This window comes from Perna viridis, chromosome 7 (assembly GCF_037379345.1).
Source record: "Perna viridis isolate PV_CMFRI_1.1 ecotype Kerala chromosome 7, ASM3737934v1, whole genome shotgun sequence".
In the NCBI taxonomy this organism is placed as follows: Eukaryota; Metazoa; Mollusca; class Bivalvia; order Mytilida; family Mytilidae; genus Perna; species Perna viridis.
This window is the reverse complement of record NC_142451.1, coordinates 6,636,004-6,739,494: the sequence shown is the minus strand read 5'-3', so window position 1 is coordinate 6,739,494 and position 103,491 is coordinate 6,636,004. Positions and strand designations below refer to the sequence as shown.

The window sequence follows — 103,491 nt, the reverse complement described above, 5'->3', positions numbered from 1 at the left end:
AGTAGAAGGAATGTTAATCGCCCGGGTAGATTTGGAGATTTTATTTATTATTGACATTAAGTTAAGTCGAATTGACTGTTGCGCGGCCATTGCCACAAGTAGACCAGTTTGACATCAGTCATTTATTCCAGTTTTACTTTCTTGTTTAGTTTTATTTCGTTTTTATCGTCAGATCATGAATTCGTATGTCTATTGTTCCAGTAGGGGAAGATGTTTAGAAGGTTTATGTTGTTCTGGAGTTTTTGTGAGGTGGGGAGATTTAGAAATTATTGGACATGGCTAAAAGAGACTTACGTTCGATTGAAGGGACTAGAATCGTGTATTTTTTTATTTGTACGTTACGTTCAAAGGAATATCCTTTATATCAGGAATCTATTTTATCCATGAATATTAGTGTTAATTCTATTATTGATACGTATAAGAACTCTATGGAAACCGTATATGAACAGTTGCGACGTATGGGATGTAATGTAGTTTTTGCTACTATAACAACTATGAATTTTGAGAAATGGAATCATCACCGGTTGTCAGCACGTAGAACCACATTCTTGAGCACGAGTCCCAGTATAACGCCATGCAGGACCGATTAAATTTTATTCTGTTAATTCTGAATAGATTCATTACCGAGTTTAACTCGCGAAATGAGTTATGTACTCCATTCTTACACAGCTTTGTGCATCAGAGTTGTTCTGATAAAATCAGATATAAATATTCACATCTTGTAGATGGGGTACATCCATCACAGGGTCTTGGCGAGAAATGGGCGTCACAAATGCAGAAGGTCATATTGGACAATGAAAATAGAGTTTTCAATTAATATGTATAACTCGTGTTGTTATTTTATAATAGTATCGAGGCATTTGCCACATACTATTCATACATATATCATAATTGAATTATTTTTGTTTAATTATTTCTTTAATTTGATATTTTTGTAGTATATGTACAGAAATTCGGGGACGAATTTTGTCCTGTGGGGGGACTATGTCACGGGAAGGTCCATTTAGCTTTCCGTATTTTTGGTTTTATTTAATTAAAACTATTGATTTTGATAAAATATGATATACATTTCATCCAAGTCATTTCATTTATTAATCATTCATTACATCATCAGTTCATATTAACTGACGGACCAAATTTAAAAGTCAAACGCACCTTAATTTGAATGCACTCTTGCATGAAAAAAATAACCTGTTAAACTAACTGCCTGTCACAGCTGTAGTCATTACATTGTATGGGCATACGTGGAACAGAGTGGACTGTTTTGCAACAGTTCCCTGTATTTTCAGGTGGATCAATAGCTCAATACAAGAAATGTTAAGCTCGCTATTGTAATTTTATATTACAAAGCTGATTAATTGTATTTTCAGAATAAAAATATACAGGACGACAATCTCTACCGCAGCATCAACACTGGAGTATATCATTGAACAAAATTCTGGGTCAATGAAGTGAATCATGGAGTTTTCGGATAGATAAAAGAGGTTATGGATAATTTGAAAATGGCCTTATTTTTGGCTGCCAAAAAAAATCTGGGAAATCCGCATTGTGGGAAGGGGAGGGGAAGGAAATGGTCCAGCAATTCTCCCTGGTTTTACTTTCATGTTTATATTCTCACGGATTACATCGGTGTACTCGGAAATACTATGAGTTTTGAGATTTCATGGGTATTCTTGTGCAGGAATATTGTAATTTGAAACCAAATTCTAAACCATTTATTATTTCTTGCGCCACATTCTATAAAAGGTAATTTACTACTATGTTTTGCCATCTACCTTGAAAAAAGAATGACCTAAAGAATATAACTGAATCTCTGTAGTTTGTTCATTTTTCCTTTGTGGAATTTGACGGGGTGCATTTTGAGCCTTTGTGGACAAACTTACATGTGGTTCCAAACTCTCATCTCCCCCTATTGTAGCTCCAGCAGGTGGCTGAACATCATTACCAACGATGGACTGGTGACCAATACTATTTAAAGATCTTGACGGGATGGACACATAAAATAACCACAGCTCCATATCAATAATCTCCCATGATGAATGTGGAGATATGATAGCCTATGCTCCTGTTCCTTGTTAGGTCATTTTTTGACATGACCCTCATGAATGTCATGAATTCCAAGGTTCGTACATGTATGTTTGTCAAAGGGGTTTGCTTTTGTTGGACAATTATGAGTTAACCCCGATTTATTGTAATAATCCCATTAAGATGAGGGTCTCCGGTCAAATCTTTTGTAGATTTTAATGAAATATAAAGGTCTATGTATTCGCCCGCCCATATATTTTCTTTGATTTTTGTTGGAATATGAGCACCCATGTGATCAAACACGATCGTTGTGAAATCTGGTGTCCGACTTACATACATCACATCCCGGCCCATTGACCTTAGTATTATGCATACCCCAAAATCTAATGAAATCACAGTGTATTGAAACGTACCCGTAATATCCCTATTTGGATCAGATTGTGTTGACATCTGGCTCGCTATGGGCCTAATTTTTCCATCAGCAGTGGTTCTCTGACTTTCTGATTGCCTTTGGTACTGGGTCAGGAACGTTGTTTACCACGGAGACTCCAGACGATGCTACATGTTCGTGGCCGGTCGACGCAGACCCTCCCATGGGAATTTCTGGTGGTCTTCCAAGCTGGTGGGTGTTGTGGATTGATAAGCTGCGAGTGTATTAGTTGAATTTTTATAGAAACATAACCCTGTTTCCGAAGCCTACTTGTTAGAAATCTTGCGCGATATAAAAAGTCTGCGTAGTTTCGGACAAGGAAATTATAACTCAATTTACCAAAATAATATGAAAATCTGATCTTTTTTTATTCTGATGTTGCAAATAGTCAAATATAACTTTCAAAATAGTGGTTCTTTGAGGCATGTTTCACCAACTGATTTTTTTTACATTTTCCAACGCTAACAACCGTAAATATAATCAGTAATGTTCAATACCAGAATAGCACATAATTCAATGTCTTCACTAGAAAACAGAATAACTCTTACAGTTAATTATATTGTGGGTATTTTAGTCTGCATGAAGAATGAAAACTAAAAAGATATGAATTCAGGGCCATGTGAACTCTACTAATTATAAACTTTGAACATTTAAGACAGTGACTAAAGGTTTTATTTTTTGGAATCATGTCAGTACAAAATTATGCAGCTTCCTTTGACAAAAATAATTTTGCGTGTTCTCTATGATTTAAGAAGAATTTGAAAAATACCATTCGCCGGATAAACGAAGTTTGTAGACATAAAAAAGAGGAAACAAGAGGCTCCTAGAAGCCTGAATAGCTCACCTGGTTAAAGTTTGTCTATCAAGGGCAATAAATTTAACCAGAAATTGTCCAACAATTTTGACGCAGACGACCTTGGTAGGACTGATCATAATGATCATTTCAGAAATTGAGTTTCTTTCTGTCTATTATAGTTTTCAAGATATTGACAGAAAATTGTAAAAAAGTCAATTTTCATCTTTCAAGGGCAATAACTCTTACAAGGATTGGCGTGAAAACTTTGATCCCAGAAGACTTTAAAATAAGGATCATTTTAGCAATGGAAAGAGTTTGGCTAAACCTTACGGTTTTTGAGATATATGCGAACAACTAATGTCTGAAACATATGTTCTCTTTTCAGTAACGATGGCCATGTTTTTCAATGCATCAAAAATCCCCACATCGATTCTATGCAGGATACCCAAAGGAACATTCATACAATGTTTGGTTTCAATTGGTCAAGTAGTGTGTCAGAGGAGAAAAGTTTTGAAAAAAATAACATTAAAAAAGGCAAAAAAAAAAATGTCGAAAAAGGGCAATAACCCCAACATGTCTTAATATTTGAATATTAAAATTTGACCACAGATAGATCTCATCATGTTGAACACTTTTATCTAGTCAGAATTTGGCTAAACCTAACGGTTATGGAGATATATGCGAAAAACTACTGTTCTATTTTAGTAGCGGCGGTTACGGTTTCCGACGGATCAACACTTCCCACATCAGTTCTATGCAGGATACCCAAAGGAACATTCACACCAAGTTTAGTTTCAATTGGTCAAGAGTGTGTCAGAGGAGAAGAGTTTGAAAAATTGTTAACGAGAAGACAGTCTCCAAGTGATAACAATAGCTCACATGGCTTTCATTTTCACCAATAGATAATTATAACTCTTTAAGGAATAATAATAATGTAAAGGTAATATCAGATTGGGCACCCGTTTGTCATATTATTGCAGATAGCTACATAATTACATGTAAGACTAACATTAATCTCAGTTTTATTTCAGACGTGTAGATTTGATAATTTGTTGGTTGTCTAAACAGCTTAAAGTAATTGATGAATTGCACTAAAATGAAAATAACGGGTGTTTGTAATCATAATCTTAGTGTAACATATTTAATGTTTTAATCAAATACAGTACATAAATGCAAATCATTATCGCTATTATGTAGTCTGAATTTACCTTTTTGTTGCAGGGTGTTAATTTAGATGACGTTGCTGACCGAGTCAAATGGTTATCTCCTTTCTGAAAACAAAGACTTAACAAGTAGGTTTTCTAAGTGAAGGCGATCAATTACAGTCCGTAATTTTCTACAGTAGCGGCATTTCAATTCTACCACTGTATTGTAGTCCATTAATTCCATTTGTTAAAACAATGTATCTTTATAATGAAAATTACATTCTTATTTGTTTGAAGTTAGGGTTTTTATTATTACAATATTGGCTTTGGTCAAATGTTGTCCCAGGTTGGGTATGGGTTGAGTGCTCACAAACATGTTTAACTCCGCCACATACTTTAAGCGCCTGTCCGAAGCTAGGAATGGAACCTGTAATCCAGTGGTTGTCGTTGTTTTTTTTAATGTCCATTGTTAATCGTTTAAAGTTTTACCTGTAGATTAGGTCAGTTTCCGTCTTTTATTAACGGTTTCACTTTGTGTATCTTGTGTCCTATTACAGCTTGCTTTGTGGTATGAGTTTTGTCCATAATAGAAAATCGTAGTGTTCGTTGCTTGGCTTTTGGTGTATGACCGCCACCTGTTTTAATATTTGTCATTAAATCAGGTGGATAGTAAGGGTAACCACAACTCTTCCTAATCCCTTGCTGTATATTAATAAGTCTTCAGGAAATAAGCATGTTTATAATACACTGATGCCATTGTGCATCTGATATTTTGATCTAAAACGATTTGGTATACCATAGCCATCTACTTCCCCAGATTGATGGCAAGGGGAACCCATTTCTATACTCCCTTAAAAAGTTCTTATAACTCTTTCGTAAAATGATATTCAGGTTAAATCAGTGCGCGCCTGCTATTTTGATAACACCGCACAGGATTATGGTTGGGTTCCTATTAGTGTCTTTACATCAGATGGACCGAAAGGGTTTCCGTTACTCCTTCTTCATTCAGCATGTTTGATCACACAAATGATCTGAGAATGGTTAACTAGAAATATCACTGTGAAACTGCTATTCAATTAGATTAAAAATGGTATTTCCTGTACTCAAATTCAACTTTACTGTTGATTATGATATGAGATACCCATTCTGTCCAATGATGCTTTTGTCGACTTCTTTTATACGTCTGGTTTGAGTCAGTTTTAAGTAACATAAAAAATGTTCGGATCCCACTTGTTCACAATACAAATACATTTAGTTTATACCTTTCGTATCGGATAACATTCGTGTATATTTCTCATTGTCTGCCACACAGAGAATAGTTGCATGTAAGTCTTTTTTCATTGATGTGACAAGCAAATCAGCATAGCTAAAGAGTAATCAAGGGAACCAAGATTCTAGCGGAAATCAAAAGAATGTAATCCAGGGACAAAGACCAGACATGGAAAACAGATATACACAACAAAGAACATAAAGTAACTAAAATCATACATACAAAGTAACAAAGGCAAATGAGCAACTCGGACTCCACTAATGAAATATACAATCTGGAGTTAGTCATTATATAAATGACATCAAGCGATGCATCCGTGATGTGTCTTACGAATCCGTGTTTTAGCATAAACTTCTAGGTAAAAAGGCACGCGCTAATTCAAAATGTATCATGTAAATTATACTCTGAGTATAATAATAAAAAAACACTACATCAATCACATCTGTATTTAAAGAATACAAAGAAAGAAAGAAAGACTAAATATATTTAGTATGCATTATGCATATATTAAAGCAATTTAAACTCAATAAATAGTAAAAATCATGTATGGTTGGGCGGCAGTCTCTGAATTTTAAACATCAATAGTATATAATTCTAACACACACAGAGTAAATGTACCTTTCTAAATTAAAAATCTGTATTACTAGAAATGTTCATTTTGTACAAAAATTACAACATAGACAAATGTCGTCCAACAGCTCAGGATATATTACAATTTTTACATTCTCCAAATCTACATTTATGTCTTTCAATACTGTGATTGTACAATATAAAATGTAGAGGCGGATTTACGTCAACTATTTTGCATCTCTAATTTTCTCAAATGCTCTGGCAACTCTTAACACCGTTGCTTCATCGAACTTCTTCCCAATAATCATCATTCCAACAGGAAGTTTTTCGGAATATCCAGCATTTATGGTCAAAGCCGGATGTCCAGTGGAATCGAATGCAGCTGTGTTCTTCAGCATATCAAACGTTAACTTAATTCGTTCTGGAAGAATAAGCATTAGAAAAATACAATAAATATCCATAAGTTTTGTTATAAAAATATCTTCCCAATGGTTTGTATAATAAAAAATACACTTATTTTTGTATACAAATAAAACTCATAAAAATACCCCGCAAAATCAAATTTCGAATTGAATTAACTGTATAATATGGAGGTAAACTAACATGTTGAGAGGTATTATAGCATTTAATTTGAAAAGGAAGTTCACATTTTATTAGAATTATTGTTGTATGAATCTTATAAAAAAACGACCAGTTTGTAGTAATAATACAGATAGTTACTCCCGTAATCGCACGTCTTAAGGTAATTCGAAACTAATCACGAAAACACCATTCTGATATACATGAAAATGTTGTTGATTTCTATAAGCTGTACACGTGTTTCAAAGAGTAACCTCTCAACAGAAGCACTGAAATCATATCTTTATCGACAAAATAATCTACCAAAAGGAAAGTTAAATCATAGACAGCCATAAACAATCAGCCAACCTCTGAATAATGACAGAAAATTACAGTAAGCGAGGTACGACTTAGAACATGTTTTGTTAACACTTACTGGCAATACTATCTTTCTCCGTAGGCAATGGGAACGCCTTTGAGGGTAATGTTGGCATTATCAGAACATCGTACTTTTCGAGTGCGTCGTCATATGCGCGGGTTAAGCTTTGAGTCAGATTTTGGGCTTTTCCATAAAATTTGTTCTGATAATGTCTGTTTATATATTCTGCGATGACGACTCCTATTTTCGTGGGAAATGACATGTCGTAAGGTCTCGCTGTCAACGCTTTGGACGTAGTATCCAACATAGAGGTCGGGTAATGACCTTTCCAGTTGACACCACACCCTTCAGGTAAATAATTGTAAATAAATATATGAATGTTATAAATATAAAGAATGTACTTCAAGTTTTATAAACGAATCTTACTCTTTTTTGAAGAGGTACGAAGACACAGGCTTTAAACTTTTTCAACTACCTACAGCCTTAAACATAAGATCAGATTAAGACCAGGCACATTCGCGAGTATTCTCTCTAAGCCTATATAAGCCTGCATGTGCATATCTTTTAGACATAACTGATGTGCAGTTGGTGGTTTCTTTAGCCGATAACGTGTCTGTTCTATTTTCAGTAGTATTTTTTTCTGGTTATTTCTGATAAATGTACCTATACCGTTTTAAGCGCAGTAGTAATATATCCTTTTGTCTTAATTGTTAACACGTGTGAAATATTCTTTTGCGAGATAGGACTTCGGCCAGACCCAAAGACTTTTTTGGCGGAATATTACATTGGCATGCACAAAGACTGACCAGAATTCAAAAACAAAAAAGTTTATATACTATTGCCACGTATCCAATACAAATCATCTATGCATAAACCCTGGGAATTACTCGATCTGCTGTAATATCCATCTGATCGATGGTACGGAACAGTATGGACCATGTCAAAAAATGCGTTCTGGTCAGTGATCATGTGGCACTTGAATGCCTTTCCTTGTTGCATGACAAACACGTAACCGTCCCTTCGGACAAAGCTTAAGAAACAATGTATTTGTTTGCACTCCGGTGATGTAATATCTATTTTGTCAAATTTATTTTGGACCCCAATGGATTACGGATCGGATTAGTGTTCAGTAATTTGGTTGACACTCTTATTTCTTTGTCGAACAACTATCAATAACTCCCGTGTGGCCTTACTTCAATTGAACTTTTTATCGAATATAGAAATTCGCACGTACTTTATTGTTCAAATCATCGAGAGAAAAAAAAACAACAAAAAAAACTATACTTTGTTGTGTAAAAGGTGCTAAAATGATAACGCATAGTTGAGTACTTAACAAATATTTATACGCTTCATACAAATGAAAAGTGAATTTGACCATACATGTACTTATCCATTAACTATTGTGCAGTTGTAATGTTTTCACACAATAATGGGGTTTAATATTTGTAATTTAAAAAAGTTTAGTAATTTATTCATAAATAATATATTTCAATACACCCAGTTAATTTTCCATGTCACAGTAGGCGAACTATTTCAAATTTTGTGAAGTAATATTGGTTTATTTACATGTATAATCTTAAAAGAAATAAAAAAAACTAAAACAACTTCTATTCTAATTGTAAAGTGATTTCTATCTGTTTAATTGAACAAGCGATTTTCCAAAGAATTATATACCGAATCCGAGATGCCATTCTTGTTACTTGCATTATCATTTAAACAGCATCAGTAATTGCGGATATTTATTTAACAAATAACAAGAACTGGAACTAGTTAAACATTCAGTTAGGTGACTTCTTTGGTATGGGATGTCACTTGAATCAATGACACCAATGGTATTGATTAGACATTGAGTTAGGTGATTGCTATGGAATGGGATGTCACTTGAATCAATGACACCAGTGGTATTGATTAGACATTGAGTAAAGTGACTTCTTTGGTGTGGGACGTCATTTGAATCAAAGGAACCAATGGAAGTAAGAAATATCGTCCGTTTGAGTGCCTTGAATACAAGTACAAGTATAAAATCTAGAAATGTAGCAAATATTTGTCATATTTCGGTGACAAGTGGCATATGAATGTTTACACTACATTCAACAAATCTGAATCATAGAATTATAGCAGTAAAGCCAACTCTATTGCTAGTATGCAAACAAATTATTTCAAATCACAAAACTGACTCAATTTTACATTATTATTAGTTGAGAGAACTCCCAACTGCACACATTAAAGCGATTGATTGATTGACTGGTCTGCTTGTTGAATAAAGAGTTCAATCGAAAAAAAATAAGTTTGACTGCTTAGAAAAAAAGTTAATAAAATTGTAGACAAAATGGGGTTCAATATAATAGTTAAATATAAAATGTCCTATAAATCACTGAAAAAAAAAGAAAAATAAACAAGCGATTTCAAACTTAATTACCATTGCCTTGAATCATGCATTTGTAAGTGCCCTCAAACGCAACAGGCGTCCATATTGCTACACCTAAAAAATAAACAACAAATCCAATAAACAAAGCGATAATAGACAAAAATTATACAAAGCTCTCAACTCAAAATATGATGAACATTCAATGTAATGAGGATAACAGCTAACATGTCTCATGTACAACGCTGAGATATTGGAACGAGCAATTATCATGGTTTCATGTGTATTTAAAATATTTCTTTACACAGGAAAAATTGCAACTTGTTTTGATTCCTAACAATTGTGATTTTAATTAAGTGCAAACATGCCTATCACAAGTACCAAAATATTAAACATATTTATTTTTTTCCAATATAAAGTAAAAAAGTGAATGAGCAACTCCAACTCCACTAAAACTGGGAGCATGTAATTTTTTATCAACTTTATCTTTTCTCTACATTAGCGTCTTTTCATGTTGATAATATATTCTTACTATCACTATGCAAGGGAATTGAAGTTTCTTCCACATCAACGCCAACAGATTTAAACCAAGACGCTGCTTCCCTCACTATCGTAACAACATCACCATCAATGCCTTCAAATCCTTCTTTTACAAGACCAATCTTCATTCCTTTAATTTCATTATCAACCTTAAACATAATACAAAGAAAGAGAGAAAAAATGAATAAAACTGCTTGGGTTTTCTTTGCTTTATATTACCTCAAATCTTCATCGTTACATTCAGTTAACAAGTAAAAACTTTTAAAAGAACAAAAATAATGCAACTTTTAACATTCTACAGAAGATTGTGAATACCGATTTTTTGTGTGTGCAAAATTCATAAATGCACATACATCGGAATCAAGTTAAGAAATCATCATAACATTTAGTTGAAGTAGTTTACAACAACACATTTATACCATTGACTTTTTGTCTTAAAATTTCTCTCATGAGTTCCATGCATTTTAGATATAAATGCTGATGTGACCGCTGATTTACCGATTATGAAAATAGCATGCAAATGCTTTTTTAATTAACACTGGTATGGTCACTCCCCAATGGAAGGGGAAGGTTTATCGCGCTGTAAAACCTAGATTTAACTCACCATTTCGTTTGGAATGCATGTATCAGGTCAGTACCATTGCGGTACCAGCTGCTCCAGTGGTGTAATATCTATTTTGACAGATTTGTTTTGGACTTGACTTGATTATGAAACGAATAAGTATTCGGTAATTTTGTTTTTACCTTTAAGCTTTATTAAATGATTTATACTGTGACACTTCAAAAGGTTTTTTTTTATACATGTAACAAAATACTTGTATACAACCTCTTTAGAATACTCTGGAATCTTGACATTCGGATACTGTCGGGGATCTCTACCTTCATCATAACCAGCTATGACCTGCAAGAATTATATATATATTTTATCAATGTTACTAGCTTGCACTTGTGTTTTTGTTAATATTTCCATAGATAGCTAATGTTTTGATTTCATTTAAGGATGTGGTATAATATTAGTTTTATTACTATGAAGAATGATAAGTTGTTGTAGGAGCTTGATTCTATTTCTCAACAGTATTATATGCTCCACATTCAGTTTTAGTTTAACTGGGAACTATAACAAAGTCATATTATATTGATACATAAAAATAAAACGATCAAAATACAAAATTAAGTATTGTTCCGTCTAAAAACCAGGTAGGGGGCGATTCATCATATCTCGAGACAATGAAACTGCTCAAATGTATTTATAACGTCCTAAAAATAACTCTTCCTGTGTTCACGTCTTTGGATCTGCTAAATATGGTGAAATATTTTTTGTCTGGTTGTAGTGTAAAATTTCTGGCCGGTAATAAAATTTTCGGACACTTTTCTTAGTAAAACTTAGTAAAACAAATTTTACGTGTTAATACCTTCAGTGGGCAACTTTCATATCCAATTTTATTTCTGAATACAGTTTTTCAATGTTTTTATGAGACCTACTGAAAGACCAAACAAAACGTATTTGGGATTAAGCCAATAATACGAAATTTTCGATAGGTAGAACTAAATGAAAATTGTTTTTAGATAGAACTGTTAACGTTTATACTATCAACAACATTTAGCATGAAAACAAAAATATAAACTTTAAACTTAGAGACAAAAAGATGACTGTCACTTTGCTCTTATTGTAAGCAACACCAAAGCCTCAGGACTTTTTTAACACTAATTGTAATGATTACATTGTTTTCTACCAACCTCGAGTAACAAGGCACAGTCTGTAACAGTTCTTGCCATAGGTCCAGTGTGGTCTAAAGTACTCTCTATACTACTGATACCAGTATACGGTACCAGTCCAAATGTTGGCTTCAGACCGACAATTCCACACCAACATGATGGGATTCTTATGGATCCACCTTGGTCTCCCCCAATGGCCAAATCAATTTTGTTTCTAGCTAACTACAATGTACAAAAGAAGTCAAGTTGTTTCCGTTGAATTGTTTGTATGCATTCATTTTACTTTATTTTTTTTGTTTCTGCAACCAACCAATGTATTCGTTCGAAGTCTACGTTTGCTCAATGGAAGGTAGTTCGATTTTGCGGTCCAGTTACGGACTGGAAGCAGTGGAGGATACAATTTTACATTAATTGTAATATTCTATTTATTATTGTCTGAACTCCATTAATTTTGGGGTAGAAATTAACAAAAATGGGAAAATATGAAAACGAGCATATTAACTATGATTTACAATATTAAAAAAATGTATAAACAACTAAAACAAATTATGAATAAGAGGATTTGCAATCGAGAAGAAGAGAAAAATAAATTTAAAAAAAAAACATTTCTTTAACTTTAATTATCGCCTACAATTTGTATATACGGACAAAACGCCCGGTGTATAGAGTCGAAACCCAGTTTTGTAACATTACTTACCAACGAGGCACTCCCAGAACTAGATCCTCCCGTCGACCTTGTAGGGTCATGAGGGTTTCTAACAGGTCCGGTTGATGAGGTCCAGCTATTTCCACTGAAGCACAGATCTTCACAAACAGACTTACCAGCAATGGTCCCTCCTTCGATATATAAATAACTAAATGTACATTTATTTTGTATATCAGCCAATGCATGAGTTTTACATAGGACTATAATTTTATTTTTATACATGATTATATAATAAAAATAGAAACAAAGTGACTACAGTGTAGTGTTTTCGTGGCATGTGAAACCATTGATTTTTTTCATTTATCCTGTCTTTCTTAAATATTTTAAAATATTTACTGATTGGCGTGTACTTTCATGTAAATATTACAATACCATGTCATCATAGAAAAATGAAATATTCTATTTGTTTAAAAATGGTCATATAGTATTCATTAGAATGTCTAGCATTGGGACATGTTTATGCCAAAGGCCATTACCACACAGCAATGCCTCCTGAAGACTCTTCAATGAAATAAAAATAGTTGGAAAGTGACATTATCTTCAATATTGTTAATGTCGTAGCTAGCGGCTGGATGCAATTATCAAAGTTTATTGCACAATTCCTGTCCCTTGGTCAGTCGATTTATGATGAAAGTGTTTGTTTTTCTATACATCAGCAAATATTATATAAAGTTTTATGAAAATCAAGCAAGTAATGTAGGATGAGTTGTAGACGACGTTTTGATGGAAAAAAACTACTACTACTAATAATAAAACATTGTTAAAGCATACCTGCATCTAGAATTCTTGTGACAATAGTAGCATCAAATTCTGGCGTATATCCCTCTAGAAGTTTAGAACCATTCATCATGGGAACCCCCGCCACAGCAACATTGTCTTTGATTCCAATACGTTTGCCTGCCAGTTTACCTGTCGGAGAACCCTTGATTTCGCATTCCCAGTACCTTTTAAACATCAGTACTAATGCATGATTTAAATAGATAGAGAATACTACAGACACTGTGAGGTCAGCCTCATATCTTGACCTACACTTAGAAATCGATGGTAAAGGAAAACTACTGACCAAACTTTACGATGATGACTATTCATTCAGAATTGTCAACTTTCCTTCCATCTGTGGCAACATCCCTTCAGCACCTGCGTATACAACTTATAGGTTATGCCATACATGTAGCTTGTCGAAACTACGCAGACATTTTGTATCGCGCTAGACTTCTAACAAATATGTTCCTGGAACAGGGTTATGTTGCTACAAGATTGAAGTCATCACTACAAAGTTTTATGGTCGTCATCATGAACTCGCGGATCGCTACGGTGTGTCCATCTGCGCCATGAAAACTGATTTGTTCAACGTGTCATAGTTTTCCTTACCTCTTTCGTCTACCCCGGACTTTTAATGAACAACTCGGCGGGTGTTTCTAGAAAAGCAGAGTACGCTTACTCTACCGGTACACCTGGTCTATGCTCCCAGTTTTTAGTGGAGTCCAAGTTGCTCATTTGCTTTTGTTACTTTGTATGTATGATTTTAGTTACTTTGTGTACTTTCTTGTGCATGTCTGTTTTACATGTCTGGTCTTTGTCCCTGGATTACATTCATTTGATTAGCGCTATAACCTTGGTTCCCTTGACTAATCTCTTATAGTTAGCGCAGTCTCAGTTGTTTTACATCTAGTACAATGAGACCAGATTTAATATGTACATGCTTAACCACTAATTATCTACATGCTGTTTCATCTTTTGACATAAAAGCAAATAAATAAGTCATACAGTAACAAAATCATAATAAAATCATGATTTATTTTAATTTCGTAGACTAACCGATTTATGATGTCTTCAATTATTACAAGAATTTTCAGAGACACACAAAGTGTCAACGAACACGTCATCTAGTTTCATTTAGTTTCCATTCTTTTATGTATTTAATCGTTGTCCCATTTTTTTAAAAATTTTTGGTAGGCTTCCACCTTTCCAAAAAGACAACTGTAACATGTGTGCATATTCATATCTGTAACGTTTCTAGGCCTACAATGTTTCATATTTTGTAACTTACATGTACGTGTTGTTATACCATCTTTATAAAATAATAAAGTAACAAAGTGTATGTAGTACGTTAAATTAAGCTTAAATATTGTCTTTCTGCAAAACTATGAGTTTTAGTACATACCAAGCATCATCAGTAGACCTTTTACCCGGAAGGCGGGGATATTTCACCGGAAGTTGAGGTTCTGGGATCTCATTTAGTCTCTGGTAGGCTCCAAGTGCTTCCTGTAGGTGTTCTGTGAAATTCGAAATTTAAATTTAAATAAGAAATTTGCAACATTGACATTGTCGATCTGCTTAAAAGAAATGATACCCGATTAGTAAAAGATACCAACATAAACAAAAGATCATATAACATGGCTACAAAATTTGCGTGTATAACTAAATACAATGAACTTTAATGTGTTTCAATTGCACATCTTCACAATGGTTTTAACAATCTTGGAAGTTTTATTTATACATATACCGGGCAAGGATTAAATTTCATAATTTTTTCCACTAGCTAAATTTAGCAAGTACTGAAAATTTACACTTGCTAAATTTATTTATTTATTTTTTTTTGTTATTTCTGGACTTTACCTTTATGATATACAGAATTCCACTAGCAAATTATGGCATGTGTAAATAATTTCTACTGGAAAAAATTAGTTTCAACTCCCATTTAGCAAGTGTTTCCCCTTAAATTCGATCACTGATTATCCATGCACTTAACAGAAAATCGTACCGTGCAAGTATTCGATTTCTTCATCAGTGGAGTTAAGACGGAGATCTGCATTTATCTGCCTTATTTCATCCAATCTTGGAGGTTTAACTACTGGATTTTTGTAAGTTCCTGAAAAAGAAGTTAAATGCACTTACACTTAGTAATCAATAAATACTACGCACGACTAAGTTCAATATGTCCATGTTTTGGGTCGCCTTTAGGTTATCTTCGCAATTTCTCGTCGCCTTACAAGTTGTGGTTAGGAGTGACGACTGTCAGGCGTGTTTATTGGTTACTTTTCTTTTCAAACAGACACGTGTTAAATTGTGAAATTTTGGCAAAATATTTATATGCATGAATATGCACATAACACCCACAAAAAAGAGCAGCAACAACAACAAACAAATAAACAACAAAACAAAACACACACACAGGACAAAAAAGACGAAAATAAGAATTAATATGAATGACAAAAATAACAAAACAAGTTGTTACAATCAATGATGTTTTATCAAAGTAACAGGACAAATCGGTTCATTTAACGTTCACTAACGTACACCACGTGACCAGGTCTTTTTTGTGGTCGAATCACGGAATTTATTTGTGAATTTATATATTGGCTGATTTGTTCATATTTTTATACGACCGCACGTTCGTATAAAAATATGAACTAATCCCCAGGCAAACAGAGATAAAGTAACTCAACGATTGCACCTGATTGACAATTTGTTAGTAAGTTCAATACACGTTTTTTTTTTTATCGAAATCATGCATGAGAAATATGTAGTTTGGCTGATGATATAAATTCACACACCCTTCAACCGTGTGATGTGTTATTCATTTGATAGGGAACACTCATATACACGTATAAAACTGGAGTGATTTATTTTAAGATATATGTATGTTTTTGTAATACAGATCTCTGCCATATTACTGTAATTGAAAACTCAATGTTCATTCCATGTGAAACAATAGTTTGTATTGGGCCTTTAAGCCATATTGTTTTGTTGACGAGTTCGTGCCAATAAAGTAGGAAGCTTTAGTATGTATTTTGCATAGTGTTGAAAAAGAAAAACGAGCTGTAAACAATCGACCTTATTACACATGTTACACATAAAACAATGTAAATTAGAAATTTATATTTTGATAATGCTATCTACAAGATATTTTTCAGAGCTTTCTAGAGAAGCTATAATTAGCATCAATAAAACATGATTTCATGTAAAACATTAATTTATAGTTGTCAGTTTTCCATTAATAAACTGGTATACACGTTAGTAGAATGTGTGTGGACACCTGAATTAAAGAACACGAAAAACATCATTTAAGCGGTCGAAGCGATAGAATTGTTGACAGTTCAAAGTGATTGGAAGGTCAAGATAAGCCCATCGACGCACACAGATTTAATAAACAGGTAAGTCTTACCTTTATTCTCAGCCATTTCGGTTGACGACTATGTGGGTGGCCTTGATATAGACTGGTAAACAAGGTGAAGCTACTTTTAAATTGATCGACTGGCCTATACAGCAGCTGTTTAGGTATGGAGCGAACTTAGGGACACTATAAATTATAAACTGCTAATATTAATAGTAAACCTGCAACCATTTAAAATAAAGAATCGGAACTGTGTTGTCCTACAGTTGGCATTAATAACTGTATACATGCACTTAAAGTTAATCTGTTGCTATTATTATCCTTGGTGAAAGCAGAGGATTATGTGTATATCTGGAACATTTCTCTCTTAATTAATACATTTTTTGTGCTTTTTCAGTGGCACCTTCGTATACTAAATAATATAGCGCGGTATTAGCCTCAAAAATAAAAAAAAAATTTATGCCTTGCCAAAACTATTTATGCTAGCCTAAAGTATTTATGTCTAGGCAAAAACAAGGTTATCCCTAGCCAAAACTATTTATGCCTAGTGTAAAGTAGTTTAGCCTAGCCTTAAGTAATTTTGCATATACTCAACAAATTTTGCTGAGCCAATCATCTGCCTTGTAAAAAAGTGTGACAGAAGCTAGGCAGCATCTCAGATCTTCATGGACTTCATATCTAATTTATAAATTTACAGTAAATGTAAATTTTATCATATGGGATATTTAATCACGTTCTGATTGGTCAATTAATACAACAGTGTATAGGCATAATTATTTTAGGCTAGGCATAAATAGATTTGGCTAGACATAACCTTATTTTTGCCTAGGCATAAATACTTTTCGGCTAGGCATAACTTAATTTTATGTTAGGCATAAATATTTTAGGCTAAGCAGAACTTTATCTTTTTGGCGCTAATACCGCGCCATAAAATACTTAATTGATAAATAACAATACTATATATAATAATATAACAATAATAATAATACTGTAGAAATTATCGAAAATAATGTTTTCAACTGCAGTTCAATTGAGATCTGGAGCATGTTAGTATCTTTCCATCCGGGTTAAGATATGGATGAGCAGGTACTAAAACTAATTACTCACCTTAATCATATATTGAGGACCATCAAAATATACATGTATACCTTCTCATTTGACTCGAAACTCTTACATATAGTACCAATTAAGTTTTCCATGTGTATTATGTATATATTTTGTTGTTTGCATGTGCTAGAAGTAGGAGAGAGTGAGCCCATCAGTCTAGTCCAACCATACCGCATCTTGTCCTAGTCTGGAATTTATCAGATCTAATTCTGAGTGTGTCAAGCGTACATGGTGTTGATTTTATATCTTTATGGTATTGTTGCGTGGTACTCATTTCTTTAAATTGGCACATCTGTCGTTTCAGGTTTCAGTATAATATAACTCAAGTTGAAAACCGGAGATTTGCCAAAGCGGATTTTTTTATATAAATTCTTCATTTGATGTTATTTCAGTAATTTGCATTTTGCAATGGAACACACAGCGGGATATGGGACTGAGATAAGAGAAAAGGAGTTCACATTAAAAGATGAAGTCGCATTCTTAAACCATGGCTCTTATGGAGTGGTTCCTAAACGAGTCAAAGAATCCCAGAAAAGGTATAGTTTCAGTGGACAATTATTGGAAAAAAAGTAAATTGCGATTACCACCCATGAAAATAATTTGAAATCAAATGGCTCGTTGACTTACGTGTAATTCGTATTTAGTTTGAGTCCCATTTTTTATTGTGGTAACTAGTTAAAATTGTTCTGGTTGGCCACGTGGACATTATGGTTATTTTATATCACATGCAGGTTCTTAATTGCTAACCCAGTTGTTTTTTATTTGAAATATAGTCAATAAGGCACATTCTTTCAAACATGATTCGATGTATTTATCAACTGCCCTTAACAGTTTTCAAATATTTATATTATTGTCTATTCTTTAAACTTTGTATTCGACCACTAATTGCATCAATAAGAAAAACGAAGTCATTTATAGTTTAACACTACATAAAATCCGACCTACATGTATTTAGTGCTACTACTCCATATCCAGTGCAGTATTATTGAGTGAATTTTATGGTGTGTTTTCTTTTACTTTATTTTGACCTTATACATAACAGTGATAGTTATGGTATTAATAAAACTAGTTTAACTTCACCACAGACATGCGCATGTCCAATATGTTAGATGTTGATCGTTATTTGATTTTTTAGTTTGATTTTGAAGAAGTGTCATCGTTCTGTTACCGTGGATTTTATCATTTTTGTTGTCGGGGCCTTCCGTACCTTAGGTATGTCGGGCCTTCCTTAGCTTAGATATGTTGGGCCTTCCTTAGCTTTGGTATGTCGAGGCCATCCTTATCTTAGATATGTCGGAGCCTTCCTTATCTTAGGTATTTGGGAGCCTTCAATAGCTTAGGTGTGTCGGGCCTTCCTTATCTTAGATATGTCGGGGCCTTCCTTATCTTGGGTATGTCGGGGTCTTCCTAAGCTGAGGTATGTCGGGGCCTTCCTTAGCTTAGGTATGTCGGGGCCTTCCTTAACTTACAGTTCTCACTTGTTGAAGACATTTTGGTGATAAAGGAAGTAAATTGTATTTACTATTTTGTATTGAGGTTATTCGTTGGTGCATTTGTTGCATTTCGCCGTATCCGTTTCTTTTTTCAACTATAAATTTTATTTAATTAAAAACTAGGGTGCATTAGGTTTTATATAGGAGATAAACTGATTTGACTACTAATTTACCAAAGTTTGTCTTTTGTGTATATTACACAAACCTACACAGGAACTCGTATGGCCACGATGAAAGCGGGGAAATGGGGAGGCGTGGGGGGGGGGGACCTGGTTTTAAATATAACCACCATGGCATTTTAAAAGACCACTACCAAGTCCGGAACATAGTAGTTGTATTCATTTTCATGTTAATTCTTGACTTTGCCAGTTCATGTATCTTTATATATATATATTTTGGTATTTTATTTTCCATTTCAGTATATTAGATGAGATTGACAGCAATCCTGATTTATGGTTCCGTTTAAACAAAAATATTAAGCTTAAACAGGCCAGAGAATGTATAGCTGAGTTTATCAACGCCGATCCCGAAGATGTAGTTTTCGTACAAAATGCAACTACAGGTACATGTACTTTTGAATAAATTATACATATTCTTCATGGGAATGTAAAATAAATATTTATCTTTTGTATATTCTACATACAGTCTTTTAAAAGTAGTTTGCACAAACTTTAAGAATTGTTATTAAAAATGTTTTTTTTTTTAAACCGAGTTGTGAGAGCATTTTGCGGATAAAAAAACATTCGTGTTAATTAAATAAGACAACAACCATTTGGTTCACTGGGAGTAGGGGGAGGGGCTTTGTATTTTTTTTCTGACACAATTTTTTTTCCCTTGAGCAAAGATAACTTGTTTTTTTTCCTTGGCCAGTCAAAAACAAATAATTTTTTTCATCATCTATTGAAAACAATATTTTTTGTCATCTCACTACCGTATAGCACTTTTTACATAGACAGCATGATTTATTTTTTGTTTTGCTTTTTAAAAGAAGCATTCTTTCTCTCTCCAGTAATTAGTCAAATTATTTATTTCCACATTTTCCAGAAACAATTTATTTAAAAAAAAAAATCCATAGCCCCCCCCCCCCCCCCCATCCCCTAGAAAATCAAGTGGTTGCTGCTTAAAGAAGGATTTCCGAACGACACTGCTGTACCAACTAGATATATGACACACCAAAGCACTTTAAGCTTTACATGACGCTAATACTTGTTAGGTGGACACATTTTGTTTGATATAAAGACTAGTGCTATCAACTGTCAAAAGTCAGTAACCGAAAAGAAAAATCGGAAGCAGAAGAAAACGATTTTCACTGAGACTGTTGCAGTGTAGATGATTTACACGATTTTCACAAAGATTGTTGCAATGTAGATGATTTACACGATTTTCACTGAGATTGTTGCAATGTAGATGATTTACATGTAGTTATAATTAACTTTTTTTATAATTAAAATTATTAAGTTATAATTAATCGATCAATGGTAAATGAACATTTTTGATATATGTAGCTACATTATCGATTGTGTAATGTGTATACGGGAACTCGTTCGTTGTATACATGAAAATATTTGGATGTTTGTGTCGTATTTTGTATTTGAACGATTTTTAAATACCGTTTTGTCAAATTAAACATGCCTTTCTTTCGGGGCTAGTTTAATTTTGTATTCAGGAAAGAGGACTTATGATTATCCTCTTGTGAATTTAGTTTTCTCCATAATATTGTTGCAGGGCTTATTGGATATTACTTATAAAAAGGTTCATGCCGTTCTTGTTTTTTTATGTAAAAATATATTGAAGGTGTCAACACAGTTCTGAAATCCATCAAATTTAACCAAGACGACACGATTTTATACACTGACAATACATACAATGCTGTGAAGAACACTTGTAACAGATCGGCTGAAATCTCCTATGTTGCAGGTAAGGAACGTTATATTAGAAAAAAACTCTTTACCCATAGCAGAACAAGAATATAAGAATGATGTTGGAAGAATTCAGTTAGGATATAAGATATAGGGTTACCACAGTCACGTCGAAATGAGACATAGCCCAAGGAAGCGACTAACGTTAACCACAACAAAACACAGACAATCAGAAGTAAATAAGCAACTTTTGACTCAGCAAAAGACTTGGAGCATACACCATGTGCACCGATAGGGTAAACAACCTCCACATTCCTATAAAAAAAATATAGTTCAATCCACTGAGTAGCTCATGTTTTAGCCGATGAATATCAGAGGTCCTATAAAGTGGACACTCTTTATCGGAAGAAATGGAGAATATTTCAGAATTTTCGAAGTAACAAAATTCTGTTTCGAAGACTTATCATCTTAACGCCATACAAAAGCCGTTGTAAAATCAGGAGTATGTGCGTTGATAGATAAAAGCTAGGAAAGCAGAAGCAGATATTTTACTGTTCACAAGGAAAATTGAATGAATAGTATCACCCTGTAATCGTCGTTGACGTTGATCGTTGGCATCCGTTAACTCTAGTTTTTTTACGATTACTTGAGTAAAAGTATCCGACCTTTTTTTAAGAAAAAAATCAACAAATAACAGGGACAAGGCGACTGGTCCTATACATGTACTTTTTGGAATTTTTTGCTCCACCTCTTTTGAAAATATTTTCGGGGCTAAAAGGGGGAGAGTGTGTGTTATCATTGGAATTGATTCATATTTCTAGTTGATCCGATTTTGCGTTCCATTATTCTGTTTTAAAAGTTTTTGTACTGGGTAGACCTATGTTTAACCGTTTTGGTGTTAAATGGGTACGAAATTTGACAACGGCAAAAATATTTTACTTTTATAGCTATGGTCCGTTTGGGATTTCTGTTTTTGTTTTTGATTCGAATTCCGATTCGACAACCAGATTTCAGATATCTCTTTAAGTTTTCGAGTTACAATGGGTCAAAGGGGCCACGTCACAAATCATCTTTTTAAATTTTTTTTTGGTCCGATTTTGAAATATATTATTATTCCCCCACTTGTAACGTTGGAGTATATAGTGATAGGACTGTCCGTCATTCCTTACGTTACACACAGGGACTTATCGTTTTTCCGTCAGTCCTTCTACATTAAATAGAATTTACTGAAACTTTTACTAAATCTTTATTACATATTTCCATTATACACCACCTATTTCAGATTTTGATCCAAATCAGTATGAGGTCAAATTGGGGAGTGGGTGTATCAAGTTAGTTAGCATTGCTCACAGTTTTTTCTAGGTGTTTATTGTATTCTTTATGAAAATAACTGCCTGCATTTTTCATTCAGATTTTATATATCTCTTATGGTTTTCAGGTTATAATGGGCTACACCCACATTTTTGACCCACTTTTGATTTTTTTTTACTTTTTATATAAATCTTTGCCTGTGTTTATCTATCAAATTTACATCACTTATAATTTTTAGTTACAGGGATCGAAGGTCTTTGATAAGCATCCTTAAGGCAAAACTTTTCACCTTTAATTGAATTTCAAATTTTGTGCTATTACATCGTGTCCAAGCAAGTTATGATATCCTTAATAACCTTAAGTTCCTATGCTTAAGTGTGTCTACAACTAAAATTGCATTCACACTTGCCCCAAGTAAACAAAGGTCAACATGATGCGGTCATATCATGCTGCGCTCCGTGAATCGCTTCATGTACAAATCAGTGGTGTCGTCCTGAAGTTATGTTTCAGTCATATGTGATTATTGCTGAGAAAAGGGCGTGCATTAACATTTTCTGTCAAGTAGAAATTGAAGACAAAATAAATGAACTTGACCTAATGCCTTTCTTTCTTCTGAACAGGAGCTGCCATGAACACAAAATATAAAACCGTTTGTAGAGTAATACTGTATAAGCCATCAGAAAATGGTGGTTATTCTGAAACTCTGTAAGAAGTGATGAACGTGTTAAGTAGTGAATTTGGGAGATTCTTTTGTACATTGCTGTTTGTTTTTTTATTGATTTTTATTAAGGAATCAGGCACACTGGTGTTTTGAATTCTTTATTAACAAATTTGTGGAAGGTACACGCACATCCTGTTCATAAAGCTACAAATCTGTATAAAAATGTAACTTATGTTTCTCTGACGGTGAATACAGTAACTTGTTCATGTCGTATAGAAAGGTATGATAGGTGGGAATACTCTGTATTATAGTTAGATAAGAAAATATTGTGTTATTAGATTTGTGTTTGCATTTTGATTATTCAATTATTTACTTCATATATGCAGTTTAGGGTCCATGTGTGGCAATTTCGGGGGTTGAACCCCCTTTTTGTTAATTTTTTGGGGTTAAATTTCGAGCATTTTCATGGGTACAAATTGCTTAATCAAGCCCGGAACCCACTTTTTACAACTTCTCTCTATCTCTAACTGGTGACATGTATATCCAAGAATCGTCGTATTGAGTCAATAATTATAGCTGTATGGACAGATATACAAAGTTAACGTTGTTCATGAATGAGTATTTATTCTGCAACTAAGCTTTCTACTACATGTATACAAATAAAAGGTGTCGAATAACGCAAACTGCATTATATCGCAAACTGGATAATATCGTCGCCTGGTTACCTTTTCAGTTTTGAGCAACGCCTACCGACGCGCTCAAAAGATTGCTGAAAAAAATACTTTAGATAGATTTTGCATGATTTATTTAGAAAATATGGTTGCAGTATAATATCAATACATGAACATTGCCGAAAATTAATATCCATATATTTATTTGTACTCAATTCGAAATAGTCATATTAGCTCGGGGAATCCTCGCGATCTGACTGTTTTTAAAGCTCTCCAAATAAATTTTACATTTTCCGGCCATATACATGTATTGTATAAACATGTACTTCCAATGATAATGAGAAATGATTTATAATTCAATATCATTATACTGCGACGTTAAGTATGTCTTAAATGACATAACTTCATTTACTCTATGATTGCAGGAGTGTGTGCTGACTTTGTCACAATTGAATTCCCTGTCAAATCTGAGGATGACGTAGTCCGAATGTACAAGGACTATTTTAGGAAAAATAAAACCGTGAAAATTGCTGTAATAGGTAAGACCTTCTCATCTAAATCTGTAAGTTTCCAAATTAAGAAAAAAATCCCGTTCAATTAATGTCTTTAAGGGTGTAATATGTGAGACACTACAACGGTTAAGTACCATTGGAAAAAAAATACTCAACAGAACTTGCATAATTTGCAGTGTTTATAGAATATAATCAAACAGTAAAGGTTGAAATGTGAATCAGAATCTAGATTGCGGAATATAATACAGCATATAGCATCTCCTGTTTTATTTGCTTTGTTGTGTCATTAATATTGCCTTTATATATGTTTATCTTTAGATCATATATCTAGCCAATCAGCCATCATGTGGCCTATAGAGAGGTTAATAAAACTCTGCAGGGACTATGGCGTTTTGTCCCTTATCGACGGCGCCCATGCGCCCGGACAAATTCCGCTAAACATGAAAGAACTGAATCCTGATTTTTATACAGGTAAGTCCCCCAAATTGTTTGATGCATGTATTTGAGTTTTACTTATTTCAGATTGAACTGAAATTTGAAAAGATTTGAAAAGGTTAACAGCAAGTGGTTGTATAAATGTGGTATAATTAAGATAGGCTAAAATAGAAGGCTTCCAATTTAATACAGATTAGACAAAGTTTTATCTTTATGTCCCTTGGTACTAAAATTTTTCTATTCTAAATAAAACATTTCACAGGAAACCTACACAAATGGTTATTCTGTCCTCGTGGTTGTGCAATACTATATGTTAATAAGAAACATCAGGAATGGGTAAAACCGCTAGTTACCAGTCATGGACACTGGACAACGTTTCAGAATGACTTCTTAAATCAAGGAACTCGGGATGACAGCTCCTATTGCGTTGTTCCCGAGGCTATCCAGTTCTATAAAGATATTGGTGGCTACGTAAGTGTTATTAAAAACGTTCCGTTTTGTTACCCGCGACAACCGACTTTCACTAGTTATATTTTCGGTTCGCCAGGTTCTGCGCCTGCAACAACCATACATTTGGTACAAATCAATAATAGAAAACAAATCAGTGGTTATACTTGTAAATATGGTTTTTATGTAAAATGTAAGCAGTGCACCCGTTTCTTGTCATTAGTTCTTCTTAAATTCTGTTTACTTATTTACATGTCCATAGTTAGAATTCCTCGTGTAATCATATGTCTAACCTTTTTATTTCTTTAATACCTTTAATATTAAAAAAATATATATTTTTCACGTACAAAGGAACATCGGGAAGAACTTAGAAAACATTACCAGACCTTGATGATGATAGACAAAAACGAACCATTTGGGTTGCCACTGAAATGGTGAAATGTCGAGCCGTTTAAAGATGTGTGTATTATTTATTCACAAGATAGGTATTAAGCACGGAACACTTGTGCGAGTGTAAAATATATAAATCTCAGACACAGGAGGGTAGCTTTTACATGTAATGACTCTTCGCTCGATATGGCATGATCTCTTATCAGCAGTCAGGTATATACAGTATCATACAATGTAGTATAAAACTTTCATATCACAAAATAATTTTCGAGAATATTACGTCTTCTTTACTTTTAGGAAACGATACATTGTTTTATTGACAAAATGTTGACGAAAGCATCTGAAATGATGACGGCCAAATGGAACACAGAATTGCTACCTATTCCGAAATCAATGGAAGCACCTTTCATGAAAATGATTTTGTTGCCGCGTGAAATCGGAAAATCTGTTCATAGTCAAGTAAGTTGTGATGTTTAAAGGTTATATCCGCAACAACGTCTCCACTTTATAATTTAAGGAAAAAAGCCCCTGGAAGAATATTATAATAGATAACGAAATTACTATGTAAACCAATATGATATTTTTGTTTCCAAGTTGCTGGATTTAAGCAAAATTTATACATGTGCATGTTTGTCTAAAGGTCCTTAGCTTGTGAGATAATTGATTCAGTTCAACATTTCTTTTTGTTCTTGTTTAATTGTGCAAATTCTGAAAAAAAGTGGTTTTTTTTTCTTTAGGATGATGGCGACAGACTTTCAGAGGAAATTATTGTTAAACAGAATATTGTGCCCGTTGTTACATTTATAAATGGCAAAGCATACAATAGAATTAGTGGTAATGTCTACAATACGGACCAAGACTATGTTAAAATGGCCGACTACATTCTGTCTGAACTTAACAGTCATTGTATGCAAAAATAGGAATATTCTTTAGATTGTGTCTTATTGGCACCCAATAAAAATCTGGAGCTACTACTTTTCTGTCTGGGTGTCTGTCCAATCGGAACTCCTCAGCTTTCTAGTTAGGCAAAAAAAAAAGCTCGGAAGCACTTGGCGAAAGAATCTGTCCAGAATTCTGACCGATCAGGTTGAAATTTTTACCATTTCACCATTACTTTTTTTCCTAGCTCTTCTCTTCGCACAAAAGTCCTTGACAGAGTTGTTGTTCTTTGTTTCTAGTGATATCTAACCCAAATTTTTAGTGCAACTTTGTGTGTATAACAACTTGGAGTCTTGTATGGCTACAATTCCGGCATTTTTAAAAAAATTTCTACATCCGAGGGTATTTTTAGTGTACATGTAGGGAAAATGGCCGAGTAGTCCTGATTGGGTGCCTGTCATGCCTCCTGTATTCATGAAGATGATGTCACATCATTATAAATTATAATCTCAAAATACACAAGTAAGAAAGTATGTTAATAGCTGTATGGATGTGCATAATCTGTGTAGTATACACTCTTACATAATTATTTGTATATGGCTTCAGATATACATGTATCTCAGAACCTTGACCAGAACTCGAGAAACATAATGCCGTGCGTTTGTATAAATAATGTATACAATTAGAAAGATAGCTGTGTAATTATTTTCGTGTGACTTAAAATGTTTCGAACCGACTGAATAAATACAAACAAACTACTGTAACACTATGTCACACCTCTGAATTCCAAACATCGCCTGACGTTCGAAAATAATTGTGAACGTTACAGACAGCGACAAAAAAATCCTTTCTGTTTTGCATTTAGTTTATTGACAAGACAAATATATATTGATTATGATTTGCTAAGATATAACATTGCATAAATTTTATTTCTTTCGTAATACTAAGTTCAGTCATCATTAATGGTAAACTAAATACTAAAATGTACGACAAAAAGAAAGCTCTATACTTAGCCAGTAAGTTGGCTTAACAGTTGAATGGGCTAATTCGTAAGAGATATAGTTATGATATTATTGTCAAATCGTTGGGTCTTTACATAGAAACTGACAATATTTAATAGCAGTTTAAGGCATGACATGGGTCGTGTCCTTCTTGTATGACTTAAGATGTACCGTGGTTCTCAACCATCATGGGAAGAATTGGGATTGATTTTACATACGGTGGGGACATAACTTTTTGTAGGTTTAAAATGGTCTGGAGCTGTTAAGTGCTGGGAATTCTTTCTTTGTGTATTTTTGTAACGTAAAATAGGTTCTTTATTTCTGCTTTACATATGTAACAATAATGGCGTGTTTATTTGTGTAATATTTTTTATCCCACTGACGCCAGATTTAAAAAAGGAGGAGGGTTGTGATTACGCCAAAGTACTTTAACCCACCGCATTGTTTTGCGCCTATCCCAAGTCAGGAATTTCTGGCCTCTGTATGCATTGTTTTGTTTAACTTTCAGTTTACCTTTATGTTGCTAGAGTGTTTAGGTGCATGCAACTATTTCGCGGTACCTCTATGAAATAATGTTTTGAGGGCAGCTGCAGCATGTACTGTGGTGTGAAGTTTTCCGCGTCGTTCATTTAAGACCTATGGGTGGCATTGAGATGACAATATTTATCCCGCTTGGGTTTTTGTCTCTATGACATATTCACCATGTCCATTCTTGATATACTAAACTGGTCTGCAGCTGGCATGTCAGTTGACTGTTATTAGTTATTTGTCCATTTGTGTAACGTAGAATCAGTTTCTTCATTCATGTTTTAACAAGGAACTCAGACCTTTTACGATGTTGCATATTTATGTAATCACGAGCTTTGAATGGAAAACAATAGTAACATAACGATTATGACTACACAGGTAAGGATTTACCAATCTTAAAAAGGACCTGAAACAATCACTTTCATGATATTTGAGCAATAACTGGACTAAAAGTGAATGACTCTTCATGAAACTAAATCATAAGGTGCAGAACCACGTGAAGAAAGCTGGGATTTATTTTGGAGGTTGAGATCTAAATGTTCAGGAATTAGGAACCAAAGTTAAGCCGGAAACAAACACTTCCGTTACATCTGGACATGAATTTGTCTGTAGGTGAATCACAAGGTGCCATGTTATAAAAGGAAGATTTGCATTGGTGTTTGGTGTTGTAACTAAAACTTTTTACGAATATGGGCAAATTCTTATCTTGTGTCAAACATTTAATCGGTATCCAAATTCAGAGCTGTATCAAGCTTGAATGGTATGTCAATACTTGTCACAACTGTTCCGAATTATACATTTGCAGTCGTATCAAGCTGCACCAGTGATGCATTTTATCAAATTTTTATGAACTGTATTTAAATAATCAAATTTCGAATAGTTTTGGGAAGAGGTAAAGGAAGAAATGCTACTTGTACACATAAATAGTTTTATTTTGCTTTTATTTTCTTCGCTTCTGTATTTCATCTACCATCTTGATGTAGTCTTTCATCGTATTATAAACATTACAAGAACATCTAATGTAGACATGTCCATTGATAAGCGTTAGACAAGTAACTATTCCTAATTCCTCTATGATTTTCATCATCAACACTTTTTGTATTTTCTGGAGTGAGACAGCGTTTTCAATAAGTTTCATTCTATACTTAATTAACGAATGAAGATAGATATCAAGCATATAAAGACAATTAGCTAAAACCAAAAACGGTTTTAAAAAGTATTAATTTCTAAAATCTTTGTTTCATGCGTCTTCTCAGAAATTGCACGCCATATAGAATATAATAGAAATATATAGAGTATTGATGTAAACGGAAATTGATGCTTCACACTCGTACGTGGCCATGAAATCATACAACAACTGTAAGCAACGTATATCGCACTATATCAAGCGTACCAGATTTTAAACCAATAAACTCACTGAGAATCATTGCGATGAAAATGCAGACGGACAGACGAACGTACAAATTTGTTTCATTTCAATATACCACCAACTCTATAAGTGGGGATATAAAATTTGTGAATTTAATTTGTAACAGCTATGTTGCTAAATATCTACAAAAACTGCTATATGATAAGCCTTCCAGGACGTAAATGAAGTACTTACCGGAACCAAGGAATTGTCAACATCCCCGATCATATCTACTGGAGGAAGTCGTATCATTTTCATGAATGGGGCTTCCATGGATTTAGGAATTGGTAACTTTTCTGTTCCCCACGTTGATGTCATAAGGTTAGTCGCTTCCTCTAACAAATTGTCAATGTACGATTTCATTTTCTCCTAGAAAAAATATTTATATATATTAAAGAAAATCCAAAATTAGAAAGTCAAAGAAATAAATTATATCTAGAAAACGCTACATGATGAATGATTGTGGAGGGAAGAATACTGTTTCCGAACTATAAGGAAATAACTTAATAACCTATTTCATGTAGTGCAGACTAACTTCATAACTCGTGTAGAAAATTTCTTTCATGGGAACATGTCCACCAATTAGAACAGGCGTAACATCCAAAATTCAGTTATTTGAACTTTTGAACTCAATCATAAATGGCATTATTGAGTTATCGTAGTTCTAGTAACAGTACAAACAAACGGGTTATTGACCGAAATACCACACGGCTGCACTTGGAGTATAAAGGCGCTTCGATAACGGCCTGTAGTTGTTCGTGGTCCGATTTCCGGAAATTCAGTCAAAGGTCAACATCAAAAGCACATTAATGTTACAAAATTCGTGCATTTTCGTCATTTTCTTTGGAACCGTTTGACTTAGTTTGACGAAATTTGAACATTTTTTTTTTTCGAGACAATCCCGCATAGTGTAAAATAGTCAAACGTTATATATTGTTTTCGTTTCCAATATTCAAATATGTCCTCTCCTGGATAACCGAAGAAATTCAGAATTTTTAAAATCAAATACAAAACTATTGACATTTTGCTATGATTGTTTTTGAATTTTTTTTCCAAATATCAAGACGACAAGTGTGTGTCAAATATTTTACATCTTATAACATTTTAAACCAAAATTACAATTTTGTTAATGTCTTCATGATGTAATATACAGTATATATTAAATTATTATACAATTATTTAATTCTTTAATTGCAGTTGATGCATTGACCGTCCATGAAATTACATTCATTATATTTACCATGTCTCCATTAAGAATAGACATGGTATAAGATGTGACATTTTTTTCTATATATATACAAATTCAAAGATGCATTTTTTAAGTATAATGAGATGTTAGGATAGATTTTGTAAAAAGAAAGGTGCTTCTTTCCAAAATAACCTCAATTGAATTAAAAATATCTTAAAAATTAAAAATTGCAAAACATGCAACATTCTTATAACCGACTCTTACTTCTCCAGCTCCCTTACGAAGAAACCCTTTCATACAAGAAGTCACGATGAAGTAAGTTGCTAATCAACAAACTTAATATATGGATTAGAATGCAACTTATGTGGTCTGGTGTATATCAGTGAAACCCAAGAACGATTAAACTAACGAATGTGAGGTCATCGTTCGGGAATCAATACCACCAAATTCCGGACAGTTTTAATCATTTTATTCAACGAGATCATTCAATCCTATCTCTATAAAAGTTCGTATTCTAGACAAAGTTTACAATCCAACAAGCAGTCCCGTTCTAAGTAAAAACTATCGTAGGGAAAGAGAGGAGTACTGGATACGCAGACTAGGTACTGCAATACCTTACGGATGCAATGACAACATAATAAATAAAGGAAACCTTTCAAGCCAATATAACAGTAGCATGAATGTGATGAATTTATTTGACAAAAATCCAAGACGGGAAAGTAGTCATGGCCATCGCCACTTTACGTCACCTAAGTTACATGATGCCCTCACAGATGGCCATCTTCATTTCATACAAAAACCTCTTGGACTTCATCACATTCGTTACAAAACAAGTCTTGACACTCCTGTTTCTCATTATTGCACAGACTTGTTGCTATCATTTTCGATATTGGTTTCTACAGACTCTTTAAACCAGTTTGTTTGTGTGAAAAATTAAAATGAAGAAAAACGATCATTTCTTCCACTACCGTTTGTCAACAAAGACATAGATGCAATTAATTTGGCTAACATCCTCCATCACAAAAACGTTACAAACAAATTTCGCCCATATTTTAAGAACAAATAAATATCGATTATTTCATATTCCTATACTTCACCCACTGCATCCAAAATATTAAATTATAAAAGGCTCTTGCAGAACCTCGATATTGAGGACTTTAGGGCTAAACCACCTGACTTTTCTTGCAAAAACTCTCCATTCAAATATGGTCTTTCTGGTCACGTCGTTACGGGAGATTTAACGATCATCGAAAACGAATCTCTGTGTAATATCCTTTCTAAAGGTCCCAAGTATCGTGAACCACGTTCCATAAATTGGAATTATAACTTGAAAGTGCTTATAGATATCGTGGAGGACTGCGTAAGAAAATGGATAAAACGAGAGCAAGAAGACATTGCTTCTCTGTCAAAGTGGTCAAAGGTCGTGAGGTCTTTAATTTTGAAAGTTTTAAGTAGGTCAATGAGTGCCAATGCTACATCAGTTTTCAAAGACTCCGATGTAGCAAAAAAATTGTCTACTATACATGAGAAATATGTTGTCGCACCAGCAGACAAAGCCCAAAACAACATTAATAAGACCTATACTGCTATCACACTCTTCAAGGAAAAGATTGTGGAAAACCATAAATTTGTGCTATCCTCTTTTGGTCTCTCTACCAAAGACGTCGATTATGATTTACCGTCTATGTAATGGATTCCTGAACTCCACAAGTATCTACACAAACAACTTTACATAGCTGGATCTGCAAAATATATGACCAAACCTCTTTCAACACTTTCAGCTTCTATACTCACAGCTGTCAAAGAGGGCCTGCAGTCCTACCACAACACTTGTTACTCCCGTAGAGGTATTAATTCAATGTGGATCCAGAAAAAGTCGAAAGATCTTCTGGAGACAATCAGTTCAAAACTGTTATCAGAATATAATAGCATTATAACCTATGATTTGTCAACACTGTATACTTCTATTCCCCATACCCAGTTAAAGTCCCGACTTAAAAACATTATTCATCGTTGTTTTTTTCCAAAACAGATTTTTTCCAAAACAGATGGTACACCTAGATACAAATATATAGTTCTTGGTAGTGTTTCCTCATATTTTGTAAGAAATAATTCCAAATCATCCTCCAAATATACACAATATTTTAATCGACATATTTATCCAGTGCGGTTGACGCGTTTTTCCACAAAAATTCGGCATTACAATGGGAACAAACAGTGCTCCTCTACTCACTGACCTATTCCTTCACTCTTTTGAGGCTGACTTTATAGCTGATCTGATCTGAAAGAAAGAATATCATTTCGCTAGATCCTTAATTTTCAGTTTCCGCTATATACATGACGTATTATCCTCAAACAATCCTCATTTCGGGGATTTTATATATCGCATCTACCCCAAATAAGTTGAGATAAAGGATACTACAGATACTGTCAAGTTAGCCTCATATCTTGATCTACACTTAGAAATCGATGGTAAGGGAAAACTATTGACCAAACTTTACGATAAATGTATGACTTTTTAGGCTTCTGAAACAGGGCTATGTTGCTACAAAATGGAACTCGTGGATCGCTACGGTGTATCCATCTGTACATGAAAACTAATTTGTTCAACGTGTCATGGTTTTTCTTCCCTCTTTGGACTACCCTGGACTTGACTTTTTATGAGCAACCCGGCGGGTGTTTCTAGAAAAGCAAAGGATGCTTACCCTACAAGTGCTCCTGGTCCAAGTTCCCAGTTTTGAGTGGAATCCGATTTGCTCATTTGCTTTTGTTACTTTGTATGTATTATTTTAGTTTTTTCATGTTCTTTGTTGTGTATGTCTGTTTTCCATGTCTGGTCTTTGTCTCTGGATTACATTCTTTTGATTACCGCTAGTACCTTGGTTACCTTGATTACTCTGAAATAAATACATTTTATTTTCCAGATCCATGCTCCCAGTTTTTATGTGCAGTCTTAGTTACTCATTTACTTTGTTACTTTGTATGTATTATTTTAGTTATTTTATGTTCTTTGTTGTTTTTGTCTGTTTTTCATGTCTGGTCTTTGTCCATGGATTACATTCTTTTGATTTTCGCTAGAATCTTGGTACCCTTGATTACTCGTTCACTATCGCATATAAAAAGGCTTTGATGGCTTATTTCCGCTTGAATTGATTACATAATAACTATAAAACCTACGTATATGATTTCAAAATAAGGAGAAAAATATTCTTTGTATAGCGCTTTTAAGCTGCATTTTCTTTGCAAACTTCTCGATAATTACTCTTGTGGCAAAAGAGGCTTATATCATGTGTAGGTCGGTCATGTCTTGGTGTGCTAATCCATTTCTAGTTGATCATTCCCTAATGCTCATATGCAGCTAAGAATGATTATAGAGTAATTGGTATCTAGAATTGTACATGTCACTTTTAATCAATTGTACCTAGTTTTTAAATCTTTTGTTAGGTTCATTGACCTTATAAATATTGAACTCGAATAAAACTCAACAAAAGAATACTTTTGATTACATTATCGCATATGATACTTTTATGGAATTACTTTCCAATGTAAAATTAAAAGAATAGTACCACAAGACGTACTTTGTCTATCTACCCTTTAACGGAATGAAACTGCAATGAAAACAAGACAAACTGATCAGCAAAACATAGCATGCGCTTACGATCAATGCTAAGAAAAGACCAGTACTATTTGTTTAATAACTCTTGTGAAAAAAAAAGAAATTTACTACTAAAGACATTACTATTACATATAAACGATTTATTTAGTAAATTAACAAAAGGCGATGGAACGAAAAACATTCAGAAGACTCCTCTTTGAAGTCTAACCAGTTAGGCAACAATGATAAATATGTTTTACTATGTGCATGATATGGTTCCGAGTTTTAAAAGTTTTGTTATGACAAGAAAAACATGAGTTTCCTTCTAAAGCTAGTCGAAAACAATTTTAAGAATATTGACGGATTCAGTAAAGTAGCACCATAAATAAACTACACCCACAGTTGACTAACAAACAAGGTCTGAATTACTTACCATCAGTTAGAATAGTACTATGCGGGATGACTTAATCATTAAGGGGTTGAAAAAAGTTGTGAACAAAGCAAGAGAATATTTTGTAACATTAACTTGTTTTATTAATATGTATATGTATGCCACCATGTGGTATTTCGGTTGAATAAAAACAGTTCTTTTGGGAATATTTTCTCCACTGTTACTTGAATGAATCATGGACAGAAATTTTCTGAAACACATCACTCCCAATATCTTTTGTACCAGAAATGTATTAAAATATTGCTTTGTGGGTTCATTCCTACAAACGATTTGAGATATCTGGAAAATGCACAGGATAGGCAAATACATATTTCATGGCAAAATACATGCCAAGCAGTGTAGGATTGATACATATTTTACATAAAGAGAAAATATTTAGATTTTTCTATATATTTCTGTGCGAAGGATATGCACTACCTACACAAGATGTCAAAGCAACATTTAACACATATGTTGGAATGAAATATGTATTCCCGTTACCTGTTTGTTTGCATATAAAATATTTTTACACAGGCAAATGTACCACACATGAGAATCATATGGTTTGCATCATATGATTATCATATAAATCGAGCAGCATATGATATCATATGTTTCGGTATACATATGATTATCGCATGTTTCGGTAATCGGGTATATATATGATTATCGCAATATTATCATATGAAAATCATATGTTTTTCACAAACATATGTTGTCACATGTTTTTTAGCCAAAATTACCATTTGAGAATCATATGATAATCATATGACTATCATATGTATAATATCATATGATTGTCATATAATTACCATATGATTGTCATATAATTACCATGTGATTATCATATGAATCGAGCACCATATGATTATCATATGTGGCACATTTGGCAGTATATGTTGAGAAAAAAATACATTATTTGTTTTGAAAATTATAAAAAACGTCCCAGATGTTTCCAGTTTAAAATGCTTTCAAATAATGTATATATTGAAGTTCTTATGTGTGCATCGTAATAAGTTTTGACCTGGGAAGAACCGTATGCAATGACAATACAATAGATTATAGAACATTCAACACAAACAATACATGATTGACAAACATGTATATGTTTAGTTTTTTGTTCAGATCCATACAAATCTAAATAACTATAAATTATGTATGCAATTGTTACTAGTGAAATGCTTGCAGTTCTAAAAAATGCATATGGTAGTAGTATGGTAATAATAATTGTAATAAAAACACAAGTCGAAAGCGAGACATTTTATGTATTGGAACCAAGCTGCCGTGTGCCAACCCTTAGCCTGTAAAAATATTTTATTAGAAATTTATTAAATACAAACATATCCTCCAAGATCTTTGTAGAATTTGACAGCTTCCGGTACTACACAAAATGGTATTTGATCTCGACAGCCTTGGTCATAAAAGTGATCCAAAAATGTTTTTCTGTATCCAAGACCAATAATAGCAGGTTCAACCCAATCTTGATGCTTCTTGTTCACGTATAGGATGGCACAGGCACGTGGACAAAAAAGCCATTTATGAAGGGTTCCTTCAAAATGAAAAGTATAGTCAATATTGTATTGTGTTGTCTTGAGTGGTTTATTTGAGTTTATTTAAGATGTATTAGAAAAAAATAGCCCAGTAAAACTTAGTACAAACTTAAATACATGGTAGAACTGTTCAACATACATTCTTACGTACTTTTAAAACACGTACGTTCAAATGAACAGTTATAAAGTGCATGTTCGCACATAAGAGCATTCAACAAAGCATATTCATGGGACAAACCCTCACTATTACGTACTTAGAACACTCGTAATTTTTTCTTAAGAGAGAAACTTTACAAACATTTTGATGGTAAATTTTGTAGGTTTTGAGGTATACAAATTTAAGATTGCCATAAAATCTATACATACATTGTTTTTACATGTGCCACAAATTACGCACTTTTGGCTGATGTACTCCAATTTATGCGATTTAAAAAGAGATAATCCGGCATAAATAATAGGAATGATTTTAAAACGTTTTTATAACTGCATTTTTGAGTCAGTTGCAATTTTTTTCTTCGTTACAATATCTAAATTCAAAGTATAGAGCTTCCGAACTACCACGATACTAACTGGGCAATTTCCATAAAAAGTCATATTTTACTCTAATACTGGTCAAAACATACCTATGTAAATGTCTGGATTCAACTCTTTTATATTCAAAGGTACGTGACCCGGTGTATGTGCCCCATCTATTATTGATAAAACTCCGAATTCTCTGCATACCGGTATCAGTTTTTCTATTGGCCATTTTATTGCAGAACAGCAAGATATGTGGTCTGAAATATACTCAGTCTAAAGAGGGACATCTTCAATATTATTTTGACTACGTTGCCAAATTTTTGAAGGAGTTGTTACGTGACAAAAAAGATAGATAAATATCATGTATATGTCCGTATCCTTTCTAAAGATCTTGCATGTATAAAATAATTTAATTAAGGTTATAAGGCGATCAAAACGGACTTTACATTCACATCACATTGGTTATGATGAATTGAAATTTGACTTCCGTGTCTTAAGATTATACTTAACATTTGCATAACATATTCAAGACATTTTTCATTATTTGAAAAAAAAAACCTGATTTCATCGGTCTTTTGAAGGTTAAATTTTTATACATTATCTATTGGGTTGTTCCATAATGCTGGGGTTTGCAAGATTTGCCATGTTGAAGAAAAAAGTATATTCAGACTTATTGGACATCTTTCAGTTTTTTTAGATAAAATTTGAAATTAAAACTTTTTATCAAATATTCCATACAGAATCACCTTTTTGTCCTCCATTGTAGATCCTGAATTCATTACTTTAGTAATTACAAGAGTTGATTAAGAGTTCATGTTAAAGTTTGAGGACGTCAACCTTTTTAAAACACCAGACTTTAAATTTTACCTACTCACTTTAATTTAAAAGAGACTTCTATGGCCTCTCATGCGTTGATCCGTACAAGTTCAATTAAAACTCATCAGGGCAAAGCAAATTTTTCATAATTTTCTTTCTTTTTTTGTAAAAAAAAGAACTCAAAAATTTTCAACTGATTTTTAATGTCTGTGTTTTTTTTCACAGTGGCCAGATTTAAAAAGGAGGAAGATTGTGATCATGCTCAATTACTTTAAAACCACGGCGTATGTTTTATATTTCAACTCAGGAATTTCTGGCATCCTTATGGTTTGTTTCGTTTTTCACTTTCAGTTTTCTTTTATTTTGCTGGAGTATATAGAGGTAATTATTTTGCTAAACTTGTATATTATGCTGTATTGGTGCTAGCTGCAGCCTGCCTTATGGTATAGGTGTTTCCTCGTCGTTTATTGAAAACCAGTGGATGGCCTTTAGCTGACATTTTTCATCTCGGTGGGGTTGTTGTATCTTTGTCATATTCACCATTACCATTCTCATTATATCATAATGATGAATTATAATGATATTATATATGTGTTTCCTCGTCGTTTATTGAAGACCAGTGGATGGCCTGTAACTGACATTTGTCATCAAGGTGAGGTTATTGTCTCTTTGACATATTCACTATTACCATTCTCGTTATAGCATAATGATGAACCTGATTTTCATTTCAAAATCAAAATTGAAAAATATATATATATAAGTTACTACGATCTTGAATTACTATGGACAGTATCAAAAGAGCAAAATGTTAAAATTAAACATTTGATACGAAAACTTTAAAAAAGTTTAAAACGACATAAAAAAAAAATAAAAAAAAAAAAATAAAAAAAAATAAATATCATACTTGTGAGCGTCAGTTCTACATTATAATTATCGCTTTATAACTTTAAAATTGATAATAAAAATTTATATATAATTATTAAGTAATATGAACACGATATATAAAACCCAGTTATAATATGGAAACATTTGCAAAGTCTTTGATTTGTTTCCCTTTTCGGTATCTTCCTAAGCTTACATAATATATGTTCACACAAAATATATTGTTTTCAAGCAAGCTTTTGGAGACAATAATCTTTGACTCCTTATGTGCCTAATTCCTACGACATACTGTCAAACTAGGTCAGACGGGGGTTAATTTTGTCCAAAAAATAACATTGCAAAATAAATAATATATTGTGAAATGTGGATTTCTAGAGAGTTTTTTTTTTAATTATAACAAAATCAAACTCTACTATTACATTTCAAATAGGGAAATGTTTTGGCAACAGACATTCCCTTATTTCATTTATTTAAAAAAGTAAAAAAAAACGTTTAAAATGTTCCGTTTTCTTGAATAATGTTACTGCACTTTAACACCAGTTTTCGTCATTTTAAGTGCACATGTGTATGAGAGAGTAATCAATGGAAACAATGTCATAGCGGTAATCAAAAGAATGTAATCCAGGGACAAAGACCAGACATGGAAAACAGACATACACAACAAAGAACAGAAAGTCACTAAAATCATACATACAAAGAAACAAGAGCAAATGTATAGTTTGAATAAAAAATATGATTACCTAAAACAGCTGCCTTCACATTTCTTGTATTTGTAAAGAATTGCCTGAACATCTGAACCACATCATCCTCGCTGATGATTGGAAATCTTACTGTTAGGTATACGATCTTGACACCTTAAATAAACATATATAGAACAGGTCTGTCGTACATTTAACAATATACCGAACGGCACAACCGACATAGTTTGAATTTAGAAAAGAAAAGTTGGTCAAAAATTAGAAATAAACTAATGTCAATGTATGTCTCTCTATATACTCTCTCTTGTTTTTGTTCCGAAAATTACATTTCATATAAACAATATTGTTGAACTTGTTTAAAAAACTAAAACACTAACATTCATTGCCTTTAAGCTAATATATCAATAAAAATAATCACTGAATGGCTAAATATTTTAAATCCACAGTTTAAATTTCTGCGAAAGAGTAATCAAGGGAACCAAGGTTATAGCGGTAATCAAAAGAATGCAATCAAGGGACAAAGACCAGACATGGAAAACAGACATACACAGCAAAGAACATACAGTAACTAACATCATACATAAAGTGCAACAAAAGCAAATGAGCAACTCGGACTCCACTAAAAACTGGGAGCATGGACCAGATGCACTGGTAGGGTAAGCGTCCTCTGCTATTCTAGAAACACCCACCGAGTTGCTCATAAAAAGTCAAGTCCGGGGGAGACGAAGGAGGAATGGAAAACTATGAAAATGACGATATTCAAAATGTTTAGTTTTGATTTCTCGACATTTTTCTTTTGATGATATCTCACATTGTCACAACAGGACAGGCAAGTAAATCTTATTTGTAAATTGTTTTTTTCTAATTGTTAATTAAATATTACAATTGTCAAAATAGTACAACAGGAAACACGTGTGCGTTCCTGCTCATGCTTTGTATATGTCTTTGTTTATTTTTCATAAGTGTACCTGTAACACGTGACAGCTTGTTGCACGTATTCTTCACAGAGCTATAAGCATTGTCAGTACATACAATAACATCATCCGCTTCTAATGGTAGGGATTTAATCACCGAGTTCATACCTAAAAATCATTGTTTCTACTGACTTTTGACAAATCTATTATCTCTAACTCTTATTATATATAACAGCGAGTCTCATACTAAAACCATGAACTAATATGAGTATTTCTTCAACGGAGTCTGTCAAATACATTCCTGCTTTCGAATTATGTATTAACAGTGACTTTAATTTAAAGATTTTCAGTTTTCATCTTATATACTTGAGCTTCTCGTTCATCTTATAATGAAGTCAAAGAGTTTTCAATTGATTCATCAATTCATTCGTTCATGTAACCAACAATGAAGTAATTCTATAAAGTTTTTTTTACAATTAAAGAAGTATTAATTCATTCACGATTAGTTGAAATCCCCCATCAAACCTGTTGTTATATTCTGCACAAATACAACATCATCAGGGTCTGAATGAATGAATTCTGCGATACAGTGTCTGGCTTCGTTAATCTTAACTGCATTTGTTTTTCGGAACCACAGGTCAGGATTCTTGTCCATTTCATCAAGGAGCCTGTAAAATTCTCTTTTACTTTATTTCAAAGGCGCTGATTCCAGTTTTTGTACTAAAAGCTTTTGTTTGTAAGAATTGATGACTTCAGTTGAAACACATAGGCTTCAACATCCCGACTATACTCGGCGTCACATAAATAACATACTGTTAAAATTTGAATAACAATATTTTCTACGACTTTATTGACACCTACCGTCGTTTAAATTGTCTTAAATGACTTGCTCATTCGTTTAGCCAAACGGCTTCTCCCTACACATTGAATCGTTAAATTCCGGTGAGATTTTAATTCTCGGTCCCAATATTTACATTATCAAAAGTCGGTCATGTTTACAGTGATCGGGTTGCTAGGAGATGTTGTTTACGTTTAAATGGTTTGTCCAAACACCGAAGAACCCCGAATGCATTCCGGCGCTAATTCGGATATCTCGGATTTATTCTACGCGAACATCGTACAACACCGAGAAGTTGATCAAGCAGACGATTGTCACCGGAGTTCGACGGGAACTTACGAACTTCGTTTGTAAACAAATCGTCCCGTAGAAACCAACATGGCGGATATTAGTATAGGATTTTCCCGTAAGGATTTGTTACGCACGATTTCAGCCAATAAACGATTCGTTAGAACTAACACGTCATGCATATATGCGAACTATCTTAAGATTAGATAAAAGAGAGACAACTCTAACGGTAAGTCCCGACAGTTTAAAAAATAGAGCTTCAAATCGAAAATGTGCTGTATGTGACGTCGAGTATAGTAAATAAGCACGAAATACTAGGCAGGGCATATAAATTTGATAGTAGGAGCAAGTCCCTTCTTTTCGTCCATCCGAAAATGACATTTTTCAACACATCAGCTGATGTTTCTAGATTAATAAAAGGGCGCTTATCCCACCAGTTCACATGGTCATTGTTCCGAGTTTCTTGAAGAGTCCGGGTTGCCAATTTTCACTTGTTCTTATATGTGTGTGTTGTTTTGGTTGTTAAATGCTTTGTTTTTCTTGGTCTTGTCGTTAGCCCTAGAACGTACAAACCATAGTTCCTCTTGATCTCTTTTTCACCGAAGTAAATGACCATTGATCACTTTGTCAAGTGAGGGTTCATGAAATATAGCAAAAATATGTACATGTATTGCGTACCGTTGTGTGTAAAACGATTTATTTCAACACGGTATTGGCTCTAACCCAAGTAAACAAAAAAATACAAATAAAAAATAATATATTACAAAAATAAACTTAAATTCAACTGCAATTGTATTAAATAAGCGTAAATGTAATGAGTGCCTCTTAAACAACTCTCATGAGTTTATATTCTTAAATTGTAAACATAGTCTTGTAAATATACATATATCATTTAGAAGATATTCAAATTTGAAACTTGTAACAAACATGTCTGCACTTAGACCGTTACCTTACCGCTTTTGTGCGTCTTTCACGCAACGGGGTACCGCTCCGAATGATCCATGATTGATAAAAGTTACGTCATTCGTAAGGGAAAAATTCTTTCTTATTTCTTCCCCGAACTCCATTGCACTTGACTGAAAACTGAAAAAAAAAACTTGAATAAGAAGTACAAAACAGATTTTGGGCATTTGGTGATTTAATTAAAAAAAAGGGGGAGAGCGTTCTCAGATTAAAATTGAAAAAGACAGATTTTACGAAAGCACAAAAAAAATAACTGTAGATTATTTTTAGCAGACATGTCCCCAACAAAACAAAACAAAAACAAAAAACAAAAACAAAAAACAAACTTGGATGATAAGTGTCCCACGTTTCCATAGAATGAATTGGCTTATTCTACAGCATACCGGCATTTGCATTTGTTATAGGACTTCATTGTGCCTATCTCTTAAACTGCATTAATATTTCTGTTTATTTATTTATATTTTTACCATAAATTATCATGTCCGGTTTCTTATCAAAAGCTATGGTTAAATCTTTTAAAAAGGAAAAACTTACATTTTGATATCAATCCTTGATGTAATTGATGTCCACATTGGACAAGATAGATTTAGATCAATCCAGAAAGTATTAGTTTGACTCAATTGTACTGAGAAAAGTTCACTATATGTAAGTATAATAAGTTATAAAATATATATAGAGAGAGTTGATCTATACTCGGCGTCACATAAATAACATACTGTTAAAATTTGAATAAAAATATTTTCTACGACTTTATTGACACCTACCGTCGTTTAAATTGTCTTAAATGACTTGCTCATTCGTTTAGCCAAACGGCTTCTCCCTAAACAAGTCGCTTATTAGCTTACATCATGCGTAACAAATCCTTACGGGAAAATCCTATACTAATATCCGCCATGTTGGTTTCTACGGGACGATTTGTTTACAAACGAAGTTCGTAAGTTCCCGTCGAACTCCGGTGACAATCGTCTGCTTGATCAACTTCTCGGTATTGTACGTTGTTCGCGTAAAATAAATCCGAGATATCCGAAATAACGCCGAATTGTATTCTGGGTTCTTCGGTGTTTGGACAAACCATTTAAACGTAAACAACATCTCCTAGCAACCCGATCACTGTAAACATGGCCGACTTTTTACAATGTAAATATTGGCACCGAGAATTAAAATCTGACCGGAATTTAACGATTCAATGTGTAGGGAGAAGCCGTTTGGCTAAACGAATGAGCAAGTCATTTAAAACAATTAAAACGACGGTAGGTGTCAATAAAGTCGTAGAAAATATTTTTATTCAAATTTTAACAGTATGTTATTTATGTGACGCCGAATATAGTATTTAAATACCTTTTAACTGAACATTAATTCCGCCACAGTAACGTGCCTGTCCCAATTTTGACAGTTACAATATATATTATTACAATGATACTAAGAACTGAAAACATATTGTATTTTGGCAAAATGTGATTTTTTGTTTTTGGGATACAAAATGTAATCTCAAGGCCACTAATGGGTCTTCAATGAACGACGAGGAAACCTCCCAACCAGTGGACAGGCTGTAACTAGCCTAAACAACATCATGTTCAAATACAACGAAATAGTTGCCTCTATATACTCCAGCAAGATAAAGAAAAATGAAAGTGAAAACGAAACAGGACCTACAGAGGCCAGAAATTCCTGACTGGGGACAGGCGCAAAAGAAAAAAAAATCCAAAAGTTTTTGTGATCACAATTCTCCCTCTTTTAAAACTAGCCGCTGTGGGAAAAACTGTCACCCAATTAAAAGTACCTAAACATCAGTTCAAAAAGGTTCGATTGCCTTGCTAAAATGATTATATGTTACACAAATACACAAAAAGGACTATTAGCAGTTTACTGACATGCCAGCTTTAGACCAAGTTAAACCTTTATTCAAATTTTAACAGTATGTTATTTATGTGACGCCGAATATAGTATTTAAATACCTTTTAACTGAACATTAATTCCGCCACAGTAACGTGCCTGTCCCAATTTTGACAGTTACAATATATATTATTACAATGATACTAAGAACTGAAAACATATTGTATTTTGGCAAAATGTGATTTTTTGTTTTTGGGATACAAAATGTAATCTCAAGGCCACTAATGGGTCTTCAATGAACGACGAGGAAACCTCCCAACCAGTGGACAGGCTGTAACTAGCCTAAACAACATCATGTTCAAATACAACGAAATAGTTGCCTCTATATACTCCAGCAAGATAAAGAAAAATGAAAGTGAAAACGAAACAGGACCTACAGAGGCCAGAAATTCCTGACTGGGGACAGGCGCAAAAGAAAAAAAAATCCAAAAGTTTTTGTGATCACAATTCTCCCTCTTTTAAAACTAGCCGCTGTGGGAAAAACTGTCACCCAATTAAAAGTACCTAAACATCAGTTCAAAAAGGTTCGATTGCCTTGCTAAAATGATTATATGTTACACAAATACACAAAAAGGACTATTAGCAGTTTACTGACATGCCAGCTTTAGACCAAGTTAAACCTACAAAGTTATTTCCTAATCGTGTTCAATATCGACTCCAATATTTCCCATGCGGAGTTAAGAACCACGGTACATCATAAGTCATACAATAAGGAACCAACCCGTGTCATGGCGAAAACTATTTTTAGATATAATGTGTAAGTATCTATAAGCGAATCAATGTTAATACCAAAAAATGCTATCTTTAGCAATTCGACAACAATATCACAACTATTTCCTCTACTAATAAAACAATGGTTCAGTCAACTTTTAGAGTGAGTGATTTACAATCTTGTGATATCCAAAACCTCGATGTAGTAACTTCTCGGTTGATTCTTTAAAATCCGAAACATTGTTATAGATATGCGCGAACCAATTGTGATATGTAAACCCCATATGATAGTGACAAGGGAACGTCGCCATCTAAAAACGGATGGATAACAATAGGAAATGAAAAAGTCATCCCTTATATCGTAAATTCTAGTATTTACTAAGTGTATCATTATTTATATAAATAATAAGATTTAACAAAAAATTAAAATTTGTTTTAATCAATATTTGCTTTATTCAAATGAAGTTCTGTAGAATATATATCTTTAGTATGAATATTGGAGTCGTCGTTGTTAAGCGACAAAATATCGGCAGAATATCCGAATGTGTTGCTAAATATTTCTACTAAGTTATGTTTGGAAGGGTCTTTATTCATTATAGCTATGAATTGTGATTCGAAACAGTACAGACAGAAGTCCGCAATAATAGGAACAGAATTGGTCCCCATGGAAATTCCAATAACTTGACGATAAACAGTATCGCCAAAGCAAACGAAAATGTTGTCTTACAGGAAAGTACCTTATGGTCTCCTGATTGCAATGAACATTTAGTATTTGGTCGTAAGTTTGGAATAAAGCACTAAGTAAATACGTTTAAAACACTGACAGGGCGTAAAACACGACGCGAAACTGCATCAATAGACGAATACTAACTAGTTAAACACCCATAAAAAGTGCACTCTGTATAATACGAAAAAAGGAAATGGGGAATACTGTGCGACGATTTGTGATAAGGGTCTAAGAGTAAACAAGGGATCAAGCGGAAATCAAACGAATGCAATACACTGATAAAGACCAGTCAGGGAAAAGAGACACACAAAAAAAACAACAAAAAACAAACAAATCAAACACAAAACAAACATAAAACAAACAAAAACAAAACAAAAACAAAAACAAAAACAAAAACAAAACAAAAAAAAATAAAATAACCAAAATAACACGTAACAGAGGGTCTCCAGTGTAATATCTACTACTACACTTGGAACTCTCGTAGTGACATCCATACAATGTATTTACTCTTCAACTCTTTATACTTTACTATTCCACGTGTTAAGAACACGTTCCGACTCAAAAGCATTATACGTCGTTATTACTCGCAGAAAGAATTCCTGACTCGTTTCTCTTTTGTCTATGTGGCCGTGACATTTTATGAACTACTTGGTGGGTGCTTCTAGGATGATAGAGGACGCCTTTTCTTCCGATGCACCTGTTCCATGCTCCCATTCAATAAAAAATAACTTAGTATCTAAAGCGCTCACGGTAGTTTCAATTAAAAATACAAAAGACAAATTAGAGTCAAAGGTTTGGTTACACGAATATATAATATGGTTATAAAAGGTAGCTGATATTTGTCATCAATATGTTAACTTTGTTGTTAAAACTATTCATAAAATATTTTTGTATCAATTTTCAATTCGTAACATGTTTGAGCTGACTAATTTACACTTGAATATTATGTCAAATCATTTTAAACAACCGTTTCAACTGTTAAGATAAATATACTATTTATATTATCGATTTGGTGTTGTAAAACTAAGTGCGTGATACGATAATGAAATCTCATAATGCACATTTGCTTTTGTAACTTTGTATGTATGATTTTAGTTACTTTATGTTCTTTGTTGTGTTTGTCTGTTTTCCATGTCTGGTCTTTGTCCCTGGATCACGTTCTTTTTATTACCGCTATAACCTTGGTTCCCTTGATTACTCTTTGAATATTTAGATGTGTTTGTTTTTTTCTTTTTTTTTTCTTTGATCCATAAATAACATAAACACATACAAGACAAAACAAACAAACAAACACTACTATGAATGCACTCTTTCGTACAATCACTGGTTTATGTGTACCAACAGTAAAGGCAAATAGGAAAAAAAACCTTTTTTGAGTATTTTTTTTAATTACGGCTGACCTTTAACAACGCTTCATTAGAGAACGTTTACACGTAAAGCATATCGACATTCGAATACAATATTTGTATGGCGTTAACTTCTATGGTATATCAAAAATGGGGAATCGGGAATGAGGAATCGGGGATGGGCAATCGGGAATAGGGAGTTTGGTAATGGGGATAGTGTATAGGAAATGGGTATTTTAAATGGAGAGGATGGGAAAATTTGTTTTTAAAGTTTATTATATAAGAAATATATTTTAAATTGAACTAGAAATAAAATTTTATATATTGAAAAATTCAAAAATATGAAATTCAATTCATTTAAAGGAAACAATTGACACCGAAAAAGACAGTGAGGTTTCCATGGGGAATTTTTCTACGGAGAATGGGGAAATTTCTATAGGGTATGGAGACAATGGGTTATAGGGCATTGTTTATCGTGTACATGGAAAAGTTATACCATTCAAGAACTGTATTTATTTTGATGCTTTTTACCTACAGGTATATGGGTTCTTATTATCCATACATGACCACTTTTGAGCCAATTATTGACTTTTGTTTAAAGAGACATATGCTTCTCCATTATAGTTTAATTACAGGGTTTTTTTTAAATAATTCATCTGTAAAGCTGACACATTTTTATAACCTTTGATCTCTCCACAGTTATGGTAGAATTTTCAGAGGGGTTCTGTATGAATGTTAGGTAAAAATTTGGTCATGTATACATTTCTTTGTCTGTTGAAATCCTCGATGTAAGAGAGAGTAATCAAGGGAACCAAGATTCTAGAGGAAATAAAAAAAATGTAATCCATGGACAAAGACCAGACATGGAAAACAGACAAACACAACAGAGAAAAAATAAATAACCAACATAATTCTCACATAGTAAATAAATAAATGAGCAACACGGACTCCACAAAGAACGTGATATTTTCGAAACACGGAGCACCACTATGGTTTGCGGTCAGGTGTTTCGTATTATGGGCTGAATACATCAGAATATAGGACACGTGGGTACCCCTTCTAACAAAATTTTAACACTACTGTACAAAAAAACGCACCTTAGTTAGTGGTAACTGATACAATCCATATATAACTGATAATGGCTGTCAAAAGGACTGATCTAGACTGATAAAGTTAGTAGTCTTTCGTATTAACTGTCTAAGTTTCAAATTTGACTGGGTAAGTCACTTTACAACTGTCTTGAATTATTTTGCGTTTAATTAGTCATATCTTAACTGATTGTACGTATGTTGCTTTTAATCAGAATTTTTGGGCTGACTTAATTCAATTTGCTTTTAATCAGACATTTTTGGCCTGACTAATCTCGTTTTGTGTTTAATTAGACAGTTTTTGACTGAATATTTTTTTTTCGCGTTTAATCAGACATTTTTGGACTGATTAAACTTACTTTGTGTTTAATCAGACACTTTTGGTCTGACTAAATGTATTTTGCGTTAAATCAGACATTTTTGACCGTTTTAACTCATTTTGCGTTTAATCACACATTAGAACGAAAATGCTTGTTTATTGACTGAATAAATTCATATTGCATTCATTCGTGTTGTGTTTTATGTTTTGTTGCTTACATAACAAGACATAAGGTATTTTCTTCTGAACACTTATTATACACCTAAAAACGAATAAGAGGACACTTATATTACCATTATTTCGATCGTGGAGACCCTGTTTTTGTCAACAAAAAATGGAAAATATTAATACTATAACGTATAGAGTATACTACTAATATAATTTTCCAATTTATTTTACTTAAATATAAAAAAACTATTAAATAACAATAATGGGTTTTCATATTACAATTAATCATTCAACTGCCCCTCTTTCAATATCATAATACAACCACATTTTAGAACAATGTAAAGATGTACCTACGCTGGTGTGGCATATCGCCTTAAAATGTCGGTACACTGTACCTAAATAGTAAATTTCCGGGAACTTCTTCTCGCAAAATACATGCGCATGCATGGAGACCATAGCGGAGGCAGCTCGCCAAATACTACCCTAGAAAATATCGAAATTCCTTGTAAATCCCTGAACCCCCCTCCCTTTCCGTATTATAGAACTGACACTGTAACACACGTGAAAGCTGTTCTAAAATGGGTAAAATTCATTACAGTAGCATTCATTCAATATTGCTTTATTATACTAGCGAACGCTGTGGGATGACACTTGTATCTAATTTACCACACTGTGTACCTATACGCTGGTTCTGAAGACCTCAAATGTACCGTAATTCGGACATCTTAAAAGAATAACAATATATGCATCTTTAGAAAAAAATCTTGCCAAAATGCATTCAACATCGTAGCACTGTGCTAGTTTGTGTAATATATACAAAGGTTTGTTGTCAGTTTACAATAAATATTTCTGTTCGACTACCAGAATATATAGACTACTAGCTTTTACTTAATCGTTTCTGTTTTCTACAGTTTCAAATCGAAATCCGTGCAAGTCAAATAATGAAGCAGATTTTATAATCTAAGATATGTACATTCCTTGAACTACATGTACCTTTTAACTATTTTTTTAGAAATATATAGCTTCTATGTTACACATCGTCTCCTACACAATGAGTCCTGTAAAACACAGCTCTATCATTAGTCTTACTCGTTTTAAAATATAATAAGAGGGAGTGTTTAACTAGAAAGATAAGTGGGTATATTTGTACAAACTTTAATACTTAAAACTTGAATAAATTGAAAAAAAAAAAATTTTTTTTCGATCTAAGTTTAAGTAGCAACTTAAATCACAGTTCACTTTCATGAGTGTCGCCTTTGAAATGAACATTTTAACATCATTCTAACATCCATCTTGAACATGTAAGACTTTTTTTTCTCGAAATCTCAGTCCCCCGTTTGTGGTATGGTTTCTGGTCATATTATTTTGTTAATGTCTACACGTCACGATAAGTACTAACCCGACTCTCTTTACACCAAATGTATTCGTTTTGCATACATTTATTTTATTTAAATTTGTGAAAAATTATATGACGATTTATTATAGCAATAAATATTAATATTTTAAAATTTATTATTTTATATGTAACTATTTCATACATACCTCATGACCGAAATCATCTATAATATAAAGTGAACGGGCCAAAATTTAAAAATTTATTATTTTACATAACATTACATGTAACCTTTCTCATATATACATCATTACCGAAATATTCTGTAGTATATAAACTGCCTGTAACTCAATTAGCGGATTAAAACAAATTGAATATACAGTAACGTATGAGTGATTTGTTGAGACGCGCCTATTACATGTAAGATACATGTAATGTAAATTTTCAACTATCTAAATATCAATGTTCAAATTTTCCAGATACTATCCACCCAAAATTTGCTTTATACCTGAAAAAAAATATCGGATAATCTTTTAAGTCCTGGGCGCACTCAGGGCTCTTGAGCGGTATTTAGAAGAAAAATTAAAAAGCAACATTTCAAAAAAAGAGGCATAATGATATTTGTTCATATTTTTAGACACTTGTTACAGCAACCTTTAAAAATCTGTAGACCAACAAATGTAGACTATTATACAGGTATTAGGATTTGTAAATAGATACATGTATTTTGATTGTTCACCTTGAAACAGGGATACAATCAAAGACTTCCAATATTTACACTAACAGTACATTTAAAATGTAGAAGAAATAAGGTATAAAATGTATCCCTGAAATTATATCAGTCAGGTTCAAGTACCATATATATGTAAACAAATTACTAATTTCTATTACCGTTAAGTCCGTACATCTGTCCTGCTTAGAGGTACATTGCATAATGTATGCCTCAACTAATCATATTAAGCTTGTATTCTAAAGTTCTGTTCTAACTCATCCAAACGAGTAGGTACTATACTGGAATCACCTTGTCGGTTGGTCCGTTCATCAGTATGAAATTTCATCACAAGCATCTTGCCTCCCACTGGACAGATTAATTTCTAGTTTTGTATGCAGCAATATACATGTATACATTGGACATACGTTAAAAGCGACCTTGGTGTCCAGTATTAACCTCCGGTTTACTGGACTCCCATTTTGACTTATAGAATGATACAGACTTTTTTTTCACAAAAAAAACTCAGGTCCCACTTGATGGGTAATTTGAAATCATTGAGTTTGCATGTCGCATAATATTCGCGGGTCATATCTTGTTACATGTTTTTGTTGTTGTGCGATAGGTGGTAGATTTTCTTGACACGACAATTTGTGTCTCCCCCCCTCCCCCCACCTCGTAAAGGTCTAATAATTTTGGACATAATGTATACTTTACATTGAAGATATTTCATCTTACACTAAAGAGCATGTATTGTGGAACAGTACACAAGAGACTGACATTTAGTATAGAGCAAGTCTCATATTAATCTTATAAATTGTAAATACTGGATCCACTGATTCACATACTCTCATTCCGGCGTCACGTTCATTATCGGTCAAAACATAATGAGATACTGTTTACATGTACCTAGTTATCTAGTGCGGCGTATAACCATATAAGTTAATTATGAATCACTGCTATTTAAAGCATTATATAATTGCCGTAGATGGTATACCGATCATTAACATGATAACTGCATGATCGGTTGCATGACCGAAGACATCGTTTATTTTGCTAAGATTTGTTTTGAGTTCGTCTAGGTTTACATCGTACCATACACGTACGTGTAGAAACACCTACATGTTTGTAGAGGCGCTAATTGTGGACTGGATCATTACAGCTGTATATTCTCCGTTTGGGTCGACGGTCTAATCTTTTTTTTTGTGCAGTTGTTTTTGGCAGAAGCTACATTTATTCTTACATAAACTTATCACTAATGTCGCTCATCAACTTCATGGTGATTTTTGGGTACCTTTATACCTCCCATTACCGAATCAATTTGTCGCCAAAGAATATTCTTGGATTCTTTTTCAGTATAAGCCTATATTTGTACCCCACTGGGTCAAAAAGCCAAGATTTTTGTGACTCAAATGTTTTAGCGTCTTAGCCTTCCTAGGATATCATGTACGAACAAACTAAACATATTTAGAAATCGTTCTATTGCCCATTGTCTCAGCTTTGCAATGGTATCAAGAAAGTTGAGGTAACACTTGGGGTTTTGCTGTAAAATGAAAAAAATGTACCCCTACCTCGCCGAAAAACCGCGTAAATTGACATATTTTTCAATGTCAAAACCCCTTGAATATTTATGCTTCAGTACAAAATAAGCTTATTTTGTATTTTCTGTTTAGTTTTATCACAATTTATAATTCTGGGGTTCTTTTGATGATTTTTGACGATTTTCGTAGTCAGAATTTATCAAAAAAGAGAAAAATGGGATTTTCGATTTTTCGGTCAAAAGTCACATAAATTCAACTTTATAAGTTATTGCTCCACTTAAACGTCACAAATTTGTCATCATTCGATAAATAATTTAATTTTCGACATAAATAAACCACGACAATTTTCAGAAAAAGATTTTCAAAAAATATTAAAAAATATTACCCCCTACCCCTAGAAAACTGGTCTTAGTATCAAACAGAATTCTCATTCACAGCATACTGACATTGTAGAACTCATATTTTAGGCATTCATAATTAAGATAATGATGTACCTTACATATCTGATCACAATTCAGGCGCATAGACTTTTCTTTTGGGGTGACATTACTAAACGATCGGAAAAAAGGGAATTTTCAGAATTTTATAATTTTCAACTATATCATCCGATATTGTCCTTTTTTCAGAATACCATAGTTTAAACAAGCTTTTGTGTGATACGGTTTACTAATACAATGTCTTAGCTTCAAAATAACCCCAAGTAATAAATATTTGAACCTTTTCAAGTCAAATTAGGAGGGAAATTGCCCCCTACCCATGATAAAAAATACCTGAACATGAACTAAAATGTTAATTTTGGCATATAATCGGTGTACAATAGATATATTGTGTTCTAGTACTTAAATTATCGATGTATTCAACATACCTACTCATTTCAGGCTTGTATTTTTCATGTGGCAATGTGACGAGTTTTTCATAAAAAGGGTAATTTTCATATGTAGGCTAGTACAAATATAGCCTAGCCAACAAGTTATCCTTTTGGCGTTTTGGATCCTTCAACTTGAAAAATTCTTTTATTGGAATTTTTAGTGTGCATTTAAGCTACTTGTGCAATATTTAAAAACCAAGTATCCATGCATACTAACTTGAGCGTTTGAGGGTAATGTTATTAATGTGGGTTTCCTCACACAAAAGGTTTGAATACACCATGTTCTCATGACAAAATTTGCACATGTGTATGAATGTAAATTTACACACGGGTGCAAAATCTCCATTTTATTATACAGATAGCAGTGTTTTATCAAATGTTCCCAGTGTAATGAAATTCGATAATTCATAAAAATTAAATAAATTCGGTAATTTCACTCTCTGACTTTCTCCTTCCAAAACGTCACAAATTTGATATCTATTCTCCAATCACAGAATTTAAAATTCATGTTGAAAATATCAATAAATAATGTAGAAAACCTGTATTATAAATAGGATAATCAATTGGTTCTCGTGAATATCCATATTATGATCACTCGCGTCAAGAACGCTCGAGGATTTAACTCGTGCACGGAACAAGTTCCGCGCACTCATTAAATCTAAGCGTTATTCGACGATCGTGATAATATTTTAGTTATTCACTCTTTCTAATTAATTATCCTATTATTATTCATTTGGTCACAGTGCAAAGTTTACTTTTGCTAATGTGTAAATGCATTTAGGTGAGTATTTTCCTAAATTGATCGTTTGATCTATACGTGTACGGATAGAAAAATTTACATTTACAAATACCCCCTTTTTCGACAAGTAAAGTTAAATTCTGCTCGGACTAAAACAAGTAAAACATAATGATATTCAAAACTTTTTTTTAATTCAGGCAAATTAGTTATTTAAAGTGCCACTACTGATTTCGATGATGTTGAAAAAACTGAAATATATGACCCATCATTAATTTGTTTATGCAACTTTTATCTTCTTTTTATGTTCTCGAGTTTATTACTTTATTTCTTTTAATCCAGAACCAATTTTTCAAAACTGTATTTAGATATTTTTTGTAATACCTTTTTTAATATTCTTTGTAAAATAAAAAAAAAAACCTGGAAACTTTCCCGAGCCTTCAGACGCTATCACTGCGCAGATTGTCCGACTCGTGTCGGTGCTACCACATAAAGGGTGCCTACCTGTAGACAGTCAATTCCCCCCCTTTTTTGGATGAGACATTTGAGTGATTTTTGGATACCCATTTGAAATCAAATATAATTAACAATTTCCCTTACAATTTTAAAGATACCAAACATTTGTCTTCAGTTTCATTTGAATTATAATATATTATAATTTAATAATAAATATTCCAAAATTGCTAATATTCATGATATTAGTAATATATTATTATAAATCAAATACATCTTTAAGTTTAGTAATAGTGGTCATGTTCCCTCTGTGCACCAGAAGTCAGAGAGAGTGCATTTATGCACGCGTGTGTGTTACGTATCAGTGGCCGTTCATGTCAAAATAGGGATATTTCTATCGGCTTACTTTCAACAAGTACCGGCTTACTTTTCAAAAGTATCGGCTTACTTGTCAAAAGTATCGGCATACTTATCAAAAGTATCGGCATACTTATCAAAAGTATCGGCATACTTTTCAAAAGTAAGCCGATACAAAAACTTTATGCATAGTGAAAAAAGTAACGGCATACTTTTCATAAGTATCGGCTTACTTTTCAAAAGTATGCCGATACTTTTGACAGAGTTTACAGAGATGTGTAGCCAATCAAATCGATCGTATCAAAGGTGTGAACCCATAATTAAACGCGCCCTTTCTTCTATGCGAGAGTTAAGATTAAAGATGACCGATACAAGACATTCTGTACACACTTTTGGCATATTACTCAAGCTCAAAACTGCATTGCACATCACAGCTTTGAACACCATTAAAACACACACACATTCTGTCATTAAAACTGCATACACATATTAAGCAAACTTTAAAATTACAAGCAGTCCATTACCTATGGACTTTTAATTTTTCGTTCCACAAACCCCCTGGTCTTATACTTTGGTTTTATTTTTATTTCTTTCCATATCAATAACGCGCATCTACAGTTTATATTTTTCTTTCCCAAAACGACCCCCTATCAACCGTTGGCGTATTTTTTTTTCCAAATTTCTCACTTGGTTTACTGCACCTGGTCTTGCTTTTCCTCGTACGTTAAACATTTATTTTTCTTTAACTTTTTTATGATTTTTGTATATTTTGTATTATCTCTTAGTTCGTTATAGTTTCATTAGTATACATATTTTTTTCTTTGTTTATTTTGTTAGGTTATCAATTTCAATCTTCTAAATTATATAATATATTTAAACTATAAATTACAATATCAAAGCGGGATAAAGGGTCGACCATACAGAGTCACTGGGGTATATACAGGTCTTTAAACTCCTATCGTCGTCATCTCTGCTACTTGAATTTGAACGAAAGCCTCACATAGATCATTTGTGTTGGTTTTCAGAGAAAGAAGAAATTTGCGGTGACTATGTTAAGACTTTTGGATAAGGATATAAACAGGATAATAGATTCAATAAAGGAGACAACATTTTATACCATTATGGTTAATTGAATTAATGCAATACATCATACATGTAGGCACCAATTATTATAGCCCTTATTGCTACTAATAAAATGAGTTAATTATTACATGTCAGCCTTACTTGACTGATTCATAATTATACAATTAATTGTTTATTGTTTGCCCTTGCTTCTTTAATTTGATCTTTTTAATTATTTATAGCTGAATTTTTAACTGTCACATGCCCAAAGTGGGCAAGCGATTTTATGTACAATATATAGAGAGATTGTTTATTTAATAAAAGGAAACGCTACTAATTTTAAAGTCTTCACTAGGAATCATTAATGACCTCCTGATGGGACAGACTTGGTTTATAGGCAGATCCCTGGCGTTCAAGCTATCGCGTGGTTTAGGTGAGAAAATGCTCAGATGTAACGGAACATTGGATTGGTTAATATCTAAAACAAAATGTAAGCCGTTACTTTTGAAAAGTAAGCCGATACTTTTGAAAAGTATGCCGATACTTTTTTCACTATGCATAAAGTTTTTGTATCGGCTTACTTTTGAAAAGTACGCCGATACTTTTGATAAGTATGCCGATACTTTTAACAAGTAAGCCGATACTTTTGAAAAGTAAGCCGGTACTTGTTAAAAGTAAGCCGATAGAAATATCCCTATTTTGACATGAACGGCCACTGATAGTTACGGTTGATACATGTACAAGTACATTAATGTTGTTATTCTAACGAACAATTCAAACTCACCAAGAATGTACCTAAAAATAAACAAATGACACCGCTTCCAAACTTACGCTGATAATCACTGCATGCATCAATTACCAGTATACACCAAAGCCTCGTGGTCACGACCCATGATGTGATGAAATGCCCTTCTGTCTAACGGATACAATAATGTTACAATAAACAGGATGTAGTTGACACGTGTGTGGCTTAATTTTATACCTAACAGCTTAGATTATTAACTTTTCTACCATGAAACCACTATGTGGTTATACGTCCATCCATGGATGAAATTGGCACGCATCATGGAGGCAGGTCCAGAGATTCTTAAAAGAGGGGGTCCCTGACTGGCCTAAGATAGGTGTTGGTTCTGTCTTTCTATATAATCAACTAAATTATTCTGACCTAAGCGGGGAAACACCAGCCCCCAATACGCCTTTGAGAGTGTACGTGGTTCAGTTGTATATACATGTGGTATTTCACACGTCTTAGGATACGTTCAATGAAAATGCCACCGTCTTATTAATTCAGTGTCGACGCTTATATCCCTATATAGCCTGGTATAGACAGATTTTACCTGCTACTAGTATTTCGGTGAATAAAATGAAAAGGGAACGTCTTATCAAAATAGACTTTATCTGAATTAGAGGTAATCAGTTGTCAATGACGTATAGTGAACGTATTTGTATATGCGTATTTAATTACGGAGGCTTTTATTAATTATTCATAGGGTCCTGGAATATATTCCCAATAGGTTCTCTTTTGAGTTTTGCTTTACTATCACAAGATATTTCCATCAAAATTGCTGTCAAGTCCAGCTAGGTATATGACTCAATGCTAACTTTAAAAAAATATTGCATGCTTGACTTTTTTTGTATATATGTAACTTGAAATATAAATGCTTGTTAATTTCTTTGTAATTATGCTTTGGCAAGTGGCGACAGCGGTTACATTGTACAAATACAGAAAGAAAGAAAAAAAAAGAAAGAAAGAAAAATATGTCCCGATGCAAAACTAACTGGTTCTTTAGAAAAAAAGTAGCATACACATGATGCAGGAGTCTGTAAAGCGTCACCGGAAAGGGTCACGGTAATTAGCTTTAGTTGTGTTACCGTAGCAGGGCATATTATACAAACGTTGAAAAAAGGCGCGGTAGATGGCTCCCATCACATATTTTTTTTTATTAAAATAATTACAGGTCATTTTTAACACACAGGACTTTGATGAAATAAATATCCTTCTAAGTTTTCAATACAAATATATGTCATTTATAATCGAAATAAGTATGTTCTCAATAAGCTACATGCGCTGTGTATATAGAGGATTTTTTTATATATTAAGTAAAAAATGAATTGAGGCCTCATTGGTATAAATATAAGAATAGATCTTTATATCATATAAGTAATATACAGTACTTACCGCATCGGTGCAACCAAATTTTAGATCATTAAATGAATAAAACAAAAACAAAAGTACTTCTGATATTAGACCAGGACTTTGAATCAAACAATTTCATATTCAATAATTCTTAATAAAAAACTCGGTGGTGCATATATATGATTTTGCAATGTTTATTATAAATGATAATTCATGACCCCCTCTACCCGAGACAATATACATGTATCTATCACGTACACTTTACATTTGTCTGTTTGAATATCGATAAATACCAACAATTTGTGTATCAGACTTACTTTGTCATAGAAATTAATTTCAAAGGACACTTTAGCTACAATAAAAGATAGCGTGGGTGCGCGGCTTCTGTTTATCTTTTCATGGTTCGGCCATCCGTGACACCGGTGTCGGCTGGGGATTGACAGACAGGTGTACATGTAGGACTTTACATTGTGCAACATGAAACAAAATAATTATGTTATTGAAATTAAAACAAAAACTCAGAACACGATTTGAGTAACACGCACTGAATTTGCACTTAATCACTGAATAATACTAAACATATTTTTGTTCAGTAAATTCAGTGTATGTGCAGAACATTTTGACCGTTTCTGTATTTTTTTTTTGGCCCTCTAGTACTACGCTTGATATACTCTGTGCGTGTCAATAAAAAAAAACAAAAAAAAACTCGTCCCTGTCAAACTTATAAGACACAAGACACATTGTCACGCTGACAAGTTCCTAAGAGGAATATCATTCCGTTTCGATCCTTCAAGGACCATCACATATAATCGTATACTTCACATTGTACCTGTAAAGGTTTCATTTCTGATAAATTTTTCCAAGGTATCATTGTTTAAGTTGTTATGAAAAGAATAAACTTTTTTTTATATGAAATTGATTCCATAACAAACTTGTCAGCGTGACAAACTGATAGGAGGATAGGAAATAATAAAAAAACTTCGGTAGGATTGCGATTTCCGATGCATTAGTTACTAGTTGAACAGCAAGTTTATATTTATTTATATTTGATGTTAGTTTTAAAATTACACTGAGGGTCAAATGGCAGAATATAAGGACATTCGTGAAGACAAATACGATGGTCCGAAGCGTAGCTGAGGTCAATATAACTGATATAGAGGGATTTACAGAAATCTATGTACTACAATCATACTTTCATTTAATTACTGTTAATTATAAGTTTCAAGTTCAGTTAAAGGATGAAGCGAATTGTGTATTATTAATGGCACCCACTGCACGTGTTGTTTGAATCACATGCAAGTACCATGTTCAATTTTCAGGTGCGGAGGCGTAATTGACAACTAGCTGGAGGGGGAGGAGAAAGATTTATGTTACACCTATTAATTTCGAAGAATTTCTGTTACAAATCGTTTTCAGACTATTACAGGTCTAATAAAATTGCTAAAATCTGTCCAGGTTTGTAACAAGCGACGACAGTGCACAACAGATCAAGAGAATATTGTCATCGCCTTTCATGACCTGTAACGGGGTAATACAGTTCATGATGGATCAACACAAATTGTCATTACCTATAATGATCTGTTAAAAACCACGACAGTTCATTGTAGACTACTCTAAAATCGCAACTACCTATAACGACTTCTTACAGTAAGGGACAGTACATAATAAGCGTAGGAAATATTGTCGCCGACTTTTATGAACTGCGGCAATTCGGTACAGTTCATTATAGTCGATGATATATTGTTAACGCCTATAATGATCCATGACAGTCCTTCAAAGGAATATACAATACAGGTAAAGACTATCTTTTCCTGTCTTCGACTGTTTAAGTGATAGACAGTTCATAACAATCGGAGGGTAAGGACTGTTATATACTGCCATGAACTGTACCAAACAATAATAGTATTTTATAGTTCTTGAAGAGTAATTTGACAGGAATTCACAGTTCAAGACAGTGGGAAAATCACTATCCCTGGGACAGACAGTACTTATTAAAAACTGAAGTACAAGTCTGTTTGACACAAAACAAGGCGTAAACTTTTTATGAAGAGATTCGAAAACACCGTAATTGCTGTACTGCTAAGAAATGTAAGCACGACACCGCTCTGCACATATGATATGTCTGTCAAATACTTTCAGAAGGCAACATGTACGTATTTACACATGACCGCTGAGAATTTACAAGTACATCCAAGCACTTCATTTATTAAACGGAGTAACAAAGTAATTCGTCGGATACATGTAACTGTTCAGATAAAAATACGGAATGGCAAGTGTTCGCATTTTTAAACGTTATTGTGGGTACATACTGATAACGAAAGGGAACTTATAAAAATGCATTATATACATTAAATTCCAGTAACGTAATTTTATCTACACAAAGAAAGCATATACTTATAAAAACAAGTTTATATGCTTGAATTAAAAAAAAAAAAAAAACAGTAAAAATAAACCATGAATTCTCAGGTAAGGGACGGTAACTCTGTTCAAAGTTAGTCCACCTACCCACATATATGCATGTTCACAGCAGTCGTCATCTTATGTATTATACAATATTTCAGACTTTATTCATATTTAACAAAATTATCACTATTAGACATAAGATAGAGAATATAAACGATAAAAGTTCTACGACTTCTCATATCTACTCAGTGTGCTAAAATGTTATTAGGGTTTCCCGGATGGTAAGGTATTATCCTATTCAGTTTCAATAGTTTTTTTACTAAATGCTGGATTTCATTATAAAACAAGTTGCAAAAGAATACACAAACTGTTATATTATTTACTATACAGACTTCCATACGGTTTTTGTGCATTCTTTTTTTTCAAACTTTGCTTCTAAATTACAAACTGTATACATCAAATTGGAAAAAAATACCCTACATATTTATTGAGTTTCATTCTAAATTAAGGATAAATTTCCGCAACTATTCACGTCGGCAGAATAAGGCCTCATTGACCCTCATCCTTTTATCAAATATGCACCGTCTGGATTTGTTTTTCATATATGTATTTGATTATCCAGAACTTGCATCGATAAATCTCTCTCATTGCAACGATGTTCACTATTGACAGTGAGTAATTGCGCAAAGTAAACGTAAAAAAAGGTCGACTGTGACATTTAACCAAACTCTTGAAAATAATTTGTGGCGATGAAGTATCAACTTCCTAAATGCAGACTTAAAGATTCACTGCCGAATATGGCAAAACGAATAAAACTAGAGACGGATCCGAAATTTTAGAAAGGGAAAGTTTCAAGCTAGAGATTTTTTTTATAAAAAGGTTCCACGCTTTTATAAGATCATTTAGCCTTCATTTTACACAAAACCAACACAATTGTCCAAAAGTAGAAGGGAACCCCTTCTCTATGAAAACAGCTAATACGAGATAAACCCGTCGACAAGGTTTAAACACTTAGATTAGACAAAAAAAAAATGTATTCGAATAAACCAGTCTATATGATTAAACGCAAAATAAGTTAAGACAGTCCAAACATGTCTGGTTAAACGCAAAATACGTTTAGTCAGTCTTAAAATGTCAGAATAAAACGCAAAATGAATTTAGTCAATCCAAAAACGTCTGAAAAACGCCAAATAAGTTTATCAGTCCAAAAACATCTGATTAAACCTAAATTGAGTTTAATCGGTCAAAAATGTCTGATTAAACGCAAAATACGTCTTCGATATAGCGGAAACTGAGATTGAAGGATCTAGCCAAACGATATTCTTTCTTTCTGATCAGATCACCTATAAAGTCAGCCTCATAAGAGTGAAGAATAGGTCAGCAAGTAAAGGAGCACAATTTATTCCCATTGGAACGCCGAATAAAGGAATATAATAATGACAACCAACCAATAGTAGGGAAAAATGCATATCAGTTTTACAGTGTCGTATTCCTTTATTTAAGCCATGTTAAACATATATACTATTGGTTTCTTTACAACATAAGGTTTTTAATATTAATAGTTTTTTTTTACAATAACATAGTGGACATATTTGCATTTACAATGTAAGAATTGTCAGAAATGCCGAAGTATTAAATAAGGACAGTCATTTTCGTGGACAAATACATAAAGAAAATAACATACGACAAACAAGCAACTCATTTAATATTAAACAATAAAAGGAGTGTAAAATAAAATAAAACATAAATAAGTAGAAAACCACTCACTCAGATTTTCCGGAAGGGCAAAAACGAAATGTTCAGCTTTTTAGCAAGACGCCAGTTATGCAGTTCACGGACAGTCGTGTTCGATGAAAAACTTTTTATGAAACGTTTTAAATTTATACACATGCCTAAAACAGTGACTTATTCAATATGCGGGTGCTAAGCGGTTATTCATCAGCATCAATCAAAATAAAGAGATAACCGAAGTGCATTATATAGATGTCAATGAATACTCGAATGGTTCCGTTTAATTAAATCGGTAATTCACATGTGAAGTAAATCTGTAATTTTATTCCCGCACTTTCTCTCGCTATAACATCAACCGCTTTCCCTTGTTGCATTAACTTTCTTTGACTTCACACTTGATATTCAATTTCAATCAGCCGATCAGAACACTTAAAATATATTTGAAAATAATATATATATTTTTTTATATTTAAATAACTAAAATATACTAAATAAATTAATCAATCAGTTATCAATAATAAGCAAAAATAAATCTCTCGTGCCGGGAATGCCTGGAAATTAATTCGTGCACGGAATTAGTTTGTTGACAAATTTTGTTCTTTACTAGTACTCTTTTCAATTTAGTGTAAAATGATCAAAATGTTACGCACAAACTGTAGTAAATAGTCAAAAAGAATAATCAAAGAAGAAAAGTCAATAGAGCATCAAAGCAAACATCTGAAAGATGAAAACAACCGCAATGGCTTTGTGTAGACATTTCTGATGGAAATAATAGGTGTATCCAAAAAATAGCGCTAAACACCTTACTTTTATTCACTTAAACTATTTCCAGTATATTGCTTTTTAAACCGGTAGCCCAGAATTGCCAACGAGCAAAGTTGGTAAAATTAGTAGACAAAACGAAACAGAAGACATAGAGATTATATGATGAATTACATCGTCTATAATTCTTGTGTCAGAAGCATGATATTTCACAAAAAGACCTGAAAATCGGAAACAAAAACTTACTTTAGCAGCGTATCTAATAGTCTTGATCCAAAAGCCAGCCTCTCAGGCAACGATGGAACACTAAGAAGTTAGAAGAAAAGTGTCTACTAACTTAAGCACACCTTAATGATTGCCAGTTGCTGGGGAAGTTGGTATATTACAATATATATCTATTATTTTTAGAAACGATTAGCTTGTTTTGTTAAAAACATTCTATTAATTTCCTTTAAAAAAAAATCCGATTTTAAACATGTGATATAGATTGTTCTAGATAAAGTAGAATAGCTAAACACAATATCACAGTTAAGCAAATTAAAAAAAAACGGTAGTACATCCGTTCATTAAAACAGAAATGTAAGACATCACATGTACCACCATAATGCCATTAATGCAACTGCACAAATACACTGGTATAAACATTATGTGATAATTTTGTACTGAAGGTAAAGGATATTCTTGGGAGTTTGTTGTATAGACATCTGATGTACCAGTCCATATAAAATTCAGACACTGTCAATGGTGAAATGGTAAAGTGATTTATGATGTAGAAAAACCCACCGCACAAACGATGTTTTTTTTATTTACATGTGGTACAAGTGTATATTTTTACATAACAATAATCCTTTCAGTATCCATATCTAAAATATTGAGAAAATCATACATTTATCTCCCACTAAATTCGACCAAATTGAACCAAATCAAGAACGATGACTTTGCAAAGTGCTAATTTCATGCAAAATTTTTCAAAAGCGCAACAACCAAATGAAAAACTGGTCATATGATCAGTAACTGTATCTGAACAAGAATTAAAACTGAATGTGGTGCGTTTCTGACATGCATGAATCACCTTCAGTCTATTTTTAGAAAGGATGCTACTTAAATATGAAGGAGTGATAAAAAACCAAGGTTCTAGCGGGTATCAAAAGAATGTGATCAAGGGATAAAGACCAGACACGGAAAATTGACACACAACAAAGAACATAAAATTACCAAATAATACTTACAAAGCAACAAGAGTAAATGAGATACTCGGACAATACTTAAAACTGGGAGCATAAACCAGGATAAGCGTCCTATGTTTTTTATGAACACGTGCGGAGTTTCTCAAAAAATGAGAAGTCCGGAGTAGACGAAAGAGGAAAGGAAAAACTATGAGAAGGTGAACAAATCGAATATCATGCTGCAGATGGATATATCGTAACGATCCGCGATTACATGATGACGACCATAAAATTTTTGTGTGATGACATCAATCTTGTATCAACATAACCTTGTTTCTGAAGCCTTATTGTAAGAAGTATAACGCGACACAAAAAGTCTGCATAGTTACGACAAGCTCTGGCATAACGTATAAGTTGTGTTATGAAAACTTCATACGTAGGTGATGAAAGGTTATTACTACAGATGAAAGGAAAGTGGACAAACGGAATGAAAACTCATCGTGTTTGTCGTACAGTTTGGTCAATAGTTTTCCTTTACCACCAATCTCTAAGTATAGGTCAAGATATGTGCCTGTTTTCATAGTGTATAATATCCTTGATCCTCAGACAATGGTTACGACCTGAGTTAGATACTATTGCAGTGTGAACCTTTTAAACCAGACAAACTCTTCAACTAAGATGGAGGTAATGTAAGGCAAGCCCGGATATGTGTGAAAAAGCGATATTACGTGACGACAGATGAGTTTCTTTTTTGAAAATTGCAAATGGCAGCTTTCGTATTATTATGAAATTCACTGACCCAACAATATGATTTAACAATTTACAATTTTCATTACATAGATTAAATTGCTATGATTATTCATATTAGATTAGCGTAAGTAACTGACAATTTTGTTTATTTTTATAGCTTTCAGCAGAATTTTTATTTGTGACAAATTGATAATCCTTCTGGCAGAAAACGGGAGCAAAAAAAGTGAACGGGAACAAATCAGCTGTACTAACTTACACGGAACCGACCTGAGGCTGAATCAGCTGGAGTAACTTACACGGAACCGATCTGAGGCTGGATCATCTGGAGTAACTTACACGGAACCGACCTGAAGCTGAATCAGCTGGAGTTGCTTACACGGAACCGACCTGAGGCTGAATCAGCTGGAGTTACTTACTCGGAACCGGTCTGAGGTAAATTCATATAGAGTATCTTACAAGGAACCGGCATTAGGCAGATAAAGTGTGAACTAGTAAAAGACAGAATTGTAATTAAGGAAATAAAGGAATCGTTCCACACATTTAATACGAAAAGAGTTTTGTGCGGTCCAGTGATGGTAAGAAATCATGCTTTTAATTATCTGTCGTATTTCGTAGAAACCATATAGCACCCGCATATTGAATAAGCCACTGTTTTAGGCATGTGTATGAATTTAAAACGTTTCATGAAAAGTTTTTCGCATTTCTTTTCTTTTTTGCGTGCATGCATAAAGGTTTCAATTTTATATGAAGTCAACACCAATTTAAAGAATCACTCTACTAAATGTACAAGTGAATGTTTTGTTTTCAATATATATACAATATAACAAGAAAAACATAATGTTGCAAACATTGAGACATACCACCCTTCACTCGTACTCGTACAGAAATATAATAATAAACAACAACAAAAATCGCTTACAAGTATGTATAAAACTATGCAACAAATTTTAAATCTATTCATTCATTCATTTTATGGCCAAAATTCAGTATGACAAACGCAATGACCAACGAACGGGATAACTGACGGATGGATAGGTAATTCCGTTATACCACAAACTCGTTGAGTGTGGGTATAATTTGTTCGAAGTGAATAATTCATTCCCTCTCCGTATTTGATTTAATTCTACTCGTTTACGGAGTGATCGCAGAAAACATATGATAACAACTTATTTTTAAATTTTACTTTAAATTTTTAAAGTTTACATGAAAAGAAAGCACAAATTGACGAGTCATTAAGTATCATACATTGGGGATAATTTAAATTCTTCGCTTTTCTATTTCTGCTACCATCTTGATGTAGTCCTCTTTCGTATTATAAACGTTACAGTTGGGTCTGTGATAGGCTTTACCATTAATAAATGTCACAGATGCTACTATTCCATATTCCTCTATTATTTTTGCCGCCAATGCGTTTTGTTCATCCTAAAAAAAGAAATCAAATTCTGATAAGTTGGATGAAGACATGATGGAAACCAAAACATTTTCAAGGAAGTAAATACCATATAACAGCACTGAACTAAAACAAAATAAAAATACACAGACAAATGGTGGTTTACTGGATGAAGATGTACAAATGCTGCCATATTATAGATTATTTCAAATTATTACTTTTAAGATTGAAAGATGTATGAATTTACAAGTAACATTTCACATAATCTTTCAGCCATTTCATATGCGGATTTTAAAACTAACAGTTCTCGGGATAGTACACCAACTGAATATTAGGTTGCACAAAGAAAATGCGATTGAGTAGCAGTGCTTTGTATACAAAATTGAAATTTAGTAAAACTTAACAATAAAAGATGTAACTAGGTTTGAAATAGTGCTTTTGGGTGGTAGAGCATTCGTACATTATTATATGCCATACTTGTGAAGATAAAAATGTGCAAAATGCATATTTAAGCTATCCAGAAATATTTAAGTCCTTGGTTCAGTAAGTTCTCACCTCTGTACCAGTTGGCTGTTTTCAAAACAAGAGCTCCCATGCTCCCAGGAGCCTGATTCGCTCACCTGTTATTTGTTTGTCTTTCAATGAGCTGTCCGACAATTTTGAATCAACACAGACTTTGGTAGGATTATTTCATCAATTGAAAGTTTCATTCTATCAAAAACATTTTTTTTTGCATTTCAAGGGAAATACCTCTAACAAGGAGTCGTCCAACAAGTTTTATCCCTGCAAACATTCGTAGGCCTATCATAAGGATCATTTCGGCAATTGAAAGTGTTAATCTATCTATCAGAGTTTTCCAGATAATTGCTGAAAATTAAAAAAAAACAGAATTTTTTTCACTTTTCAATGACAATAACTCTTACAAGGAGTCGTACTTTTGTAGGCCTTATAATAAGGATCATTTCAGCAATCAAAAAAAAAAATTAGCCAAACCTAACAGTTTTGGAGATAATCTGCAAAATACTACTGTCTGACCCCTATGTTCTATTTTTAGTAACGGTGGCCATGTTTTTCAACGAATCAAAAATCCTCAGATTCATATAAGTAGGATACTCCAAGGAACATTTATACCAAGTTTAATTCAATTTGGTCAAGTAGTGTCAGAGGAGATTTTTTAAGGAAATAACATTCAAATTAGCAAAATAAAATAGGTGAAAAAGGGCAATAACTCCAACATGGCTTATCAGAGTAAAACGATCATTTGACCACTGATAGATCTCATCATGTTAAAGACTTTTACACTGCCAGGATTTCCCTTAACGTAACGGTTTTTGAGATATATGAGAAAAACTACTGTCTGACCCCCTATTTTCCATTTTAGTCATGGCAGCCATGTGTTTTTGACGAATCACAAAACCCCATATCAGTTCTATGCAGGATATACCAAGAAACTTTCATACAAAGTTTGGTTCCAGTTGGTCAAATAGTGTCTGAGGAGAAGATTTTTGAAAGAAATAACATTAAAAATAGGGAAAAAACGTCGAAAATGGGAATAACTCCAACATGGCTTGTCAGATTAAAACGAAAAGCACTGATAGATTCCATCATGCTGAATACTTTTCCCCATGTCAGAATTTGGTTTAACCTAACGGTTTTGGAGATATATGCAAAAAACTACTGTCTGACCCCTATGTTCTATTTTTATCAACAACGGCCATGTTTGTCAACAGATCAAAAAGCCCCACATTAGTTCTATGCAGGATACCCCAAGAAACATTCATACCAAGTTTGGTTCTAGGTGGTCGAGTAGTGTTAGAGAAGAAGAGTTTTGAAAAATTGTTAACGACGACGGATGACGACTGCGACGGACGCCTAATGATGGCAATAGCTCACATAGCCTTTGCCCAGGTGAGCTAAAAATGCTAAATTTCGCACGAACTTTAAGAATCATGAACAAATGAGCAGAAAAAGGAACACATATTTTCTTATATGCCGCTCATTTTGCGGAAAGGCTCTAAACGGCTCCGAGTTTTAAAGTCATTTATGGTTTAAAAGGGTATAGAGTCTTACCTGCGCTGAACCATAGCGACAAACCTTACATTGAAATTGATGTGATATCTACACATACCCGACTTAAGGCTTTAGTTTCATCACCGATTAAGTCCATCTTAGGAAGTTGCACCATTTTCATAAAGGGAGCTTCCATTGATTTCGGAATTGGCAACATTTCCGTTCCCCAAGTTGATGTCATAAGGTCAGTCGCTTCTTTCAATATACATTCAATGTATGATCTCATTTTTTCCTTCATTGAAAAAACATATATTACTTATACAGATTTCCCATATAATCTTAAACATTCATTCTTAGTTAAACGCAAGATAAGGTACAGACCTTTACTATTTATACAAACAAATAATACCAACTGAAGTCTTAATGAAATAATTTTAAATGTCATATACCATCCAAAACACTATGTACAGTTTCAATGAGAGAGATAGTGAGTTGAAAAAATGTACCTATTAAAACGATTGGTTCTATCTAGTGCCTTGAAGCTATATAAATGGTCAGTAATCATGCAATTTTGTGGTGCGTAAATTTTGCCATGTTTTCAGACTTAATACAAATTATATCAGAATGATTTAAGACTAAATAGTTCTTAAGCGCATGATTTAAAAGTTTAGGCACACTAAGCACAGATTTGTCAAATTCTTTTGTCCTTCACTAACGTACAGCTATATCACAATTATCTAAGCCTAAACCAGACAGATATTTCACAAAAATACGTACATATCCTCCTAACTCTTTGTAGAACTTGACGGCTTCTGGTACAACACAGAATGGAGTCTCATCACGTGTAGCTTGATTATAAAAGTCCTTCTGAAAGGAAGCTTTGTAACCATGACCAGTAATTGCAGGTTCTACCCAAATTTGATGTCTTCTTTTCACATACAATATAGCACATCCTCGTGGACAAAACAACCATTTATGGAGATTTCCTTTGACACAAACAATTAAAATAATACAAAGTTAAACTAAATGAGTACATTGATTACAACACAATAGACAGAAATCTTTTGAGATTTTCATAACACTACAAAATAAGTTTTCTGAAACATTGGTAATTTGTACATTGTTCCTTTGATCTTGTTGACAGATACTTATCTCTCGTATGTGAAATATCCACCTCCATCAGATTTTTAAATGAAAATGTCACACACCGATAGTATAAAGTCGCATTACTCAATCTGTTTGTCTTAAAAATGATTTAAAATGCAATTGTCAGATTACCTATAAACAGTGTAATAATCACTTTCGGATTTGATGCACACGTGCTCACGCGCTCGTCAAGATATTCATGATATTGTCAGCATCAAAATCGACAGTAACTAATATTTTACATATCTTTCTGGATAATGAAAGGTTGCTATGCCGCTGAACGTTTCATTTTTAACACAATACATATATTCTGTAATTGAATTCCACATAAAGATAAGATATAATCTGAAAACAGCAATGTGGTGATGCTAAAGTGACGGAATCCACTATGATTGATGTCTTGATATGTCAGTTAACTTGTTGGTAAAAAATGTACAATGATTTATTGCGGCGTTCAACTTGTGTTTAACTCTAAACTCAAAAGTATAATCTTAACACTTTTTCATTGCGGTTTCTCTCATTTTCATTACTTAGTTCAAATTATTTTTGGCGATTTTGCAGAATAAAATACTTAACAATTAAAACAATTACAAACGACAATCTTTAAGACAGATTAAGTTTCAATTCTATGGGGTGTATTGGGGATACAGATGGGGATTAAGAATAGATGTACGGTTATTTCATCTGAATAAGGGAAATGTTAAACAATATCCAGTTCAATTCCAAACAATACTTTAAATGTTTCAAGGTCTAAAATATATATATTTTCAGTTGGCTAACATCAATTAGAAGTTCAGCGGAATTTTTTAAGAGGAATCTAGCTAGGGGGAAGGAAAATGGATTGTAAGTTGTATAGATGTGTAGTTAATTACTATTATATTTTTTGTTTAGAGGGATTATTAAAATTAAAATGATCTCAACATGTTAAAACAATCAAAACCATGAATGTATGCCGTAGTAATTTGAAAATTACCGCTATAAAAGTCTGGGTCAAGCTCTTTCATATTTAGTGGTATCTGACCAGGTGCATGTGCCCCATCTATTAATGATAATACACCATATTCTTTACATAATGGTACCAATTTTTCAATAGGCCACTTTATTGCAGACGAACTAGATATATGATCTGAAATAAAATAACATTTTGTTTTGTATCAAAGAAAAAAATGCTAACAAAATATGATTACATTACAAACTTAACAAAGTTTAATAAAAAGCTGTTTAAAATATGCATAGTTAGCTTGAATATTCTATCAATAATAATAACGTATGCTATTTCGATTTCTAAACGTGGCAATATGTTTAATTTGGTAAACAATTTTAACTTTGATCATGCTGTAAAAAAGATGCATATGTTACAATTTGCCAATGCAGTTACAACACAATCGAAGCAATCATTTATTATACCAATTGACTTGACGTAATTTCATTACCAAAAACTGCTACTTTTACTTTGTTCTTTGTAAAATATTGTCTATACATCTCTACCACGTCGTCTTCAGTTTTGATAGGAAATTTTATTGTAAGGAATTCGGCTCGCACACCTAGAAAATCAACAACGAAACGAACATAAACAAACAAACAAACAAACAAATAATTTAGTCTTATTCAAAAGCGAACGATAACTTGATGATCAACGTAGTCGTCTGTCGAGAGATAATATAAGCAAAATATAATAGCAAATAACAGCAAATATAATCTTACTTTCGAACAATTGATCATATTTCTACAGTATCAAAAGGCATTATATTAAAGTTTCCCAGGGAAGAAAATATTAATATGAAAACCAATTTCAGGCGATTCAAGAGCTAGTATCTTTCATTATTGTTTATATGCAAAAGTTTTGAGTATCCTCTATTCTTTTACTTCACGTAAAAACTATCGCCTAACTAACTGACAATGGTATATATCACACATATTAAAGAGTATTATAAAGTTATAACAAACTAAAGCAAAAAAACAGTAAGCAAAGCTGAATGAGGAATGCCCTAGCTCCTCCTCTCAGAAACCATCTGATCAATATACAGTAAATCGTTAAATATGATGACGCATTATTGTAGTATTGTAGCTACACTCTTACCAGAAATTGATAATCTGTAATTCGATGGGTCGCGCTAACAGGGAAAGCCATGTATATTCACTCTGGCTATGTACTTGATTATTTGAAATGTTCCAATATCTTTTACGCTTATTACCAAGCAAATGCTTTATAATATATGTCTTAACCTGGTATAAGTGACGATTTTGTACACGTATTCTTTACAGCATCGTATGTATTATCAGTATACAGGATAATATCATCTGTATTGAAAGCTATTGACTTCATTACCGAGTTAACTCCTGAAAAGAAAATATAGACTTTAGTATTGAGGTTACGCAACTGAAAAATTATGGACTTTAGTATTGAGGTAAAATACCTAAAAACACATGGACCTTCGTTTTGAAGTAAATCACCTGAAAAATATGGACTTTAGTATTGAGGTAACACACCTGAAGAAATATGGATTTAAGTATTGAAGTTACACCTGAAAAATATGGACCTTAGTATCGAGGTAACCCACCTGAAACAATACTGACTTTAGTATTGAGGCAACACACCTGAAACAATAAGGACCTTAGTTTTGATGTAACACACCTAAAAATATGGACGTTAGTTTTGAGGTAACCCATCTAAAAATACGGACTTTAGTATTGGGGTTACACACCTGAAAAGATAAGGACCTTAGTTTTGAGGTTACACATCTGAAAATTTTACAAAATAGAAAAATGGACTTCATCACTGAGTCCCCCCTTAAGAATAGTTTTGACATTCCATTACAGAGTCACCACCACCCCCCCCCCCGAAGAATAGTTTTGGTCCATTGCGAAACAATTGACGAATAGTGTTGGTCTTCATTATCGAGTCAACTCCTGTAGAATAGTTTTGAGACACATTACAAAGTCATCCCCTACAAATAGTTTTGGTCCCCATTACCTATTCACCCCCTTAAGAATAGTTTTGACATTCATTACACCACCTGAAGAATAGTTTTGAACTTCCTTTTCCCATTATCTCATTGTCACCCCCCCCCCACCCACCACCCCCCCCCCAGAGGACTTCATAACCAAGTTTACTTTTAAGAAAAGTAAATGAATTCTGCACGTACAAATTATTAACTGAAAATATTTGATAACTGCAAATAGTATATTGAGCACACATCGTATTTATAAACTCATGAAAAGTTTGCTCTTAAACTATTACATTGAAATTTTAAACTAGCACTACACCTGTTGTTGTATTCACCACGAACACAACATCGTCGGGATCTGAATTAATGAACTCTGCAATGCAGTATCTGGCTTCGTCAATCTTTATTTTCTTTGTCTTACGGAACCAGAGGTCAGGATTTCTGTCCATCTCATCAATAAGTCTGTAAGATGCAGCAATTTCATATAGTAACGCACTTATGCTTAGCGAGACAACAACTGGTCATATACACTTACAAAAAACATTATGACGATGAGAGAGAAGCAAAATCTTCATCAAACAATTATAGTTCTTGTCTGACAGTTGTGGCACTTGTACATTTAAACGGGGCAAAATGGTAAATCACATTTTAAATGTTTCAATAGAGTAACATTATTTTGTTCGAAAACATCTGCGTTATAAGACAAACTTCAATTATACAAGTGACCGCATGAAAATGAAGAAGGTAACAGCTTTAAATTATAGTAAATATAACAATTTAAAAAACATATTTTCACACATAAAATGGGACATGAATCCAACATAGTTAAGACCAAGGTATCCATGAACTATCTTTACAGTAATAGGGGTCATTGGGCCATATAATTTATTCTATTTTTTATCTATTTTTTTTTTTTCAGGAATATTTACATTAGGTTGTAAGTATTTTGAAAGAGTGAAAATAAATATGTTAAATAGCCGATATTGTGTCATAAAATGACATACCGTTTCTGTGCGTCTTTAACGCAGCGCGGAACGGCGCCATATGCTCCGTGATTAATGAAAACTATATCTTCTGCCAATGCAAACTCCTTTCTTATTTCTTTTCCAAACTCCATCACTCTTGAATAAAACAACATTTCAGTACAACAAAAAGAAGGCCAAAATAATTCACAAGCACATTAAATTTGAAGGTCAAATATTGTATCTACAAAAAGGTAGGATATTTGAGTCTTACATATATCACACTATCTCACTATTTCTCTGACCTCCTCGCTGCTGCATCTGAGGTTTTTTTTAAAGTTAAAACCATCATTTCAACTTACACATAACTCGTATTTTGTAATATATTTTAATAAACCGGTTAACTAACAACAGAAAAAATAACAACGACTAATTAATAAACTTTATTTTAGAAAAAAACCTGTAGAAAAAGAAATTGAATATTAGGTTCAAAATTATCCATTGATGTGTTAGGGATGGGTACTCACATGTACGTTATTTGCCATTTTTTTTAACTAAAATAACATTTCATAGTTCGTTATAAAGGAAATCATTTCATTTCAATAACTTGTTATTTTACCTAAATCACGTAATTTGTGTGTCATACACTCTTACTGATGCGAAACGTGTACGTTTTGATCACAACTCATCAGGCAAATTTATTGTCTCTAACTATATTATAAGGGACATCAGGATTTTTGTCAGAATTCCTGAGACCTAAGGACATTTCTTGTCATTTATTGTAAAGTTGTTTGGCTATCAGGAGATTCTGAATCCAACTCTTGCTTACTATTGGCTGTCAGGAGATTTCAGAATATATAAATACAGAGAATCTCAGAGTAATGGCGGATAACTCGCAGAGTACTTCTCAGAAGCTGCTAACCCAATACACTTGCCAAAATATTCAGAAGTTATATAGACAGTGTTCGAAGTTAAATATACCAAAAAAACTGTGCACCTTGAAAGGTTAATACCAGTTGTATAGATACATGTATTATAATTTAAGTTATAATAAGAAATATGTGTAAGGCGTTATAATTCCAGGCAGGTATCCCCCACCACACTGAGAATCCAAATGATATGCATTGTTTAATGTACTTGTTATTAATGACTACGTATGTTACCACATATGGTGCTATGGAAACTTGTGGACCAGAATAAAGTTGTTTTCCTTGTTATTGAGTATTTTGCTTATCATAATGACCCTGACAAATGAGAGAGTAAATAAAAGAAGTGTCAACCGAGCGGGACCGCTACTGTCGGCTGGCGAGCCACGCTCGTGTTACAATATTTAATGACTGTGTTGTGATATGTTTGTATTTATGTTGTCCTTCAATATTTGTGTTAAGCGGGCGTATTACAATAAACGTTTTCGGAATTGTAGTACATATATTAATAAAATTGTCGTCTAAATTCTCAGAACCCCAGTAAAATTTTTACACGTACTTTTTTAAATGAAACTTATTTTTTGGTTGAAAATGAAAGGTCAATCTAATTTTTGAGGAGGTTTCGAGGCAATCTACGCACGGGAGGTAACATGCCCCACGGTTCGCGAAAGGTGAATTTAAATTAGTATATTTTTCTGTTATATTCTGTTTCCCTATTGATAAATGTGTCTGGACAACTATTTAAAGAACCGTAAAGATGATTTCTACGAAACTTTGCACACATAACCTATACAATCTGGACATAAACTTTTCAAAACTCAAAAAAAAACGTTTAAAGTAATGTTTAAACGGCAGCCAAATAGTGAGTAAAAAGTTAAAATATAAAAAGTTGCAATATCTCGGAAACGTAGTAAGCCAATAACATGAACAAAAGCAACGTGCGCACGAGACGTGACTTGCCTAACGTTTAGCGAATCGTAAACTTTAATTAAGGTCCCTTTTGTTTTATGAAAGAATAATTGAGGGAACAAAGATTCTAGCGGAAATCAAAAGAATATAATCCAAGGACAAAGACATAGCATGGAAAACAGACACACATAACAAAGAACAAAAAAATAACAAAGATGGTGTCTACAAAGTCACAAAATTAGATGAACAACAAGGACGTCACAAAAAAAACTATGAGCATGGGCCAAATGCACCGATAGGGTGAGCGTCCTCTGCTTTTCTAAAAGAACCCACCGAGTTACATCTCATTGGCCAATGTAGTGCATAGAACATTTCGAATGAATAGTAATTCCGAATGAGAAAAACAGACGCAGAAAACAAAAGCAGGAGGACCAAAGAGTAATCAAGGGAACCAATGTTATAGCGGTAATCAAAAGAATATAATCCAGGGACAAAAAACAGACATGGAAAACAGACATACACAACAAAGAACATAAAGTAACTAAAATCATACATACAAAGTAACAAAAGTAAATGAACAACTCGGAATCTAAAAACTGGGAGCATGGACCAGGTGCACCGGTAAGGTAAGCGTCCTCTGCTTTTCTAGAAACACTCGCCGAGTTGCTCATAAAAAGTCAAGTCCGGGGTAGACAAACGAGGGAAAGAAAATTATGGCCCGCCCGTTGAATAAATCAGTTTTCATGGTGCTGATGGATACACCATAACGATCCACGATTTCATGATAACGACCATAAAACTTCTGTAGTGATGACTTCAATCTTGTAGCAACATAACCCTGTTCCAGAAGTCTATTTGTTAGAGTTCTAGCACGATACAAAAAGTCTGCGTAGTTTCGGCAAGCTCTGGCATAACGTATGAGTTGTGATATGAACACTCCACACGCAGGAGCCGAAGGGATGTTGCCTCAGATGAAAGGAAAGTTGACAATTCTGAATGAAAAGTCATCACGTTTGTCGTAAAGTTTGGTCAATAGTTTTCCTTTACTATCGATTTCTAAGTGTAGGTCAAGATATGAGGCTGACTTCACAGTGTCTGTAGTATCCTTTATCGCAAGTTCTTTTGGGTAGATGTATCAAATCCCCGAAATTAGGATCGTTTAAAGATAATACGTCATCTATATAGCGGAAACTGAGATTGAAGGATCTAGCCAAACGCTATTCTTTCTTTCTGATCAGATCAGCTATAAAGTCAGCCTCATAAGAGTGAAGGAATAGGTCAGCAAGTAAAGGAGCAAAATTGGTTCTCATTGGAATGCCGACCGTTTGTTGAAAAACACGTCCACCACACTGGACAAATATGTTGTCAATTAAAAATTCCAGCATTTTGTAAACATCTTCCTCTGTATATTTGGAAGATGATTTGGAATTATTTCTTACAAAGTATGAGGAATCTCTACCAAGAACTATATATTTGTATCTAGGTGTACCATCTTTTTTGGAAAAAACAGCGATGTATAATGTTTTTAAGCCGGGATTTTAACTGAGTATGGGGAATAGAAGTATACAGTGTTGAAAAATCATAGGTTTTAATGGTATTATATTCAGATAATAGTCTTGAACTGATTATCTCCAAAAGATCTTTCGAATTTTTCAGGATCCACATTGACTTAATACCACTACGGGAGTAACAAGTGTTGTGGTAGGACTGTAGACCCTCTTTGACAGTTGTGAGTTTGTTTTGTTTGTTTGTTGGGGTTTAACGTCCGAGCAGCAATATTTCAGCTATATTAAGACGATGAACATGAAATTGATGATAAAATGAACATGAAATTATGATGAAATGAAAAAAGGGATGGGACACAAGGACAACGGGGTCGACAAACCTTGATTGCCACTGGAAATAGGGAGAGATGGGTAGGGTCGAGCAATTTAGCCTCCTGTGGCGGAGCCCTATGGGTCCTACTCCGGGAGAGTAACACAGTAGTGTTCTTGAACGTGCGAGGAACGTGGCATATTTCCCAACACGGTGAACCACTATGGTTTGCCGTCAGGTTTTCCGTATTATAGCCTGACAACCCCAGCATGTAACACACCAGGGGTACCCCATTCCACCACCTGGGCATACATCCCAGTTGCTCTGTGGGCAGAGCGCCCTAGCCCCCGGCTAGGGTTCTGAGCACTATTTAGTCGCCTTTTACAAGCTTAGCGCTGCTGCAGTCATATTCTTTTAATACCCGGACCTGCACGGGGCGACAGTTGTGAGTATAGAAGTTAGAAGTTTTGAAAGAGGTTTGGTGGTACATTTTGCAATCCAGCCATGAAACGTTGTTTGTATGCACCAACACTCGAAGAACAAAGAATAAAAAAAGCACCAAGAAACAAGAAAAAGGAAAAAAGGAAAAACAACAGAAGAACGACAAAAACATACAGCTCGAACCTCATCATAAATCATATATGAAATGAGATGATTCAGAACGGCGAGACATTCCTTCTGTCTTTGATTGTTTAAAGTATGTGAAATACATGTAATAGTTACTGGTACACTAATTCCGCATAATCAGTTATTACATTATTAGGCTGTCTATGTACAAATTAGGCAAATCCTATGATACAGGTAGCACAAAGTGACCTTCATCCCACTGAATATTTTGTTCTAATGTAATGTATATACCATATGTATGTCAAATAGTATAAAATTATCTCCTTTTTTCAACTATGATGCTTTCTATACATTTTATTTCTTTTTAACCTTTGCAGTTCATCAAACACCAACTTTAAGTCCAGACTTCAGGCACTTTTTCGGTCCTTCATTCCAGAAAGGCTCTATTCTCCACCCCAAATCAATCAAAGTCTTCCTGTACTCGTATGACACCGTGTTATTGTCTGGTTATTAGGAAAATGTTTCTGGTCCCCTTTTTGACCCCTAATTTCCAAAATGTACAAATCTTAACCACCAAAGAAACACCCATTTTGACCATTGTGGTATATAATATTGGGTGACATAGACATCTCTTTGCTGTTGCTAGAGTTATATAGTTAAATTATATACTTGTTTTGTCCCCTTGTAAGCCCCTTAAAAAAATTACGGTTAAAACCATAACTCCCAAAATCAATACCAACCTTCCGTTTGTATTTTGAAACCTTTTTATGAAATCATATAGAGATTAATCAACCAACATTCAAGTTTTTGCACGAAGACCAATCGTCTACGAACAATGGCGATGACGACGACATAAACGGCAGTGTCATACCAATATACGACCGGAATTGTTATTGCGATTGTACATAAACTACATCTATTTTCAACTCAGATGCTACTGTTCCTGTTTCAATGCATATTAACTTGAGTAAATCTATCACATATATTTCTTAATGTATGGAAATATCTTTTTTTAATTTAGCTGTGTTAAAGTGGGTTTACATGGTTGCAGAAGAGACTGAAGGAGCTTTCAACAGGAGAGAATCAAATGTTCAACTAGAAATAAATGTAATCCATTTACCAACCTTTCAAATAGGCTTCTGGAACAGGGTCATGTTGCTACAAGATTGAAGTCATCACTACAGAAGTTTTATGGTCGTCATCATGAACTCGTGGATCGTTATGATGTATCCATCAGCACCATGAAAACTGATTTATTTAACGGGTCATGGTTTGCCTTTCCTCGTTTGTCTACCACGGACTTGACTTTTTATGAGCAACTCCGCCGGTGGTACTAGAAAAACAGAGGACCTTACCCTACCGGTGCACCTGGTCCATGCTCCCAGTTTTTAGTGGAGTCCGAGTTGCTCATTTACTTTTGTTACTTTGAATGTATGATTTTAGTTACTTTATAATTTTTGTTGTGTGTGTCTGTTTTCCATGTCTGTTCTTTGTCCCTGGATTACATTCTTTTGATTACCGCTATTACCTTGGTTCCCTTGATTACTCTTTCATCTTTGTATAGCATGTAAGCATCTTACCTTGTGGAAATAGTTCAAAATATTGACTCTATTACATTACAGTTTACAAACGTGTATCGTATGGTTAAATGTGTATTTACAAAAATTGTGTATACCCATAAAATGGCATGATAACAATGTTTACAAATTGTACGTTTATAAATCTATATCAAGTTTATAAATACATAGTTATAGTCATAGATGTTATCGTTATAAAGTTTAAGTAAGTTCAAATAAGTTATCGGTTTGATGTTTTATGTAAATATTACAGTTTGCTATTAAATGTATATGTATCAAACATTGATCTCTGATGCCTATTAAATACAAGGGTTGATGTACCCGGTCCATTACCATTTTATTGATATACTATTAGAAGAATTTTAAATTAAGTATATAAGGTTTGAGTAAGTGTGAAATTCGTTTTACCAGTGAAGAAAAAAGTTAATATATATGTCATACAAACAGATCTGTCTTCACCAAGACATGTTTCGGTTTATATATTTTATATATTTAACAAACAAAGGAAGTTGAATCAGTGATATTAGGTAATGAGGCAAAGCGACCAAGTTAATAAATTATTGATTAATCAATCAGGTTTATCAATCATTCATTAATCAATCAGTTTTATCAATCATTCATTAATCAATCAAGTTTATAGATCATTGAATAATCAATCACTTAGAATATTATCTGGAACCAAAGAAGTGAGTTAATCTAATTAATTATCCAGCATCCAATCAAAATCCCTCATCATTTATATTTGAAAAAAAAGTTTAGAACATCTGAACAAAAATACACTGCTTGCCATTTATTGTAATATACTGTCTATTACAACAGTGGACGTGAAATCAGAAAATCAAAAGACCAAACTACGGAAACTGCAACTGCAACCAATGAATAAATAAATAAGTACACACAAAGAGGCAAATGAGTAACCCAAAATTTATCAACAAGAACGGATGCACAAGGTAGGAGAGCATCTTTATGTTTAGAAACACCAGCCAAATCGTTTATTTCATCCGAATGCAAGGAGGAACTACAAGAAGTCCAATCTCACTTCTTTATGATGGAGATTGACACATCATATCGGTCGACATGACAATGATCGCGCCAATGAAGTTACTGCTTTTAACTCAAGGAAAAAAGCATGACATCACCATAACACATTATGAATCCTTCATGTTAGAGCTACTATCGTTAAATAATCACATGGAGACCTTTTGTGTAAAATATATCATAACCTAGTTTTCTCTGATCGCGGTATTACGTTAAATATAACTTCCACGTTTTGATTAATCGATGACACTAAGTAAGAATTAGATAAAAACCAAAAATACAAAGTTATTTTTTCCCGGTACCCACTTTGCTTTTTTTTCTATCCGTCAACCAGTTTACTCTGTCACGTACAATTTGTTAACTCCTCACTTGCAAAAGTCCATGGGAGGATAGTCTTACGCCAGTGCTGATGGGGAAATTATTATTAAACATCATAATAAAAATTAAAGGTTCAATTTTAAATGCCATCGGGAATTCTCTCTAGGGAATAGGGATGGAAACAATAGGGAATATAGAATGGGGATGATAAAGTGTTAATGAGAAATTTATACAGTTCAATTGGTGAACGTACAGAATTGTCCTATTCTAATAAATTGGACTATTTACAATATATTTTTGGGGTAGAAATAGTTTTCATCTGAGAAACACAAGTGATGAAATTTATGGGATGAAACAATGTGGATTATTCTTTTAAAGGAATTCCACGTGTGTAAAGACTCAAGCCATTCACATCTTTAGTACAATCAACATATTTTTGTTCATTCACTATCTTTCTTCGAAATTTTCATATTGATGTTTACATTCATTTTTTTCATCACGTGGTCACGATCGAAAGTTTTACTAAATTTATTGAATTTGTCTATTATTATTAACTTTCATTCTTAGTCAAAATCTAGTAATAGAATTGTTCATTGAATAATTTTAATTGGTAAAGTCATTTTATTTTTACTAATTTTAATTGGTAAAGTCATTTTATTTTTACTAATTTTAATTGGTAAAGTCATTTTATTTTTACTATTTTTAAGGAACTACATTTATAATCAGCGTTATAATCCGTGTACTTAGCGTCGATGAGGATACGCATAAGTAGTTAGCTAACATGTATGCAGAAAGAATCTAAACGCAAGTTCAATTTATACTTGTACTGGCGCTGGTTGGTGTTAAGAAAGCTAGGATACATTTGTTCCTATTGGAGTATTTGGAGGTGATGGCCGGGTAAGAATATTTCTGCCTGCATCCAAGGGTATATAAGGCGGGAATATGAAACAGTTTTTTCATATATCGCTTAATTCAATACATATGTTTATTTGCAATCTAAAATCACTGAAGTCGACAGATATTACAATAAATTTAAGAATCTTTGAACTCAACGGTGATAATGTTCGGATATGGATTTTAAGGATTTTAATCTGACTAAAAAGGAGTAAATAAGCCATGAAAGCTTATAACTATGTTCCTGAACACGTTTTATAGTCGCTTTAACTGTTTATAGATACCTCTACAATACGAACGTGGCGACTACTTTTTTTCAAATTCTACATCGAGATCCAGAAATCAACCAGTCATAGAATCAGAAAAAAATGCAAGTTAAATTTACCGCCTGATATTCTTTGATAAAATCAGAAGGCCGTTGTTTTTGTTGATTTATAGAGTTGTACGTATGTGTGTGAATATAAATGAATTACATGTAATACATTATCGATTCACTATAGCCTATCATTGTCAATATTAAAGGAGTACCACACTCACCCGTCTATGACAATATGACTGTTATTTTGCTTTATCTAGAAATAAAGATAAAGCTGTAATAATCTTTACAGCTGATTACTCAGAATATACTGCACACAGAAAAAGATGTTCTAGAAACATAGAAACATGATGGCCTATTGAATCAAGATAAAAACGTTTTTACCCATAAGTACGTTGTCATGGTTAACGCATTATGTTCTTCCAAGAGGTTCTAATAGTTTCCATGCACAATAAAACATAATTCCACTTACATTACTTATAAACTTATACATACATTGTTCATTCAGTTATTGATATTTATTTGCTTCTTGATGTAAATAAGAAACATCAAACAAGACCATTTAGGAACGTATGTGTTTTAATCTTTAATAACTAATGTCGTTACTTCTTAGTATGACTGAAAGGTATTTGAGTTCAACTTTGAAATCGCATTTGTATTTTCAAATGAATTTTATCACTAGTTATTGCTAATCTGTGTTAAAAGCGTATCTAAAATATTTTAAAAGTAATTTTCAATGCAATCATGAGGACATTGACTTTGTTTGTTAAAGAAATAATAATACTTGTGAAAAGAAATAATATTTTCAGGAATGTTTTTAGAAGTGGTAAATCAAGTCAAGTCTAGCAAATAATCAAACGTATTGCTAGAGTGTGAATGAACGCAACGACTGTTCCAAACTTATCAAATTCCGTTGACGAAAAAGTATTGCTAGCGTTTTAGACAAGAATGGTCATATTTTTGTTTTACACGACTACTGATTATCAGTTTATACATTAAAATATATCAATGGGTATTCTAAACCGTTAATGAAGATCATTAGACGTACGTCAACTTTTGGCATGGTCTGTTGTATACATTATTACATCACCTGTTTCTGCTTCTGTTTGGCGTCGGCTTATATTTGTGCTAAGCGTTGAGTATAGTTGGTAACAATAATGTCGTAAGTGTGAAATTGATCGTAAATTATGATGTCACAATGCTATTTTAGGTTCTTACGTCACTTCTTACGATCAACCTTATACTTACGACTTTTTTTGAAAACGACGCTGGACTGCAACCAATATTGGAATTTTCTAATACGCACTTATCTTATGTGTTTATAATAATGATCGAAATATTGACCGATACACAGGTATTTAGAATCACAATGGGAACTTATTGAATTTCTTTCATAGTCATTTGTGTCTCTACTGTTACGAATCACAATTCATATCTAAACTCTTTTAAAATTCCTTTAAATATGACCTTTGTATGAATTTTATTTTACTTTTATATTTCTCACAAAGGAGACAAGAAAATTCCTATTTTTAGCTGAGCAAGATTTTCTTATCTTACCAACGGGTGGAGACAGTACACTTGTTCTTTACTGTAAAAGAAAGGAATGAAGATCTTATCAATATCGAATATGTGTTTGAAAATTCTTTTAACATAATAATTTTAGTAAGAAAACCGGTGATTGATTATTTCTTGCAGTTTGATTTTACTGTTTTGAATTGCCTTAAATCTTGCACCGGGTCGTGACGTATTACTGGCCAGATAAGTCACGATTAGCTGTTAAATTCAGGTCATTTCAATTCAAACATTTAGTCGAAAAACGAACTCAAAATGAGAAGGAAAATCAAACACATGCTTTTCTCATTAAAGATTGGAAAGAGTAATAAATACAACCAGGATTCTAGCAGAAATCAAAAGAATGTAATCCAGCTGACGAGAAGTGGGGGACTTACAGTTACATGTGGTACAAAATACTGATCATCTGTAACTATCAAGACAATCATTGAAGGAATTTGTAAGTTCTTCTACAAGTTATTGCTGACTACGCCTGGTGCATACACTTTTCATTTTTGAGTTTGCTAAGAAATGGTTGTCATTACAATTGCCAATAATGATTATATGATCACAATTTATAACAGGGTCCTCGAAACTTCTCCAAATGTCATCAGGACTGACAGGAGGAATGTAAAAAGTCTCATACATAATTTGTTTTAGTATGAATAATGACCTCGATCCAAACGTCTTCAACATCTGCCGGCTCAAATTCCAATCTAATATCATGAATATTTTCTCTGACATATACAATGACCCAACTCCCATTTTTATCAATGCTCCTATCCCTATTGAAAGGCATGTGATAATTTATGAGAAATAACTCCTGATTAGCAACAGAAGTATTCAACTAAGTTTCAGTGAATGATGAAATATCAAATTCAGAATATTCAGCAGTTATTACATCTAGCTTTTGAACTAGATTTTGAATGTTTAAATGTAAGAGATAACGAGATGGAAAATATTTCAAATAAGCTAAAAATATCTGTGATTTCAGAGATATCACCTTGTGGGTCAGTCTCACTACCATCAATAAATTGACCAGGATTATAAGTTTCCAGTCCCGATATAATCAGTAGCATTTGAATAATAAAAATGACAAAGGAAATTATAGATTACTGATCGAGTCCGCAAAATTGAAACAAACATTGTGTTTGGATTTACAATTGGCTCTCTCAATCACAAAAAACATTGCGATATAAGAAACGTGAAAATCTAAGTGCACAGTTTTTATCTATACTAAAATAAACTACGTACAAAAACAGCACTTCGTTTACATGCAATGAATTTGCTGGCACGTTTGAGTCATACGGTATTGCTCTATACATATACCCATGATTAATTATATAACACCAAAAGGTTTGAAAAGAAACCGGGAGCATGTTTTACGCACACATTGTGTATAATTGAATGGTGTTTTACATGTCTCATACAAGTTACAAGTTAAAAAATAATACATGTAGTATCGGATAAATATACAATAACTGCACCTCAGTTAAAGGATTTGTGAAGGAAAAATATGGATAAAAAAGAAGCAAGACTTAGTTATGTGTAAGATAGTTTCTATTATAAGAAGAAAAGTGAATGTACAAAATATAATGAAGCAGAGTAAGTAATTCTGAATCTTGGATGCATAGCAAAATCAAGATCAACACCCCATGGATGTTATCCCAGAATAATAGGGTGTATAATTAAATTTAATTATAGGTCTCGTGACTAAGGAAAGATACGTTACGTTTGATTAACTGATTTTACTACGACATAGTAATTGGTAAGTATATAAATAATGACAACTGTAATAAAATATGACGGTACACCTATGAAGTTAAAGTATAAGTAAACAGTTTATTTCAATTACATATTCATCTTGAAACCCTTACTCAAAAACCTTTTTTGAGTATATTGAGTGAGGGTACAATGTTCTGTCGGGGTACTGCATCTGCAAATGACTGAGTAACTGTTTCAAATCATTGTTGTCACCATGACGATTTTTCCACTATGAAACTTAATGAAAATGGTCTAATATGTTGGGTAAGTTCGTCTTTGATTGCAATTTTAATATGTTCTGAAATAGCAGCTAAGTCTGCTAGATGTAGCATAAATGTTAACGGCTGCATGTGTGGATTGCTCATACGAGGAGCCGTATTTGTGGGTTGGTGTGATTGGAAGTCGTCAGTACTATCATAGATGATGTAGATGGAAGGGACGACATGGTGTTTTGTTTTTTTTTAATATATATATAATCAGGTCTTTCAGGAGATGGTTTACTTTCCGTTCTAGACTGTGTGGGATCTATGTTTGCGGTATTTGATTAATTTTTTTTCACTTAGGACTTATACAAAGTTTTGACAACGTTTATTGTTTACGGAATTACGTATTTATGTTTATTTTTTGATGATGAGATGTGTTCACTTCATTCAAACTTTCGAATCTTCGAATTCAGATTCCAATTCAAATTCATAGTCACTGACAATTTCTTTCCCGCAGCCTCACTAACGATTCTGAACTTACATCCCTGAAGGTTGATGAAAAAAAACTATTTCATGAAAAATGTCATTTTCACATAAAATCACAGATGTTAGCCTCCGAGTAAAATGTGTGTCCTTTTTCCTTGAGTGTGCGCAGTTCTTCAATTCCTTTCTAGATGGGGATATTTCTGGCGTACACTCCTACAATATGTTCATTCCACAGCTGATCCGTTTTGCTCGAATTTGTAATAAAGTGTCAGATTTTAATGAATACAGTAAATTCTCACAGGAAAACCCGGCGTGTTAATATCATAATTTTCGTAAAACATTTCATATTTTTATAGTGAAAAAATGCAATCTTTGACACAAAAATAAGATTACGCTCGCAGATTCATTAATCATGGTACTTCACCTCTATTTTGATAGTCTATAAAGCACATGCTTTCAAACAGGGTAGAGTGCTCGGCTCGAGTGCGGGAGGTCGTGGGTTGTATCCTCGAGCAACACCAAATACTTTGAAATTGCAATTGGTATTCGTTACTGCATCTCCACCAAGAGTGCGGTACTGGAGAAAATAGAGTGACTTCTGATTGGCTTGGTGTCAGAATAATATGTCCGATTCATGTCTATCTATGGGATGTTGCTTGTGTGAACTAGCACTGTAAAACTGGCTCAGCATGTCGGACTTGTACAGAGCAGTGTCTGTTCAATTGGTCAATCGATATAGTCCTGAAATGCATGAAATATCTGCAAAAGCAAGTTAAAATAATCAATCAATCTATCAATTTGTTATTTGTTTTTAAATCTTGTAAAAACAAACTGAAGCAGACCCTTTAGCTTGTATCTTAGACTTGAAAAATTGTCTTAAGAAGGTATTACAGTCGGGAAACGAGTAAATGCAGAAAAAAATGTATCAATTCGTAAATCAGAAGATGTTGCCACCAGATTCAATACCTCTGCTTTGCAATTAGTCATTTATTACGGATTCTTGTCTCATTTACAGGTATATGATTTTTCTACTTTATTGCCGAATGATTTTGAGTCTTGAAATTTTATTCGGAGTAATGTCTACAAGGCTTCTTTATTTCAAATTACTGTTTTGCACCCGAAGTTTTGCATAGACATTCAAATTTGTTCAATTTGCTCGGGAAGCATCTTAGTAAATGATCGCACATCAATTTGCCATAAATAGCTTCACAAACTATGTTGCATTTTAATAAAGGAACATATTAAGACATTAGGTCAATTAGTCAAATTACAGTGAAACCAATCAATGCATTTATGTGTCAAGTCTTATCTATTTTAATGTATAGATTCTATAAAATAAAAAGCTTTCTTGTTTTAGAAATATTGTTATTATTTATAGATTAACTTCTGGTTCGCAATAAATTATATTACGGATTCTTGTCTGTCATTTACAGAGCTAGTTCCCACTCAAAGCACTTGTGTCTTTTGTTTATACTATAAACACACATACAAATAAATAGTGTAATAATGATATGATCTTTAATCTGATTCCCTTTCCACATTCAAAATCTCAATCTTTCACATACAAAATCCCCCAAACCGACTTCCTCTTATCTCTGTCCCTATATATTCCATTGAATGGGAAGCCATCCAGTACGAGTACTGTACATTATATGTAATCCGAGATACATTTAAAATGTAAATCAGTTATCAAACATTGTGAAATATCTTGATGATCAACACTTAGGAGTGATAGCAATTGTTGCCTTTTTAATCCATTGGGATTTCATGACTCCGAGCCGCTTTAGTTGACGACGGATAGTTTTGATGATACCATAGATAAACGCTTGGGATTAAAATTCTGACAAACATAGTCTTTAGATTCAAGGTGGTTTTGTAAGTTAATTAAAGGAAACCACGTACAATATTGATATAACAGCTTATATATCTGAAGAGAAAGGCAAAGCTGAGAATAGTTGTCTTGTAGGATAAGAGCAATGAAGGGAACTAAGGTAATAGCGGAAATCAAAAGAATGCAATCCAGGGACAAATACCAGACATAGAAAACAGATACACAAAACATAGAAGATAAAGTAATTTAAAAAAATACACACAAAGTACCACAAGTAAATGAGCAACTCAAATTCCACTACAAACTTGGAGTATAAACCAGTTGCACCGATCGAAAGCGTCCTCTGCTTTTCTAGAAAAACACCCACCGAGTTGCTCATAAAAGGTAAGTCCGGGGAATCGAAAGAGGATAGGAAATTTATGACATGATGAATTAATCAGTTTCCATGGTGTAGATGGACACACTGTAACGGTCTACGAGTTCATGATGACGATCATAAAACTTCTGTAGTGATGACTCCAATCTTGTATCAACATACCCCTGTTCGAGAAGTCTAAATTTTAACTATATTCACAACTGCCAACGAGGGTTTGCAGTCCTATCACAACACTTGTTACTCCCGTAGTGGTATTAATTCAATGTGGATCCTGAAAATTTCGAAAAATCTTTTGGAGTCAATCAGTTTTAGACTATTATCTGAATATAATAGCATTAAACCTATGATTTTCAACACTGTATACTTCTATTCCCCATACTCAGTTAAAATCCCGACTTAAAAACATTATGCATCGTTGTTTTTTCCAAAAATATTGTACACCAAAGATACAAATATATAGTTCTTGGTACAGATTCCTCATACTTTGTAAGAAATAATTCATAGGAAGATGCTGGAATTTTTAATCGACAACATATTTGTTCAGTGTGGTGGACCTGTTTTTTCAGCGAAAGGTCGGCATTCCAATGGGAATAAATTGTACTTCTTTACTTGCTGACCTATTCCTTCACGCTTATGGGGCTGACTTTAGAGCTGATCTGATTCGAAAGAAAGAATATTGCTTGGCTAGATCCTTTAATCTCAGTTTCCGCTATATAGATGACGTATTATCTTTAAAAAATCCTAATTTCGGGGATTTGATACATCGATACATCACATCTACCCCAAAGAACTTGAGATAAAGGATACTACAGACACTTTGAAGTCAGCCTCATATCTTGACCTACACTTAGAAATCGATGGTAAAGGAAAACTATTGATCAAACTTTACGACAAACGTGATGACTTTTCATTCAGAATTGTCAACTTTCCTTATATCTGTGGCAACATCCCTTCAGCACCTCCGTATGGAGTGATCATATCACAACTCATACGTTATGCCAGAGCTTGCCGAAACCACGTAAACTTTTTGTATCGCACTAGAACTCTAACAAATAGACTTCTAGAACAGGGGTATGTTGCTACAAGATTGAAGTGATCAATACAAAAGTTTTATGGTCGTCATCATGAACTCGTGGATTGTTATGGTGTATCAATTTGCACCATGAAAACTGATTTATTCACGATATCTGTAGTATCCTTTATCACAAATTCTTTGGGGTAGATACTATGTATAAACCTCGAAACTGGAATTATTTAACGATACAGCTTCATCTATATTGCAAAAAACGCTTATGGTAACATTATTGTGGATAAAGTATTATGCTTTTGTTATTGTAATACGACCTGTGATATAACAGCGTATATTGCAATTTGTAGAAAATTTGCTTTCAAAATGCGAGTATTTATTTTTGTGATTGTAAGTAAGTTTTCGTTTTTGTAATCATCCCATAGAATAATTTCTAACTTTACATGTTCTTACATGTATGCCCGTTAACAGGATTCTATAAAGTAACAACGAGTCATTTCTTTGAAGGAAAACACATTTAATTGTTTAAACGTCTTTACAGAATAGAACAGATCCACTAAAATATCACGCACTTACCGGAGAAGGAGTTTTATGCAGGAAGCCATGTTGTTATTGCAATCAAAAAGTGAAATTGTCCTGGTCAAGTTATTTTTCTTCCTAATGAAAAAGAAGAACAGTCTTCAATTTTATCAAAAGAATAATCTTGTTGTATAATAAAAAAAACAATCATTTTGATGTATTGTATTTTTTAGTATAATTTAAGATTTTTTCCCCCTGCATAATATTTTTTTTTATTTTTGAACCAATTGACTTTTACTCACTCTATCGTTCTGTAGCTATATTATTATTGAATTGTTTGACTTTGTAAGACAGAAATAACCAAAACTAAACTCAGATTAAAGCAGTAATTTCTTAATATTTTTATCAAATAGAAATAGTGTTAAATCAAATCATCGCATCTTTGGAGTCCATGTATTTCCCATTTCTGTAGATAAACGTAGACAGAATATAATAAAATGAATTCCCAATCGTCAACTGCCAATTGCAACAAATAGATAACGTTCACCTAGTTAATTGTGACGCATGATTTAAAGAAATTTATAAGAGATTTTTGTCTGGGTACTATCATTATAGAGATACCAGGATAATAACACTATGTAGTTATAGAAATACATAGGAGGGTAAAACAATTATATTACACATGACGACATATGTAGGACACTCCAATTAATGAACATTTATGACGACATTTATAAATTTGTATACGTACACTTAAAACCGCTATAAGCTTGTTTTGCCAAATAGAACAGCTACTGAGATATTTGACACTGTTATGGAAAACTAAAACAAACACCATATTGATCAGCTACGAAATATTATTTTTCGACAGAACCAATATCTTGTCTTTAATTTTTTATAACACTACAGCTAAACACGCGATGTCTTCATCTTTATTAAAATGTATTAGATATTTCCTTTTATCGTTTACATAAAAAGTGAAACATATAGTTAAAATGGAAAGAAATAGTCTTATCTCCGTATTTTAATGTTAAATGGCAGTGATGCATTTACTCATATGCAGGATGAAGACTATTTCACTCAAAACCAAGGATAACACGATTAGAATATGGAACGCTATATTCATTATTCGCTGACAAAGACAACAGATAAAATATCACAAATAACACAAACAACCTAAACGAATACACAGAGAAACTTAATGATGAATAAACCATCTGTACTATTAAAACCGGGGAGTCCAGGTGTACCGTAGGTAAGTGCCCTATTCCAGAAACTTGCCCGAAAAAGTTGTATTTGATGTTTATTTCAGATGAAGCAATGACAATCATCCAAACAATTTTATAAAACCATATTTTGAATAGATTAACATTTATTTTCTGAAGGAAGAAAGTGCTTGAAGTTATAAATAATGCATGGTGTAACACAATAATCAGGTGCACCAATCAAATAAAGTCAAACATAATTAAATACTAACGACAATTGTAAATACACGTTTTACATGGTTATTCATTGATTTGACAGACTATTAGAAATTCGTAATTTTCAGTTTCAGTTCTCAATGTTGGCACAATTCATCATCATCATCTACACATTAAAACTTTCTTAAAAGCTTTCCGAAACTCTGGATTGCTAAAATTATATAGAAAAGGGTTTATCGTTGAATTAACGTATGTAAGCCAGAAGGTCACTTGGTATACAGAGTGAGGAACTATTTCCGGTTTTATAGCCATGATATCAAAAACTATATGAAACGGAAACCAACAAATCGCATAACCAACGATTATGTATGCTAGTGTAATAAATGCTCGTCTTTCTCGCTTAGTTGAGTGATTTAGAGTTTCTGTATCATCCTCATTTATATCACTCAACGTTGTCCGTTCATTTGAATTCTTAAGACAATCTGTTTTCTTATTCCTATGACTCTCTTTAGAATTGGTTTCATCCATACTTTGTGGAATAAACTGATGAGTAGTTGTCGCTCCAGGGGTCTGTGAAATATTATACACAGAAACCGGACACGGTCTGATTTTCCGATTTGCTTTAAGTTTATTTTTCAACACGTAGAATACTCGTGCATAGCAAGCAACAATCATGATAAAGCAACCATGATGCCCAACTATTGCGATGACAAACACAAACTCTTTGTTCAGTGCAGGATCCCAGATGCATATTGTGACGTCCTCAACTGCGTTTTCGAAACGGTCTACTAAACACGCCGGCAGCCATAATGCCACCATGAAAATCCTGAAAGTAGATTTATGTGTCTAAGTTAATATCAAGCAACCAAAACAATTCAGAAAGGAGTAGTATATTATATCTTATTAACTTAATTTTTTTATTAAAGAGTAATCAAGGGAACTAAGATTATAGCGGTAATCAAAAGATGGTAATCTAGGAAAAATACAAGACATGGAAAACAGACATACACAACACATAACATAAAGTAACAAAAATCATACATACAAATAACAAAAGCAAATGAGCAACTCGGACTAAAAACTGGGAGCATGGACCAGGTGATGCGTTATGGTTAGCGTCCTCTGCAGTTCTAGACACCCCCGCCGAGTTGCTCATAAAATGTCAAGTCTGGGGTAGACGAAAAAGGAAGGGAAAACTATGACGCGTTGAACAAATCAGTTCTCATGGCGCAGATGGATACACCGTAATGATCAACGAGTTCATGATGACGACCATAAAACTTTTGTGGTGATCACTTCAATCTTGTATCAACATACCCCTGTGGTTTTCCTTTACCATCGATTTCTATCATTTGAGCAATAAAAAGTGATTCACTTTTTCTCAAGCAACCAGTTAGGGAGGTGAAAAAGTTAAATGGCGGTAAATCTCTTGTGCAGCTATTCCATCATAAGTCACGTACATTTTAATCACTGGCGTTGCATGTCAGTATAGCGTACCTACTATATAGTCAAATAGCTATCGTGACGTCATTTAATGGAAGATATGTTTTAAGTCTTCTTTAAAACATTTTTAGATGAAGACCTTTTTACACGAAAACCTTCAACTACTATGTGATTGGACATAAACTTCAAAGTCCAATATCTTCCCGAACATCTAAGGGATATAGATTTTATCAGTTAATGTAGCACGACAAACAATTGGTACGACTTGGAAAATGATTCATAATTGTTACTACAATACAACAAATATAAATAACACTACATACTCAGAAATCAAGAACCACTTAATAATTTCTCAATTACGAAACATATAATTTATTTCGTCTGTCTTCGAAGGTCTTTAAGCCGTATGCTTCCAAATAAAGATTGCCATTGATTTGATGATCGAAATTGCGTTGTCGATTAACGGACTCTGCTGTTGCATGTTAATTACTGAAAGATTGCCATTGTACTTTTAAAATTAGAACAAGAAAAGAAGAATACAGTGTTTGTTTCCGTTTTGTTTAAATAATTATTTAAATAGCCTTATAAACTCAGGAATGGCAAAATATGTCAATAATTAATTGTTTAGGTGTGTTAATTAATCCAATGTAAATGTTGTATACTAGCTAGGATACACAAAGAGAAAAAAAGATCCGAAAGGTGACGTGTATATTCTACATTAATGAAGTGAACCGGATATCATTTTTTGGTCCTGGCAGACGGGAATAATATGAAAGTACTTCTGTTCGTGGGGTACCAATTTTCGTGTTTTCGCGGGTAGGCCAAAAAACGACGAAAAGGAGATTTTGATTGATTTATATACTGAAAATCTACAAAACCACGAATATAAGAATCTACGAACTTGTGTGTCCTCACTAATCCACGAAAATTTCTATTTATGAATTAAAGTACTTCCACATTACTTGATTTATTTCGGTTGTATAGGTTCCAACTATTTCATAAAATAAAAAAAAAACAGTGCTATGTTTTAAAGAGACAGCTGGTTTTGTCTGTCATGGTTGATCTTTAAAAATTTTGTATAAACATTTGTTTTATAACCACGATGAAATTAATGACATACAAATGAAATCAAATTCGAGTTCACGAATTTTAGTTGAAACTTGTATGCATTTATCTGTTTCTTTTCTTAAGAATTAAAATTACATTATAGGACCGTTGATATACATGTATATACTTAACTGTCATTTTCATTTCACTGCATGTTTCCCACATTGACAATGCCTGTATAAGAATAACAAATAAAACTAAAACAACTAAGACAGGTCACTCATTAATGCCACCTACTACCCAACCTAATTATTGAAAGTTAAAAATAAAAATATAAAAAAAGTCGACCAACCATAAGTTAAAGTCTGAAATTAAATCCCACAAAAGGTCATACTTATATAAAGATTTTGTCAAAATATAAAATGGATGAGATAACTGGTTGCAGATGAAACTGCAAAAAATGTGGACAGACGAAAGAACGGACTGACAGACACCATGTTCACTATATAACCTCCGCAAAGCAAACAATATACCAAATTACCGTAAATCATGGATATTCAATGTTGTAAGTCGCAAACGTATTAGATGAAGAATATATATATATATATATATATATATATACAACGTCTCAGAATGTGACGACTCTATTCGCTACACTGCTCCGTCGGATCAAATTGATACAGGGAAGATATGTAAACGTATAGAAAGGTCTGAAAAATTCCCAACGATGTTAGAACTGTCAAATTTGCGATGCAAGTTTTTGGTCGTTCCCTCCGCGGGACTCGAACTCATACTGCTGTGACATCTATGGCAACACCGCCTGCAAGTTCAGCGCCCTAGACCACTCGGCCAGCTAGGCTAAATAAAAATATAGCTTTCGCCGACCGGGTCATTCCTCCTCGTAGGATTAATCTAGGGCTGTAACTTAGTACACGATGTATGGTAGTACGGGACAGTTCATCTAGGTGTTATTATGTAGGATAGAGGATCAAATAATGACACATGTCACAACAAATCAATATTATACAACGTCTCAGAATGTGACGACTCTATTCGCTACAGTGATACAGGGAAGATATGTAAATGTATAGAAAGGTCTGAAAATTCCCAACGATGTTAGAACTGTCAAATGTGCGATGCAAATTGTGGTCGTACGAGATTCTAACAGCGGTAGGAGTTCGAGTCCCGCGGAAGGAACGACCAAAAATTTGCATCGCAAATTTGACAGTTCTAACATCGTTGGGAATTTTTCAGACCCTTCTATAAGTTTACGTTATATTCCCAGTATCAATTTGATCCGATGGAGCAGTATAGCGAATAGAGTCGTCACATTCTGAGACGTTGTATAACATTAATTTGTTGTGACATGCATGATTAATTTGATCCTCTATCCTACATAATAACACCTGGATGAGCTGTCCCGTACTACCGTACATAGTGTACTAAGTTACAGCCCTAGATTAATCCTACGAGGAGGAATGACCCGGCCAGCGAATGCTATATTTTATATAGCCTAGCTGGCCGAGTGGTCTAGGGCGCTGGACTTATTGCAGGCGGTGTTGCCATAGATTCTAACATCGTTGGGAATTGTTCAGACCTTTCTATATATATACATAGTAACATCAAAGAGAATTAACTATTATCTATATGAATCTAAATATTGAGGTTTTAAAATGTTGATGGAACAAAATTTTCGTAATAAATATTTTATGGTAACTCAATGTGCATTATACACATTAACATTTAAGTTATATTTCCTCGAATCTTAGCATTTTACGATAGTGTAAAACAGAGGTTTAACTAAATACAGCACTATAAAGGTTGTGAGTGATGATACATGCCCCAAGCATGCGAATATACATTAATGTGTTATGTATTATTCTATGTATTATTCTAGTATATTAGTATACACTAATAGTGTCACAATGACCACTTAAATCATCCCTAGCAGGATTTTCTCTGATGTTTCCCTTTCAATAATTTTTACATGTTTATCCTGGAAGCATGAAGTCTAAAAACTTTCGAAGACAGTTTAATTAAACTACGTGTTTCGTACTTAAAAAAGTAATAATTTTCCTTGTTTTGCACATGTTACAAAAAAACTGACAGACTTTACTTTGAACGATGTGTTAATAAAGTAGTGAACCACGCTGTCTCAGATATTAGAAAAAAATTGACAATTTTTTTTAGTTACATGTAATAACAATTGTGTAATAAGTATAATCTAACTAAAATATGATAAATGTGGTAATGAACAATACTTAAAGAAAATAAAAACTCATTTTCAGAAAGCATTAGACTCGATTTTAATCTGCTTTTCATTTATATCGAGTTTGCTTGAACGCCCTTTTAAATGCAAAAGAATTACATATGTGCTATGAGTACTCATTAGCTATTCCGTGCCAAAGAATTTTGATTTTATCGTTAATTACCTCCCGAAGGAAACGAATCAATTTTTGAATAATGTGTTATCTGAGTGATGCTTGTTAGCACGCATTGTTTACCATGAAAGAATTTTAAAAAAATTATCCTGTAAGGAAGGGGTCTATGTAATAATATGTTGAAAACAAATATTTACCACATTCTTAAGTAACTTATGTTTAGTATACCTTCTAAAAAGAATCAAAAATATTCGTTAGTAATGCTGAGCATTAAGAAAAAATTGGTATCATCCTGTACTCGGAATAAAAAAAATACTAGAATATACAAAGCATTTTATTTGTATTTTAAATCAAATATAAAAACTAAGAATTTATCCGTATGAAACCAATCGATGGTAAAGAAAAACTTATAACAAAAGTTTACGACAAACGCGATGAATTATCATTAAGTTTTTCCTTCTTCTCCAGCATCTGCGTATGTAGTTTTGAGATCACAACTCATATGTTATGTCAGCGCTTGTCGTAACTACTCCGATGTTTTGTAAAATGCTCCGCTTCTTACAATTATGCTTCAGGAACAGGGTTATATTGCTAAAAGATTGAAGTCATCACTACAAATGTATTTGGTAGTCATTATGAATTCGCGGATCGTTACGGTGTATCCATCTACACCATGAGAGCCGATGTTTTTTGCAATTGTTTCCATTCTCGTTTACTCCTGACTTAACATTTTATGAGCAACTCGGTGGTTGTTTCTAGAAATGCACAGAACGCTTACTTTACAGGAGTTTTAATTTACGTTTTATTTTGGTTATTTCATGGTTTGTGTTGTGTATGTCTAGTCCTTATCATTGGATAGGTAGTATTCTTTAGATTTCTGCTGGAATCTCCTTATTATCCTTTGAATCAAGTTGTCTTCTTTTGTATGATCTTTGATTTGTAACGCCGTTTGACAATTAAGTTTATTTCTTGATAACATCTATATTATATTATAACTGCCACTATATTTTTTTTACAAATTTCAAAATGATTTTAATAAAAAAAAAAAACGCCTTTTGTAGGACGTAAATAATGTAAACATCTTTAAGCTGTTTTAAGCTACGAAAGGTTAAGTGATTCTAATACGTACTCGATAAGTAAATAAATTGTCTCCAGGAGATGACCAAATTGATCTATATCTGAAGGCGGGGATAAATAAAAGATACAATAACCAGAAATGCCCATTTACCATATGGCAGGTTATTTCGGTGTATGTTGAAATTGGCTATTTATAACAAAAGGGTATATGAGAACGTTTGGCGTTTCTATTTTTGCGGATGCTTAGTGGTGTAAAAAGTATTTACACGTAAGTCCAAAGTGAAAATTTCGCAGAGTTTAATTTTGGCGTGTTTAGACAGATCGGTAAAATCCCCCTAAAGTAGCATCCCGCAAACATTACCTGCTATACGGTATACTGTGGAAGCACTATTGTTCGCAGGGTACCAATTTTAGTTGTTTGCATTGGTTGGCTAATCTTCAATTTTAGGAATGAATGCAATAAATATTACCTGTGGGCCATCGGTTTAGGGTTATGACCTTTGACATCGATGATTTGTCCTTGTGACAAACGTACATCTGAGGAGTGTTTGCAAGCTTGTTCAAACAAAATTGACTAACAGAATGACCATGGATATCTCAAAAAATGATACATGCATGTATCCTTAAAACATATTTGTGTCAGTATTTCCATTTTTTTTTATTTATGATAAACAGCTGCAAAATTATAAAAGAGAAAAAACTCCGGTGTGAGAATAAATATTGCCATAAAGTGTTCATTTTATACAAACAAAATAAATTATCAATTTTATTTATGAATGACTGGGTCTTTTGTTTTGTTTGCATGCCATATTCACTTCTAACCATCTGGCTTCATTCAACGGACTCAAATACCACTGAGTAACATCAAAAGCTTTTTGAGTAAAGTCTTAGCATAGGTTACTACTATACAAGTGTTTGGGTAACTAGTCAATTGCTTCGTTGGCCGTGTAATTAACACATACATCATTACAAGCAGTTGGAATGGTTGGAATGGCTATGATCATACCACAAACCATTGTAGATGAACATTTTGACTTGCCGGTACATACACGGGTTCAGTAATTTCCCCAAAACTCTTCGTCAGCACCGATTTCGATTTTTTTAATTATTTTATTTTTTGAAAACGGGAAATTCAGGAACAATTTTTCATGAAATCACGACAATTACTACCCACGAACTCTGTAACAGTGAAGATATTGACGATAATGTCAACTTTTAAGTTGTTTGTCATTTTGTCGATAGAAAATAAAAACATTTTCTTGAAAGTAAAAGAAAAAGAGTTCAGCCAAATATACGATGATTGCGACATTGTTAAGATCTCATTGGTCGTAAAATCATTCGAATATAATAGAAAAAAATACTATCTGGTTGAATTGTATTGGACTGTGATATTTTGTAAGGTGTATGAAAAAATAATCACGCAGTGTACATTTAGTATCATGGGTGTGCCATGTGAAATGTTTTAAACATTAGACGAAAAACACATTTTAGTAATTTTTTAAATAATTAAATCTTCAAAACTGAACGATTAAATTAGTAACAACTGTAGTAATAACATTCAGATGGGAGAATTACGTCAATGACAGAGATATTAAATTGGAAACATGTCAGATGAGATATAAAATACAAAATTAAGTTAATTAGGTACCTACCATATAAAAATCACGAACAATATACATTTCCTTTTAGTATGATGAGATCTGTAGTGATTCGGCCAAGTCACAGCCCAAAACCTGTCAACTGATATCACAATCAGAGTAAACACTGAGGCGAATGTCATCCCGTAGTCGTTGAAAATCCAGACACCACATAAAAGTTCTCCAAATGGCCAGTATCCAAGGATACTGTCTGTAGTATAAAAACTCATAGCAGTCAGGGCTACTGTTAAATCAGTCACTGCTAGATTTATGATGTAAATATTGAACTTAGTATGCAACTGGCTTTCCCTTTTGATGGCGACCAGCACGAGTATATTACCAAATACCGTGAACATTGTCACAAGTATCATTATGGTACCTATAATAAATCGGCTAGAAGAAATTCCATTGTCCGATACTCCACTTGAGTTATTGGAAATATTAAACCCCATCTATTTAACCTGTAGGTTGGTATTGGTCTTGAGATGAGAGGTTGAGCAGTAGTAACGACAGAAATAAACTCTTCGAAGAAATAGGCTTTTTTAATGTGTCAGATAGATTGCTTTCTTTTTCACGTGACGACCTGAACACAATAGTCCTTACTTAATTAGTTCGTATTTAGTAATCTTTGATAGTCAATATCGTAAATGATTAGCGATAGCTTCAGGAAACGCAAGACAGGTTAAGACACCATAACATTAGAGTTTTATTAAAGATTTGAAGCTGACTTACTTATATCCGATTAAATGGTCATATTTCGTAATTATGTATTTTATTTCTATCCTTGTTTAATGAGATTTCTGATTTACATGGCTTTAGCAGAAGAACAAGTATAGATAATAGTTTCTTCGTAAAGGATTTAATTAATATTCAGTTAATGTATCGAAAAAGTGCATCATTATACAAGCTCTAAGGAATATTTGAGGGATTGAACTTAATGGTATTAGCAACGTTTCTGGAAAAAACATCGAAATTTTACAGGAATAAGAACAGAATACAAAGAGATCATAACAACACCTACAAAATCCACATCAGATTAGTAATAATCAAAAAACATTTCGGTGAAGAATACCAAATTTTTTTTTCACACAGCGAGAAAATGGAGGTGGGTATACATCGAACATCCCTGTTCCATTTTTAAATCAACTTAAGGAATGATTCTCTATATGAAGATATAGCCAAAAGCATGTGGTGCATACTAAATATAAGTTATTTTCAAGTTTGCACCGCATGCATTGAAGTTAATTCAAATTTACCGAAATCAATACTACAATTAATTCACAACATGCGTTGACGCTATATAAAATATACCGAAAATATATAACAATCAATCCCAATAATTTATTTATTAATTTACGATTTATCTATTTAATCAACACATAACGTTATACGACGTCACTACCACATGGTAAAAGTAAGTATGTGAGATAATAAACGAAAATATGTTAACCAATCAAAAAAGACGTTACATCCTTTATCAAATTATAACCTTATTAATATGATGATAAAATTTGTAAAATAAAACATCAATTGATTATTTTAACTAATATGATGAAGGTGAAACCTTTTAACGCTCCCGAAGAAACATTAATTAAAAGAGTAATCAAGGGAACCAAGATTATACCGGAAATCAAAAGAATATTATCCAGGGACAAAGACCAGACATGGAAAACAGTAACTATGGACAAAGGAAATAAAGTAACTAAAATAATACATACAAAGTAACAAAATTAATTGAGCAACTCGGACTCCACTAAAAACTGTGCGCATGGACCAGGTGCACTATTAGGATAAGCGTCCTCTGCTTTTCTAGAAACACCCGCCGAGTTGCTTATAAAAGGTCCGGGGTAGACGAAAGAGGAAAGGAAAACTATGACACGTTGAACAGATCAGTTCACATGTTGCAGATGGATACACCGTAACGATCCACGAGTTCATGATGACCACCATAAATCTTCTGTAGTGACGACTTCAATCTCGTAGCAACATAACCCTGTTCCAGAAGCCTAATTGTAAAAATCTAGCGCAATACGAAACGTTTTCGATCTCTAAGTGTATGAGTGTCTGTAGTATTATTTATCTCAATTTCTTTTGAGTAGATGAGATATATCAAATCCCCGAAACTAGGATTTTTACCGATAATACCTCATCTATATAGCGGAAACTGATATTAAAAGATCTAGCTAAACGCAGTTCCTTCTATCTTAAAAACAACTTTGATATTTTTGTCAGTTTTGATTTAGTATATTATACTTATAAACTTCAAATATGGAAAATTTTGTCATGGTATATGTCCTAAAGCATTTTATTAATTGTCATGGTCTGATATGTTTATTGGTCGAAATGTCCGGCATTCATAAGCAATTATTGGTTGCGGCAACACTCATGAAAAGCCTTCCAAACCATTTCAGGACAGAGAACGGCTTTTCTCATTTCAAAAGTCTAATTCAGTCCTGGAATCGTTCGAAATGTCACTGTTATGTATGCAGGTAACTTTCTGTTCTATGTGCTTATATTGGCTATACGTTTTGTTTGGCTTCTACTGGTACAATAGTACTTCTGCTTTAGATTTAGTTTCTGCATGTTTATATACTTTTATGCTTAGTTCTCTGCCATATTGTTATATTTTAATATTTGCATGCTTTTATATGCTTATTTTGTTCTTTATTGTATGTATAGCATTGTGTGTATGTCCTTGCCTTGTTTTATGTTATGTCATTGTTTTACATTCGGTCAAAAGCTCGAAACGTCTTAAAAGATTTCTTTTATTCAATTTGGTTTAGCTTCATTCCGTTTCGATTTCTATCGTTTAACTTTTTTTTTAATTACGTTTTGATTCATTTTATCAATTTTTTTTTCGATTCTTTCTTTAATCGATTATTTTAGTTTCGTTTCTGTTTCGCAATTTTTAAGTACCCAAGAATTATGGGTAATATTGATTACGTAATGTTCGAAACACCTGGGCGCCATACTGCAGACTTATGGCCAACCCTAACGTGGAAAACTTATGATTCGATTGGTATTTAATCATCGAAACTAGCAAATATTTTCCGAAATTGGTTTGGTTTTTATCGCATATATACAAGTATACCCAAATGAAGCTGCCATGATGCTGTTTTTCAGGTCCTTAAAATGAAGATACAAGCCGGATATTGATGCTTCTTCTTGCCATAAGTATACAGAACCAAGTTGACAATACAATCATAAACGCTCCCTTCAGAAGCGTAACAATCATATACATCTTTAAATACAGAACTTTTTTTTCTCAATTTCCATGGTAACAGTATTTATTAGGGCAAGATGTGTAACTAATATCTTTTGAAGCAGTATTTTGTTTGAAACTTAAAGCAACACTTGAAATCATCACTTGAAAATTTATAAGCTGCTCCGGTTAGCTTTTAGAGACACCAACCTCACTCTATTATAACAGGGGTGATCATTATGTAATAAAAATTCATATTGACAAAAGTTAAGCAATTTCGGTAAACATGATCTGGCAAGTTCATATAACGATGGTAAACACTTTGTGAAACTTTGCAGTTGGTCGTTCTGGAATCTTAGAAAAATCAATATTTTTCAATCTACCGAAAAACACTTTCGGGTTATATGAAGGGTGATACCAAAACTATCGAATTACCAAACTGATAAACTGTAGGAATGGTCAAAGGAAAAGGAAACAAGAGGCTCCCAGGAGCCTGAATCGCTCATCTGGTTAAAAATTCCTTTCAAAAGCAATAAATTTAAAAAGAAGTTGTCTAACAATTTTGACTCAAGAAGACTGTGGTAGGACTTATCGTTAGGATCATTTCAGCAACTGAAAGAATTTATTTAAACCAACGGAGATATAATGTGCAAAAAAACTACTTTTTGACCCCTTTGTTCCATTTTCAGTGATGGCAGCCATGTTTTTGACGGATCAATAATCCCCACATCAGTTCTATGCAGGATACCCCAAGGAACATTCATACCAAATTTGGTTCCAATTGGTCAAGTAGTGTCATTGGAGAAAATTTTTGAAAGAAATTAAATTAAGAATTGTAAAAAAAAAACATGCAAAAGGGAATAACTTAAACATGGCTTAACAGATTAAATAAGATTTGGCCACAGATAGATCTCATCATGCTAAACACTTTTACGCTATATCAGAATTTGGCAAAACCTAAAGAACCAAAAGGTTTTGGAGATATAACCGAAAAATTATTGTCTGACCCCTATGTCGAACTTTTAGTAACGACAGCCATGTTTTAGGACGAATCAAATATCTAAACAATTGTTTTGTGCAAAATACATTAAAAAACACCTGTGCAAAGTTTCATATAATTCCGCTCAGTAGTTTCAGAGGAGAAGAATTTTGAAAAAAATGTTAACGGACGACAACGACGGACGCCAAATGATGTCAATAGTTCACATAGCCTTCGGCCAGGTGAGCTAAAAACGGAAGATTGTACAACAAAAGGCAAAATCGGAAAGTTCGAAACCACCGCAATGGTCCTGATTTGGGTACAGGCTTAACGATGGAAGTGATGGTTTAAAATAGTTTTTTAGCGCTCTAATCCCGTGTTACACTGTATGATTTTACATTCGCGAAATAAGAATCAGTTTTTACACGACCTATTATTGAAGATCTTGAATTTCCTACACGATTATTGATAAATTTCGTCTACTGCACAAAAAGCGAAGCGGGGCTAGGAAATTGTTTCAGTCTTCAGCTGTTGAAAAAAAATAATGCTATCCAGTATTTCGTCATTTCATCAATGAATGTGTTTTATCTACATCTTGCGTATATTTTGCATTATTTTGCAATTAAACAACTCGATAAAAATATAGATACTTTCAATTTCATTTTACTACAATTACATAACTTACATGTAAACATTTATCAATAAGATTTTAATAATGTATGATTAAACTATCAAACTGAATTAAAATACACATACAATTTATTAGTCTTATTTTAAATTCTTAAGAATACTTGTTGATTTGTTTTTAGTGGCCATTTTGATTTATAAGACTCCTTTGATGAAAACCGTATTGGCAAGTAAATCCCGTCAATATGCTGTTACAGGTTTGTCTGCACATGTTTTATCTAGTCCAGACCTTATCTAACATCCCTCTAGACCAGACCACATTTAACATCCCTTTCATTTCATTGTAAAACACGTTCTTGTTACTCACAAAATGATCACTTTATACAGGGAACCCAATTTAAAAATATTTCTTTTGAAATTCCAGAAGAATATTATACAATTAGTGTGTTATAATCTTCATACCGTGGTCGATCTACTAGTCAAGTCGTGTAATTCATTGTGAACTATGAAAAAAAAACTATCCGAGGTCCATTCGTAGTTAGTAAAAGTATATTGATCGGAACATAAATATGAAATACTAAAACTACCTAAATAAATCATGATAAACAGTTGGATTACAATACTTACATCAATACACTTTAATACATGCATGTGAATAAATTATGTAACAGAATAAAAAAAAATTAGTTGTTGGTACCTGTTTCCGTTGCTTGTCAAGATTTTGACACATGTAGTCCGAGAATATAGAATATCTGAATTCTGATTTAATTAAAACAACATTCTCGATGCAAGTGTTTATATTGTGTCTGGAATTTACAGTATAATGTCAACCATGAAAATTGG

At 33.3% G+C, this 103,491-nt stretch overlaps 5 protein-coding genes across 12 annotated transcripts; 1 reads left to right on the top strand and 4 right to left on the bottom strand.

The window, feature by feature from the left end:
• Window positions 1-6,098: 6,098 nt before the first annotated feature.
• On the bottom strand, window positions 6,099-16,803 carry LOC148611113 (uncharacterized). The gene is made up of 11 exons (XM_088591265.1): window positions 16,669-16,803; window positions 15,265-15,372; window positions 14,665-14,776; window positions 13,272-13,444; window positions 12,492-12,631; window positions 11,816-12,016; window positions 10,905-10,979; window positions 10,071-10,227; window positions 9,593-9,655; window positions 7,231-7,518; window positions 6,099-6,657 (listed from the first exon to the last, which is right to left on the bottom strand). The coding sequence occupies exons 1-11, from the start codon at window positions 16,682-16,684 to the stop codon at window positions 6,464-6,466; spliced, it is 1,527 nt and encodes a 508-aa protein (XP_088447391.1). The 5' UTR covers window positions 16,685-16,803; the 3' UTR covers window positions 6,099-6,463.
• Window positions 15,817-26,479, top strand: LOC148611112 (uncharacterized). 5 transcript variants are annotated; one of them, XM_088591269.1, is made up of 10 exons: window positions 15,817-15,971; window positions 16,525-16,657; window positions 18,117-18,260; window positions 19,637-19,779; window positions 21,012-21,134; window positions 24,145-24,258; window positions 24,550-24,702; window positions 24,929-25,137; window positions 25,801-25,962; window positions 26,241-26,479. In XM_088591269.1, exons 3-10 carry the CDS (start codon window positions 18,133-18,135, stop codon window positions 26,421-26,423), a joined length of 1,215 nt encoding a protein of 404 aa, XP_088447395.1. In that variant the 5' UTR covers window positions 15,817-15,971; window positions 16,525-16,657; window positions 18,117-18,132; the 3' UTR covers window positions 26,424-26,479. The 5 variants fall into 5 exon arrangements, with proteins under 5 accessions (XP_088447395.1, XP_088447392.1, XP_088447394.1 ...); XM_088591266.1 differs by having other exon boundaries at window positions 15,817-15,975; window positions 16,522-16,657; XM_088591268.1 differs by having other exon boundaries at window positions 15,818-15,975.
• A 2,139-nt stretch (window positions 26,480-28,618) lies between these two features.
• Window positions 28,619-64,898, bottom strand: LOC148611111 (uncharacterized). Of its 2 annotated transcripts, XM_088591261.1 has the most exons (9): window positions 62,592-64,898; window positions 41,993-42,121; window positions 40,438-40,580; window positions 39,967-40,080; window positions 39,041-39,154; window positions 36,707-36,859; window positions 35,874-36,082; window positions 29,515-29,688; window positions 28,619-29,016 (listed from the first exon to the last, which is right to left on the bottom strand). In XM_088591261.1, exons 2-9 carry the CDS (start codon window positions 42,103-42,105, stop codon window positions 28,852-28,854), a joined length of 1,185 nt encoding a protein of 394 aa, XP_088447387.1. In that variant the 5' UTR covers window positions 42,106-42,121; window positions 62,592-64,898; the 3' UTR covers window positions 28,619-28,851. The 2 variants fall into 2 exon arrangements, with proteins under 2 accessions (XP_088447387.1, XP_088447386.1); XM_088591260.1 differs by lacking the exon at window positions 62,592-64,898 and having other exon boundaries at window positions 41,993-42,270.
• Window positions 64,899-65,380: 482 nt separating this feature from the next.
• Window positions 65,381-78,629, bottom strand: LOC148611110 (uncharacterized). Of its 3 annotated transcripts, XR_015924053.1 has the most exons (10): window positions 78,515-78,629; window positions 72,760-72,876; window positions 72,075-72,217; window positions 71,034-71,147; window positions 70,241-70,351; window positions 69,781-69,933; window positions 68,439-68,647; window positions 67,780-67,953; window positions 66,402-66,518; window positions 65,547-65,683 (listed from the first exon to the last, which is right to left on the bottom strand). XR_015924053.1 is itself a non-coding variant. In XM_088591262.1 (9 exons), the coding sequence occupies exons 2-9, from the start codon at window positions 72,870-72,872 to the stop codon at window positions 65,519-65,521; spliced, it is 1,182 nt and encodes a 393-aa protein (XP_088447388.1). In that variant the 5' UTR covers window positions 72,873-72,876; window positions 78,515-78,629; the 3' UTR covers window positions 65,381-65,518. The 3 variants fall into 3 exon arrangements, 2 of the variants coding, with proteins under 2 accessions (XP_088447388.1, XP_088447389.1); XM_088591262.1 differs by lacking the exon at window positions 66,402-66,518 and having other exon boundaries at window positions 65,381-65,683; XM_088591263.1 differs by lacking the exons at window positions 66,402-66,518; window positions 78,515-78,629 and adding an exon at window positions 78,059-78,077 and having other exon boundaries at window positions 65,381-65,683.
• Window positions 78,630-90,417: 11,788 nt separating this feature from the next.
• On the bottom strand, window positions 90,418-98,292 carry LOC148611109 (5-hydroxytryptamine receptor 1B-like). Its single transcript, XM_088595217.1, has 2 exons — window positions 97,856-98,292; window positions 90,418-91,081 (listed from the first exon to the last, which is right to left on the bottom strand). Exons 1-2 carry the CDS (start codon window positions 98,290-98,292, stop codon window positions 90,418-90,420), a joined length of 1,101 nt encoding a protein of 366 aa, XP_088451343.1.
• Window positions 98,293-103,491: the final 5,199 nt, after the last annotated feature.

Coding starts and splice junctions, on each gene's coding strand:
- LOC148611109 (XM_088595217.1), bottom strand. CDS start 98,292: ATGGGGTTTAATATTTCCAATAACTCAAGTGGAGTATCGGACAATGGA. Junction 91,082..97,855: donor TTGTTCGTGATTTTTATATG/GTAGGTACCTAA, acceptor ATCTACTTTCAG/GATTTTCATGGTGGCATTAT.
- LOC148611111 (XM_088591260.1), bottom strand. CDS start 42,168: ATGCCCAAAATCTGTTTTGTACTTCTTATTCAAGTTTTTTTTTTCAGT. Junction 40,081..40,437: donor TGTGCAGAATATAACAACAG/GTTTGATGGGGG, acceptor AATGATTTTTAG/GTATGAACTCGGTGATTAAA. Junction 29,689..35,873: donor ACAAAGATCTTGGAGGATAT/GTTTGTATTTAA, acceptor TATTTTTTCTAG/GAGAAAATGAAATCGTACAT.
- LOC148611110 (XM_088591262.1), bottom strand. CDS start 72,872: ATGGAGTTTGGAAAAGAAATAAGAAAGGAGTTTGCATTGGCAGAAGAT. Junction 71,148..72,074: donor CGTGGTGAATACAACAACAG/GTGTAGTGCTAG, acceptor TTTTCTTTTCAG/GAGTTAACTCGGTAATGAAG. Junction 69,934..70,240: donor AGTAAAAGTAGCAGTTTTTG/GTAATGAAATTA, acceptor ATTTTATTTCAG/ATCATATATCTAGTTCGTCT.
- LOC148611112 (XM_088591269.1), top strand. CDS start 18,133: ATGGAACACACAGCGGGATATGGGACTGAGATAAGAGAAAAGGAGTTC. Junction 24,703..24,928: donor GAATCCTGATTTTTATACAG/GTAAGTCCCCCA, acceptor AACATTTCACAG/GAAACCTACACAAATGGTTA. Junction 25,138..25,800: donor ATAAAGATATTGGTGGCTAC/GTAAGTGTTATT, acceptor CTTTACTTTTAG/GAAACGATACATTGTTTTAT.
- LOC148611113 (XM_088591265.1), bottom strand. Junction 10,980..11,815: donor ACTGTGCCTTGTTACTCGAG/GTTGGTAGAAAA, acceptor TAATTCTTGCAG/GTCATAGCTGGTTATGATGA. Junction 7,519..9,592: donor ATGCATGATTCAAGGCAATG/GTAATTAAGTTT, acceptor ATTTACCTGAAG/GGTGTGGTGTCAACTGGAAA.